We start from the raw sequence: 144,179 nt of genomic DNA, 5'->3' as shown, positions 1-144,179 counted from the left end.
CTCTCTCTCTCAAAATAGACATTGAATTTCCTAAGGTTTATTTTTTAAATCTATGGTTAGCCATACCACACAAAGGGGGATGGGAGTGTATTAGAAAGGAGGGGTTTCAATCTTGGGGCCAAAATGGAGGTATAGCATATTTCTATTAAACACATAAAAAACAGAAAGATGTTATTATGTGATTTATATAATATTGAAAATATGAAATTTCTTTTAATACATAAAATGTATTTATAATTAAAATATTATGGTATATAATATTAATGTATGAAAATTATTGCTTCAACATATAAAGTAAAATATATGAATATATAAAATATAATTGAAATATACCCAATATTTTGTTGTCTGACAGGTAGTTTCCATCTATTTTTAGTGTGTTGAGCATTTTAATTATGAAAGAATGTTCCATTTTGGAATATTTTTTCTCTGCATCAATTGAAATGATCATATGATTTTTTTTTCTACCATTCTTTAATTCTTCATGTAGTCTCTCCGGTTCTCTAGTGGTTCATAATGGAATGGGGCAAGTCTGATTATCAGTCATTCCATCATGGCTGGAAGCCTCAGGATGTTGAAGTATTGAAAAAAATATATTTCTTCATATCCATCAGTTATTAACTATAAATATCCTGGTTTTAGGGGTTTTTTTTTGATAATTATTTGGATATAGTTAAATAATGTACTCTCCAACAAGTCATTGTTTCCCAAACTTTTATGTAAACCCTCAAGAATCTTGTACTGTCATTGTTCACTAGTTTAGATCTACTTTTTTTGTTTTAAATAACACAAATTGTGTCCTCATTATCACTGGTATTATTGTTTTATATAGACAGTATTTGTTTGGATTTAGAGCCATGTTTACCTTTTATTTGCCTACCATTTTTGTATCTCAGATCTCCTTTTGGGAATTATTTTCCTTCTTTCTGAAGGACATACATTTAGTGGTTCTTAGATGTAGGTTTGTGCATAGTAACATTCTCGGTTTCTGTGGATTCATAAATATATTTACTTCACTACTCTTGAAAGATAATTTTGTTTGAATATGCAATTCTGGATTGAAAATACTTTTCATGTTATTCTGAAACATTATTCTAGTATCTTCTTGTATCTACTGTGAGTACTGAGATGTCTGTTGTTGTTTCTTTGTAACCATTCTAGTCCTTTCTCAGTGATTTCTCCTAAAATATTTTCTTCGTCTTTGGTATTCTGTAACTTCATTATAATGTGTCTAGGAATGGGTCTCTTTTTATTTGTCTTGTTTGGAATATGTTATAGTTCTTTGATTGTTGGAATCATGATTTTCATTAACTCTGGAAAATTCACAACTTTTATCTCTTTAAAGTTTCCTTTGCTACATTTTTTAAAAGAGAACTTTCCAACTTTATTTGCTAAGAATCCCTCCTTTTTTCCCTTTCCCCCCCAAAACTCATGCAAAATACTTTTTATATTTCATTTTTTTAACATTTATTTATTACTAAAAGACAGAGAGAGACAGAGCTTGAGCAGGGGAGCGACTGAGAGAGGGGGAGACACAGAATCCGAAGCAGGCTCCAGGCTCTGAGCTGTCAGCACAGAGACTGATGCGGGGCTTGAACTCACAAACTGCGAGATCATGACCTGAGCAGAAGTCGGATGCTTAACTGATGGAGTCACCCAGGCACCCCTCATGCAAAATACTTTCGATTAATGATAACAATAAAGATTAAGAATAATTTCATACATGAAGAAAGGTTGAAAATTTTCCGGTTCTCACTGTGAATTATTTTGTTTGAAGTTTACAAATTTCCAAGAGCATTAGGTGGCCATATTTCACCTTTTGTACCAAAATATTCTAAAACAAAATAAAAATTATATTTGACTGATTTTGGATTATCTGTTCCAAAGTTTTTAATGAAAGGTCTCCTTGCTATTGTACTGAATGAAAAAGTATTTTTTTTATATTCAAGTTTTTAAAATTTAAATCCAAGTTAGTTAACATATAGTATAATAATGATTTCAGGAATACAATTTAGTGATTCATCACTTTCATATAACACCCAGTGCTCATCCCAACAAATGCCCTCCTTAATGCCCATTCCCCATTTAGCCCTCCCCCTGCCCACCTCCCTTCCAGCAACCCTCAGTTTGTTCTCTATATTTGTGTCTCTTATGGTTTGCTTCCCTCTCTGTTTTTATCTTATTTTTGCTTCCCTTCCCTTCTGTTCATCTATTTTGTATCTTAAATTCCACATATGAGTGAAATCAAAAGATATTTTGTCTTTCTATGAGTAATTTCACTTAGCATAATACCCTCTGGTTCCATCCACATTGTTGCAAATGGCAAGATTTCATTCTTTTTGATCACCAAATAATACTCCATTGTATATATATACACCACATCTTCTTTATCCATTCATCCATTGATGGACATTTTGGTTCTTTGCACACTTTGGCTATTGTTGATAGTGCTTCTATATACATTGGGGTGCATATGCCCCTTCAAAACAGCACTCTTGTATCCTCTGGGTAAATACCTAGTTGTGCAATTGCTGGGTCATAGGGTAGTTCTATTTTTAATTTTTTGAAGAACCTCTATACTATTTTCCAGAGTGGCTGTACCAGTTGGCATTTCCACTAGCACCGCAAAAGGGTTTCCCTTTCTCTGCATCTTTGCCAATATCTGTTGTTTCCTGAGTTGTTCATGTTAGCCATTCTGACAGATGTGATGTGGTACCTCATTGTGGTTTTGATTTGTATTTCTCTGATGATGAGTGATGTTGAGGATTTTTTTCATGTGTCTTTTAGCCATCTGGTTGTCTTCTTTGAAAACTATCTATTCATGTCTTCTGCCCATTTCTTCACTGGATTATTTGTTTTTAGGATGTTGATTTTTCTTGATCCAGTATGTCATTTGCAAGTATCTTCTCCCATTCTTCCAGATTGCCCAGTTTGTTGGCATATAATTTTCATAATCTCTTATATTTTGGACACCTGGGTGGCTCAGTTGGTTAAGCATTTGAATTCAGCTCAGGTCATGAACTTGTGCTTCATGAGTTTGAGCACTGCAATGGGCTCTGTCCTGACAGCTCAGAGCCTGGAGCTTGCTTCAGATGCTATGTTTCCCTCTCTCTCTGCCCCTCTCCTGCTCATTCTCTCTCTCTCAAAAATAAACCTTAAAAAATTAAAAGAAAAACTTACAAAAAACATTCTAATTGTTTATATTTCTGTGGTTTTAGTTGTGATCTATCGATTTTCATTTGTGATTTTATTTATTTGGGTCCTTTCTCTTTTCTTTTTGATAAATCTACCTAGGAGTTTATCAATTTTATTAATTCTTTCAAAGAACCAACTCAGTTTCATTGATCTGTTTCTTTTTGTTTCTATATCATTTATTTCTGCTATAATCTTTATTATTTTCCTTCTTCTGCTGGCTCCAGGCTCTATTTGCTGTTCATTTTCCAGCAAAGACAGATAGTTTCCTTACACCTTCCAGGTGTAAGGTTAGGTTGCATATTTGAGACATTTCTTCCTTCTTTTTAAAAAAACTTTTTAATGTTTGTTTATTTTTGGGAGAGAGAGGGAGGGAGAGAGAGAGCAGGAGTGGGGGAGGGGCAGAGAGAGACAGGGGGAGACAGAGAATCTGAAGCAGCCTCCAGGTTCTGAGCTGTCATCACAGAGCCTGATAAAGGGCTCACACTCATGCACCAAAGATCATGACCTGAGCCGAAGTCAGACACTTAACCAACTGAGCCACCCAGGTGCCCCTGAGACTTTTCTTCCTTCTTTAGGAAGACCTGGATTGCTATATACTTCCTTCTTATGATCATCTTTGCTGTATCCCAGAGGTTTTGGGCTGTCATGTTATCATTTTCATTGGCTACCATGTACTTTTTAATTTCTTGGTTAACTTATTCATTCTTTAGTAGCATGTTCTTTAATTTCCAAGTGTTCATGGTCTTTCCAAATTTTTTCTTATAGTTGATTTCAAGTTTCATAGTCTTGTGGTATGAAAATATGAAAGTATGATCTCAGTCTTTTTGTACTTGAGGGCTGATTTGTGTCCTAGTATGTGATCTATTCTGGAGAATTTTCCATGAGCACTTGAGAAGAATGTGTATTCTGCTTTTGGTTGAAATGTTCTGAACATATCTGTTAAGTCCGTTCCATCCAGTATGTCATTCAAAGCCATTGTTTCCTTGTTGATTTTCTGCTTAGATGATCTGTCCATTGTTGTAAGTGGGGTATCGAAGTCCCCTACTATTATAGTATTATTATCAATGAGTCTCTCTATGTTTGTGATTAATTGATCTATATGTTTGGGTGTTCTCACATTGGGGGCATAGATATTTACAATTGTTAGATCTTGGTGGATAGATCCCTTATGATACAATGCCCATCTTCATCTCTTGTTACAGTATTTATTTTAAAATCTAGTTCATTTGATACAAGTATGGCTACTCCAGCTTTCTTTTGATGACCATTAACATGATAGATGGTTCTCCATCCCCTTACTTTGAATCTGCAGGTGACTTTAGGTATAAAATGGGTATCTTGTAAGCAGCATACGGATGAGTCTTGTTTTTGTAACCATTCTGATATGCTTTTTCTTTTGATTGGAGTGTTTAGTCCATTGACATTTAGAGTGAGTACTGAAAGAGATGAATTTAGTGCCGTTGGGTTGCCTGTAGAGTTGGTATTTCTGGTGATGTTCTCTGCTTCTTTCTAATCTTTGTTGCTTTTGGTCTTTTTTGTTTTGTTTCATCTTTTCTCCTCTCAAAGAGTCCCTCTTAAAATTTCTTGCAGGGCTGGTTAGTGGTCATGCACTCCTTTAGTTTTTGTTTATCTGGGTAACTCTTTCTCTCTCCTTCTCTTTTGAGTGACAGCCTTGCTGGATAAAGAATTCTTGAGTGCATATTCTTCTGATTTAGCACATTGAATATATCCTGCCATTCCTTTCTGGCCTGCCAAGTTTCTGTGGACAGGTCTGCTGTGAACCTGATATGTTTTCCCTTATAGGTTAAGAATTTTTTTCCCTTGCTGCTTTCATAATTCCTTCCTTGTTGGTGTATTTTGTAAATTTCACTGACATGCCTTGGTGATGGTTGGTTTTTGTTGAATCTCATGGAAGTTCTCTGTGCTTCTTATATTTTGATGTTTGTGTCCTTCCCTAGATTAGGTAGGTTTTCTGCTCTAATTTACTCACATAAACCTCCTTCCCCTTTTCTCTCTCTTCATCTTCTGGGTCTCCTATGGTACAGATATTATTTGTTTTTAATGAGCCACTGAGTTCTCGAAGTCTTGTATCATGCTTTTTGCCTTTATATCCCTCCTTTTTTCTGCTTCATTATTCTCCATAATTTTGTCTGTATTGCTGATTCGGTGCTCTGCTTCATCCATCCTTGCTGTCGTGGCATTCTACCTTCTTTTTTTGGTTTAACCTCTATTTTATCTGATATAAAAAAGCAGCAGTGACTAAATTTATATCTTTTTCCACCCATTTACTTTCAACCTAACTAACACATTTGAATGAGTTCTTTTTGGACCACATATAGTTGGGTAATTTTTTTTTTATAAACTGCCAATATATTTTTTATTTGATATACATCAAATAGATGTAGATTATTTACATTTGATATAATGATTGATTATGTTAGGATTTAAGTCTGCCATTTTCTTTTTTGTTTTCTTTCTTTGTTTCTGTTTCCTTTTACTCATCCTGACTAGATTTTACATCTTTTATCTCCACAGAAAGGGATTCTATGTTTTTTTCAACTCTAGCTAGTATTCTTATTATCTTGGGTCTAAATTCTAGTTCAGACATCTTGGTTATATCTGTGTTGATTAAGCCCCTGGCTGTCGTTTATTCCTATTTTTTATTTTGGGGTGTATTCCTCCATTTTGTCATTTTGGAGGAAGAAAACACTTAATAAAACTAAAAATAAAAAGTAAAAAATTAAAAACAAAACAAAAAAATCAAATAAAGGAAGCTAGATCCTAGGTGTAATTTGGTCTGCTTGTTGAAAGAAACTCGATATAAAAGAGAAAAAAGGGAAAGAAAAGAAGAAAAAGAGGAACAAAAGTTAAAAAATTAAAAAATACATAGAATAAAATAGGATAAAATAACGAAAATGAATGGAATAAAAGGAATTTTAAAAATAAAAAATAAAAGTAATTTAAAATATTAACATAAAATTTTTTGTATCCAAGAGAAGGGGGGGAAAAAAAACCAATTTAAACAAAAACAAAAGCAAACACACACACACACACACACACACACACACACACACACAAACCAAAATGAATAAATGAACCAGCAAACAGAAAGAAACCCGAAGGAATTTACATCCAGTTTTCCCTAGAACTGAAACTATGAAGCACTCTATACTCTGTACACTAAGAAGGTGGAAGGACTTGTGCTGGTCTTCTAGGGGATGTGCTTGGAGAGTACAGTTGCGTGGAGCTTGGTGTAATGGTTCTGTTCTCCACTAAGTGGAGCTGCTTAGTTTACTAGAGTGGATCAATGTGGTGTGCATGCATGTGCACGAGTATGTGCATGCGTGGGAGAGGTGCAAATGGGTTTACCCAGCTCCCTAGTCTCTGGCACAGGCACTTTGGGCTCTCACTGATCAGAGATCAAGCGCCCCTCCTTTGTCTCAGGCCACTGTCCACTCCCCACCTCTACCATGTCTGTGCCCAAGCCATCTGCCTGCCATGTGGCACCTCCCTCCAGAGTTTTATCTCAGATGGGGTTGTGTTTCAAAACCCCATACTTCAGAGACCCCTGAAGCTTGGACCTGGATCGTGTTGATTCTCTGGGGGAGGGTCCCACTGAACCATGGCTGGGTGTCAGCTTGCCCCAGAAAACGTTTGTGCAATCATGCAGTGGCAGAGGTTCAGAGATTATGGCAAATCACAACATACATCCGCATGCAGGTTTCATTGCACTCTGGTATCTTTGTTCCAATACTAGCAAATGTGGCTGCTCTCTGGGGTCTGTTGGGCCCTTTGCCTGTGGGGAAGCTTTATGGCCTCTACCAAATGGTTTCCAAACAGGGGAACTGTTTCTCCTCATGTGGCACTCAGACCCTGACACCCATCCTCGGGGAATTGCCCTACTTCCTCACCAGAGCACTGCCAGGCACTGAGCTCTGGAACTCTAGACCCTGTCTGCCCTCCACTGTTTGTAGATTCCTGGTGGTATTGAAACCCTTTGCTTTCTTCCTGTCAGTGGTTTTGGGGAACATATTTCTTGTTTAGTCCCCTGAGAATGTTTTCACTTTGTTTCTCTCCAGCTACTTTTGGGGGAGGAGTGTTTGTCCTGCACTCCCAATGTGCCACATTCTCCCCCTTTCTCTGTCCTCTCTCGACAAAAAAAGCTCCCTACTCTCCATGGCTTTTCTCTCTCCTAATTCATCTCTCAGCACTGTGTACCTACTGAGTTCTGGGCTCAATTTATGCAGATTGTTGTGTTAATCCTCAGATCAGTTTCCTAGGTGTGCATATGGTTTGGTGCTGATCTAGCTTCATTTTAAGGACAGGACAGACTAAGGGTCTCCATGCTGCTCTGCCATTTTAACTCCTTATTTTCCTCCATTTTCTTTTATTTTTCCCCACAAGTATTCCATTTAAATATATCTTATTCCATCCTCTCTACCTCTGAATATCTCTTTTATATCCTCCCATCTTGTCTTTAAATTCTTGGTAATTTCTTCATATGCATTTTCCATTTCATGAATTCTCCCTTCAATCAGCATGATTCTGGTTTTTAACTCACCCATTAAGTATTTTATTTTAACAGCCACATTTAAAAATCAAGTTCAATTTATTTTTCTTTCAAATTTATCTGCTAATTCTTGATATCTTCTTGTTGCTTTCTTATCAGTGAAACAGTGTTCTTATTTATTTAAGCATTTTTGTCCATATATGGCTCTCTATTCTGTATCTGAAAGTACCACTGTTTACATACCTCAAGGGTCGGGCTCTTACATTTGCTTTTTTTTTTTTTTTTTTTTTGTCTTTCATTCATAGAGTGTTCCCTTCAGATATGCTTATTGATGATTTCCTGGGAGCCCCACTTTTTAATCTTAATCAGTGGGACTCCTTGAGACCTAATTTGTGGATATACTTCTTTAGAAGATTTTTTTTTTTGGAGCCAAGAAATGCATGCAGTCTCTCACCTTTCTTGAGGGTGTTAGTTTTTCTTTTTCTTTTTTTTGCCCAGAGTCCACTACATTTATTTACTTATTTTTTTAATTCTTTTTTTTAAATTTTATTTATTATTTTTTTTAAATTTACATCCAAGTTAGTTAGCATATAGTGCAACAGTGATTTCAGGAATAGATTCCTTAGTGCCCCTTACCCATTTAGCCCATCCCCCCTCCCACAACCCTTCCTGTAACCCTCAGTTTGTTCTCCATATTTATGAGTCTCTTCTGTTTTGTTCCCCTCCCTGTTTTTATATTATTTTTGTTTCCCTTCCCTTATGTTCATCTGTTCTGTCTCTTAAGGTCCTCATATGAGTAAAGTCATAAGATATTTGTCTTTCTCTGACTAATTTCACTTAGCATAATACCTTCCAGTTCCATCCACGTCGTTGCAAATGGCAAGATTTCATTCTTTGTGATTGCTGTGTGATACTCCATTTATACATACCACATCTTCTTTTTCCATTCATCCATCAATGGACATTTGGGCTCTTTCCATACTTTGTCTACTGTTGATAGTGTTGCTATAAACATTGGGGTGCATGTGTCCCTTGGAAACAGCACACCTATATCCCATGGATAAATGCCTAGTAGTGCAATTGCTGGGTCATAGGGTAGTTTTATTTTTAGTTTCTTGAGCAACCTCCGTACTGTTTTCCAGAGTGGTTGCACCAGCTTGCATTCCTAGAGGGTGTTAGTTTTTCACAGAAGTCTCAGGCTCAACTTCCTTTTTCCTTGCTAGCCCAAGTGTCAGTATGTTGATAAGAGTGCTTCAACCAGCTTTTCTTTCAGGGTAACTTTATGCTTCCTCACTATCTGTTGCTCTGACCTCAGCTAAAGGTTTTTGGTGGACAGCGTTAAATCCTGTGCTTTGAGTTCCTGTAACTTGTGAGACTGATGATGCCTTAAGAATGTGCCACATTCAGCAATATAGTTGTTCTGAAATAGTGAGGCTCCCTAAGGGCTTTCAGACAGCCATAATGCTAGAAAGAGAAGTCATATGGTTGCTTTTTAAATATTAATATTAAATACTAATTGTTTTTAGTGTACATAAATGCATTAAGTTTATCTTTAATTCAGCTATTTTATCTCTGAATTCTTACAGAATTTCTCTATACACAATTATGTTTCTTGGAAATAATGATAGTATTGTTTTTTCCTTTCCAGTCCTTACAGCTTTTAATTCATTTTCTTCTCTTACTATACTGACTAGAACCTTTATTACAGTGATTAACAGTAGAGCTGATAGTGGGTATCCTTTTCTCATTCTTCATCTTCAAGGAAATCCTTCCCTTTTCATCACTAAGTATAATCTTTGCTACAATGCATGTGTGCATGTGTACCTCTATGTGGAACAATTAATTCTTATTTGAAAAGTTAGAGCTTTGTAAGAATTTAAATTTGATCTTGAAAATGAGTAGGTTGTAATATGTCATAGCTTTATGGCATGTACTAACTAGATTACATTGATCAATGAAAGAAAAGGTTGGAAGAGATAATAAAATTTTTATCTTGTTTGCATATTTTTATTCATTTTTATATCCAAGCATAACAAAGCTAAGCCCCTAATATTTGTTTCCTAGATTTCTTTCTTTCTTTCTTTCTTTCTTTCTTTCTTTCTTTCTTTCTTTCTTTCTTTCTTTCTTTCTTTCTTTCTTGTAATTGATATATGCATGGCCTTTCTATGTGTGTAATCCTAATGTCAGGCAAAATTAGTGTACTAGAACTCAGACATTCATGAAGTTAGGGGCTTCAGAGGGGAGTATTAATGGGGTAGATTTGATTAATTTTTCTGTTCTTTTTTGCAAAGTTTATTCTTTTACTCAGTTACCCTGATCAGAAATGGGTACATTCAGCCTTTAGCAATAAGAATTTCATCAACTCTTGAATTTGATGAGCCTGAGAGTTGTTCTTTAGGTGGTATGTGTTATTTGCTTAGCTCTCAACCACCTGCATTTGAGGATGTACTTCCCTTTGCCTGTGTGCTACCATGTTGTTCTTCATGCTACCAGCACCTTTCTCCCCATGGTTGATAGATGAAGGTGGCCTCTGGCCTAAACGTATTTTCTTTTCTGAAAATTAGGAAGTGGAACCCAGAGAAAGCCAGATATTCTGTCTTTAAATGAATAAACTTGAAACATACATTTCCAAGCTATGGTATGGCTATCTGTACCCACTCTGGGAATTATGGGTAAGAGAAGATGATTCTGCAGAGAATGAGAGAAGAATTCAGAGAGAAGTTGAGTTGAAAGATGGGAAGAAATAAGTGCCAGTGTTACTAACAATATACCTCTTTCTTATTCCGGTTTCTTTTTGAACCCAGCTGCCCTACAACTTTGAGGTTTATGAGACACTTCCATATCCTTAAATGACTTACTTTTTCTTTTTTGCAAAGGCCTTATGGGGCCACAGGCTTAGGCATCTAATACACCTGGATTTAAATTCTAGTTCTAGTGACCCTGAGCAAGTTCACCCCTCTGAACCTCACTTTCTGCATCTGTAAAATTAAAATAGTGACTTCTGCTTTGCAAAGTTCTTATGAGAGTTTGAGCTAATGGAAGCAGTAGACCAACTGGATCAGAGTAGATTTTTTTTTAAGTTTATTTATTTATTTTAAGAGAGACAGAAAGTGTAAGTGGGAGAGGGGCAGAAAGCGAGGGGACAGAGGATCTAAAGTGGGCTCCATGCTGACAACAGAGAGCCAGATGCAGGGCTCTAACTCACAAGCTCTGAGATCATGACCTGAACCAAAGTCGAATGCTTAATCCACTGAGCCATCCAAATGCCCTGGCTTACAGTGGATTTTTAATAAATAGTCACCAGTTTTACAATTATTTTCCTGGTCCAATATGTTATCTCATAGTGCACTGTTTGCATTTTTTTTTCACAAATCCTATTCTACCTGTGTTATTGCTTCTTGGTTGTTGATCCTGTCTTCCCATTAGATTTCAAACTTCTTGACTGGATGAATTCTAACATGTATATCTTTATACCCTATCAGAAACCATCCTGGAATTTATGTTCAATCAATAGTTATTAAATGGGATTGATACTTTTGGGGTTTCTTGTCAGAGAAAACCAAAAGGGCCAAGAGTAGACCACTTAACCTATTACTTATGATAGCTTCCTTTATAAAGCTAGCCAAGCACAAACTGTGATGACTTCCATTGAAAAGAACTGCCCTTAAGATAATGGTTCTCCTGCCTGGATAGACCCTTGAGGACTCTACGTTGTTTTAGTCATAGCTTTTCTAATGAAACCCTACGAGGAGCTCTAGTGTAGAAAACAGATTTAAGCAGAAGCTTTGTGGCTGAGCGGAAGCGAGGAGCCCCAAACCCCATATCCCATTCTCATCATATACCACAAGGTACCTGAGGGCTCTGTTGAAAAGATTTTGAAAACCATTACTTTGGATTACCAAGGATAGTCTTTGTAACCAGTAGCTATCAGGGGTTTTTACCGAATTAAAAAAAATGTGGAACCAAAGGAGCAAGATGCCATAACCCTTCCCAGAATGATTATGAATGTTTTAAAAAGCTTTAGGGAATTGTTGTCAAGCTTGTTGAAATTGATGGTGTGGGAAATTTGGGCCATTGTTACAAGCAAGAGTGGTTTTGATGAGATAGGTTGGAAAAGGTTTCCGGCTTGACATCAAAAGACAGGGGTTTGAGCTCTCTTGTTTTTTCTTAGTGACCAGTCACTTGAGGCAACTCTGCAGACTCAGCAACTCTCAACTGCAAATTGGGAATTATCATCCTCACCTACTTCACAGGTCTCTGAGCTCACATGCTAGAGAGGTAAAGCAGTTTTATAATCTGAAAAAATAGTATTATGTAAATACGACACATTTTTTAGTAGTAGGATTAAGGAACTAAAGAAAAATACAGTATATATAATTAATGACTGTCTCTAAACTCCCTTGTGTTTGTCTTGTGACTTAGTTTGCACATATTTCTTTTTATTTTCACTAAAAGAAAAATCCAAATAATTGTAATATCAATAAAGGCCTTCTTGTTGGACTGGAGGTTTCTTGTTTCTCCAAATCTTTACTTTTTGGGAATATCTGTCATATTAACCAGGCAATGAAAGCACATTATGAACTTCTGCTTCTGCAAAGATGAAGCAAACATGTTTTTATGCCTCCCACTGAGTATAGCTAAAAAGCCTGGACATCACATGTGAAACAAAAACAACACTCTGAAGAGTAGAGGGAATAAGCAGACTGACTAAGGACCTCAGGGTCCAAGGAAAGACATGGTGGTGAGTTTACTAGGCTTTCTTTTTTGATTCATATATCCCAGACTCAGTACTGGAGAAACTGGCAATCTGGAAATGCTGATGGGAACAGACAAAACAGGACCCAAGAAAAGATTGCTCTTTCTAGCCAAAGGATCCAGAAAGAGACAGTCTAGCACAGCAGAAAACTTTCTGACAGTATATTCATTTGCTTGTGTTGCTGTAACAAAGTACCACAGACTGGGTAGCTTAAACAATTGAAGTAAATTGTCTTAAAGTTCTAAAGGTTAGAAGTCCAAAATCAAGATGTTGGTAGAATTGGTTTCATCTGAGGTCTATGAAGGAAGAATCTGTTCCAGTCTTCACTCCTTGACTTGTAGGTGGCCATCTTCTTTCTCTGTCTATTCACATTTTCTTCCTTCTATGTATACCTCTTTGTCTCCATTTCCCCTTTTTATAATGATCCCAATCACATTGGATTAAGGCCCATCTTAATGACCTCATTTTAACTTGATCACCTTTTTAAGGACCTTATTTCCAAATAAGATGACATTCTGAGGTACTGTGGGGTTAAGACTTCAACATAAGAATTTGAGGATGATGTAATTCAACCCATAACAGTAACTGCTCTAGTCCAGCCAAACATCACAGAAAAGTCCCTGACCTTATCCCATTTCCCATGAGCAAAGGCCAAGTGCAAAGCTTATACTTCCAGTTTTGCCTAGCTGTAACAAAGTACCCCCTCACCCCCAATTTCCCATTAGTGAAGACCATATGGGGAGTGCTAGGACTTTCAGTCTTACACAGTGACTTACACAGTGATAAGGAGATACCCTTCTGTTCTCATTATGGTGAGGTCAGAGTCAGAGGTCATAGCTCTGACTATGGTCAGAGAAGTCAGGAAGACTACCTTTGCTCAGGAGAGCAAGATGTCAGAAGGAGCCATGTGGGGAGAAATAATGATCGATCACAGGCTTGGTGGGAAGTCTTAATTCTTGCTCATACGAAATAATAATAAGAAATTCTCTTGGTGTCACTGGAGGCTGAGTGGAGAACCTGGGCTTCTATTTGTACTTGGCAATAATGAGATGGTATCCCCCCTTCCCTGCTGAAGCTGGTCAGAGGAGCACTGCTAAAAGAGAAGATTTAAATGTGATCCAGAGTCTTACAGATTTCCATAATGTCCAAGTATCAATCAAAATCACTCACTTGTACAAAGAACCAAGTAGATCTCAACTTCAATGAGAAAAAACAATAAACACTGCTACTTACATGACACAGATGTTCAAATCACCTCCTAAAAAGGCTTCAGTGAGCAATTAGGAGTATGCTTGAAACAAGTGAAAATATAGAAAGTCTCAGCACAAAAGTCAAAGAGCCAGAAAAGAACAAAATAAAAATCTGAGAACTAAAAAAACAATGGAAATAAAACTCAGTGGATTGGCTCAACAACAGAATGGAGGAGGGAAAGGAAAGAAGAATCAATAAATTTGAAACCAGAACAGTAGAAATTACCCAATCTGAACAACATAGGGAAAAGAGACTGAACAACAATAACTAACAAACCTTTAGGGACATATGGGAGTATAACAAAAGATCTAACATTCGGGTCATTGAAGTCTCAGAAGGGGAGGAAAATAAGGATAGGGCTGAAAAAGTACTTAAACTAATGGCTGACCATTCCCCAAATTTGGCAAAAGACATGAAACTTAGAGACCCTAGAAGCTGAGTGAACTCACATAAACCCAAGTAAGCTCACATTAAAAGCACATTGTACTTGAACTTTTGAAAACTAAAGACAAAAAAAAAAAAAGGACTTGAAAGCACCCAGAGAAGAGCAATACATTATTTATAAGGAAAATTATTTGAATGGCAGAATATTTCTCATCATAGACTGTGGAACCCAGAATGAAGTGGTGTGAGGTTTTCAAGTTCTGAAAAAACAGTGAATTCAAATTCTATTTCCAGTAAAATATCCATCAGGAATGAAAGGGAAATCCAGATATTTTCAGATAAAGAAAAGCTAAGGAAGACAGGTAAGTTGCCAGAGGTGAATCCTGAATAAATGACCAAAGGAAGTTTTCTAAACAGAAAGGAAATGAAACATGAAGGAATCTTAAACATCAGGAAGAAAGAAAGAGCAATAGCAGAATCATGAGTATAAATGCAGTAGGCTTTTGAGTTTCTTTAAAATTTGATGGTTGGAGAAAAAAAAACACTGCCTGATATGTTTCTCGATATATGTAAGGATAATATTTAAGACAATTACTTTATAAACAGGGAGGCTAAAGGCAAGTAGAGTGCCGTAAGTTTCTTAAACCACTTTCACTGGTAAAACATCAGTAGACTGTGATAAATTTTGTGTGTGTGTGTGTGTATAAAATTTAATAGCCTAGAACATACACTAAAAAAAGCTGTACAAAGAGATACACTTCAAAATAAAAAAACACTAAAAATTAATGAAAAGTGAATGAAAAAGTTGTTCATAGGAAGGCAAGTAAAAGGAACAGAAACAAAGAAAACAAAAAAGAATATGGTAGATTTAAATCCTAACAATCAATCATTATATTAAATGTAAATAATCTACATCTATTTGATGTATATCAAATAAAAAATAGATTGGCAGTTTATAAAAAAAATTACCCAACTATATGTGGTCCAAAAAGAACTCATTCAAATGTGTTACAGTTAGGTTGAAAGTAAATGGGTGGAAAAAGATATAAGAAAGCAGCAGTGATGAAATTTATATCAGATAAAGTAGAGGTTAAGGCAAATAAAATTATCAGATACAGAAGATCAGAAACAGACATAATGATGAGAAGATCAATCCAACAAGAAGACATAGCAATGCTAAATTGTGTATCAAACAACACATTTGCAAAATGTATAAAGCAAAACCTGATAGAACAGAAGGGACCAATAGACAAATTGAAAATTATAGTTGGAGACTTCACCATTACTATCTCCACAATTAATAGAGCAACTGGACAGAAATGATCAATAGTATGAAAAAACAACACTATAAACCAACAGGTTGTAATTGATAGTTATAGAATATTGTGCCAACAATGGCAGAAGAAACATTCTTTTCAAGTGCCAGTGGAGCATATGCCAAGATAGTCCATATCTTTGGCCTAAAACAAACGTGAACACATTTAAAAAGAATTGAAATCATACAGAATATATTCTCTTACCACAACGGAGTTAAACTGGAAATCACTAACAAAGGTGACAGGAAAATCTCCGAACACTTGGAAACTAAAAAACACATGTTTGAATGATGTGTGGATACAGACAAAGTCTCAGGTAAAGTTTAAAAATACATGGAATTGAATGACAATAAATATAACATCAAAACTTGTGGGACACAGCTAAGGCAATGCTGAGAGGAAAAGGTATAGCATTAAGCACTTACATTAGAAAAGAGGGGAAAAAGATAACAAGATCAATATTATAAGCTCCCACCTCAGTGAAAAAGAAAATCAAAATCAAAAACAACCAGAAGGAAGGAAATAATAAATAAATAGCCAGAAATCATGGACATAAAAGGCAGTAAAATTGTAGAGAAAATCAATAAAGCAAAAAGCTGGTTCTTAGGAAAGATCAATAAAATTGACAAACCTCTAGTAAGACTGACAAAGGAGAAAAGAGAACACGCAAATTACTAAAATCAGGAATGAAAACAGGAGTATCACTATACCCCACAGACATCAAAAAGATAATAAGAAAATAGTATGTTAGACTCTATAACCATAAATTTGACACTAAACAACTAAAACTCAAAATAGATAATTTTTACAGTCCTTTCACTCTTAAGGACCCTGAATTTTTAATTTAAAACCTCCTGAAAAAGAAACCTCTAGGCCCTGATGGTTTCACTGGATAATTCTACCAGATACTTAAAGAAGAATTAACTCTAATTCTGTAGTCTCTTAAAGAAAATAGAAGAGGAGGGAACACTCCCCAACTATGAAGCCAGTATCACCATGATATCAAAGACAGTACAAGGAAAGAAAGAAAAAATTATAGACTAATATCCTTCATGAAAAAAAAATCTTCAAACTAGGAATAGAAGGGAACTTCTTCAATTTGACAAAGTACATCTATAAGAAATGTACAGCTAACCTCATACGTAATGGTCAAAGAATGAATGCTTTTCCCCCTCAGATCAGGAACAGCACAAGGATGCCCACCAGTGGTAGTACCATAAGTTATAGTCAGGGCAATAGAAAAAAGGAATAAAAAAGGCATATTATCAAGTAGAAAGGCAGAAATAAAACTCTTCCTATTTACAGATGACATGATTGTCTAGAGTATCTCAAGAATTGATTTAACAAAACCTCTTAGTACCAGTAAGTGAGTTCAGCAAAATCTCTGGATACAAGCAACATACAAAATCAATTTTATTGTATACCAGCAATGAACACTTGGAAACTGAAATTTAAAATACAATACCATTGAGAGATTGAGAAGACAAGCTACAGACTGGGAGAAAATATTTGATAAGCACATGTCTGATAAAGGTCTGATATCTAAAATATCCAACACTCTTAAATCTCAATAGTAAGTAAACAAACAATCCAAGGAAATAATGGGCCAATGATCTGAACAGATATCTCACTGAAGAAAATGTCCAGATGGCAAATAAACATATGAAAAGATGTCCAATGTCATTATCATTAGGGAATTGCAAATTATAATAGTAAAAAAATACCACTAAATACCTATTAGAATGACTAAAATCCAAAATGCTGACAATGCCAAATGCTAACAGGATGTGGAGCACAGGAAGTCTCATTCATATGTGGTGGAAATGCAAGACAGTACGGTCCTTTTGGAAGACAGTGTGGTAGTTTCTTTAAAAACTAAGCATAGGTAGGGGAGCCTGGGTAGCTTAGTCGGTTAAGTGTCCAACTCTTGGCTTCTGCTCAGGTGGTAGTCTCACAGTTCATTGCATTGTGCATTGCAGCACATGTCCTGCATTGGGCTCTGTGCTGACAGTGTGGAGCTTGCTTGGGATTCTTTCTCTCTCCCTCTGTCTCTGTGCCTCCCTTGCACTCTCTCTCAAAATAAATAAACTTAAAAAGAACCAAAGAAAAACTTTAGTTTTATTATATGACCCAGCAACCATACTTCTTTGTATTTACCCAAATGAGTTAGAAACTTAAATACACATAAAAATCTACACACAAATGTTTATATCAGCTTTATTCAGAATTGTTAAAACTTTAATGTTCTTCAGGAGGTGAGTGGATAAACTATGGTACATCAATTTGATAGAGTATTGATGTTGATATTCAGTGGTAAAGAACTATCAGGCTAAGAAAAGATAAGGAAAAAACTTAAATATATATTGCTGAGTGAAAGAAGCCAGTCTGAAAAGTTTACTAGTTTATGATTCCAATTGTGTGATGTTCTGAAAAAAGCAAAACTATGAACAAAGTAAAAAGATGAGGTAAAATGGCTGGAGATACTGAGACTAATGGGGCCTCTTTCCCTGTGGTCTCTCATTTTCTAGGAGGCAGATCCAGGCTTTTTCACATGATGGTGTCTGTGCTCAATAGCAAGAAAGGGAAGGTACTTTTTGAGCCTCTAAATGTATCATGTTTTTAATACTACACCAACTCAAGCATCCATTGGCTTGTGTGATGTTCAAGGCCAGATTTAAGGAGAGGAGAATTTGTCTTCACTTTGTATAGGAGAAGCTGCAAAGTCATATGAAAAGAGGCATGGATATGAGAAAGGAGTAATCTGTGGCTATTTCACAATCTACCACATGGAATTCCAGTGGGAATCTTAGCACATATGACACATATGATTCATAATCCAGACACTCAGCATGGCTGTGGGTTTCTTGGTGTCAGAGGTGGCCTACTTCACTGGAAAGAAAACTCTTATGTTTCCTGGCAAGCAGAAAATTACCTGCTGTAATTTGCCACTTTAACACTGTCGTTTATTAAACTATTGTCTTTCATCTCCAAACCCAAATTTATATATGCTGCTTTGTGATTCTGGGAGCTGATGCCCTGCACATTCCCTTTTTGCCTTGCTAGCAGGTTCCTTTGAGCTCTGCCAATGGAGACCACTAGAAGGTTACTGAAAGGCTGGAGAGGAAGAAATGACACACTCCTTTGGTCTGCTTCTTAGGGACTTCCTGTAAGCTTTTCTTCCTGTGGGCATCATTCCAGAATCATTTTGTCATTCTGTCCATGGAAGTTGCTTCCTGTAGTCGCAGTTGAATCCAGTTGAAGTTTTCGTACCATCTTTAGAGCTGGTTTCATCAGCCCCTATTCAGATACACCGGTACCAGCCACTCATCAACCCCTCTTCAGAGACCTGAGTTTGGCGCCTCCTCACAACCCCTTAGTTGTAATAACTGCAGCCTCTTCTCTTCATTCTCTCACTCTTTGGAGTGGTCAGTACTTATTTGAAAAGTTAGGGTTCTTTTTGTTTTTTTTAGTTAGCTGGTTGGAACTCTTTAACTCTTTAGGAAGAGTTAACAAGTCTTTATATTAAATTTTCTTTGTGAAATTAACTTGTGTAGTTTCTATTTTCTGCGGGAACCTTGACCAGGGAGGAAGAGGAAGACAAGGAGGGGAAACTGGCTTGATATGTACAAGGCACCACTAGTTTTCTGCCATTAGTTTCCTAATTACAATTATCAAATGCTTAGGACATTGTTTATCTTATTTTGTGGGGCTAGCATAACCTTGATAGTGAGACTTGACAAGGATAGTATGAGAAAAGGAAAGTTATAGCCCATCTCTCTAAGAAACAGAGATGCAAAGTATTAGCAAACCAAATCTAGCACTGTGTATAAAATGTTTTATGGCCTGGGCTTGTTTTTGAAATACTATCTTGGTTTAACATTAATAAATCAGTTGATATATAATGATTACATATTATATAATAAGATACATTATAAAGGGGAAAATGATCATCTTAATCGATTCAGAAAAATAATTTGATAAAATTCATTATATCCAATGTGAAAATTTTTAGCCTACTAGGAATAAAAAGAAACCTATTTTATCTGACAACTAATATCTAAAAAACCTGCAACAAACATCATTATTAATGGATAATAAAAATCTTTTGTGATCAGGAAAAAAATAGAGGTACCTATCATCACTTCCATTCAACATGGCACTGGATTTCCTAGCCAGTGGAATAAAGCAGGAAAAGGAAATAAATGGTACAGGACTGTAAAGGAAGAAATAAAGCTGTCATTCTTCATAGATGATATGACTGTGAATATAGAAAACTCAAAAGAATCAATTGACAAACTATTAAAATTAGTAGGAATTTTTTAATATATTTTTTTATTTTAGAGAGAGTGTGTGTGAGTGGTAGGGAGGGACAGAGGGATTGTTAGGATCTTAAGCAGGCTCCTTGCTCATTGCAGATACCAATGCAGGGCTCAACCCCATGACCCTGGGATTGTGATCTGAGCCAAAATCAAGAGTTGGGCACTCAACTGACCCAGCCACCCAGGGGCCCCTAAAATTAGTAAGAATTTAACAAGGTTTCTGGAAACAAAATCAATATGGAAAGATAAACCACATTTATATATATTAGCAACAAATATAAAATGCAATTTAAAATATATACCATATCTAAGATTATCAAAAATATGAAAAGCCTAGAAATCTAAAGTTGTATAATGTCGCTAACCTTAAAGTGAAAAACTTAACATTGAAAAGGACTTAAATAGACAGCCATAGCATGTTTATGAAATATACCAGTTCTCCAAAGATTAATCTAAAACTTTAATGCAGTCTTAATCAGAATCCCCCCAAAAGACACTTATATAGAAATATAAGGAATGAAGTATTGCCAAGAACCTTTTAAAGGAAAACCTAGTTGGGACAGATATAATATTGGGCCACAATTATCCAATGTAGTAATGGCATAGGTATAAAGAGGCCAATAGAACAGAATAGAAAACCAAGAAATGGAATAACCCTTCTATATACATTAGATACATAACAGAAATGGTTTTATAGATCAGTGGGGAGAGGAGAGATTTTCCAGTAAATGGTTTTGGGAAAATTGGTTATTTATATGAAAAAAAATGAAATTGAACCTCTACCTCATAATATACAAAATAATTCCAGGTAGAACAAAGCCCTAAAGATGTAAAAGGGAAAGCAATAAAGATTTTAGAAAGATACTTTAGAAGATAACTGGAGAAAAATTTCTTGAACAAGGCACAAAAGCATTAGCCATAAAGGATAAATACCCTGACTAGACCTGCATTACAATTAACAACTTAAATTTATCACGAGACACCATAAAGAAAATGAGAAAAACCATATCATTGGAAAGACACTTACAACACATATAACTGACATAAGAATAGTATCAAGAACATATAAAGAATTCTGGCAAATGAATAACGAAAAGACAAATCCAGTGGAAAAATGGATGAGAAATCTGGACCCTTCACACAAAAGAGCAAACAGAGTAAAACATATGAAAAAATGTTCAACCCCATTGTTAATCAGGCCACGACAAATTAAAACCCTAAAGAGATATCATTGCACACCCATACCCTTAACAACATTTTAAAAAGTTAGCAGAGACAAAGTTTGTTGGCAACTTGGCTGACAAGAATGTTACTTGAGACCACCATATTGGAAAAGAGCTGGGTTTACTTTAAGTTGAGCTCACTTCTATACTAAAACATAGCATCCCCACTCTAGAGAAAATCTTGTTTAAGAGGACTAGGAGCTATAAAAAAGAATGTTCACAGTAGAACTGTTGATAATAGCCCCAAACTAGAAATAAATGCAATGTCCATCAGCAGAAACTAACAAAGGCTGATCTATTCATAAAATGCAATACTACACAGGAACGAAAATGACCTGACCATGGGTATGCATGACACAGTTATAATGTTGAGCAAATGAAGGAAGCTCTGAAGAATAATGATTTTGTTAATGTAAAACAGGCAAAGTTAAAATCTTCTTGGGATTAATATACAGATAGAAAAACTGATAAACACCCAGAGAATGACTACCTTAAAAGTCAGGACGGTGGCAACATTTTAAAGGGTTGTGAGAAGGAAGGAATTATTGTGGAGTCCAAGGCAGGGACCCGTGGGCTGGTTTCTAAAGTGCTGGCAAAGTTCTGCTTCTTAATCTGGTTGGAGGTAATGTGTCTGTGTGTGTGTGCGTGCGCACGTGCGATTTTTCTTTCAACTGTACATGTGTATATACACTATTCTGCATGTGTACTATATTTTGGTTAAAAAATACATTTTGTCTCTTATAGTATTTAAGAATTGCAGAAAAGGAAATGTGGGACCTGCAAAAGTTGCTTTGTCTTGAAAGTTGCCCCTTAAAAAAAAAGTAGTATTTTTATTCCTTTACTTGTACACAGATGTTGATTTTAATTATCATTATTAATCAATGTTAAGTCGGTTCATTGTAGATTTGGCATGGTGTTGTCTTAAAAATTCATGAGATACCAGTCCGAAAACAGCTATTCTCATGGTTCTCAGAAGCTTAGCTTGTCACCATCATGGAAAACATTGACCATAACCCTTGAAAAAGACTTGTATGGGGCTGAGAATGCCCCAGAATGCATTGCTAGGAGCACCCCTCCATTTATAACCCCAAGTAGAACTCCATTTTGTCATTGTAACATTGATGCTTTGCTTTGGGGAACAAAATTTCTACATAAAAAAAAGCAACAAAACAGCAATTATGTAAATTGAATGGAAGGAAACCAATAGTGTCCTGTTTGAGGTAATTTTCCTCTTAATGACTGTTGGGGAAGAGGAGAATGGGAAAGACTGGAGGTTAAAAATGGGAAATTGTGTATGTGTATGTAATAAGCTTGCACAGAGAGCAGATGCACGGTGTGGAAGTCATGTATAGAGGCAATAATCTGTGACAGAAAGATTTACATAATATTCTTTCAGGGCAAGTTCCCCATTTTAAAAAGATGGTGAAATGCAGACGACATGCCTGACTGTAATGAATCTAAATCAGGTAAATAATTTGCACTCTCAGATTATGCTCCCCCCTCAATCCACACTTGGCTAAATGGATCTATTACAGCTTAGAGGGTAAAGAGAATTGAAGTTACCTTGAGATGCACGTGTGACCTAAGTGAAAACATTGCATTTTGAAAGGCAGAATTGTAGTGATAGGAATTCACAATTTTTATCTTGCAGATCATAATTAATAATTGGTGAATTTATAAGTGGAAGATAAATATCCCCAAATCATGAAACGATTGCTGTTTTACACACACACACACACACACACACACACACACACACCCCTCTCAAAACTGGCATAGAGGACTCTGGGTTTAATGGGATGCTGATTCTTCCTGCACTAGCTTCGTGCCATAAGATGAACATTATGTTAAACATCTATCAGTAACCATTCCTGTTTTCTGCTCCTTAGTAGTAAATTTTCATTAGGGACTGGAATGCCTTTTGGCTAAAGAAGGAAAACCAAGAATGCAAGATGCTGTTCACTTCATGTGATGTCACTCAAAATAGGATAAGAATGAGATCCAACTGCCTTACTTCCTTTAAATGACAGTCCCTACGTTTTGAGCTTTCCTGGCTTTTATTTATAAACAGTTCTCTTGTCTGTTATGCTCTCTATTACAATTCATATAATTTGGAGTGACTTATCCTCTGCTTTTAAATTGAGGCTGGATGTCTTTTTTTGTGTGGTTGCATTTGACTCAGGCAGACTAATAGGCTTGACTCCATCAGCCCCTGATGCCAGGTTTACAGTTTCTAACTTTTTATGGTGCGATGGTCATAAGTTGTTAGAAAGTCTTGACTTGGATACTTAATACCCTGTCTGTATTACACAATTTTCAATTAACCTACAAACCTCTTAGTGAAATGCTTAACTAGAGCTAGAGTAATTAACTGCCTATAATTACTATACAAAGCAATTTAAAGTATTGTTTCACATGTGTAGGACTTGGGTTTTTTCCTTTGCGTATTGTACATGAATCATATTGTCTATTGTATGTGCATGGTTATTTCTTTTTTTCAGGTAATTACAAAATACTGAAAGGGGAAAGAAAATCATAGAATGTGCCTCAAATACCAGTGTTGTTGTGTGTCTTCCATATTTTTACTTTCTTTTTTAGGTTATCATTATGGTTACCAGAATAAGGTGGGCAAAGGAAAGAATTCTAATGAGGTTTAAAAAAAATACAGTTTATTTGGTGGTGTGTCTGATTTGCCAAGACACATCCCTGTTTCAGATGCAGACAGTCATCAATTATTACTACACATTTATCATCATAAAATCCTCATTTTGCCTTTTTTTTTTTTTAGGGAAAGTGAAAATATATGTATGTGTACACACAGACACACATACACATAAAGAGCTGTCTCTCAGGGCTAGGCTATTATTTGCCCCCGCTTGGAAGAAAAGGCTTTCTCAATGGGATTATGTCCTCTGTCATAACCTATCAGTTGTCTGATCAGAAATTCATAATGCAGCCCATCTATTGCTCAGCTCGGCCAAGGCCGTGGGATGGAATTTAAATAGACAAATGCCAGACTTGGGCGTTGACATTCTCTCTGTCTCTCTCAATCTTTTTCTTTCTCTGTTCTTCCTCCCAATCATACTGTCTTTCTTTTCTTTTTCTTACCTTTGTTTGTTTATTTGCTTGTTTGTTTTTAAAGTCCTCCACATACTAACATTTTATATCAGGCATGAATTAACGTGATGAGAAGGTATCAGGAAATGGAGAATGGATGGTGAGTGGAGAGGCAGAGGGAGGGAGAGGCAGAGGGAGGGAGGATGAGAGACTGAGATGGAAGGAAATTGTAAATTGTTGCTGTGGTACCCTCGCTGGATAGTAAAACCTGGTTGATTTTTTTCTTTCATTTAAAAGAAAATATTTCAGGATAAATTACTTACCACATACCCTTACTCAACCAGCAAGATGCCTGTGTATAGATAGGGTTTACATCTGTCCGTATCACACCCCTTCTTTTTGTGTGGCTGGTGTGGAGAAAATGCATTTGAATGTGTACCATCTTGGCTTCCTTGGGTTGCGTAGCCGCTGAGGGTATCAGTTCTGTAGAGTTATAACTTGATGACGTTTCACTTTGGTCAGATAAAGTAGTGATCCAGGTTCTCTCTCCCTTCTCATCTTCTCTAACCCCAGTAGAAGTAAATCAGATTTTTCTCTCAGACCACAGTGAAAGGGAAAACTGGTTTAACTGGTAATACATTAAAACTCTCTGTAGAACTTCAGTGTGGAAAGTTGAGGGCTTTTGTGTTCAGGCAGATGGGTGAATGTGAATCACACTGGTCGGGCTCTGCTGCAAATGATTAAAAAATGAAAATCTCTATGAGAAACCTGCCCATTGCCCTGCCTCTCTTCTCCTTTTTTTTTTAAATTTTAATATTTATTTTTTGAGGGGGGCAAGGGGTAGAGAGAGAGGGAGACTTAGGATTTGAAGCAGCCTCCAAGGCTCTGAGCTGTTAGCACATAGCCTGACATCGGGCTCGAACTCACAGACTGTGAGATCATGACCTGAGCCAAAGTTGGAGTGAGATCTTGACCTGAGCAGAAGTTGGATGCTTAACTGACTAAGCCACCCAGGCACCCCACCCTACCTCTTTTCTTGAAGGAAGGTGGGAACATTCATTCAACTTTGTGTCACATTACTGGCTTTTAAATGTCATGCCTCCTCCTTCTCCCTCCTGGGTATCTTTTCCATGGGCTCAAAAGTGAATCCTGAACTAGGAGTTTCATTGTGTTGGTGCGGCAAGTCCTGTCCTTGTGGCTACTTCTAGAAAATTTTACCCCTTGATTTTAATGTTTTTGTCAGTAATGTTTAGTTAAAAAGAAACATAAGTATTTATTATTTTTTTGAATCAACATCAATTTTCTGGTATTTAAATTTATTTCAGAGGACAAACTCCCAATAAATTTTGTCCCCATGGGAAAACATACTGAATGGGGGGATTTTGCACAACCTTGTAACAAATACCTTAGCCTCAACAAAAATGACATTCTGCACCATAATAATACTATTTCTGCCCAGAGAAGGACAGTGCTATATACCAGAAAGTGTTGCCAAATATTTCTATATTTAAAATGATCTCTGTTCAAATGTTACAGCCTTCTTAGGTTTTAAGTGATGAGAGCTTTGGTAGCCAGCAGAAAAAGTATCAGATGAACTGGTGCCAATTGTCCAATTAAGAAAATCACTGACCCACTAGGGGTAGAATTTCTTTTGTTGCCATGTTCGTTTTTGATGTCTTCACTAACTTGTGGGCACTTGACCCATGGAGAATCCAATTAGTACAGTATTTAGTCCAGTTGCTATAGAAAAAAAAATAAATTTAAACCAAATTCACCGAAGACCCAAGTAAGTCTCCTTCCTTCTGAGGTTTATATTGGTAAATAAGGGAGCCCTTATATTTACCCTCCTTGGCATTTTCTCCATTGCTTCAGAGTTTGATGAGCACTCCCTCCAGTTGTTGCTATTTTTTAGAAAGGTCCAAAGGTATATTTCTGGTGGGTCAGGGTTTTAAATGTGTGTCTTTTTTTTTTTAAGCCAACAGCTTTAATGAGATAGAATTCACATATTATACCATTCGTGCATTTGAAGTGCATCATTCATTGATTTCCAGCATATTCAGAGTTGTGCAATCACGATCATACTTAGCTTTAGAACATTTTCATCATCCCCAAAAGAAATCCCATACCCATTAGCAAATGCTCCCATTTCTTCCTGATTCCCTATCCCCTAACATTTCTAGGTAACCACTGTTCTACTTTTTGTCTGTATGGATTTGTCTGTTCTGGACATTTCAAAAATGGAATTATATAATATATGATGCTTTGTGACTGACAAATGTGGTTCTAAATGTGCTGGGACACTAACCTATTTGGGAATCCAGAAAGATGCACACGATGGGGCACCTGGGTGGCTCAGTTGGCTAAACGTTCGAATCTTGGCTTCAGCTCAAGTCATGATCTTGTGGCTTCATGGGTTCAAGGCCTGTATCAGGCTCTGTGCTGGCACTGTGGAGCCTGCTTGGAATTCTCTCTCTCTCACTCTCTCTCTCTCTCCTTCCTTAACTTGTGTTGTCTCTGTATCTCTCAAAATAAATAAATAAATAGAGACATAGATAGATAGATAGATGTACACACACAAATATTGAGACACAAATGTAGAGAACAGTGTTGGGGATGGATTGACCCTCCTCATGTCCATGGACCCCGATTTAAGAGCATCATTCACTGGGCAGAAACATTCCCCCTACATGAGCAGGCAGATTTAGGGGAGGAGAGGTAAAAAGATACCCCTTGAGACTGACATAGTGGGTCGCTGTGTCCTCACTGGCCCTGAGGTTTTCCTGTTGTCCAGTACTGCTTATTTTCTTCTTGAGTGCATTTTGGTAAAGACCAGTAGAGGCTATCTATCGCTTTCCCAAAACAGCAAACATTCATTCGGTAATTGCTGGGATTTACATGTAAGTCATATATTCGTTACTGTTAAATAAAATTGTACAGCCTAAAAAAAATAAGATGGATCTAAAAGAAATAAAAATTGTGAATATGATTTTATATCTTAACTGTTTTGCTTTATAATTCACCTCTGCTACAAGCCAGGTGAACGTGGAAAAGATGGATGAACGTTCTGGCAGTCCCTTGGATGAATAAATAAATAAGTAAAAGCCACAGGCAGAGCCCCAAAGATGCTTTTTAGGAACCAAAGTCCTTGCCTTTTCGCCAAATGGCCACTGGTCACCTTTTCTCTCTGCCTATTTACACACACACGTTTATTTTCTTCCTGCTAGCTTCCTGTAAGCTGGCTGTATAAGTACAAGATAGTTTGTCTTACTCTGTTCAAGCTTGGTATGTATCCAAACCTGCCTCTGTAGCCCTAATTGTTCCATTTTTAGGCAAGCGGCTTCCAGCAGGCACGTGACAGTCTGGTATCTTTTTGCAGACCTTCCGTGCCATGCAGGACATGCATAATTGGAGCCAATCCATTGAGCCATTCTTAAGATCGTTTCCCATGCATGCCTTCCCGTTTCCTATTTCAGTGTGTCTGACTTGCTCAGCTTCCAAGAGAGCTGCCTGGAGAGAAGCCCAGGTAGATCACTATGTCTTTCCTCTATGTTCTTTTCCCAGAAGGGAGTCACAATACAGTTCCATCCCATCCACCTCTCTTAGTTCATGGGGCAAAATTTCTAGCCAAGTAATGCATGTTATTTTTTAATAACATTTACTGTTTTTTTCTTTCTTTTTTCTCTATTTCTTCCTCCCTGTTTTGATGATTTCCTCTCTTTTTTTTTTTTTTAACCTTGGGAAACTTATTTTAAAAGCAACAGAATTTGTTGGAAAAACAATTTTACACACACAATGAATATTTATCTCCATGTTATTATAAACAGGAAGTACTGGAGGTACATGGGACAGAAAGCACAATAAATTTATTTCTCATTTTCAGTTATAAGCCAGGATGTAATTCTGTCTTGAGATTAATTAAAAAGAAATACTGGGTTTCGCAGTGCTCAGGCAGGAATGGGCATATACCTGGGGTAAAAAAAGCTGGCCCTCAGACATCACTGTCATTCCCCTCACTCCCTTGATTTCATAACCTGGGATCTTCCCGGGCACCTTGGGGACAACCAGAGCTTCGTCTAACGGGTTACAAGCCAAGGTCTTGGAAAACTGGGATTTCTCAGTTGCTTGTCATCCCCATGAGTCATTTCGATTACCAGAGGGAATATAAACCAGGCTTTCTTCTTTTCTTTTCCACAGTGTCAGGAAATGAAAACTAAAAATTGGGAAAAAAGAAAGAAATTCACACGTATGACAAGAGGGGAGAGTATCCATCTCAAAATTGACCTCCTGAAATTAGGTCAAGTGGGGTTTCTTTGCCTCAGTGAAGAAGTTGCTGATTCGGAGAAGCCTAAGAGAGGAGAAATTGAGCCATGCAGGGACTGTCAGGCTTATCCACATGTCAATTGACATTATTTTGTCCTTTGAGATTTAAACTGATGGTTAGATAATATGTCCTATAGGAAACCCAAGGATCTTACCAAAAATGCAATTAATTTCTGGGGCCTGTGTTTTTTTGGCCCCTCATGGCGTTAAGTACTTGATTCTAGTGACTTCCAAGTCCCCACATAAACCATACTCTATCAGGCTTTTTTTTTTGGTTGTGTTTTCTTTTCTTTCTGAAGATCTCTGCGTTCCACAGCAGCCTACTTAGGGAGGTCAATCCTTGCCTTCATTTTCCTCTAAACCACTTACCTAAGCTATGCTTTAGCAACTCACTTGGTTAAAGGCTTGGAGGCAAGGGGAGTTTCCTTCGCAGTGATAGAAGCAACTTACTATCGAATATTCTATATATTTGTGCAAAGAAGTCTTTGGCCTCTTTACAGAAATTTCACTGCTTTTCTCTGGAATCACTTCTTTTTCTATTTCAAGCCCTTCTCACTTCTTGTCTCCTTCTCCCACCTCCTAAATTCTGTGTTTGTGCATGAAAAGCATTTTAGCATTTTCTTGCTGTTTTTATCTTGCAATTGGGTTGATTTTCCGCATGCAAACTGGCATATGAAAGTGTTTCCTGTCCAGAGATGGGAATCCAAAGATACCAGAGAATGAAAGCTACTCCTTGTTGTTAAAAAAGTAAGAAAGAGAGAGAGGGAGAGAGAGAAAGAAAGAAAGAAAGAAAAAGTCACTTTGCTACATAGCTCCCTGAGGACTGAGGATCATGAAGGCAGAGCAAAATAAAGCCACTCTTTTGTGAAGGAACAGCTTTGGAATAATCCTATCATGTTTTTCTGGATTGTCCTGCTGGTGACACTATATATGACATTTATAGTTTTTGTATTGCATCACTGAGTTGATTTTTAAATCACTGAAATATTTCTGTTTGAATTCTTTAAGTGGAAAAGTAAGATTTGCCTTCCAAGAGTAGGAAGCAGTGGAAGCTACAGAGAAATAAGAAAGGAACTGTTTGAAGCTTCCAGAAGTAAATATGAAAAGATTGTTTTGTATCCTGATTACTAAATAAAAATGGCATCTGCTGATATCAATGTTAAGAGTTTCTCAATAAATCTTGTGGATGACCAAAATGAAATAAAAAAATCCAAACCCATTTGAAATATAATTTGAAATGAAAGTTCTTAAAAAAATGAAAATTTTAGAGGAATCTATCCAATAGTTGCCTATATAGAGAAGTGATCAATGTTTTTTTCATTTTTTTAAAAATATAATTTATTGTCAAATTGGTTTCCATACAATACCCAGTGCTCATCCCCACAAGTGCCCTCTTCAATGCCCATCACCCACTTTCCCCTCTCCCTCACCCCCATCAACCCTCTGTTTGTTCTCAGTATTTAAGAGGCTCTTATGGTTTGCCTCCCTCCCTCTCTGTAACTTTTTTTTCTCTTTCCCCTCCCCCATGGTCTTCTGTTAAGTGTCTCAAGATCCACATATGAATGAAAACATATGGTATGTCTTCTCTGACTGACTTATTTCACTTAGCATAATACTCTCCATTTCCATCCACGTTGCTGCAAACGGCCAGATTTCATGCTTTCTCATTGCCAAGTAGTATTCCATGGTATATATAAACCACATCTTCTTTATCCATTTGTCAGTTGGTAGACCTTTAGGCTCTTTCCATAATTTGGCTATTGTTGAAAGTGCTGCTATAAACATTGGGGTACAAGTGCCTGTATGCATCATTGCTCCTGTATCCCTTGGGTAAATTCCTAGCAATGCTATCGCTGGGTCATAGAGTAGTTGTATTTTTAATTTTTGAGGATCCTCCACACTGTTTTCCAGAGTGGCTGCACCAGTTTGCATTCCCACCAAAAGTGCAAGAGGGTTCCCGTTGCATCTACATCCTCCCCAGCATCTATAGTCTCCTGATTTGTTCATTTTAGCCACTCTGACCGGCATTAGGTGGTATCTCCATGTGGTTTTGATTTGTATTTCCCTGATGATGCGTGATGTTGAGCATCATTTCATGTGTCTGTTGGCCATTTGGATGTCTTCTTTGGAAAAGTGTCTATTCATGTCTTCTGCCCATTTCTTCACTGGATTATTTGTTTTTCGGGTATGCAGTTTGGTGAGTTCTTCATAGATTTTAGATACTAGCTCTTTATCCAATATGTCATTTGCAAATATCTTCTCCCATTCCGTTTGTTGCCTTTTAATTTTGTTGATGTGCCTTTGGAGATGCGTCGATTAAGAAATTGCTGCAGCTGAGGTCAAAGAGGTTTTTTCCTTGCCTTCTTCTCTAGGGTTTTGATGGTTTCCTGTCTCACATTCAAGTCCTTCATCCATTTTGAGTTTATTTTTGTGTATGGTGTAAGAAAGTGGTCTAGTTTCTTTCTTCTGCATGTTGCTGTCCAGTTCTCCTAGCACCGTTTGTTAAAGAGACTGTCTTTTTTCCATTGGGCACTCTTTCCTGCTTTGTCAAAGATTAATTGCCCACACATTTGTGGGTCTAATTCTGGGATCTCTATTCTATTACATTGGACTATGTGTCTATTTTTGTGCCAATACCATACTGTCTTGATGATTACAACTTTGTAGTAGAGACTAAAGTCTGGGATTGTGATGCCTCCAACTTTGGTTTTCTTCTGCAATATTACTTTGGCTGTTTGGAGTCTTTTGTGGTTCCATACAAATTTTAGGATTGTTTGTTCGAGCTTTGAAAAGAATGCTGGTGCAACTTTGATTGGGATTGCATTGAATGTGTAGATTGCTTTGGATAGCACTGACATTTTAACAATATTTATTCTTCCAATCCATGAGCAGGGAATGTTTTTCCATTTCTTTGTGTCTTCTTCAATTTCCTTCATAAGCTTTCTGTAGTTTTCAGCATACAGATCTTTTATATCTTTGGTTAGGTTTATTCCTAGGTATTTCATTATTCTTGGTGCAATTGTGAATGGGATCACTTTCTTTATTTCTCTTTCTGTTGCTTCATTATTGGTGTATAAAATGTTTTTTTAAGAGAGAGAAAGAGTGGGCAAGTGGGGGAGAGGGACAGAGAGAGAAAGAGAAAGAGAGAATCTCAAGCAGGCGCCACACTGTCAGCATAGAGCCCAATGCGCGGCTCAGTCCCACAACCCTGGGATCATGACCTGATCCAAAAATCAAGAGTTGGACACTCAACTGACTGAGCCACCCAGATGCCCCAGTGATCAATGTTTTAAAACTTACAACTCTTTACAAAAGGGTACTATTTATTAGCCATTACTAGATTCTACAAAGCTATAACATGAGGTATAAATAATAAGCAAAAGTTTAAAGTTTATTATCAGAATTAAATGAAAGCAGATCCTGGGCAAAATTTCCCCTCTGATGAAAATATACTGGTAGACTCATCTCTGCCTTTTGTGTTTTGGTTCTGGCCAACCTGTATCCCAACTTCAGCTCCCTGGATTTCTGATTAGGTAAAAATCCAGTGTAGAGAATCAGAATAGAAAATTATGGAGCCTGTAATAACCATATTTTCCTGTGCACTTCAGATTCATTTTGTTGGCCAGAAGCCTGCTGCTTTTCATCTGTATTTCTTTGCTGGTAAAGCTTCAGTCCTCCTTGTTTGTAAATCTTGGTAGGAATTACTTGTAGGTTAGCCGAGTTTTCATGATGTCATCAGATATTTCCTGATGGTAACTCCTGGACATCTCATACCCACTCTATCTCCACATGAATATTTCAAATTGGTGGGACTGTGAAGCACAAGGCTTAATCTCTTGTTCAAACATCTTGAAAGGTCTAGGCATTTAATATGTGCACACACTTCTGAGAGGGCTCTGGTGGTGTTGAAAACTAGTTTAGTTTGGCATGCAAAAGGGCTGATGGATATGTACACTGATGTAAACATTTCCTATTGTTTAGTGGGGTTTCTTTGGAAGGTATCCTGTAAGAGAACACCAAGTGAGTTTCTTCAGAAAGCTTCAGTGCTTTTAACAGAATAAAACAAGAAGGGATGATTTGAGGGCTCATCACTAAACTGAAAACTATAGCAAAGTTGGTTTGGTAGAAATGTACCATTTCCTGTATCTATATCTGGCCTTCAGAACCTTTGAATATGTTTTGTCTGTGTACGTAGGTGTGTGTGTGTGTGTGTGTGTGTGTGTGTGTGTGTGTGTGTGTATGTGTGTAGGTGTTAATTATTGATGATGGATGTTTGTTTAGCTGACACATTCAATGAGTTGAGTTTTATTTATGGTCAGGAAAGATACAGAAGCAACACCAACTATAACACATGTAAACCAATATTGTATCTGCCATGTCCTATCCAATATAAATACTTCTAGAGACAGAAGATGGAGTGTCAATCACAGGAATTTCCCAACCTTAGTGTGCTTGGTATATACTCACTGTTCATCCCTCATGTCTTTTGGTTAGCTGATAGTGATGGAAATAATGGGATTATCCTGCAGCATTATAAAAGCTAGAACTCAGGTCCAGTGTTTTCAGTATTATCCTGTCCATTGAGTAGGGTGTTCATTCTTTCTTTTCTGCTAACATCCTTCCTTTTGTATTGTAGATTTGAGGTGGCTTTTTCTTGACTGTGTGATGCCTTTCCCCAACCCTTTGGGGTACATTATATATCACAATGTACCTGAATGTATGTATCTGTTTGCATGTTGTGTTCTAATTGGGTAGTTGAGGGGCAGTTTTCATCCTAGTTAAGGTGACCATGAGCACCTCCCTCACAGTTGGTGACCTGTAATTCCAACAAATCCCCTGACCTATAAGGAAAGCTGCAAGGGGAATCATTCAAGGTAGTCACAGTGCTTTTTTCCCCCTGTGCCAAAGGGAGAGGGGTATACAGTGGCTTTAGCCTCTAGGGCAGTGATTCTTTACTTATTTATGGTCATGGATTCCTTTGAGATTCTGATGAAAACTGTGTCCATGTGCACATACACATACATTCTTCCTCTCTCACACACATCCACATATCCTCTCTCTCTCTCCCTCTCTCTCACACACACACACCTCTCAAGTTTTATGCAACATTTCAGAGGATTCTAGTACTCCCTGAGACTCATCAATAATCCTTAAGCTTAAGGCTTAAGCATCCAGGTTAAGGCACCCTCATGTAGAGAATCCACATACTGAACATTCTGCATACCAAGATAAAAATCCATTTTGACTTATTATAAGATTGAGTGAATAAGTGACCACTATACTTTGTGTCTCTTGGGATTTCCCCCCTTCTGTATCCTGCCTCTGGGTCTTTTCCATTCATTTTCTGATTTTTGTCCTCCGGTCCCTTGCAGCAGTGCCCCAATCTGGATATTCTATCCAGATTTCCTTCTTATTCGAGTTCTCTTCTAATGAAATCTTTTTTCCATTCCTCCTCCACCAGGCTTTTCTCCATCTGTTTCCCACATGACTTGTTCCTTTAGGGGACTTGACAAATTTGATGGTGATGCTTACAGGAAACGGGCTTTAGGGTGGGTTACATAATTTTGGTAGCAGCCACTGTACAGTATGACAAAAATGTTATGATCCCAGTTGCATTTTGTCAATATCAAAATGCAGAGAAAAAAGTGCAGGGAGGAGATGTGGTGGTGACATTTTACAGACACACAAGTTTTGATATAAAACAAAAGATATTGATGTTTTATCAAAAAACATTTAATATTTAATAAGTCACTATGCTACATGAATTATGATCCAGGAAAATGAGGCACTGACTTTGTTTTCAAGCATGTTTAACAGGGGCTTTCAGTTTTAGAAGTGAAGGTCTGATGAACCATAGTTGGTTTTTAAGTAATTTAATTCTGGCCCACATTTTAAGCAGACTTTGCTGAAACCACTGAAAATGAAAACCAATGAAGTGTCCATTTCAAGATACATCTTAGAATTAAGCAAGTTAAATCAATGGAAATCAATAGGATGTTAGGAGAAGCAAGAAAACTACCTAGCAGGTCAGCAGTAAAGTAGTGAATTAACTTTTCATGCCAGAATCAGTGTATTTCCATTGCAGACCTGGGGTTCCATGGGCTCACGTGGGTGAGCATGTGATTTCTTGCATTGTGATGTTCCTGCATATGATTTCTTGATTTAACAATTTGAAGCCCATACTCGTGTGACACTGCTGTGCCATATCATCTGTTAGAGGGTTGGAGCTGGAGTAGGGACAGAACTTGTTTTTCGAACTTAGGCTCAATCAGGCCTGAGATCCAGGGATGTGTGAGCTTCCTTAAATGAAAAGAAAGCTCTTGCTTGCTTTCCTGTGAAATGCTTGGTAGAATTCCTGTGTTGAGATTTTGGTCAATGACTGTAATAGGTGATTATGACTCAGTACATTGAATGTTGTACCTTGTTTTGATAGCATTGATATAATCCACTATTTAAACAATTATTCAAATATTAGGTTAATGAAATTCTGTATGCACTAAACAGCTTCTCATCAGCTATTTATTTTTAGAAGCCTAAGGGTCTACTCCCATTTAATTTAATTCCAGTTCTTGTCCACTAAGAAAACAAATGACAGGAAATTAAGATGATGTAGAACATGAAGGATTTAGGCTAAATATGTGGAGCAATTTGATAATAGTTAAAATCACACCAACATATGAATGGTTAACATGAACTTCTTTTTCCTGAAACCATAACCATGGTTTTTCATTTGTCTGGGATGGTTTAAATAAGGCCTCAGTCAAATTCTGAAGAATGTTTTAGTGAACTTTACTGAGAATAATGTATTTTAAAGAGTTGAAAATTGATCAAGGCATTAAAGCGTTCTTAGTTAGAGATGGCGATTTCCAGGTTACCTGTGTACATTTTAAAAAGTACATTTAGATGGTTTATCTTGTGCTGACATGAATTCTTAACAAGTAATTGCATATTTACGCAAGATATGCGGTAGTATATTAGATAAGCAGATTAAAGAAGGGGGCCTATGCCCTACATGAAAGTACAATATCATTCATGCTTTTTATTATCTTTGTAATAGTGATGGACAATTTATTGTATATTTCTGCAATTAAAAATCTCAAAAGTTTGGTGCAGAGTACAAAACCCAAGACTCGATTAGATGTAGATGTAAGAGCCAATTCCCCTGTGTTAGAAAGAGTGAGGGTACTGAGATTTTTGCAGACTTCCTAATTAAGACACAAAGCCATCTTCATCCTCAACCTGAGAATTGTAAGTGGAAGATGACTCTATTAAGAATCCACCAGAACTTTCTTAAGTTGGTAGATGAACTGGTGACCTGGAAATGGGTAAATGGGGATCTGGTTGTTGTTCACTTCAAGGAATAATATTTAGACTGAACTGTGTCTTGGAAAGTTTTTATTTTTACTGCATTTCAAATACTCTATCGACAATGGTCAATACTCAGTTTTGGCCTAAACAGTGACAATTTTGTCTTTGCATCTTATTCAGTGTGTTTGCAAGCTATATGTGTTTGCTGGAAGTTCTCCTTTTAAAAATGGAGGTAACAGTTATACTTGCCTCATCAGGTTTTCTGAGGATTAAATGAGATAATACATACAGCTTGCTCAGAATGATGCTCACGAACCATTTTAACAAGCATTATTGTTACGATTTTTTTTTTCAAAAAACAACCCATTGTATTTTTTTGGACAGCACCACCACTAAATTTTTTAAAGCCTTTTTTTCTTCTTTTAGTGGCTTGAAATATCATAACAGGCACTGGATCGTGAATGAAACGTGACCTCATTTAAAACTGCTTCTGTGTTGTGCCGTGCTACCTAATTTAGCTGTCTATCCTTAATGCTTTGTAAATGTCTTTTACCTAGTAAGTGCTAGTATGTATTGAACCGAATTGCTTTGAATTGAGTTTTCTCTTAGGGTGCAGAGCAGTTTCTAATTGCACCTTAGTGTTTTTTTTTTTTAAACCTTCATTGTAAGAGGTATAAATTAATTAGGCATAGGGAGTATATTTTGAGATACTTGTAAAAGATAGTTGTGGTAAGAAAATGTCAGAAGATAGTAACTCTGTCATTACTAGATATGTGGAAACACATAAAATACACAAATGGGATCCTTGGGGGCAGAGGGACACAAGGGGAAGATTTGGCTGTTGGTCACACCGCTAGCTGGACAGCTGAGGAATCATGCTGTGGATGACCTGTAATTAGCCTCCATGAGCTATTAGAGGTTCTCCTGTTTGAGACCTTGTCCCAGGAGAAAAGGCTGCCTGATAGGAAGGGACAGTACATGTCCAACTCTTCTCTTAAAGAACCAAATCTGGTTTTTGTTGAAGTGGTGTATTCTCTGGGACTCCTGGTATTGATGGAAATCATTTTTTAGCCATTTCATATGATATATTGTTTAAATTTGGACAAACATTAAATTAGGCATTAATTTCCTATGCGTACAGCTTTTATGCAGCTATAAACCTAAACTGTATTTACAGAGTACTATATAAATTTCCTATAATAACCATTAAAGTTTAAATTAACAACATTAATTTAATGTTCTATGTGATGTTTTGTTGAAACTAAAGCACGATGATGGATTGAGTCATAGAAAAAATGTACTTGCGTATTTGATACTTTACTTATTAAGTTGATTCTTTGAATTTTGAGCCTGATGGGATTATCATTTTAATAATTTGCAGCATCATGGTTATTTTTCCTTTTACACACTGAGTTCATTTTAAATCACTGATCCATCATTTTGATGACCCATTCAAGTTGATAGTGCTACTCAAAATACAATATTGAAATTTAAAAATATGCTTTAATGAAAAATTCTTTGCTATTATTTTCTTTGCTTCTTGAAAATGAAGTTTTGCAAGTTTCTTATATATAAATATGGTGGTATCACTATTAATTTAAAGTGGAAATCTTACAATGGAACTGTTATGGGATTTGGCCTATGTTAATATGTGCTGTGTGATGATTCCATTTTCCCACATTTTGTTCCATATCATTTTTTATAGAACGTTTGTTTCTACAATGTCCTATGAAATCTTTTGGCAAGAACCTGGCATATATATGAAATCAGCCTTTGCTTTTTTCTCATTAGATTTGATTTAACTATTTAATTTAACTATTAAAAGGAACATATATATCTACCACATTGTCATTTTCATGATGACAAATCAAAAGCTCAGTTTATTAAGTAGCTTAGGAATCTATGTCTTACACTGCAGAAATAGGTCTCAATAATCACTGCAAAAAAGGTTTGTCTTTATTGTGTAAAGAATTTCACACGACCATCATGACAGACATGGCTTGATAATTTTGTGTTTGGATTTTTCAATTTTGTAAAACTTCAGTGTAGCACATGAATATGTTATTTGAGTACACTGGGGACAGGGATAAGGAGAACTGAAATGGAAGGAAGTTTCATTGTGAAATAGATGTATCTGCTACCATGACCATATGTAGGGTTGATTTTTCAAAAGAAAGCCATCAAGTATTCGTTACAAAAAAAAAAAGTGATTCCCGTGGGGCCGCTGGGTGGCTCAGTCAGTTAAGCCTCCAACTTCAGCTCAGGTCATGACCTCCTGATTCGTGGGTTGGAGCCCCTCAGTGCCTGTAGCCTGCTTCAGATTCTGTGTCTCCCTCTCTATCTGCCCCTCCCCGACTCACACTCCGTCTCTCTACATAAATAAAACATTAAAAAATTAAAAAAAATAGTGATTCCCAAAGCATTTTAGAATCGAGATAACATTGCACATTATTCAGGTCAGCACAAGAAACTTCAATGGTTGAACCCTGCTGAATATGTCCATTGATACTTTATACTTAGCTTATTTTATTGCATATTTTAGTTATTTCCTAAGCTTCTCATAAACACCCTAATTCTGGTAGTAAATTTTTACTCTATGGCATGAATTTGTCTTGAAAACAAACTCTGTGTGTGGTGTGTGTGTGTATGTGTATTTTAAACAGTAATTTCATTTGAAGGAGTGGCTGGAAGTATCAGAAAGCCTGAAGGCCAGTGCTGGCTCTGCCACTCACCAACTCAGAAATGTTGAAAAAGTCCAGGTGTCTCAGCCTCAATTTCCTTATCTGTGAAGTGAGACTGATACTAATCGCTCTGCCTCATCAGGGGGTTAGTTGTAATGAGATAGAGTAGATTTACTATACTTTGAAAGGGTGAAATCTTAGGTGTATATATGTTATTACACTAAAAAGAGATTCCAAATGCTGATCTAAGGGTTTAAAATCTTATTTGCAATCATTAAGATTCTTTCATTCTTTTTCTTCTATTGGACAGCTTGACGTATTATGCCACCCTTCAATCACATCATTTAAAAAGGTATTATAGATCATATCTCAACAAACTTCAGGTTGAGTCTTGCCTACCTATCATGTTTATAAATAAAGTTTTATTGGAACACAGCTGTGCTCACTGGTTTAGTATTGTCTCTGGCTGCTATTTTTTTTTTTTTTTTTTTTTTTACTACAATGGCAGTTGAATAGTTGTGATGAGACTGTATGGCTTGCAAAACCTAAAATATTTACTGTCTGGCTCTTGGCAGAAAAATATTGGTACACTCTGTGACATAGCACTAAAAGCCTAGAACCAACTGCAATCCAGCCCTGTCTGGAAACTAAGTTTTTCATAGGTGATGTAATTTTGTTCCAAGATCTATACTCTGTGGTAAGTGTCCCTGAGTGGGACCCTCTTGGTAGGCATCAGCGTCTATCTCTCCTCTTCTGATCCATGACTTCAAAGATGGGGTCGCCTTGTGATATTGTTTATTTTCTTGCTCCTTTCACGGGTTGTTTCTTTAAAAGAGTATTCGCAGTGACTTGTATGATGTTGCTGAAAATTTCATTTAGAAATCTATCTAGGTTCATTTTAAATCGAGTTCATTACTAGGGTACACCAGAATATGCAGGCTACTGTCGCACAAGTTTTTAAGCTCAAACGGCACATTGACTAATGTAAATTATCAACCTAGCAAATAATGTGGAAAGATAAGATACAGTGGGTAAGTTCGCATTGAAAATGCGCTTAGATATTTTTTCCTGTTACCAGGTTTTCATATGTTTAAGTTTTTAGACTTAGTATGTTACATTCATGTGACTTTGGAAGAATTAGGAGTGATGGGGGGATTTGGCAGTGTCTGCAAGTTTACATTCCACTAATTTAGAAAAGTCAGAGGCGTTTCATTTACAATATAGAATTTTAGAGCTGAAATAGACCTCAGAGATCAGCATTTCCCAACCTCTTTTGACCCATGGATGATTTTCATAGTAATTTATAATCTTGTCAACCCTCTTAGGAATTTTAAAAATCAGTTCATCATTTTTGTGCGGTATATTATGAAGAGGTAATTTTAAGGGAAAACTATTTCATCTTAGGTTAGTACATTATTAAGGAGTATATTATAAAATTTATTTTGATGCCATCATCAGTGATGTTGTATATAAACAAATACTGCCTTTTTTTTCACTTAATGAGTGGTAAATACTTTTTAAATTTATAGAGAAAAGATTATGAAAGGAAAGGGTGACTTGTCAAAAACTGGAAACATGACATTATCTTCACATGTACTTTTGGAATTGAAGTGTATAAAAGAGGTAAAATTTGCTTTAATAATCCAATATATTGAAATTCTTAGATTTTATACTATAAAAATTAATTTTAAATAATTTTTGTATCTGTGCTTTATTTATAAAATAGGTTTTAATGTTTATTTTTGAGAGAGAAAGAGAGAGTATGAGCAGGGGAGGGGCAGAGAGAGAGGGAGACAAAGAATCTGAAGCAGGCTCCATGCTCCAAGCTGTCAGCACAGAGCCCAATGCAGAGCTCTTACCTACCACCTGTGAGATCATGACGCGAGTCAGACGTTCAACCCACTGAGCCATCGAGGCACCCCTGTATTTGTGCTTTAAATGATGATATCGGGTGAGGTTTGGAGTTTCCCATTTCTAAAGAAATCGTATTGACAGAAAAGTCCCGTTGAAAAGCCAAATTGGATATAATTGCTTGTATGTATGCACACATATGTACATAAATTTTACTGGAGCATTTTTCAAGTACTAGACATATTTGATGTGCTATATAAAATTTTTGGTCAGGTAAATATATCTTGTGAACTTGAGGCAATTTGGCATAATTATTTTAATCCCCTCATGAGCTTCATTTCAATCTCTCTCCCCCTTTTTTTGGTCTTTGGCATGAAGCAAACGCCTATGATGATTATGCATTACATTCCACATGACTGTGACCAAGACATCTTAAAACCATGTGATGTTCAAGGACCTTTGGTAGCTGACTGGGTCTAGGTCCAGTGTGCACTCGTCACTGCTGATCCCATGCTCATTCTACATCTGCTTGGAGGCTCTCGAATGCTCTAACTTGAAAGGGAATTTCAATTATTATAGGTCTTCCAAAGGAATGTAAACAGATGTTATTGACAAGAACCCCATAGTCTGCTCATCTTATATATGAGGAAAGGGGAACCAAGAGAAGTGAAGCAGTATTCCCAAGTTCACACAGTAGCCTAGTGGCTGTGCCAGGCCTACAAACAGTACTTCTCACTCTCAGTGCTCCATTCATGTGTCTTGACTGAACATTTAGCATCTTGCTACCTAAATGCATGTGATTAAATAATGGCACTATGCCCTTCACAAACCACATGAAGTAAACCTGATTTGATTTTTAATTGGCTCACCAATTACTACACTCTGCAACATGTATTGTGTTATAAAGCTATTATGTAGCAGAAGGAAGCCTGTCCAAATATTTCTAAGTCCTCTCTTTTGAAGATGTTGATTCTTAATGTACCTTCCGTTATGGTATACCAGTGGTCTAAAGGTAATTATTTGTGTATAAGTTCACTCACAGCAAACATCTTTTCCATGGAAGTCACTTTGTAACAAAGGGTATTGAACCTGAACTAATGAACTATTTATTGGCAGCAAGTCATTGACTGAATTTATAAAATGACAAAAAATTTGGAGAGTAACCTGCTGCAGTAGATTTCAATAGAAACAGATTCTCCTCATAACATTAAAGAATAATTTATTTAGGTCATTTCTCAAAATTCATAGTGAAGATTAAGGAGTGTTTATTGTAGCATATGATCTCTATTGGTCCCATAGAATTCCATTCAAGAGATAACTGTCCATTTGTAAAGTTGCTTTGATCATGGTGGTTTTTCCTACAGATTATAATGAAGGCATTCTTGGGTGTCTTCAACTGATTGATTGTTAACTGTTCATTCAGCGTATATTTATTGATTTGTAGTCCTTCCCCTTCATTGTTAAATTTATCAGATTGCATTATCACCCAACTCAAGGCCATACTGTCATCTGGTTGGAGATGATTTTAAACCAATCTGTGACTACCGGTAGGAGTGGACAATTCCCTGTTTGTAAGGTAGTATGTTTAGTGGCTGGTCTATACTAAGGTGAAATGCTAACATGAAAGGATACCAAAGATCAGAAAGCATTTAGAATTTATTCTGGCCAAAGTATATGTCTTTATGAATGGGAATATACTCTGGTTCTCTGAATTTAGATTTCAAATTTTTTAAGCAAACTTTTAGGATGATGAGGAAAACAAAGCGAACTAGGTAGTCAACAATTACTACTGTGTTTTCCAGCATTTTCTACTATTCATAGCTGCCTGCATACATTCTTGATTAGGTCATGCTGCGCCGGTGCACTTTCCCAAAGAAATACTTCTCAGGTGGAGTGGGAGACAAATTCTGACTACGTTTAAACCTTTATCCAATAAAGACTGTATTTATTAGCACCACAATTCAAAACAACCATTGTCAAAGGTAATAAAATACTCCTTGTGTCCATTTGCCCATTGTTTAATTCTCTATGATCAATTGTGAACATGATCATTATTTGGAAAAATAATTTTTTTTTTACCTTGGCATAGTGATATACTAGAAGAAAACCATTTGTGTTAGAAGATTTTTGCCTAAAATCCTAATTAAACCCTTATGCTCTTGGGTTGTGTCATGAGGCAATCATCTCTGCCCTCCATGTAGGGATCCCTAGACTTGATGGACGGTGGAATCTCCTGATGCCTTAAAGACTTTAAGACTTAATAACACCATGTCTTGAAGCAAACTAAGTTGTTACAGGAACATTAAAGGCCATCCTTAAAACATATTATGTAAAAACCCTTAAAGTTTACCCCCTTTGTCATGATTAAGAGCCATGAAGTTGTAAGTGAGATATTTGGTTACAGAGTAAGTCCTATTTATGAAAACTTCGTAGGTGATTCCCCAGGGTGGATCACCATGCCATGCTGACTGTACTACCAAAGTCAGGCACCTTTGAATAACACTTTGTATTCTATATGGTCTGTCTCCCCTCCCCCTACAACTGGAATGGGGAAGGAGGAGAATATAAAAATAGAAGATGTGACTTCTTTTCCTGCGACTTTACTATCTCAGTGGGAGTCACCAATGGCAGATTATTCACATGACTATGTTGTAAAATCGTAGGTTTTTAATGTCTGGACTACTGAGTACAAACATAACATTTAAATAAAAATAATGCCGAGTTATTTATCTTCACCAAATCTTCTCTGTCCCATATTGGATGTGAGCTGTCTCTTTAATAATGCAAAGGAGTAGTAAATTTCAAGCTGAGGATGGGCAATAACAAGGAGAGTGATCTGCACGCTGCCCTAATGTCAGTGGAGTGCCTTAGGAGAACACCTTATTAGTTCTAACAGGCTGGTTAGCGCAGGGTCACCTCTCTGCCTCCATCTTTCCCAGCAGGGTCACTCATCTCTGGGCTCTGTTTGGGAGGAAAGAAGTGAGGGGGAGGGGAAAGCACGTATTTAGAGCTTCTCTCATCTTTCCAGCATTGAGAGCTGTTTTTGTTGTTCAATTGTTACTCACCTTTTCTTTCTCTCTGCTTTTCTCCTCCCCTTCTCTCCTCCCCTTTTTCTCTGTCCCTAGCCGCCCCTCCTCTCTTGGGGTGTCTGCTTACATTCTCTGTGTAGAGTTAAAACAGAAACCTCTGTCAGGGTATTTTTTTTCTCATTGTTTCACTTTTAGAAGTCATCTGAAGTAACTGTGGTTTATAAATCTATATTTAAATGAGTATTTACTTTGTTGAAAACATTAACTGGAAGTGGGGTCTAACATAGCTAAGCTTCCAATTAACATGACTAGCAAAAAAAAAAAAGGAATATAGACATATGTTTGCACACCTTTTACTGTCTTAAAAAATTGAGAAAATATATATTTTAAATTAATCTCATTTTAGTATTGCACTTAATACATTTTCATAAAAGGAAAGATTAACTCTCCTCTTTTTAAAAATGTATTTTTGTGCTCTTTGATTTTTTTTTTATCATAGCTACAAATATCAACCCTTCCTCCTCCCTAGCTCCCGTCCCCATCCCCATCCCCCATCCCAAAATGAATGCAAAGAAATACTATTAGACTGTCTGGTTATGTATTTTTTATGAGGCCATACAAGACGCTGTCTGACCCCTTGCAGCTCATGTTATAAGCACACTGAAGATGCTTTTCATTTGGGTTTTGCTTTTCAGCCTGGATGACCTCTATTAAATAAAAAAAAGGGGGGGTGGGGGTGGGGGGACAGGCCTAATATGTGACCCCAGGGACTAGTCGCTTCAAGGATTACATTTAATTCATATGATAATATTGAAATATAACGTTCCTTGGTCTAATGTTTTGGTTATTTTCTCTTTCTCTTTATTTTGGGGACTCATTGATCAGTCTCGTCATAGATTTTTTTTTTTTATCAATTTTGGATAGAGAGCTATAATTCATGCATTAGGGTCAGATTCTTAAAATTACACTTTTCCCCTCCTTTTCAAATTCAAGCCATGAATACAAAACATATCTCTCTTTTCATGGTTTCTTTGAGAGACAGAAATTAATTTTTCTGATGTGTGTCTGCCAGGAGTTATGTTTCAAATAAAGAAAGCCTTTTTATTTTGGCATACTTGCTTAACCATCCTCAACAACTGATCCCCAAGTTCTCCATTAGTGGAACACTAACACCTTTTAACCTCCTTCCTTCCTTCCTCTGCAAAATCATTTGTACATGTAAAATGCTGTTCTCTCATATGTAATATGTCATGATCTAGATAATGATCCACATTTGGGTCCTTGTGTGTGGTACACAAATATGCTATAATTTGTATTTTTACATTGCTTTTATAATGATCTTTGTTTTATAATGCCCCTATTAGTTACTGAATGCTCATATGCACAAATTTTAAGGGACTTAAAACTTCCCTGTGCATCTTTTTTTTTAAAAAAAGGGATATATATTGTTCATACCATTTAAGTTTAGGATTAATGTTCAAAACCAATTTGCAAAAGCATCCCCCTGGCCAGTTAGAATTCTATTTCTATTAAAGTTTCTCACAAATCGGATGCCTTTTTGTCTTTGCTAGTTGAAATAAACAGGTTGAGAAAGGGAACTGAACAATACCCTGTTTGTTGTATTTTGAAAATGTTTTTATTCCTTTCACTTAACAGACTAGCACTTAATTTCTTTGAATCAGCTGCTGTTCATCAGTGCGGTAGTGGTTCACTTGTCTTAGAAGGCAGGTTCCTTGGAGGGACAGTAACATTTCACCGGAGCTAATAAAGTCAATTAGGATAATATTATACAGTAGGCCACTAGAAAATCAGCTGCATTTTGCACGAATCATTCCATGTTTTTAATTCATACCAATTTTATGCTTCATAAGGAATATTTAAAAAGAACTATTATTATTAGTTACATCAGTTTGCACATATATTTAATTGCAATCTTTCTCTCTTTCTTTCTTTCTTTTCTTTCTTTCTTTCTTTCTTTCTTTCTTTCTTTCTTTCTTTCTTTCTTTGTTTCTTTCCTTCCTTCCTTCCTTCCTTCCTTCCTTCCTTCCTTCCTTCCTTCCTTAGTAGTTGCAGGAAAATTTGTGGACATGTTCACACATTTTTATTACCATAAAAGTACTGATGAAAACTGATCAAAGCTGGGAAATTCATCTCAGTAGCTTGAAACCCCATCTCAAGCCAGTCCCTTATTACCCAGGTATTGCCACAAATGTGATTCAGCAAATAAAGCCCCTAGCTGCCTGGCCCCCTCTGCAATCAGCAGCAAAGTGATTCCGCAATGGGGTTTTCACAATGACTCATAATTTTCCTACATTTGTTTGCAGAACAGTCTTAACATTTTTGACATCTGAGTTACTGGTGAAAACGTTCATATGTCTCTATGTATACATATAGTATATATATTTTTGTCTTGGTTAGTCACAGTATGTGAGAGGGATGTTTTAAAAACAGACTCCAGGTTCTCCTTTGTAAAGCATTAAGCTGTGACCCTCCCCTCCTCTCTTCCCTCCCCCTGTAGCCCTGGACTTCATGATGCCTTCTTGACTGGTAGCTGAACATGGACTTGTCTTTTTATTTTTTTTTTTTTATAAACCCAGTCACAACACAGAAAGAGGAGGAGGAGGAAGAGAGAGAGAAAGAGAGAGAGGGAGAGAGAGAGAGAGAGAGAAAGAGAGAGAAGTAAAAACCCTGAAGGATGGTTCTCAAAAATTCTAAAGGAACCACAGGGAATTCCTTTTAAGAGCAACAGAAAGCAAGCTAGCTGAGGTAAGGCAGATGTGGACAGCTTTTCTTTTCTTCTCTTTTCTTCCCTTCCCTCTCTCTGTCTCTTTCTGTGTCTTCCTCTCCGTTCCCCCTTTCTCCTCATATTCTCTCCCTCTCTTTCCCTTTCCATTCATGTGTTCTCCCTCTCTCGCTCCCCCCTCCCCTTCCCCCCCACCCCCTCCAGAGCTGTTTCTTTCTGGCTCGGGGAGGGTAGTTGGGTGGGGGAGCTACCTAACTTCTTCCCTGCATAAGCAATCTGAGAATGGAACTCATGTGAATATGCAAATAGGACTGCCTGGGCCGCGTTGCTGACACGTGTATGTGTTGTATCCTTCTCCCCACCTCCCTGTCTTAGCGTCTGATCTTCAACAGATTGCTGTTGTTTCTTGTGATCACTAGCACAGCGTGCTGGAAAGAGAGATGGGGGGAGAGGTGGGGATTGGAGGGAGTGTTGTGGGGCTGGAAGGCAGGAAATCAGACATGATTGCTGTGACTTTTTTATATTAATGTGTGGCTTTTTTCTAGCTCATTTGCATGTCAAAGTGGCGGAGGTGTGAGGGCAGAGATTAGTATGGAGATGACAATGAATTAAATGTGATCACTTCTCAGAGCAGGGGGGAAGGGGGGTAAGGGGCTGGGGGGTGGGTGAGATGGGGGGGCAAGCAAGACAGAGTGAGAGCAAGAGGGGAGCGCCGCTTCTGATCTTCACCACACAGTTGATTGATGTCACCAGCGAACAGAATGCATCTTTTTATTGTGATGATGGTGATGGTGGTGGTGGTGATGCTGATTGCCATGATTACACTTATCGTTAGTGTGAAATTTGAATTTTAAGTGGTCAGTGCTGCAGCTCCAGTGCACGTGATTGTTGGGTCCATCAGTGCAAACCCTTTACTGTCAAAATGTAACGCCGCTCTACGTGTGCTTTTATTTAAAAAGGAGGATACAACATTACTGGGAAAGAGATTACTAATTTGTGATGTTACACAGTAGGCTGGGATACCAAGGTTTTTCCTTGTAGCTTCAGTTCTATTTTGCATGTGACTCCCCCCGACCCCACCACAACCAGAAAAAGAGGGAGGTTGAGATTAAAAACATTTTTATTATTGCAAAAAGAAAAAAAGAAATCTTTCACTGGATCGGTGGGGTGGCAAGGGTTTCAACTGTTGACAATAAAGAAAATGCAATTTCATCTCTGGCATTCGGTGTTATCTCCCTTTAATAACAAAACCAAACCAGACTGATTACTGAACAAAGCAAATTCTCAGGCGGCTAGTTGCAGGTCTGAATGCCGGAGTAAAAACTGAACATTTTTTTCCCTTTCCTTTTGGCTATTTTGTACGCAACACCTGCAAATGTGCGCGAAGTAGTTGTGAAAGGATTCGTGGGGGAAGAAAGGGGAGTTTTTTTTTTTTTTAAAAGAACTCTTCCATAATTAAAAGAAGAAAAAGAATATAAACACAGACTACAAAGATTTTTAGACTGCGTTGATTTATTTGTCTTAGAAGTCAAATTCGTTCTGCCAGTGAGTTTTCCTCTGATTAGTCTCCTCTCCTGCTTCTTCAGGAGGACGGACTTCCTATAGTATAGACAAATCAGTATAGAAATTTAGGACTAATTGTTTTGTGTGCAATAACCCTGATGATATAAATGAGCACTTAAGAATCCACAGAACATCACTAACATTAATTTATTGAAAAAGAAAATCCAAAGCAACTCCATTAGTTTTTCCCTGTTATTGTTAAGGACTTTAAATGGATTTCCTAATTGGATAATTTTATTCACAAGAATAATATACAAATGGAAAACAAGCCCTAACTCTAAGGGTGGAGGGGTGGGTCTGCATGAGGAGGAAGAGTGAACCACTGTCAGCTTCTAGAAAACTGGCTCAGATAGTGCCCTAAAGAGAAAGAGGAGGCATTTGGAGAAGAAAACCCATGCGTGAGAATGAGCCGACCAACTTAAGCCAGTGTAGAAGGTGCTTTAAGCCTATTTAAGCAATACAACCGATAAAGCCCCTTGCCTTCTTTTTATGATATTTCAGAATCCTTGTTGCCCCTTTTTGACCATAGGCACTTCACATTCGTCTAAGTTTTCCTAAGATGGAGCATCATATCTCCCCCCCACCCCCCCCGCCCTTTTACTTGTTTTCTTCCACCTCTTTGGCATATTCTGTCCACCACCTTGATCTCTTTAGAAGGGCGCTTGGGTTTGCGTTGTTTAGCGTGCCTTTCCCAGGTGGAGGTAGCTGTGCTCACTGAATGCTGTGCAGGGCTACTATTAATAGCAAAGTATCCTGTGTCCTGTTCTTACACCCTTTGCCTGCCAGATGCATAGAGTGAATCAAGACAGTCAGAGAAAAGTTCTTGAATGCTGGTCTGGAGTGGCTTTCCTCCCACACATCAACACCTGTATCCTGGTTCTCCATCTGTCCCCAGGTTGTATGCCTGCTTCTTCTACATCCCGCTTTCTCCTTGCCTTAGTCTTCTAGGCCAATAAAGAAGAAAGGCAGGGATGAGGATTGTTCCTATTGATCTGCCCAAGGGGATCATTAGGCATCTGTATCAATCTACAAATCAGTGGGCCTGTGTTACTAGCTTGGGCAGTCATTGCCAATTTGTTCCTATTAGATGGAGGAGCCTGGAGGTGTTTGATGAGCAGATTGGGTCTTTATCTCAGCACTAGAGAGTGTGCAGGCTTGCCGCCAGACAGCAGAGCTTTACGGGACTTTTTTTTTTTTTTTTTTTTTTTGTAGAGGGGACAGGGATCCTTATGGGTATTGGTTTTTTATAGACTGAAATCTGTCTGCACCTTAACTAGACCTCCAAGGTGGATTGCATCCTGTCCTCACTAAACTGTCTGTAGTTACAATTAACCCCCACGTTGCCTTCTCCAGCCCTGACATCTCCTCGAAAAGCTGCCTCAGAAATCTCTTCTGGAGGATTCTTTTGTAATTCTTTTCAGGACCGGCATCTGAAGGATTGAAATGTAAACACTTTTCCCGTCCTTCCTTCTGTTTCTTTGCTCAGAGGAGCAGAGGGTTTTTACTATTGAGCAGGTGACATTTTTAGCTGTGATTTTCTCTGCAGTTCAGTTAGAGATAGTAAAAGTTAAACTCCAGGTAATTTTGTTGGGGGAATCCTGTTTACCTCTTTGAATTGAACTCGAGATGGAAATGTGTTCCCCTTGACATCTTTTTATTTAAAAAAAAAAATCTTGAAAAATCATCCTCGTATTTAGTCTTTGGCTTTGAAAGAGCAACAGCCATGGCGAAAGCCATGTTCTCTTCTATGCATGTAGATCTGAAAAATAAAAATTATGTTTCCACGGGGGGCTGGGGAGGGGAAAAGGATAATGAGTGAATAAGCACAATTTATGCTGTTACCGCTGCTGGCATGACATTTCTTCTTCATTATTTGGTGAAAACCTCACTTTTAAACCTGGTTTTACTCATTCCTGACGTGAGCATTATTCAGTATAAATATCTGTCCATTGCCAGGCCATGGGGATGCTCTCAGTGACATTTCTGCTTTATAGCTTGTGGTGGGGGTGGAGGAGGGGAGGCCAGGGAAGGTGGACTGATGCAGATGGGGAGGGAGGCGACCAGGCAGGGTTCACTTCGTGGGAGCTCTGTTTTTATCCTGCCCTTGAATTTATTACTTGCCAATAATAAACTGTTTTTGGAGCTGGGGCTCCGGGGAGGTGGGTAAAGTGGTCACCCTGAGCTGTGTACTTAGCAGTTGTGTGTTGCCTTGAATTTGTTCATCATTCCACAGGGGCAAAGTGTTTTGTTTTGTTTTTGTTTTTGTTTTTTTTTTTTTTTAAGTAGAACCTTTCATATTTTGAGTATTGAAAATGAGACGAACTCTTGGGACTGGACACCAATTTCCAAGTGGTTTTGGCCTGTTTTTAGTTCCCTAACATACTTGAGGTAATTGTTAAAAAACAAAACAAAACAAAACACCCTGCATTTTCCTACTTTGCCCTTAGTGATGATTACTGTTTATTAGTTTGTATTTGCATTATCTCACCTGTGTATCCAGTTCATCCTCTCTAAAGAAGCCCTCATTTTCTTTCATTTGACAAGCGCCTGCTTTTTTTTTTTTTTTTTTTTTTTTTGGTTGTCGAGTAGCTCACAGAACTTTACAGAAAGACATCTGTGTGGGGTATATGATTGCTGGAAGTTAAACCATCTTAATTTATCATAAACCAGACATCCAGTCAACTTTTATCTTTACAGTGCCTGTACAGAAATCGATTTGGAGTGGACTCAGAGGAATGTTTTAAGAGTTTGTTTTGCAAATATTTATAAACCTTTTTCTCTGGAGCAACATCTCTTTTAGAAGAGTCACCCTGCTCTTAAGAGCAGGGCTTATTTTCAGGGAGACCCTGCCAAAATCTGTTGCTTGTTTTATCCTGAGGGTTGGGAGTTCAAATTTATTTCGCCACCGATGTGCTGTGGAAGCTAGATACGCGTGTGAATAGGCTGGTTATTTCATCCATCTTTGGGATGCTCCGCTCCATTCTCTGAGCCCCACAAGAACTTTAAAATGAGCGAAACCACCCAGGTGCTCGGTGGGATTTTCCGCCTGAAGGACAGAAACTGGATCTTTCTTGCGTTTTTCTTCAGGAGAGAAAATAAACCCGTCATTTTCTCCTCACCTAAACGCTTATTACTTAAGGATGTGGACAGTATGTTGCAACTTGATAGAAACTTTTAATCACGGAGTCTGGCTCTTGAGCCTGGGCGTGTGTGGTTTGCAGTTCACCTAGTCCCCGCACGAGGGACACTGTTTTGCCTTCTCTCATAGCGATACAACACGTTTTCATTCCTTAACACGCTGTTTGTTTATCTATCCATATATCTCCCTGGTTTTTCTTGTTTTATTTAGTGTGGCTTCCAATGTGCCATTCTTCCACGAAACAATTGATACATTCTCGGCACGCTGTTGTGAGTAGAAAAAACTCCTAGATTAATGGTCAGTGTCTCGCACACGCACATTTGTGTTGTGATACTATGGAAGAGCTGCGAATTACTGACAAGATCTAGAATAATTCCTAATGCTGTCGAAGGCTTCATTTTCTCCTCGGCATGATGGATGAGGCATAAGAAGTGCTTTCTGAGATCATTATGTGCATCATTCTGTTAAGTGTTATTAAAGTCCGTCTGTCTTAGGCAGCAGAAACAATATCTTTGCCCTTATTTTGCTCGTGTTTTTAAAAACAGCAACTGCAGATTCTTTCCTTCCTAATGGGAGCTTTGCTTTCTTGAGATCATCTGTTAATTTGTGCCATAAAATTATTAAGAATTGTATTTTTCTTTCTACTTAAAATTTGATACTATTATTCCATAAACAAATTCTAGTCCATGTTTAAACCTTGAATTCACAGTGTCTTAGAAATGCATTTTACGAAAAATAGAGATATGGGAAGTGACTAGAATTTGGGGTGTGAGTTTCAGTCTGTAACTTCAAAGAGCTTTAGTAGCCTTTTATTTTCTGGCCTCCCACTATTTTAAATATCTTGACTATTTGTTATCTCAAATTGATTGTGTAAGAAACAGGGTGAATATGAATTTGACCGGTATTTCTTTGAATTCCTCCCTTATAGGCAGATGTATTTAGAGCTGACAATGCTAAGACATGTATATGGGGACGAAAACTTTGCTCTAACATTCGGTCAGGGAAAGTTTGTTTTTATAAAATTGTGCATTTGGAGGGCAAATTTCCCTTAGTTGTTTGGGGGCACTTGAATGGGAGTGGTTGAATGGGGGTCTGGGAGTGAAAGTGGAATGCCTGTTTAATAGGGCAGCCCAGGTAAATTACAGATGGTTCGTATTATATCTCCAGCAATTTCACCCAAACAGAAGAATTTACCTTAAATGTTTGTAACCTTCCTTTAAGCCACAGATTTTTCTTTTTGCAATAATAAAATACAATCTCCTTCACAGAACATTTCCTATATTCCCCACTTGCCCTCCCCCATCACTGTGTTGGTGTTGTTGTTACTGTTTTTGAAGAGTGTGCTAGAGCATTTTTAGACTCTGGCAGGTTTCATCAAAAGAAAATGAATCAAGTGAAAAGAAGTAGATCTTCATACTTTGTTTTAAAACACTGCTTTGCCTGTTCAGAGATTCGGTGAGATCTAGCAAGGCTCACTTTTACACTTTTAATAGAATTCTAGAAGTTTCTGCACAGCTGGGAGAAGCTCAGCCATCCACAGCATAGCACATTTTTGAACATTTAATTTTATATTTGAATAATTCTCCAGATCAGGCTATAATCATGAATGTCATATAAAAAGATTTTTTTTATAAATTACATTATTTCACAGATGTGCAAATACTTCTGAGAAAAAAATTACATTGATCAGTTTTTAATACCCCCCTGTCTCACCCTTCAGTCAAAGGGAAAAATAGCTTTTTTCCCATCTTTGTCTTCAGAAAGGTGCTAGATTGTAAACATCTGAAGGAAATGAAAGGGGGTTGGCCAGTCCACCCCAAACTCTTTCCAGATTTTCAATCCTTTCAGCAGCAGCCTTCAGTTTTCAGAAAAGAGGGAGGGTCTAGGGGGAAAAAAAAGAAAGGAGATGTCTCTGTTTATTATTAAAATTTAAAACGAGAAGCATTGCTGTAACTGGCTAATTTTGAATATACTAATTTAGAGGGCTTGCACAACAAGAGGCAAAATTTAGACGTGTGTACTGTGGTAATTGGGAAAAGATAAGGCATTTGCAGCTAATTAAGATCTAATTCTGGAAAAAGAACAATAAGCAACAGATGGCTATCGTTTCTTTTATAGTTTCTGAAACAATAGCATGTGGATATTTAATTCAAAAACTCTTCAGACAAACACAGTTATTTTTACTTAGGCAGAAAGATGATTATTCTTTGTATAGTGTTTCCGAAGCATCCGGTATTTATTTTAGTTTAAATAAGGGCATTTCAGAATTTGTACTTTGTAAATATTGGAATATTTCCCGAAGCAACAATTGAAGTCATGAACCGTGGTCATTTTGGGAACAGTCACCTGTGGTTGGAAACACCACTGTTACTCAGGGCTGAACGAACAAGTGCTTTTGAATCTGAAACAAACAATTTATTTAAAAGTCCTGACTGTGTTGTTGTTTTTTGTTGTTGTTTGTTTGTTTCATGTTTCTTTCCTTAACGGCTCTGACTGAGGAGTATGGCACAGCCTTCGAACCCTTATAATATTTGGATATTTGATATGTGGTCATAAAGATATTCTGAAAATGGAAAAAAATTGCATTAGCATTTGGCCCATGGATAATGCTCTGGTTAAGCTAGCTGCAGTTTTTCAGTACTGTTTTTTGACCCAACATAAGTTTTTTTCTTTTTGGACCCAAAACACTGAGAATGATATACAAAAATAAAACAAGGTGTATTCAGATCAGTAGGTATGAAATCACAATCGCCTCTTTGTCTTGCAGAAGCCATACATGCCAGACACACTATGAGAAAAATAATCTAAAGTGTTGGGTTTATTTTCAATATGCAAGTAGTATAAAAATATGCAAGCTCTGATCGCAGTGTGCTGGAAACCACTCCACAAAAAAATGTGTAACGAAAGCTGTTACTATAAGTGCGGTTCATGTATTGGAACAGCTGTGACAGCCTGATACAGTTTAACACTTGTTCAATTATAAGAAAAAGAAATTCAGAAGGGAACTTGATTTAGATAAGAATTTTAAATAATCCTTGAAATTTCCAAAGGAAGTTTTCCTTGCAGTCAAAATCCTATCTTTTCTCTAGTTTGTCTTCTTGTCTTTTCCTATGTTTAGTGTCCAGCCCCCTTCTAGAGACCTTGGAAGGAACAGCTGTGCTTGACTTGACCACCTTCTCTTTCCAAACTCTGCTCATATTTTATGTTTTTTAGGGTCTGGGTTACAGCGATTTGCAAATTGTTTCAGGTGTCTGCTTTTTTATATTCACTTGGGAAATTGCAAAGAAATCACTTAGTAGCTGGCCACCCTTTATGTCCACTCCTTTTTTTCGTTTTCAAGTGATTTTACTGTGTTTTTAATGCAGATATATTCAAGTGCATATAAGAAAGTCTGACACTGATATTGACACCAAATCTTTAGCTCTGGAAATTTGAACACATGCCCATATTTTCTCTTTGTTTAGCAAATGCTTGACTGATGTGGGTGCAATGTGTGTGATGGTTTGAATAGATCATATATATGTTTCATATATGTGTGTATGTCTCTGTAATACGTACACATACACACATATATGTAATAGATATATAATGTGCTGTAGCTATAATATGCTATATAATCTGCTACATCTAAACTAATTCCTGGAGTAACTGACAGAAGGAACATATGTTCCATGTGTAAAATTTGTTTAGCTAAACTTTTATTTTGTGAGTTGAGGTGTCTCTATGGTTTGTTATGTGTGTAAGGCTTAATTTGCTAATACTGCATATTTTGAAAGTAAAATATTAATAATGTTTGCTTGGTGTTCTCAAAAATCAGCATTTTAATATCATATTGAAATTTCCTTCCTCAAACAACAACAACAACAACAACAAAAGAAACCCCAAACAAACCTAGAAGACAAAGCCAGCCTTTAAGCTAACAGAAATTATTTAGTATTTATAATCTGAAAGACTATTGTTTTCTTAACTTGACAAAAAAATAATACTCTCAGGCATTTTCAAAAGGAGCCCGAATCCCCAATGATTATGACCAATGCCTGCTGGTAGACAATGTGGGGAATTTTGTGTTGGTACCAGGGAGACAGATGGCTCTCAAACCTCCATTTACAGAGACGTCTGTCTCAGCTTCATAATTTCCCCCAACTTTACATTATTAAGTCTCTGAACGTGGACAGGAGAAACAAAATACTGAACTTGTCAAGTGGTTTTTTTTGGGATACTTAATGCCCAAGAAGCTTACGAAAGGATCAGTGCATTGTAAGTCTGGCTGGAAGGGGAAAAAATGGTGAAAGCTATCTTTTTTCATCCTGTGGTGGTTGGTATGGGCAATTTAAAGTAGGATCCTGGAATTTCCAGACCCTGACTCTATCTTCTAAGTCATTTCTGTACCTGGAATAAAATGTTGCTGTAGAAATTATTGACATAATAGTCCCCATGAGGACTCATAGCCATCAAAGTGAAATCTCACAATAAATTCAGAGGCCACCTGGAGAACCACCGTTAAAGAGCTTTTTAGAGGAGAAAAAAAAAACTTTAAAAGCTTAATTCTTCTTAAATATAAGTTCACTGATCATGTTTCTGTACCACTTTCCTAGAGTTTAGTTCTTTACTTTTAGCTTTGTTAAATAATCCTTTAAAGCTTTTTTGACAGCAAAAATGCTGTGTTTTGTATAGATGACATCACTAGCCCAACTCCAGCCACGTTGAAAGCCAAGGGGTTACTAAGCAATAAACCTCAGTCAGGATTTCTGCGTGTCTCGGGGCATAAAAGCCTTAAAACGTGAGGTGGGTCTTAGTGATCTGTGGGACAAACATTTCTACTATAATACCAGAAGCATTATTGATCAGTTTGGGGGGAACATTTTTTTTAAAAGCTAATTAGTCTTTGCAGAGTTGAATAACTAATGCTGTTTTACACTTAGCACTTAGGCGGTGCTTTTCATCTTCAAAGTGCTTTGCAAACATTAACTAATTAATCATTAGCTAATTTAGCAACTGACGATAAAAGTTAAGAGTCTGAAAGAGACTGGATTCTACCAGTGTTTTGTGCCAATAGTCCCTCTGTGGAATCAAAGGGAAGGCTCTGTCTGGATGGTAACCGTGGGGGCAGGTTGCCAGGTGTGGGGGACTTTTGGAGTCACTGCTCAGGTAATCTCTATAGAGAACTGAAACAGAACCCTTTAGACCCACACCCCTGAACAATCTTAACAGGTAGTGATCAGCTTTTTTTTTTTTTTAACCATTTTTTTCTTTAAAGCTACCTTAGTAGCAGGAGCCCTAGAAAATATCCAGAATATGTCGGAATACTGAAAGTGACTAGTGTGGCAGTCATAGGCAGAATGGAAAGTATATGTGTGAATGAATGATCTTTACCAGTAAACCTTCCTGGGTCCATTGCAATGTGATCCATGAATGCTACCCTGGAAATCTAGCTTCATTTAGGAAACTTAATGCAGAAACAGAAGAGAATTTTCTTGCATCTCGTGACAAACAGAATGCTTTCTAGGGGTCTTGTCTGCGCTGCACTGTAGTCCCATCCATTATGTGAATGAGATGTGAAAATAGTTCCTTGTTTCCCTGAGATATCAGCAGACCGCACAGGCTGAGTTTCTTTAAAAATACGGAGACAGTTCATCTATAGACTTATTCTGAATGAGTGAGTATGTGTGGTCCAGCTCATTTAAAGAAAGAAACACTTCACAAAGCCACCAGTATTATAGAAAGTGGCACCAATGACTGCAGTTTTGAAGAGTGAATATACTTTGCTTTGCATTCAATTCCTTCTCAATCCCGCATACCATTTTCCTACAAGGAAAAGCAAGATTTCAGAGTATTAAAAAATGTCAAATGTTAAAAATTTGTTTTCTTTGCTCTTGCTTAGTATCACCAAAGGGTTGGTAAACAACAAGCAGAAGACAGGTGTTGTTTGTATATATTTTTTCCATTGTGAATGCTACAGAGGGATGAGTATCTGATTGAAAACTTCCAGCCAACTAAACTTAGATGATAAAAGAACAACAGAACAGACAATGGAGATCTACTGCATTCTGTCAGTTGCTGCAGAATTTCTCAGTTCTGTTGGAAACATTTGGATGGAGACTGTAGCTGTGTCCTGGGACAGTATTTAAAAGATTGGATTCCTAGTGAGAGGTGTTTCAGGTCCATACAGATCTACACTGGTCTGAGCCTGAAGTTGGCTATAGCTTTAACTTCCCTACTCCTCTTGAATGTTGACTTGCGTCGCCCCTGCCCCGCCCATGCCCCGAATCCACTTTGTCCTCTTAACTTCATCTTAAGCCCATCTTTTCTTACAGAGGGATAATTTTAGAAAATCCTCAAAGTTTCAGGTTATGTTCCTAATTTGAAAATTTCAACAATGCCTGTTAAAATGTTCTATTTGGGAGGAAAAAGACTTCATGTTTAAAGATCACTTATTCAGTTCACTTTTTGACTCTGGATAGTGAAGTCCCTTAATGTAAACGCTGAAAAGAACAACTGCCCATGTACCCCCCCCCCCCCATTCTCCACCTGAACCCCCTGCTTGGCTGAATATGTCATCAAGATGGCAAGTTTTCCCTCCTTGATTTTGGGGCATATCCTTTGACAGCTACCACACTTGAGCTAGCTCTCCCCTTTTGCTCCCTCCCTAGAACTTGCAAGGGAACCCATTGGAAAGGTCAGGAGTACTGATTAGCCCTGAGGTTAAAGAAATTATTAAATGGAGATTGTCACTTTTCCATTCATATCTTGTATCTTTAAAAAATATTATTTCATGCAACATGAATCATAGCCAGATAGAGAATCATGTGAGAACTAATTTATAGAACACTGAAGTTAGTATCCTACAACAGTTACCAATGCACAGGGCAGGATTTTGTTCCTGAGGTGGCCTCTGGCAATGCGTGTGGACCTTGTTGATTGTCACAGCTGTGTGTGTGAGGGCACAGGACGGCTCCCTGGAAACAAAGAATTAACTACCCTCCTAATGTGAATAGTGTGCAGGTTGAGAATGTCTGCTTTTGACTTAGGCCTATATACTGTATTTGGAATATACTTGGTGGTAGCTTTTAGGTAGGAACATCTTTTCTTTTTAATAGTGCTTATGAAATAAATTCTTATTTAATTGGGCTGATAGTCCCTTCTTGTTTCTTAAATATGGCTTTCTTCAACTTGAATAATTCTGCATAAAGAGTGAGAAATGGTGGCCCTGCATCCTTTCTGTTTCTCATTTTTAAAAATTATGGAGCAAGCCAGCCAGAATGAAAGAGAAACGCGCAAATGATGAGCAGAGGACGCGTTGGTGGAAATGTGAGAAACATGGCTTGTGAAACCTGGACAGATTTTTACCTTCTAAAAACTACCTTAGATTCTATATCTCCTACAGCAGAAGAAGATATAAAAAGGGACTTTATGCTCATGATGTCAGGACTCTCCCTGTGTCCCCTCCTCACCCAAACCCTGGCCTTTTCCCATTGTGATTTTCAGGGATAAAAAAAAAATCTTGTGCAGAGAAGATTCTGCCACAAACTGCTTAAAAAAATCACAAGCTAGAGATTGCAGAAAAGAACCCTCAGGTCACTCACTGCTGGTGATTATTTTTCTGGGTGTTGTTAACTTGTTACTCAAGAGTAGTTGGAAGGAGCTGAAGAGAGGCTTTTAGCTGGAAATTAAGAAGCAAAATGCTGGGAGGAGATCCCAGACGAAGAACAGAATGGTCTATAATAAGAACTGATGTTTCAATGACTATATATATATATATATATATATATATATATATATATATATATATAAAATCTTTTTTAGCAGTGAAGAATGCAGAACTGGATGTCTCTCCAGTGAAATCTCTCTGCTTTTTAAACTGGCCTTGCTGTTTAAAGTGAAGTTGAACTTCACTTTCCCAGTAGATGGCATTGTAGTCTGTTCAGTGGAAAAGAGCTTCCCTTAACCAATAGGACTTGAATTTTTTTTTTCCCTGAGCTTCCTCCTTGATAATGTACCCTCCCTCCCCCTTGCATTAAATACTAGCTTGAGGTTATAAATAAGAATCTTGTTTTCGCTAGTTACCTGTAACTCTCAAAAGATTTGATTTAAAAAAAGAAAGATACAGTAGATAATTTAATATCCCTATATCAAATGAAAAAAATATATAGACTAGATCTGGTATTGTGGCATATGGAAAAAATATGCAAGCATGGAATATTTTCAGACTACACTGTTTGAAAATGAGAGCTTCCTCTGGTCTGCCTAAGTACACTTTTCAGTATTAATCCGTTATACTTACAGCGTTTTCGAGTCAGTGTGAAGAGAAGCCTTGAGAAAGTTATTCTTTGTCAAAGATATTCAGACACATTGTGTTCTTCTCAACTGAAACCCTAACACACTTTGAATCTTCTTTAGTAATTCTTAACTAATTACTTAGCCTCCCCCCCCCCCCCCGCTTTCTGAAGCCATCTTTGTCTGTCTTTCATGTATATTATATGTAAGACAAATAATAGCATATTTTTGGGGGGGTCAAATATAAATATTTTTTCATGGTATTAGGTTTCCTTCTTTTAAACCATTGAACCTAAAAAAATAACATCAGTAATTGATTGAGCTAGGGATAGTTTTCATTGCTTGGTGTGAAAAAGATATGCCTATGTGTGCCTTATTATTATTATTCTGCTTATTATGAAGGTCCCTGAAGAGTAGTCAGAACATTAAACTGGGGTTTTAACCAAAGAGAGAATTGATGATATGAAGAATAGATACATTGTTCTTAAAAAATACATAAAGAAGATTTATCTATGTAAATACCTTTTACAAATAGATTGTATTGATAATTACAATCAAATCAAAATGGATTTCTTTTTTTTGGATGAACTTTGAAATCAAAACTATGTTTGTGTGTGTCTCTGTGTGTGTTTTTAACAGAATCTGGGTTGACTCTTCAGCGTCTTTATCTCTCTGTGGTTATTATGTTCTCTTTTTAAAAATATGTTGCTAAGACTGTAATTTTTTTCTCCCCAAACAAAATCCTCATTCCACTGAATATAATCTATATTTTGCTGATAGTCATTTGGTAATAATGTTTGACTTCCATTTATCAATACTGTTTCTTTCCATTATTTTTAATCACAAGATTATAAGCTGTGTATTTAGTTATTATTTAAGCTAAATGGTGTCTTTGGCTGTTAGCTCGAAAAGATAATATCCCAATATCAGGATTAAGTTTTCATCTGTATCAACTGGCTTAAAAATACCCAACTTGATTCCTTTTGAATTAACTGAGTCTTATTTTATTTTATTTTTTTTTTCAATATCACCTATCACCATAGTAACCACTAGCTGTCAGTTCAGCTTCTGACATTTTTCTCATTTGGTAAGATTTCAGAATTGCCATCCTCCCTGCCAACATGTCATGAACAAGAAAAAAAAATTGCATGAAAAATCTAATGGGTGTCTGGTCTGATTGTCCTCATTCGTGGCAGGAAAGACAAAAACTGATGAATTGTGAAATGTATTCAGAGGGATTCAAGGAAGCAAGTGCCTGGGACCCCCCTCCCCCCAACACCTCGTTTTCATTTTGTTATGCTTGATGCACCATACATGCTTACCCTGACACTTGGGTTTGTAGAAATTTAAGATGAACAATTTTTACATTCACCCTGCTGATCTCCCTCCCCTACTTTGTTTTTTGTTGTTTTTTTTTTTTTTTTTTTTTGTAAAAAGTCATCATTAAAAATAAAGTTACCAGGGTTCATATTTAGCTTGATTTCTCACTCGGATCATAGATTTTTTTTTAGTAAGTTCAAATTGGCTTCCAGTATTTAAGATGGTGTTCTTGCAAAGGTAAAGCCCTGTTTTGGAGCCACATATGGACCGTGGACGCACATGGTGGGTTATGTGTGTGTGCGAGTGTGTGTGTGTGTGTGTGTGTGTGTGTGTGTGTGTACACAAGCGGGTGGTTGAGAAAGGATATTAGACCCATTTGAAAAAAGAAACAAAGCTGATTCTAGGCCTTTTCTAGGGCTTGTTTTTCATTGCAAAGAAAAGTAAGAGAAATGCTGTATGTTCTAATTCTTTCCAGCCTTTTGGTTTAACAAATGAATGGGGAAAAAATCTTGCTAATGACTTTCTACCCTAAATACCTGTCTGGATAGTGGATGAAAGGAGATGTTTCTGTACTTATTTCCTTCCTTTTGGTTGCCAAACTTGTTAGAGAAAAATACAAAGATGAAAGGTAAGTGATATCATGTACGTTGGCTGATATAAACATGCAAATTACTGAATAGGTGCTACTGATAAGACACAAACGTATACCCCATATATGGATCCTATCACTGATACTTCTGCAAGACATGTGATACGTATGTGGTCTCAGTACAAGTAAACATATATTAGCATGTGTTTGTATGCACACAGATGTTTGTACTGTGAACATATCCTAAAGCTATCTAGGCGTACATGGGTTTGATAAAACTTACGTGTCTTTCCAGAGGTTTTGTTTTGAGCTAGATCAATCTTACAGGGTATTTTTTTTTTCCATGACAGTCTACAAATTCAGGCTCAGCAGCAGGAACTCATTCCAGAAACATAAAGCTGATTTGATAAGCAGCTGCAGAAACCAGTGCCTTTTTACGAACGGGTGGGCAACTCCAGGATCATGTGTGTAGATGTCGGGATGTTTCCATTGCACATCGCCTATGCTGTGGCTTTAGTTCCTTTAAAAAAATTCACACACTGGATAGTTTGGGGGCACGTTACAGAATTTACTGTAGATTTTTCTTCACAAGTACATTTAAACATTACATATGGGTAAGAAGGAATGGAAAGGCCCAGTGAAAAATATCTCCATTAAGGACCAAAGTCTCTTAATTTAAAAAGCAAAATCACATGTATATTTTTGATGCAATTTATATGGATATTAAAACATTTAATGCTCATTGTAGGTGGATTGATAACATGATTTTGGCATCCATGATTAATGATGGTGCTAGAAATATACATGCATAAGTGCATACATATGTATATGGCTATAATGTGTGTGTAAAATAAGCAATTTGGTTCATCATGCTTTTGCTATTTGATTATTTTTAAATTTAAACACTTTGGAGAAACCAAACGAATAATGCTTGAATGTTTGCTGCTATTATTATGAACAAATATAACCCTTGAGAAATAACTAGAAAATTGATATTGAATCTCAGGGTATATTTCAAACACATACTTGGAAGTGGAAAAATAGAAAGTATTTTTTTTTGAGTGCTGGCAAATAAATTTACCTCATAAAAGAAAAAAGCTAGAAAAATATAAATCTTTTAATAAGAAATAATAATATTTTTATAAGCTGTATTTTAAAATGAATGGTATAAACAGAATACACTTTAATGCCTTTATGCTTTATAAGATTTATAACAATAATCAGCAAAACCTTGTAACTGTGTTTGCACCTTATGTGCCTTCAAGCCATTGGACCTTGCAGTTAATTGTATAAATTCCATACACTATGGGAAATCACGATGTATCATTCATATTCAGCATGTGTCATGTGTATAAATATTAAAATATATTAGCCAAAAATGGCTGATTATTCCTCAAACATTTTGTGATAAATCTTATCTTTTTATGGGTTGGGTGGGGGAAACTAAATATTTTATATTATTTGGAAATATTCTTTAAACAACCTAGATTTATTATTAACATTTTAAACATTTATAACTGTGTTAAAATATTCTGAGACTTAGCTCACTGAACAGCTATATACCCGGGTAAAGTTATTTCTGCATGCAGCATATACAAATGGGTCAGACTTCAGTGTTCTCTGGTAGGGTGCCTAATGTGACTGTCCATTGGTGCCAAACTTCTGCATATAAAACACCCATTGGGAGATATGTTGAGAGTTACATGGAATCTAGGATACAGATCCAGACAGGACCTACCGTATGATCTGTATGTGCAGGCTTGTTTTGAAACCTCTGTAATTACAATTCTTGTCTTTAAAAAACACTTTTAAATAAGGCAGCTTATTGGTGATTTTTTTTTGTATGTGAATCCTTTATTTTCATTGTGTATTTAAGGAGATCTTTTTTAAAATGTGGGTTCAGTACACTCAAACATAAACACAGAAAGTCAGATCTACAAATGTCTGATGTAATAGCAAATGTAAAAAATTAGAGTGATACATATTTATTGAGACTGATAGAGATGCCTAATGAATAAACAAACACAGGGTTGAACTGTTTTACAAATGTGTTTGGCAACTGCCCGTAGCAGTGAGTGTGTACATTTTGAGGGGAGGAAATGTCAGAACAGAGTCTTGTAAATACATGCAGCTGGAAAGAATAAAATAAAAAATGATGACTAGTGCTGACAGGCAGACTTGGGGTGTATGATATACTTTGTTCATTTGATTCTTAGAACTCAGTCGGGGGTTAAATTGGAATCCAGACATCAAAGAATTCTTCCACCAGACCCAAATTTTGCCCGTATAATTTTTTTTCTTACAGTTGTCATAATTTTAGCTAATTTCACAGTGCAATAAATTTTTACCGTTTGAAGTCTTTTTTTTTCTCCTTAAATATGCACACAGTATGTATGTAATATATCTCATGTGAACTGCACACACACTTGCTATTAGGTACACATACACATAAAAGGGACAGACATACACACATATGTATATCACACACGTGCCCGGACATGCACATTCACGCATGGAGAAAGAAATGGCGCAGGCAGCCACTGCGTTCATCTGACGTTAATCTTGAAATATTAAAGAGAAGGCTAACTGTTTTCAGTAGCAACGTGTTTGTTTCCTTTTTCTTTCTTACCTATTTTTTTCCCCCTTCCTCACTGTTGTGTCTGAAAATGTTGGAAGCATGTGGTGCTGCATATTTGGAGGTTTTGCAGGTTTCTGTATGATGTTTATCTGAAGGTCAGGGCTGAGGAAATACATCAGGTTGGGATGTTTGCTGGTTGCCATTTAGCCTTGCTCCTCTTATCAGATCGTTTTGTCTCGTGGGCCACAAAGAAAGAACTCCTCTGAAGAGAGAGTAAAAAAGAAGCATTATTTTACTTGTATGCAATTTTTTTCCTTTTTTAAAGAGTCACAACACCATTTCTGTATATACTTAACTTTCAGGGGTCCTTAGGTTCATTGGCTTATGATTATAATTCCATTTACCATTTGTATTTCTCAAGTAAAAATGTTAAAGGTAAGTGTGCTATTTCCCTTTAAAAAGTAAAAACAGCGATAAATCACATCCACGAGGTAATGTGTCATTTCTGAGCCACTGGGATGCGTTCACTATACCTGGTTTTATCTGAGTAAATGCCACTTCTTCTGAGTCTGGTAAAGCAACACATGGAAGTTACTTAAGAGAGTTTTCTTTATTTGTGCTTTCCATAGATCTAAGAATCTTGTTTTGTTGATGATGAACCTGCCTGTTTTCAAATGGGCTCTGCTAATGCGGGCCTGTATAATTTGGTCACCACCACCACCAGAGAAGGTAAACAGGCTGTGGCTCTCAGTCCATGAAATTAACATTGTTAATGGAAGCCCCAGGTGGAGAGAGTGTTTCATACTAGGAGTGGTGTAAATTTATTCAAGGTAACTGTCCAATATCCATCACTTCATGCACTATTCAAAGGGCATGCAGAGCCAAGGAAAATGAACTTCTGGTTTCCTGCTATTAAGAAAAGATCTCCTCCTATTTATATGGAGCGTGATTAGATAGGAGCCATATTGGAGAATGAAAGCCATTTACGATTAAGTGTTGGTCATGGCTCTTGGGAACCAGGTAAGGGATGCCTGTTGGCTTTCAGGATTATTGGGCAAGCGATTTTGGTTCTAATTCCAACGAGTCCCTCATCTACAATTAAAAATTAGAATATGGGTCTCAAAGTTGGCTGTAAAATCCTGTGTTTGGACCTGTGAAAAATCCTAGATGACCCTCATTATGGTGGGCCTGCCATTTTTCACCAGTACAATTACTCTTTGAAATAATTTCAAAGGAATGGATCTCGTTGGGAATTCCTGGAGGAAGCCAAGTTTCATTTCCCTAAGCATTTATCTAGCTCAGGGGTCTCTGAAGCTGCTTGTTGGTTTTCAGAGTGATTATTTATTTTGTTAGCTAGCCTGGCTACAGTCTCACTATTAAACAACTACTGTCGGAGGTATCCATTAAGGACTTGATTTTTTTTTTTTTTTTAAACAGGGACTGATGAGAGACTACCATAAGCTTTGTTATGCTGTCCTTTGCAAAAGATAAACATTTGCTTTCCATCTTGATGTCATCTTTTCAGGTTATTATTTGGTCACTAATTTATCTCACCATTAGCGAATTATGGTAGATTATTGCTTGGATGCATTAAAAGCACCAAGGAGCTGTGGTCCTGTGGCTATTTCGGGCAAAGTCATAAGCACACTCTTTTTTTTTTTTTTTTTATTGTCCTCCCAGGGAGCAGAATTTGAACTTAATATTCCATGAAATAAGCCATTGTAATCACGTTGGGTTAATAGAAGAAGTAAAATTGCCTCTCCTCTCACAAGACATTAGAGCAAGGCTGCGTTATTAAAGTTTTCTTGCGGACAGGCGGTTTAAAATATATCCTCAGTGGCTGACGCAAGTCCTTTCAGGGTGGATGACAGCTTTTCAGACCTTAATAGGCTGCTCACTCCTGGCCCATGAGTTTCCAACAATTCTTCCTTTCGAGCCAGGCTATGACATGATGGCTAAAATGTGACATAACAGACGACCACGGGCTATGGAAACCCTTCCTCATTAAGGGGCTTTATGCAAATTTGTATCAGTAAGTAAACAAAACTTGTAAACACTATTGATTTAGACCACTGCTTCTCACTTGTCTGACCCGAAAAATTCTCTGTTGGATAGCCCCCTTGGAATCCACAGCCCACTGCTATATACGGTAATAAAAGTCTAGGAAGGATGGATTCTCTATTTGACTGGCCCAGGAATTGGTGAGTCAATGGGCAACATTATTCAAAGCTTTTTTAAAAACAATCTTGCTGTGAAGTTGCACTTGGTCTTACTGTGAGCTAAATTTAGGTAAAGGTAATAAGAAGAAAGTAGTGAGGTATTGATGTGTCTCTCCTCCTCCCACACTGGGTTGCTACCCCCCTCCCCCCCCCACACTGATGTTTGTATTCAGGTCCAGCGAATACCAGGAAGGCAGGTATTATAAACCTTCATAAACGAATTCCAACATTTCCACGGTTCTGAATTGACACTGAACTTAATTTGAATTGGGGACTCAATCTCAGGATGTATTTTCCTCTTAGTGACTTTATGAGCAAAGAAAAGGAAAAGGAGTTTGTTCACAAATGCTTCGTAAATGCCATTTCCAAGTCAGATCTTGTCCATGAAATAGAATAATGGGCATTCATCTGTCCTATTTCTTAGGACAAAGAAAGAATTGTTTCAAGGGTTGGGGTGGACTAGTGTGAAGCTTGCTTTGGCTTTTTCCTTTTGGCATCCTTGTTGAGGTCTCTCTTTCCTCACAGCTTATCTCTATAGGACTGAACAGCTGAGTCACCTGCTACCTGGTGGTGATGCTTCGAGGTTCTAAGGATTAGCTGGAGGCAATTCTTTGTTACTAGCATTGCCTTCAGCCTGCTAGTTGAGAGGGATACCTACCTCGTGTGGTGTGTCCAATGCCCAGTGGTATGGGAGATTGTCTCAAGGTCCTGGTGTTAATGCAGGATACAAGCAGGAAAACTCAGATGTGTCTAAAATGATTATCAGGGAACTCTCTTTATCCCTAAATGTGATAGAAAAATAGATACATAGTGAGGGAGATGGAAAAGATGAGATTTTGACCTATTTAACATTTTGACATATGAGATTTTGACATATTTAATATTTGGAAGTAGCTCAGTAAGGAGTCGAATGGTTTATTTTCCAGTGAATCAAGAAGCTTTATGAAACTGACTTGCCCACTTAGAGGCTGGACACAGAGGAGATACAGGAGAATTGAACCAAACCTATGTGCATTGTACATCTGCTGTGTTTCAGGCATTTTCCTAGGCTCCTAAGATTCCAGCTGTAAAAGAAGTAGTCCCTGGCCGAAAGAAACTTGCTGAAGCATAAGACTACTCCCTCCCTCTGAACAAACAGGAAACAGGGTTGAGATATTGTGAGATGCCTTGGCTTCCCTTCAAGCCCCTCACATCATGCACAGGCTACCTCCCCAGACCCCTACTTCATCCCACAGTAGCAGGCATCACTAGGTCAGTGCCAGCCCTTGTAGATGGAAACACGTTAGTAGCCACCCATTTTGTCGTTATTTTCTTGCCCTGGTGTATGTGTATGCGCCTGTTTCTTTCCCATGATAATCCTTAACTATAGTCATGCAAATACACAAATAAGTTATGTATGTATATCCCACAAATTCGAAAAGCATTTTTCCCGTTATCTTTTGCATGGGCAAGTCCTTTGTAGTGGCGTGCATTTTATCTGTGGTGCATAAACAGTTAGCCCTTTGTCTGTGTAACTTTTACTTGAAGACAGTTCTCTGTAGATGCTGAGCTTTTTTTCCCCCGGTATTGACATAATTCATCTCAGCTGATAAGTTTTAGTCCCTTTTCCTAGTCAAATGGCATCTAAAATTTAACTAAACATTCCCTCTGTGTTTACTCTTCAAGTTGATTTGGGTGGTCGGGGCTGTTTGCTTATTCATGAGTTATATTTAAAATGCTGTCTTTTCTAAAACAGCCCGTAGGTTGCCACACTCGGAATCTGCAGTGCCGCTTCCGACTGCGTTTCCAAAGTTGTACAATTTATGTGTGCCTTGACCATGATAAGGTTTTTTAAAAAAGTGTTGTAAACATTACTAGCTACTGGGGAGGTTAATGCGACGCATTCTTAAAGAATACTGACCTGGATGAATCTGTCCCGGGCTTTCAGAGAGCATTGGGCATTTCATCCTCATTTAAATTTAATAGGACAACATTCACCATGTTCAAAGGGTAGAACTTCCAAGGAAGGGAAGTGGTATAAAGAAGATTATGAAATCATGGGAAAGAATAAAAGTGTTCTTTAAAAAGCAGATCAATAGCTGGCTTAAAGTCCTTAGATTATAAACTGATAATGCAGAGTATTGAAAGAAAAATATGGAGCCTGGGCATGTGATGGAACTAGAGGGGAAAGCCAGCTCATTAAAAAAGAAAAAAAAAAAAAGGATGTAAAGAAACCCTTCAGAGCGCCCTGTATAACGTTTGCACTGGGACATCCTCTGCATTCAAATGAAAAAATAGGCTTTAGTTAATATGCTTAGGTTTGTTAGAGTGTACAAGGAGTTTGCTGTACTGCCAGGTAAATTTTGCGTTCACGTGATAAAATGTAGAAGTACATACAGTTTCAGAGGGGTTGGAGAAAAGCTTCTGTGGATACCAGTGAGAACCTTTGCATGTGTATAAACCTTACTGTTTTCACTGCGTGACTTGGACATTACTGATTCCACTATAGGTTGTCTGTGGTCTGCATTGGTTATGACTCTTGGTTACAAATATTACAACTCTGGGAAATTAAATAAAGGGGTATTTATTGGAAGGAAAAAAAGGGGAGCAGTGAGCTGGGTCCAGGCACCAGGTTTAGGGCAGGGTAGGAAGAACAAGGAAGCTACTCAAAGGGCTGGCGGTGTGAAAAAGGAAGCATGGCGTGCCACTCCCATGACAGTGGTCTGGCTGGAGGGCCATTGTTGCTGCTTTGATAAAAGGCTCACCATTTCTCTCTGTTTTTGCATCACTTGCTCAAGATGGAAAGTTCTATGAGAGGGTATCATCTTGGTCAAGCTTAGACCACGAGTCCATCTCCGGGAATGATCAGGCCACTGTAGATTCTCAAATGAAAAGCAAGTCCCAGGACTTACCTTCTGAGCATGCCTACACTACTGAGGGAGAGGCAATTGTTCATGAAAGGCAGGGTGCACTTGGGGAATGGGCATTGGGTGCCCAGAAAAATGATAGGTGTCTACTATACCTTGTAATTAAGCAGTGCTTATTAAATAGCACAACTGCAAGGTGTTAGGTACCCTTTGAATTAGCTTATAAAGAAACACAAAGTGGGGTGCCTGGGTGGCTAAGCTGTTAAGCATCCAACTCTTGATTTTGGCTCAAGTCATGATCTCATAGTTGGTGGAATTGAGCTCTGCAACATGCTCTGCACTGATAGTGTGGACCCTGCTTGGGATTCTCTCTCTCCCTCTGTCTCTGTCCTTCCGCCACTCATGCTTGTGCTCTCGCTCTCTGTCTCTCTCTCTCTACCGCTCTTTGTCTCAATAAATAAGTAAATAAGACACAAAGCTTTCAATACATAACATTTTAAGAGGCTAGACTAACCAAGAAGTAAAAAACTAAAATATAGGGGATAAACTTACCATGACCACGTGTGAGGTTGTGAATGACTCCCAAGGCAAAGGTCATGTCTGTGGTCCTTCTGGTATTTTTCACAAAGCTAGAGAGCATTTGTTTTGCCTACAGTTTGCAATCTGTGTTATCAAGCTGTTTGATGTTCAAGTGCATGAGTGAGTGAAGCAGAACCAGATTTAGGATCTGGCTCTGCCTTACTCACTCAGGAGAGGGGCCTCAGTTTCCCCAGTTGTAAACTGGAGCTCACAATTTTGGTTTGAACATTTTATGAGATAATTGACATGATGCATCTGATAGAAGACTTGGCTCAAAGAGCATTTTCAGTAAATGTTAGCATAGTGGATGCTGTCAATGTGTTGCTTCAAATCCCTTTGACTTGCTTCTTTGTTCACCTATAGTTTTTCTTTTCTTAATGTTTGTGTGTGTGTGTGTGTGTGAGAGAGAGAGAGAGAGAGAGAGACAGAGACAGAGACAGAGACAGAGACAGAGAGAGAGACAGAGTATGAACAGGGAGGGGCAGAGAGAGAGGGAGACAAAGAATCCAAAGCAGGTTCCAGGCTCTGAGCTCTCAGCACAGGCCCCGACATGGGGTTCAAACTTGTGAACCACAAGCTCATGAATGACTTGAGGTTGGACGCTTAACCGGTTGAGCCACGCAGGTACCCCTTTGTTCACCTGTAGTTGAGGTGGACAGTTCCAGGCTGCTGATAACTTCTGCACTCCAGGGTCTCTGTCTCTTAGTCTATGGGCTATTTCCAGACCACAGGCACTAGCCCAGTTCATGCACTGGGCAGCATGAAGTGACAGGGATATATGCCTCTCAGGACAACTTCCATGCCTTTGAGGACAACTTCAAACAAAGAAGGATCAAGAAGGGAGTTGGGGGATGAGCAGTTGGTTTCTCCAGCCCTTCATGGGACACTTCTGAGGCCTGTCATACATGGTTTCATCAGAGATGTCCCTGTAGGACTCAGTAGTCGGTGAACCATTATTGTATTATCTCTTTACCCTGCTCCCTCACTTGTCCTTCCTGGGTTCAATTACTGAATGAGCTCCCTGCAACCAAGTCCTTGAATTGAAGTCTGCTTTTGAGGGAAACCGAACCCAAATGGCTGTCGTGGTCAACTGAGAAATTGTTAAAGGAGGGAGCAACCAATAAATGAATTTTTGACCAAAAAATGGTTTCACCTTATTTATTTTTTGGTGCCTGGAGCAAATGAGAGAATAAACAAGGATAAAATTCACCGGAAAGGATAAAATTCACCTTTGAAAAGTGCAAGACTTTCATAGGAGAGGAGCACTTGTTAGCATTTGAAGAGAAAAAAATTAAAACTTTTCAGTTTATTTATTTGTTTTGAGAGAGACAGATAGCATGAGCAGAGAAAGGGATGAGGTAGAGGAAGAGAGGGAGAATCCCAAGCACGCTCTGCACTGTCAGCGCAGAGCCCAACAGGGGCTCAAACTCATGAAATTGTGAGATCATGACTTGAGCCGAAACTAACTGAACCAACGTGGGCGCCCCCCCCCCCAATTTTTTAAGAGAATATGAGTGCGGGGGGCAGAGGGAGACAGAACCATATGCGGGCTCCACACCTAGGGTGGAGAGTGATCTCAGGACCCACGATGAGATCATGACCTGAGCCGAAATCAAGAGTTGGATGCTTAACTGACTGAGCCACCCAGGTGCCCCAGAAATTGAGTTCTGAGAGTAAGAGCATGATGCTCAAAGCTATCACTAGGTCAGTAGTATGTTCTTGGACAGAAGTGGTTGCTTCTCTGAGTCCTAGAAGTTCACGTTTTTCCCAAGTCAGGACCAGGATGCTGTGCCAGTGGCCTGCAAGTAGGAGTGAGTGGGAGGAAGGAAACTGACAGTAAGTGTGTAGTTAGTGAGCACAGCAGAGAAGCTACCTAGAACATCAGACAGTTGGGAGATTGAGGAGCCTCGCTCCCAGGAAACAGGATATTTCCTAAATGAACACATGGCATGCAGGCTTCACACAGGTGCCTCATTCCCCCTCACTGAGCTCTAGCCACACCTGTCTTCCAGTTTCGCAGATGTTGTTAGTGCCTCAGGAGTCTTGTGATTTCCTCAACCTGAGTTGTTCTTAGGCCATCCAGACCTTTTATTTGTTTAAGTCCTTATTCTCAGATCCTAGTTGTATGAGCTAATATTGGCTGCATAACATACCATCCCAGAACAGTCATTGTATAGTTGCTCATGGTTCTGTGGTCAACAGTTTTAGCTGGTTTCACCTAGAATGATGGTCTCTGGTGTTGACTTTGATGACTCATTTGGGCCCTCAGCTGCGATGCGGGGCGCCTCTCTCATGCAGATGTTCCAACAGCATGAGAAAAGAAGCAGCAAGATCACTTGAGACCTAGGTCCCGGACTCACATAGTGTCACCTCTATGAGATTCTGTTGGTCACAGCCAGTGAGGCAGTAATCATTGCTTCTTCATGAGCCGCAGTGACTGCATGTCCATTACCACTTTGTGACACTGCTAAATAGTGTTTCTTCAGGGCTGCTGGGACACTCCATTGCCAGCCTATGTCACATCACTCTGCACAACGTTTTTAGTCCAAATAATCGAATATTTGAATCGATTATTTGACTAATGTGTGCCCCACTCTTCCATGTTTATCATCGTATCCTTAGAATTTAGTGTAGGGCCTGGCACAAAGTAATTAATAACTCTTTGGAAAGAAGAATGGTTTGGGGGACAAGTGTAAAATTGTGGTGGTAGAGAAAACTATTCAGGTGGAGGGGACAGAAATTTGGCTTGGAAGCTGAGATCAGTTGGGAGTAAAGCCATGAAACCAGAAGCAGCAAATTCTGGCATTGGATTGTAAAATATGCCCATAATCTATTCGAAATAGATAGGACATATACCAAAATAAAAGTAATTCTTTGGAAAGTTTAGATGAGGCAAAGCGTAAAGCAAGAGTAACTAAAAAAGCCTTGCCTTCTCAATGTGAAGCTGGAATTGCTACGTACTGTGCTATCATTTTACTGTCAGAAAAACTGGACCACATACGTATCAACCAGAGTTTAGTTACTAGTAAGAAATTATGAAATCAAGAAGGCTGTAGGAATATGCATCATTTATGTACTCGTTCACCCTTTGACGAAACATCTCGAGTCCCTCCTGAGTACAGTGCAATTGGCCAGATGCTTTGCAAGATGTAATGAGTATAAAAAAGGTCCGTGTATTATAGTGTATAGTAGAGATCAAAGATATGCATACACGCCTAATTCAGGATCTGGAAAGTGATTTATGTTGGGAAGAATCCCTCTGTAAAATGACTGGAGAATTTAGAGAATGCTAAAGGGGAACTTAGAGTCCTCATCACTATACGTCTTCTTTTTTTTTTTTTTTTTTTTTTTTTTTGCCTTTCTCGTAATTTCTCAGATTGAAAACTTAATTGCCCCTCTCGCAGGTACTCTGTTCTCTGTGAGGAAGGTCTCCTGTTGGACTTTACAAAGGCTGGGACTTTGTAAACCACGTCAACCATCTCATGGTCTTAGGCAAAGACCGTGTATTTCTCTTTGACCATTCATGTTCTTCAGCCCGGATACCTTCTGGGTCATCCTCCAGGTGTGGTCTATGTTCTGGGGTCATTATTCATGATCCCTCACTTTCTGTCCATTGCCTACATACTAAAACTTAACTTTCAGTACCTTGTTCCTCTAGGGAGTGCTTCTACTAATTAATCTGTCCCAGCTGTGCCAACCAGGGGTCTTTTGGAGGTAAGAGCTTACTTTAAAGTTGTGTGACATGCAGATATCACGTCAGGCTGACAGGTAGCGATTTTGGTCTAGATAGCTTTCTTTACATATTTCTGTTCATCTCTTGTCTTGCTAGTGAGGAGGGGATTCCAGTACCTCTGGGGGTAACAGACAACAGGTACAGATTGTTACTATATGTCAAGCACAAAACCAAGAACTTTGACATGTATTTGATGAGGTTCTTCGTTACAGACAACAGAATCCACTGTAGGAAGTTAAAGTCACCTGAGATTTCCAGTGGTAAAGATAGCTCATAAATTCAGAGAGAAGGCCTAAGGTACAGACCCCCGACTGGGCTTCCAGAAACGACTCTTAGAAACCGGCCTCAGAACAGATTAGCCATAGGAACTGTAGCTTTTGCTACAATCAGAAAGCTGGGGACCCAGTTGCGGGTTCAGAAACACATAGTATTTAGTGATCTATGCCCACAAAATGTACATCCAACACTTGGTCTGTCTCTCCATGTAACTCATGTGGGTGCTTCTAATTAAAAGAATCTAAATGAGCTGGGCGGGGGGGAGGGCAGAAAATGTAGCTTTTAGATTCTTCTCTGGGAGGCTGAGATGGTATGCTGTAGGGAACTATCACATTGTGGAAAGGAGCTTCCAAAATTTTTGGGAAGTGACACTTGCAAATGATCTTTCCATAAATATGAACCACACATTTTGAATATTTCATTTCCGTATGATTGATTTTCTATTAACTCTGGCAGGCAGGGATTAGTACTTCCTCTTCTAAGGTTAGAGGAAAAGGCACAGAGAACCAAATAACATGTACAAAGGAGGAAATAGAATGGCAATTAAAACCTGGAGTACTCTGACTCCCCAATCCTCTGATTTCCTTGGCACCATTTTTGGTCATATTAAAGAGCATTTTTCTTCGCTGGCCTCAGAATATTTCAAAACGCAGTGATCATGCTCATGTTAAACAGACGATTTTGATTCTAAGAGTAGAAGTTCTGTAGAAATATTTACAAATACATCAGTAGCCTTATTTCCATTGGACAGTCTAGCAAAGGGAACTAAGAAAATCCTGCCTGCCCTCCTCCATCCAGAGTGTCTAGGAATGTGTGGAGTAGAGGAGGCATGTGGTAGGAGGTGGGGAGTCCATCCCTGACACTTGTTGTTCGGGCTTTTATGGTGAAGCTGTGCTAATGTCTTTAATCACTTCCAAAGAAATGACAAGCAGAGTTCTGCAACAAAAAGGCCTGAAATTTTATCAAGTAGTAGCGTCTTTAGGAGGCAGCATGGGACAAATAGAAAACAGGCCCGAAGAAGGTGCAGAGTCTGCTTTGTCTCACTTTTTTTCCCCCTAGCAAGATAGAAGTGAGATCTTTCTATAAAGACCAAAATGGCTCCATGAGAATTGCCGTATTAGACAAGAGGTCTTTTTACTTTTTATGCGATGCATTTGTATTGAAAACATATGTTGAAAGGCCAGAGTAATTTTCTTTACAGACAATGAATCTTACAACTGGTTTGAACAGTTTTTCAAAACGCAAACTCAAATGTTTTAGCACTCCCTGTGATGGGTTGGACTAGAAAAATTGAAAAGAGAAAAATCTGTGAGAGAGAGCAAGAAGACAAGAGAAGCAAATTCGGCATGGAACTGTTTGAGAAGTGGCACATTCTAAGAAACTCTCAAGTGCAGAGAACCTTCAAAAGGCAGAGATTCCCTTGCTTGGGAAACTTTTGGTTGTGGTCGTCACTCACAATTTTAGGGACAGTTGTATTTATCATTTTTTGAATGTGAGAAATTTGACAAGTCATCATTTTTTATCTAGAAAAGCAAGCAAGCTCTTAGAAAAAAATAGCACTTTCGGGTGCTCTTGGTTCAGATGGTCTAATCCTAGGTTCCTGTTTGCTATTGTGGGTTTTTTTTTTTTTTTTTTTTTTTTTTTTTGGTCCAGCAATGATCAAGGCAGTATCTTTAAACAAAAGTGAAAAGTTGTTGTGACCTTCACTGTCAGACTCAATTTGAACCAGGCCACAGGACTTTGCGTTTTATTTTTTAAATTAGCCATTCCTGTCTCTTGGTGTTTGTCTACAGGCTGCTCCTGCTGCATGAAAAAGATGTGCAGTGGGATGCTTTTACTTTCCTTCACATTTCCACCTAAACAGCAGTAGGCTACCTTTTAAAAATGCTCTGAACCAAAGCATGACTCACTGCCATTGTGTGAGTTTTATATTAGGCTTTATTAGTATGTTAATATGCGAAGCGTTTTGTCTTTGAGTCTTCGTGGTCTTGGTCAACTTCTCCCCAGGTTTTCTTCTCTCTTCACTAGAAGAGAGCATGTTTCCCTTGCGTGGCTTCTGTTTTGATGTTTTTGCTTTCTTGTTGTCATCTTTCTCTTGAATTGATGGGTATTGCTTTGTTAACAGATGTTGGAATTCTACTTTCCAAGTTTAAGAGCAGGACCATACCTTGGGCAGTGCTCCTCAAGTCTTCCTAAATGTGAAGGCAGTTGGGTGCTGTAGAAGTAAAACGACTTGTTCAAGTCATACCTCTAGTTACTGGCCACTTCAGTCTCTCCCTTGTGCCAGATGGCTGATAGGCAGAGGGGTGGTGACGGATAGAGATGCTGCTTTCCCACTAGTGGGCACATCAGAGATTGGAAATAGACAGGCTTTGATTCACAAACACAATTTAATTTTGACTCCCCCGCTGCAGCAATGTGACAATAAGAAGATTCAAATTTAGTGGTATCTTTTACTGTTTTTGGCCTGGTAACATTTATCATTTTATGAAGCAGGAGCTAAGGGTCATTTTGGAAACTTATTTTGGACAACAGGGGACTTCAGTCCTTCCCTGGGACCTGCAAGTTGTTGTCAGGGAAATTTTAAATGTAATTCCTCATCTCAGGTTGAAATTTGGAAATATTTCCTCCCATCTAGCCATACAACTGCTCTTCTCTGGGGAAAAGATAGTGATTTATACTCTTGTTGTCTTCCCTTGGGTACTGTTTTCTTTCTCAATAGATAAATGGAGTGTACACAAATAAAGACTGAGAGAAAAACAAAGGGGAGTAGATGGCTGTGAATGGTTAGTTCACTTGGCAAGAGCTGGGTCAGAATGAGGTCTCCATCTCCTTTCCTCTGCTTCTTACATGCCCCATAATTTTCTGGAAGTTGTGGATTATTATGGAGCTAAGAATCCCATCATCACGATACATTCCCTCTGGAAACCCTGTATTAAAACCAAACCAAGCTGTGTTTACCTCCTGCTTGCAGAAACACCCTGGACATCTTTTGTGATAGCTTTATATTTTTGTATATCGAAAAGTTTAATGTAGGATTATTCCTCCTAAATCCAAATGCTAGATTGGTCCATATATCCTTTTACAAGAAAGACCCCATGATACTGGTTTTCTTTTATAGTGAGTGAGACAGCTATGGTAGTGTTTCGTCAGTGCGTAACAATGTTGCGCAGTATCCTAAAAGACAGTGTGATAGTGTGGTGCAATTCACAAAAACGTTCATTTCCTTTCAAAGTGGCCAATGGGGTTTCGGTGCTAAACAACCCGACTCTGGCCATTGTTGCCAATGGAAATTGCCTGTTGTCATTGGAACATCCAAGACTCCATCAAGATCACAGCCATTCTCCCCAGAATGGTGCATCTTTAGACATGCAGGCCTTCCGGGGAGTTCTTTGATGTGGTCTGAACCTCTTTCTATTTTATTTATCATTCTTGGTCTTGTAACACCACTGTTCACTGGCTTTTACCCACTGAGCTTTTCCTGTGTAGGACCCCAAACTCACATGTACCTGGGGAGGCAGACATTGTAGGACAAGTTCCTTTGCCTGGTTTAGTCAGGGACATGTTTTCAATTTCGTGTAAGGCGTCAAAAGTTAGTATCCAGTCTCTACCACAGGAATGGGGATCCTGTTTTTTTACAGCCCAGGGAAGGAGAATCTTTACGGAGTCTCCATCTTATTAGAAAGTGCCAAACAAGATTTCTGGTACAGTATATTCAAACTTCTACAGTGTCCAGCAGCTCTGTTGAGGGTTCCTATGTTAGCATCTTTTTCTTAGAAATTTTTGATCCTTGTTTCATGGGGTTTCATCACAGAACACATGATAGGGGAAAATATTGCGCCCACACTGCTTTAAACATTTTTAAATATTTTTTTGTCATTGGTTTAGAATAAGGAAATCCAAGAGCAAAGAGGAAACTTTGGAAAGAAGTGGAAGCAATGGGGTTATTGTATCCTAGAGAGGGGACATGGCCCTTCTACCAGAGGACTCAGCATCTTCACAAACAACCACTTTTTCAACTGGTAAATATATTTAGGGAGAAGTGCATTTAGATACCATCTTTACTCATTTATTCTTCAAACTGTAATACAGCACATTTTGGGTTTCAGTATATTGCATTTTAAAACTAATGATGCATTCATTCCAGAGCAAATCTTATTTCTAAGCCCTAATTTAATAGAATTAAACTCTAAGCTGAATTGGTTTTATGAGATAAAACTCTGAAGTTGATAACTACATTTAGGCATAGTTCAGGTATTGAGTTTCTAATTTGCTTCCTGAGCATGGAAATCCCTCAGATAATCAATATTGACTACCTTTAATTGGTAGGAAAGGCTCTTGCTGAGTTTTCGGTCTTCTACTGAAGGAATTGCCTCTGCACATTGGTTGTCTGTGCCGCTCTGATTGGTCATGACTCTAGAGCCCTGGGCTTGAGTTCATTTGAAGTTGGATATTTGTTCCTAACCATTTGACCACGCTACATTCAGTTCTGTTCAAACCACAATGGGGCGTGGAAATCTTTTTTTCTGTATGCCTTAGAGAGTTTCTTCGTTCACTTTAGTTTTCCTTGAAGGCTATAAATTTAGTCTTCATTGCAGACATTATTATTTTTGTTTCTTGGGGCAGAAGGCAGGCTGGTCAAGATAAGATCAGGAGCTTTCCCAAGGTTGGGGACATTTCTGATTATGGCATGACACTTTGTAAATCAGTTCTAATACCTTCTGAAAATGAAAATCCTGCTAATTGTTAGATGAAGTATTCACAGATGCTACAGGCATTTGGAAATGGATTTCTCCAAATCCCTTAAAAATCAGATGGTGGCTTAATTTGGTAAAGGAAATATACTCTACATGTGATTTTAAAACACAGGCAAATGTGTATTTTTCTTTCGGAGCTGAGGGCACCTATTCATCCCATCCTTGATCCAAATCCTTTGAGAAAGATTTTTTTTGTTGTTGTTCTTGCCAATCTGGGAGGAATTTATTTAAAGGAATTAAATGTGAATACTATAGAACTGCTCCTGCTTCCAATCTCATTTTTCAGAAATAAGGCAATTTAAAATTTTTATTGTTTCTTTTTTCTTATTATCTAGGTAATACATATTTAGTGTAAAATATTTTTTGAAACTGGAGTGTAGCATACAAAATTGGACAAAAATAAAATGTAATCCCACCACCTCACATAATCATTGCCAACATTGAAGAGTATATATCCTCTTTTTTCCTCCATGCATATACGCTTTTGTATAGTTTATGAAATTGGGATCAAATGCACATACTTCTTTGTAGACTGCTTTTTAAATTTAAAGTTATGTTGGGAACATTTCCTCATGCTATTAAATACACTTTTACAACATGATTTTTTACTGGTTCCACACTATGGATGCACCATAATATATTTAACTGATTTCCTGTTATTGGGTATTTATTTTCTTCTACATTTCTGAGCATTATAAATAATGTCATGATAGATAACCTTGAACATAAATCTTGGAAAGCTGTTTTAAGCTCCATACTATTTTATATGTATAGAAGATCTTGCCCCACGTACCCATTTTGTCATGTTTTTGCTCTGGGTTCTCTGACTTATTTTTTCCTGTCTTTGTCATTTCAGAAATTCTCCGGCACGATGATGAAATGTTTATACACTTAGGTTATTTGTGAAGTTTAGTTGAGCTCTTTGAATTCTGTGCTCTAGTAAACACTTTGTGAACTGCTTGTATTTTCCAGAGATGACTAAATCTGTGTATTTTATCCTCATCGATAAATTTGCACTAATTTCAAGGTATATGTAGCAAGCTGAACTGGTTCTCAAATCAGAAGAGCTTTGGCATTTAAGGTTTATAGGAGTCAGTGTTCTTCCCCTGTGGAAAAATCCCTGTGGTATGGGTGACCTTGCCAGCTGCTCCCGTGGCCACTCACCCGCCACACCCTGGATATTTGCAGCCCAGGGAAGTTGGCTAGCTCTCTGCTAGATCAGAGGCCACTGAATATGAAATCCAGACTGAAATGCTGGAAAAGTAAATCATGGATCTGGCAAATTTTAATGCAAGTAAATTACATTTTGTCAGCTTCATTGCCCCGAATTTCATGCACAAATGTGGGACATTGAACGACTGGCATTTGACAAAAAAAAAAAAAAAAAAAAAAGAAAGAAAAGAAAAGCTAACATCTTATTAATGCAAGCAATCTCTGATTCAAATGGCTGCAGGCAAGAAGTCATTACTGTTTCAATGGGACAATTGCTGTTTTTCCTTCTGTTCATATTAATTTATCAGAAAGATTTAAGGAAGCTTTTGTTTTCCAGTTTGCTCCACACTGGACTGGAAGCACCAGTGGCTTTGGAAAGATACTGGTTTTTGGACGCTGGTGGAAACTAGGAGATTTGGGGTCCTTACTCATCCCAGAGTGCTTGTGTGTTGTGATTTATGTAACAACACGTACATCCTCTTGAGTCTGCATCTGGGCACGCCTCCTTCCACTGCAGATCCTTGTTTTTTCTTCTCTGTGGTTAACCTCTCGGAAAAGCTATTGTTGAAAAACCCAGGTACTGGATCAACACAGCAGGTGCTTTACGTCCTGTACAAAGAACTAGAGGTCTTAGGTTGCCGTCTAGAAATATAAGAATTGGTGTTCCTTTTTTTGGTGAGGGAGGAAGGAGGGATAAATTCCTTTATCTCATCAACCCCAGCAAACTTGGGATTTTGTGCTTTCCTTTCTATTAGATCAGAGAAAATACCTGACTTCAGAGAAGCAAAAGTCCATTCCTGGTTCAGTTCTGTATATTCATTCTTATTTTTATCGATCTAAAATAGGAACAAATGTGTACTTTTTAAAATAGTAACTTTCCATACCAGAGAGAATGTGACACTCAAAATTCCAGCAAGTTTATGGATGGGTTTGACCTGACACTACCTGTTTGTCTATGGTAATCCAAGAAAACATCTGTTTTATTTCCTTAAACATCTGGCTTGCCTCTCAGAAACATATACACAAAACATCTACACAAGCAAAAGACCTAGTGTTGTAGATGTGTGTTTCTATGTGCTTTTTTTGTGTTCAGCTGAAAGTTCCTGCAAACGTGTACTCTTCAGAATCAAACAATGGCTCTTTTATTGTAGTCTTGACTGAGGTGCAGAATGGAGACAAATGACCAATTCTAGCACATGTGACAATAAGAAATCCTCAGAGGTTTTGGGGAACTTTGTCAGTCTTAACAGCAAACTTCACGATGTGCAAAGTTCTAGTCGCAGCCAACATGTTGCGTGGAAATGAAACTTTGACCTCGACTTTTGAGCATCCTGCCATGCTTTCAGGCATGGGCAAGAAGGCCTAGACTTTTAGGAGGAAAATCTGATAGAAGGGTCAGGGCTGAAACCCTGGTGGTTGTATTACAGTGGTGATGATGACCAATTTCATCAGCTGGAAGCAAAGAGGGCATAATATCAGTTCACAATCCCGTGAGACCTGGAACTCCTCTTTCGATAACAAATATTTTATAACACTCTCTTTACTAGCCTACAAGAAATACATAGGCATTATAACCTACCATTCACATAATTTTAAAAAGTCAATAAAGTGCCCCAATAGTAATATAAAACAAAATTGAAAGGAAAACAATTTATAATAAAACATGCATTTGCATATGAAAATACTCAGGACAACCATACTAGAAAACATAATGGAGAAGTGAATAACTGTACCCGTGTGTAGCCTCACCATGAGTCAGTGACAAATGCAGACTTATAATATGTTGTTTTGGCGATTTTGTTTCATTAAGTGGCTCTATCATGACTTTGACATGGGGAACAACTCTTGGGAGAGTTAGGAACAAAACAGCATACAGTTGTCCCTTGATTTATCTGGCAATTCTATTCCTGGACAATTGAGGAATCAGGAGAATTCAGGAATATAAACAAACTATTTACCATTCAGTGTGAATTTCTATTCGCACTGGATGGTAAATAGTTTGTTTACAGGTGAAAGTATTTAGGTTCCAGGCTCAGATAACGATAAACAAATTTTTACCTTTGTAAATGTCCAGTGGAGTATTGGAAAGTCATGAAGGAAGTAGGTGAGACTGTTCTTCATTGTGAGAGGTTGTTTTGGATCATGCTAGATGTTTCACATTCCTGGATCTGCCCACTAAATGTCAATAGTGCCCTCCCCATGCTATTGCTGTGGTAATCAAAACTGAGTTCAATGAATTCAATTTTATGAATTCAAGCACAGAGTATACCCAGGTAGGCTGTATATTGGTGTGTTTTGACATACAGTGGTAAAGGTTTATTACCATAAGATTTCAGTAGGAGTTCTTCAGTTTGTAGCTCCTTAGTCTCCTGGGAGGTACTTTTTGAAGGCATTAAATATATGCTACATTTGAAAGCTTAACATGTGCCTAGCATTGCATGATGCAGTATCGATACATTATTTTATTAACCCCCTACCTGTAACTTTTGAAGATGCTAGTGAAAACAGAGCCCATAAGAGGAGAAGGCCCAACAAAACTTACCCAGCTGATAACTCTCAGAGTAAGATTTGAGCTCAAGTTTGTCCAAAGAAGTAATAGAACAGCGGCCTCAGTGAAGATAACTTCAGGAGAGTACAGTTGTTAGATTTTCCCTCCTTCTATAAACTGCCCTTAAAATATGCTTCAGGAGTGGTGTCTAGAATGTGGCCACACCTTAGCAGAACTTTTGGGCCCTTGATTATCTTACATGCTGTGCCCTGTTGAAGGCTTTCGTATGCACCATGTTCTAGTGGTTAATTTTCCTCTCTCTGAATTGAGTTCTATATTTTAATCTATGTTTGAGCTCTTTGTAGAAAAAAAATAGTTTGTAACCATGTTTTGACAGCAATAAGACAGACTGTAACTCGGAAGTGGAGATGTTGTGGTCTTTTGTAATTGTGCTTAATCACAACACATTTCAACAAAAGTAAAGTTTAGAAGGAGGATAAAAAGTAAGAAAGGATAAAATAATGGAGGCGGCATAGAGCCTTGCATGTTTTGCTCCAGATCACCCTGGTTGGTGGATCCCACATTTTGGTGGAGTGATTGGCCATGTCTCCATGGTGGATGCTGGAGGGGATGTGCCACCTAAATCCTCTGTGGTCCCTTTTACCAGTGGGGTGCCCACTCCCACTCACCCTCAGCTTCTGCTGAGAAGCCTGCTGATTACATGTGCAACCTTCTCCAGAAGGTTGGCCTTGGCCAAGCAGAACTGCTTCTCTGGGAGGTTCTTGGAGTTCTCTCTCTCAACCTGGAGGTGAGACTTCCCCTGAAATTACATTCTTGCTCCCTCCTTCCCCTTCCCCTTCCCCTTCTTGATACCCTCACTCCCCTTTTCCTGAGAGCTCTCACTTAACAACTCTTATGAACGATGGTTCATGTGCCTGTCTAAAGGCTCTTTCTGTGGAACCACACCTGAGACCCACCCAGTTTTCAGAAAGTAACCATGCTGATTGCCACCCAACTTCCTGAAAGACTCATTTAAAAAAAAATAATGACCATCTTATTAGACATTTTCTCTGCCTACAGTACTCTACAAAACACTTTATATATACTTTCTCTTTTATTCACTCTAAAAATTTTCATAGTTGAGGAAACTGGCTTAGAAATGTTAACTTGCCCCAGCCGCATGCAGGTTAGTAATTGATGGAGATGGGCTTTGACTTCAGACCCTGTGGTCTGAACCACGTTATTCTGCCTCCCTGGTTAGTAATCACCCAAACAGTGAGCCCTCAGCAAACTCAGCCATGATTTTCAAGATTCAGCATTGTTTACTAAAGATAAGTCTTGCCAAACTAATATTATTTCTTTTTGTTTAAATTTTTTTAATGTTTATTTATTTTTGAGAGGGAGAGACAGTGTGTAAGTGGGGGAGGAGTGAAGAGAGAGGGAGATACAGAATTTGAAGCAGGCTCCAGGCTCTGAGCTGTCAGCCCAGAACCTGATGTGGGGCTCGAACTCACGAACCACAAGATCATGACCTGAGCTGAAGTCGGACGCTTACCAACTGAGCCACCCAGGCGCCCCTATTTCTTTTTTTATTATTTATTTTTATTATTTATTTATTTATTTTTAATGTTTATTTATTTTTGAGACAGAGAGAGACACAGCATGAGCAGGGAAGAGGCAGAGAGGGAGGGAGACACAGAATGTGAAGCAGGCTCCAGGCTCTGAGCTGTCAGCACAGAGCCCGACGCGGGGCTCGAACTCACAAACTGTGAGATCATAACCTGAGCCGAAGTCAGAAGCTTAACCGACTGAGCCACCCAGGCGCCCCCTGTTTCTTTTTTTAAAATGAGTGCAGTGTCACTGGGCTAAGGAAACATCCTGGATTTAGCAAGACTCTTGTTAAAGTCTCTTACAAAATGGAGAAATGTGGGCTAATTGGTGGAATATAGTTAGTTGAATGACCACACTCAGTAAGTTTTCTTAACCAGAGAGAATTACCCTTCTTTTATAACTACTCTCAAATTGGAGGCCCTGTTATTTTTAAAAATTTTAAATCCATAGCTTAGATGACAGCCCAGAACCTATACTTTACCAGTATGCAAACTGACAGAGAACTAATACATTGGCTATGGTGTTCTCTAGAACATGCTATGGGAAGCACTGCTTTAAAGGATTTGCCAGTTTTTGTTTTTATTTGTTAGAGATCAAGTATCAGGCATCATCGGTCTAGTTTCATAATAGCTTTTTGCTTGGGCTCAGGCTTGAGCACAGACCCGGTATTAAAAATAAGACTGGAAATGTAAAGCTCCTGAGTGACCCTGACAGAGTCTCCCTTCCGCTGGCCATCTTCAGTCCTGCATCACACACGATGCTTCAGTTCTGAGATTCAGACCTGTTCCAGCTGACATTTTGGGAAACACTGACTACATTGAAATAATCCCATGTCCAGGCTAGATTGGACATAAACTGTATAAAACAAAACTTACTCTTCCTCTGAGTCTTAGTAATGTTACTAATGGGAACCGTCATTATTTATTAAATACTATGTGCTGGATGTAGAACTAGTTATTCCATATGCCTTATCTAATTTAATCTTCACGACAGCCACGCAAGGTAGCTTTTATTCATTTTATGAGACAGATGTGTAAACTGAGGACCCAGGAGGGTAACGGACTTGCCTTATGTCACTCACTTACCAAAGGATGGATCCAGGATTTCACTCTACCTGAGTCCAGTCACACTCTGGACAGACTCAATTCACCATGCTGTATGACTTCATCAGGCCCAAGGTGAGTCTATAGATGCCTTTTGAGGGAGTCCTCTCCTGGCATGGTTCCAACAGGAATACTTTTCCCGGGGACCAAGCAAATCCCCCTTTGACACTGGGGTTGTAGTGTGATACTGACATTACCAGATTGGGATCAATATTTAAGGGCTTTTAAAACCCTAGAATCTTGGAAAACCAAAGAGATGGGTATGGCTCATAACGGGAAAAAAGAGAGAGAGAGGGAGAGGGAGCCAGGGAGAGGGAGAGAGGGAGGGACAGAGAGAGAAATAAGTTAAAAACATTTCAAAAATCAAAAAGCACCTGATGGGAAAGTTTCTACCAAGAAGTCAGTTTACTATTTGTTGGGATCCAAAAACTCGTGGTAACTCCCCCTTCAAGGCTGAATTTGTCCTTTTTGGGGGGTTAAAATGTGTCTTTTAAAGTATCTGACTCTGGAGGATTAGTTTTCTGTCCATGTTGAAAGGTTTGCCTCTGTGGATGAGAAGCCCCAGCTTCTACTGTAGGAACTTCACGGTCACATATTTTCTCATGCACGAGTAGGTAGCAAGAGGGCGCCCAGACATTTGGCTTGCTGCTGAGGAATCTGTGCTTATTCATGCATATTTACAAGGTAATTAGTTGTCCATTCATTCATTAGCGTGTTTATAGGGTCACTCGCAAAGCCTCTCAACACGGAGGAGAGAGACAGCCAAGGCAGGCCTCCGGGGAACACTTGGGTTAAACAGAGTCACAGCTGGATTTAGTGGAACCCACCAGCCCCAAAACCAGAACTAGTTTAGTAATCAAATGTAGCTTGTCAGTCACCCTGAAGTGAGGCGTTGGATTGGCTTATTCACATTTCCCTTCCAAAAGTCAGGCAGATGCTCAGGAAGTTTCTGTTTTTCAAGACTTTCACTACCAGGCAGAAATTTCAGTATTTCCTTTTTTTCTTTTTTAAGCAACTCTTACTCAAATTGACATATAATTTGCTTATACTTGAATTCACTTTTTAGCATATGGAGCTGTGAATGTTGATAAACACATATAGCCCTGTAACTGTCACCACAACAGAACAATTTCCATGTGTTTGAAAAGTAAAGAGTGGTTGAGTTTTATCTGGTTCACAGTCATTTGAATAGATCTGATGTGGACATGCCTTACTACCTGGAGCAGGAAAAGATGCTATTTTCAGAAAGAAGGGTCTGTGGTGGGAAGGTTTGGATCCATGACAGCACAGGATGGTTGCCGGGGCCATTTTGGGGAAATCCTGACGGAGCCAGCCTGTCTCAGTGGAGTGATACATCATCAGAAGGGAGTAAATCGTTCTGCTGACTCATAATTGATTTAGGATGAGTTATCTAGTTTTCCAAAGCTTTTTTTTCCTCCCTCCCTCCCTCCCTCTCCCTCTCATTGTGTATAAAACAAGGATAATGTTTTCTGCTGTTGTGGCTTGGTGTGAGTTAATAACATTCTCTTGACCCCCTGAATGGTTGGGAGTGGTCCTCCGTATATTTAAAAGATGCACTTGAGGCTGGATCCACCATGGAGGAAGATGCTTCTTGCCCAGGAGTCCTTTGCGTTCCTGATGAGCCATTCCTGGGTATCAAAGGGAGGCACTTTGTAGACCCTGTGGTCTTGAAAAATCTGTCCCTGTGTTAGAACTGAGGGGGAAAAAAGCCATCTAGCTCTTCTAATTATCTTCTCCTTTTCAAATCCCCTCTGAATCATTGTTTTCCTCACTCCATGGATGCACTTCCTATGGTCGTGGGCTTGCTTCAAGACTGAATTCCTTTAGTAATTTTGAAACACCTTCAAATTCACCTCCTTGAGGAAATGTTTATCCAAACTCACCTTGTGAAGAGTAGAAGGTGTCAGTGCAAGGCTGCTTGTAAGAAAGAGAAGTTCCTCTAGTGCCTCCATTTCCTCAGTTCCTGGTGTGTGTTCCAGCACCCTTTCACTTCCTGTCCCCAGAGCCCAGCAGGGGGAGCATAGTGTAGGGGCCAGAGCTCCGTTTTTAGAGTGGGGTTACTATCTATTTATCTGTCTGCCTATCCATCTAACCAAGCATCCATCCATCCATCAATCCATCCATCATCGCTATCATTAATTTGTACCTATCTATTTATCATCTCTATTATCTATCATCTGTCAGCCATTTCTGTATCATCTCTAGCATTTCCTCATCTATCATCTGTTTTTCTCTCCATCATCTACCTAGCTCTTTCTTTATCTATTCACACGTTGGGCATCTTATTTATCCTCTCAAGGTCTCAGTTTCCTCATCTGTAAAATGAGGTGAACAATAATGCCTCCAGGGGTGTTACGAGGATGAAATGATATAACATATACAGCATTTAGACTCATTCCTATCACGTAGGAAGGCTCTATCCTATGAGCCTTCCATGTCCTAATTATTTTCAGGACCTCCTTTTCTCTTTCCTTCTCTCCCATATTCCATTCACAAGAGTAGGGCCTCGCTTTCTCATTTGGGACTTTCCTCAAACCCTACCTTCAGTCAAGTCCAAGGGTTGGTGGCAAAACAGCTGTTATTTTCACCCCTTTTTCGCACACTCACTTCATCATCAGGACTGATACAGATAAGTATCAGCACATTTTTATAGCTGTCTTTTCTATTTGTGGTTTGCTCATTTACGCACCTCCCACCCCTTTCTTTCTGCTGTAGTTTTGTGTGGTGACCAGCTCAGTTTCTGCATTCTTGGACATGTGTTCAGAAGTATGATTCTCAGTGTTTAGGTCATTGAAGAGTTTGTAGCTTATGCAGCAGAAGGAGAGCTCTCCTGCCCGCCTCCTAATTTCACATGGCCTATCAGCTAAGGATGGTTTTTACATTTTTAAATGGTTGGAAGAAAATAAAAAAGAATAATATTTCATAACATGATGATTGTGTAAAATTAAAATTTTGGTGTCCATAAAGTTTTATTAGAACACAGCTCTGCCCATTTGTTTACAAATTGCCTATGGCCACTGTCACACATTGTAATGGCAGAGTGGAGTAGTTGGGACAGAGACAGAGTGGCCTGAAAAGCCTAAAATATTTACTGTCTGGCTCTTTACAGAAAATGTTTGCTGACTTGGAGTCTTGTTCTAAGTAAACCCAACGATTTTAAAAACAGGGAGTATCCGGATAGGAAAGGTAGGAGATTGAAAGCAGATTATTTTAAGGAGAGTTGCCTTTGTGGAGCTGTTGTTTCCCCTTTTTGGGATTTCCTATTCCTTGTATGATGCCCTTAACATACTTGATGGCGTGTGTGTTAAGTCTGTTTGCATAAAACTTTCACATCAAGTCAGTTTCCTGATGCTGTGCCCGCCGGTAAAAGACCCCATCATCTTTGAGAACTGGGTTTCTCAGGACACAATCGCTTTCCTCAATGGTGAAGGCTTTGTTTCTTTGTGAACTGTGGTAGCTCTTCCTGAATCTCTTTCATTGATGTTCAACACCGGGCCTTTTGTGTCGAATATCTTCACACGTTTTAAAACAGTGCAACATCGGGGCTTTTCAGCTGTGCACACGGAAGGAGCCTACGCATTGTCTTTCTATTGGGGTGATTGACTTGTTCTTTAAATAAAACCACAGCCTTTGTTCTCAGTTCCCTACTAACTGCCATATTCAAATTGTTTGTTCTTGTCTAACATCGCTTGTTGGTGCCAGTTTTTCTGCAGTCTTGCAAACAATTAAGTGCAATGTTTACAATGTAAATTGACACGTATTCTGGAAAAATTCTGCAAAAACAAAGAAAGAAATCCAAATAACAAAATGGGGGAAAAAAAGAAATCAGGCAGTCCTTTATTTTGTACATAATGTGTTCCTGAAAACTTGTCCAAGAGTGGAACAATCGACGCCTGCATTGTTAAAAGTGGGGGTTCCGTTCACAGAGAATTAAAAAAAAAGTCACAAAAGGCCTCATTCAGATCTGGGCAGACTGTGTCTGTCTGCCTGGGATCCTCAGAGCCAGGTCATGATTGGTGGCAGTGAGTTAGGGAGATGACAGCACATGCTAGATCTTAGAGAAATTGAACCAGGCTTCTACCCTAAGTGTGGTTGATGGTCAGACAGCCCCTAATCTGGAGTCTCTACAGAAAGATGTGTTAGGTGTCTGGAATAAAAGTACGGGGAAACGTGGGTTGTTGTTTTTCTTAATTCTTCTACCCTGTTACTAGTAACATGGATTCTTATCCAGCCCCCTCCTGTACACACACAAACACACACACACGTAGCTATCACCTAACTGTTTACAAAGGGAGAACCATTGTAAACTAGGAGGGGACTGATGTGTTGAGACAGGGATGGGACACAGGCTGGAGGCTGCCCCCCCATCAAAAATGCTGACTCCAGGTGACTAGCTTCAGGCCACGTGTGGTCTACCTGCTGAGTCAGCCCATTGCTACAGCAGCTCCTGGAGTCTAAGGTTGGCGGGATGCTTCCTCCCTGCCAAGGTCCTGTACAGGCACTGGTTTAGCTCTCCAAGGATTTTCCCTTACTCAGTCACCTTTTCTGTTGGTGGCAGCAGTCGTCAGGCAGTACAGTTATGGGGTGGCTTCAATTCATTGTTCTCTGTATAAATCACAAAAGGTCATTGAACTGGATCACCAAGTTATACACTATATACTGATGTACAAAGAAAATGTACTTTTTAAAAACATTTTGTAACATACCTACTCTTCCCCGGTGACCCCCCAAACTGAAAAATAAAATTGGGTTTGATTTGACAATTTGAACAGGTACCTTGGGTAAAGTTGTCTTTTGGGTAAAGATAGGTCTTTCATATTTCTTCCTCTGCTTCTGTTGTTCTCCAAGAGAGCCCTTGGGTGGGTGTTAGAGTGGGTGTTAGAGGAATCTCAAGTCATGGTAGGGGTGTGGCTCATGCAGACAGGTATTACCCACTGGATCCTCCTGTGGCCCAGCCATGTCCTAAATCTGTGCACTTGTGAGGTGCTGGCCCGGGTGCTGCTGGTTATAGCTCTGAAATCTCAGTGCCTTCTCTCTTAGCTTGGGGAAGCCAGGAACCCTCCCAGCCAGCTTGGCCCCTCCTGAGCCCCGGCTGTGAGCCACATCATTCATGAGGTGGGGCATCTCCCTTGCAGTCCTTGGCTATCAGGATTACTCAGTCCCTGCTGTGAGACTCCTCTCCCTACAAGCCCATCGTCTATCTTTTGGGTCTTTCCACCTGGTGCCCAGCAAGTAGTAGATACTTGCTGTGTAACATAGAAGCTGAAGGGTTTGCTGGAGAACTAAACTCAGGCTGTCCTCTGCCAGTCTTGCCACCCCCCAAATTTGACTCTGCCATGGACATCCCAGGTTGGTATGGGGTAGGAGGAGTCAACTTGCACCTAGTGCTAGGAAGTCCTTTTTCTGTTCTATGCCTTGAATGTATGTCACACGCCTTTCCCCCTTGAGGATTCTAGCCTAGAGAATAGAGTCAGGACATACAGTTATTACCACCTGCTTTCATGTTGCTTGTCCTCATATTCTGTCAGTTCCCCTGGGGTGGAAGGGATAAGCATTCTCTCGTTTTCCTCCCATTTGGAATATTTTTCTTCATCCAGCCTCCTGCTCCCCAAACTGTTACTCCCTTCCTCCATCCTATCCCTACCCCTTAAAACTGTAAGAGTGAAATGGCTGCCACAGGACATGATTTATGGGGAGAAGGAATGGAATTCACATTGTTTTACTATTTTTAAAATATTGTCTTAGTTTTAAGCCTCAGGTTATGATATGAAAAGCAGTTTAGAGTTACATTGTATAATGTGGGACACCTCATGGTATATGGGAATTTACATGGAATGGTTGAGAACCACACCATCGTGTACCCTGTAGGTTCATTAGGTGCTGAGGGCACAAAATGTTTCTGTCCTTGAATGAGACATAGGGCCCAACACTGTCTGGGACCTAGGGAACATGAAATCCTCTACTGTCAGATGATGTTACTAGAAGGTTCCTATATCAAAGGAAATTGTTGTTGTTGAGAAAAAGCGGTATCAGGCCAGGGAAAATTACATTGTGTGCCCAAGTGAAATTGGGTTGCAATGAATACCCAGGTCATCTTTAAAGGAAAGAGAGTCACATTACTTTCAGCTGAGTATCTGTAGCCTGTTTGTCAGGCAGCCCCACTGCCTTTCTTTCATGTGGTGGTGGGGGCTTTTGGGACTGAGGGAAGACTTTTAGCAGCAGCAAGAGGACATGAGTGGACTCTTGTCTCCTCCTGCATTTTCTCCTCTTCTCCCTGTCTTCCACATCCTGCCATTTCCATCTCTACTCCCTACAGCCTTAATAGTAGCCTTCCTGTAGTGCGCAGATTACACAGTCTTTCATTCATTCAGCATGTATTGAGTGCCTACTGTATGCCAGATGCTGGGTTCGGTGGTGGAGAGACCAAGATTAAGTCCCTGTTCGACTCTGATGCTTGGATAAGAAAACTGACTTGTGTGAAATGGGATTTGAGGAAGTTGTTGAACAATGGAGGAAGATGTCTTGGGGGAATGGAGAAGAGTGGGAGGGTCTGTGGAGATGGGATATGGGGAAGAGAAGGGCCACGTCTACAGAGATGGGATATGAGGAAGAGAAGGGCTAGGGAAAAAGTTGCTAGCAAGACTAGCAAGAACTGCCTGGTACACTGAGCATCTCCCTCAGAGATTAGTTTGGGCCACAGTTTCCAAGATTAGGGTTAGGGTAATGGACATGGCTGCAATTATGAACTCACGTATCATATTACAGGGTAGGCAGCATGTCTCTATCCTTGACTCAGAGAAGTGGGGAGAGCTTTAATCCTATAAATTTATCCTGACGGACTCAAGATAGAGTCACAATAGTGGACATTAAACATGCCCTTGAACATTTCATTCCATTTAACTATTTATGTATTGTATTTGGCTGAATTTTTAGCAAGATTATTTGATTTTTTTCATTCATAGAATTTTCTTAGGTAGGTTCATGCAAGGATTACCTTCTAAGCTGTCAACTTCTCATATATTCTTGTGCCCCTTGAAAGGTTCTAAAAATGTACTCGGAGTACTCCCGAGCATATTTTCAGTTCATTGTCCATGCAGTCCTAACTTTTTCTCTGCTTTCATAAAGTAAAGCCAGGAGAGCCCACCCCAGCCAGTGCAGCCAGGAAGCTACAGTCTATCTGTCAATATTAATTAGAAGCAGTTGTCCTTGAGTAGTGATGTCTCCCATGCCTATTCTTCATAGGATTTTGTTCTTGGGACTTTCTTACCTGTCTCTGAGACACTGATCCTTCCTTAGTCTTCCAGCTTTGGGATTTGAGCTTTAGATTTTCCCTATGGACTTCAACCTGGACCACTCTTTAAAGTCAGTGAAACATTGTAAGAAGCTTTTTGTTAAACCTCTGGCTTGAGAGAACTCTAGCCCATTCCTGACCTATCAATGTACACCATACACAAGAACACAAACACACAACTACCTGTACAATAACACCCATGAACACACTTTTCCCACAACACACACATACACACACACACACAGGCATATACCACACACATACACAAATTTGTGCATACATAGTAATAAAAGTCAAGCTGTAGGACTTTACTAAAGCACACACTGTTCTTGCCTCCCTTCTGTACACTTTGATGTTTGGAAACATCTTCAGTGAGACTAGACAAGGCCCTTTGTTGTTGACATCTGACACTCAAATGGGAATGTCCCCATTTAAGAAGCACTTTACACTTTGTATAACTCTTTCAAACTTATTATGTCTCTTAGTTATCTAGAAGCTATATTAGAATCCACTGGAGTAGACTGAGCTGTGGACCTTCATCAAACTGCATGTATGTGATTTTTATGTGATGTAAATTAAATTGGCAACATGTGTTTTTTAATTTTTTTGAGCTGGCAAGTGTGGGAAACATTTTCTCTATTTGCACACATACCTAATTTTGTTAAAATCCATTAAAAATGACAGCAGATAGGCTTATATAAATAATATTTCATCTGCCATTTTTTCCCCAAGAGAACAGAGAGAACTGCACAGCAAAGCTATGGCATATATTGGCTACAGCTCTGGACAGATCAACCCAAAACAGGAAAAGCATGGTGTAAGTCCTAATGGAAGAAAGGCTCTCTGGGCTAATTTGGAGTACTGCACATGCATTAGCAATTGACTACATTCAGTAAAAATCTGGCAACACTCACACATTTCTAGTGGAACAAACACCCAGTGTCAAGTGGTCAAATTGAAATGGAGATCGGGAAATGCTAACAAATAGCCACACATGTCATGTTCAAGTGCATGGAACATTGACACTGGGGCTTTAAGGACAGGTGTTTTTTTAACCCCTACGCCATTGTTGAAAGAGCAATAAAATTTTTTTGAGAATAGCAGAAGTGGGGAAATAGAAGTATAATTCAGCCAGTGTGTGCATGTTTTCAAGAATTCTTGTACCCATTGTGAATCTAGAGCATGGGCATAGATTGCTGCTTGAAGAAAGTTGAAGAGATTTGAAAAGCAAAACAATATTAAAATATTTCAAATGGTTTGTGTCTTTACCCAAACACCTTTTTTTCCAGCAATTCCAGGATTTTTTTTAACCTAAGTAGTTGAATGGGGTCTTGGCCATGGAATGGAACATCACAACATGTTGGTCAAAAGGTAATCATCATCAAGGGGTATGTGGCTGACTCATTCAGTAGAGTATGTGATTCTTGATCTTGGGGTCATAAGTGTAAGCACCACATTGGGGATAGAGCTGACTTTAAAAAAAGGCAGTCATCATGTTGCTTTGATGAAAGTCAAAGAACTGAAATTGAGTAGAAGAAATTCAGGTTTACGGAGATATTGTACCGGGCAGGTTGGGCTAGATCAAACCACCAATCCATTGATCCCAACACATCGATCGTAACTCCTGCTTACCCATTGTCTTCACCAGCTCAAGCGGCAACAACGGAAGTATCATTTATTGGCTAGCTTAAACAACAGGAATTTATTGTCTCATGGTTATTAAGGTTGGAAGTCCATGATCAAGGTGCCAGTATGGTCAGCCTTCTTCCTGGTTTGCAGACAGATAGCTGTCTTCTTGCTGTGTTCCTCACACGGCATAAGGAGAAAGCATCTCTCATTTGTTTTCTTAGGAGGACACTAGTCCCATTCATGAGGGCTTCATTCTCATGATCTAATTACCTCCAAAGGCCCCATCTCCAAATATCACATTGGACATTAGGGTTTCAACACATGAAGAAGAGGAAGAGCACAAACATCCAGTCTGTAGCAGTCATACAGCTCGTTACCTGTGGGCAACGAGCTTCTGTACATTGTCACTCCTAGACCTGCTCTGTTGCAAGCTCCGTTTTGACATCAACAATCCTAGCATCAGGGAAGAGAGAGACTGTGTTAAGCCAGGAATGCTTAAAATTTACACTTCATTGTGACGAGTCAATGCTGTTCACACCTCATTTGTTAAGCGAGTTGTGCTGCCACACCAGAGTTCAAGTAGATGGAGAAATGTGATCTTGCCACACCACTGAGAATGTGTACTGGATATTGGTCAATTGTGTCAGTGACTACCACAGATACAATTAAAGATCATTTGTTTTTTATTCTCTCTTGCCTTCTTGAATCCTGAGTCCATCCTATTTGAAGTATAATTTTCCCTTTACAAAAGCTGAATAACGGCTTTTGTGCTTTTTATTTTTTATTTTTTTTATTTTTGAGACAGAGACAGGGCATGAACGGGGGAAGGCCAGAGAGAGAGGGAGACACAGAATCTGAAATAGGCTCCAGGCTCTGAGCTGTCAGCACAGAGCCCGACGCGGGGCTCGAACTCACGGACTGTGAGATGATGACCTGGGCTGAAGTCGGACACCCAAACGACTGAGCCACCCAGGCGCCCCGGGTTTTGTATTTTGAAGAACCTCACATTGAATTGATTGGGCCTAGTATATTTGTTCAGTTTTTTCTGTTGTAGGCATTATATTAACTCCCATCCTCAAATTGCTTACTGTCTCATTAGGGGATGGAGTTTACAGACAAATGCTAGCAGTATACTAAGATGACCGTTCCTCTGCAGATGGGTTCATGAAAGTAGTGGAGAAGGTGCTTTTTCATGAAAGTAGTGGAGAAGGTGCTTTTAAGTCTGTTGGGGACACTCGAGGCAGTCTACTTTGGTTGAAAGAAAGTTTCTCATGCTGCTCTCCTCTTCTTTCTTGTTTTGGCCTGAACATTGTTATTGTATCTGAGTGAAAAGCTTTCACATCCTTGAAATTAATACTATTCTACTTTCCTCCATCTTTTTCCATGCAAAGTGAGTGTGATTCTTTTCATTTCCATGGATCGATTTTCTTTTCCTTTGTGGCCCTTTAGAACCCTAACTTGCTCCCAACATAGATGTGGATAAAGTTATGGTAGAGCACAATAAGTAATGCACATTTGGTCAAAGACTGAGCTTCTGGAAAACACCCTTGACTACTTCAAGGGAAAATGGGAAATTAAGCCTAGTTTTCTTGACTACCTGGAGGGAATGAGTTCTCATGCATATTAGAACTGAAGATACCCCAGAGCTAGAGAGGGTCTTCCTTTTATTCTTTTGGTTTCCTCCTAGATCCCTCAAGCAAACAAGACAAAGGAAACTCTAGCCCATTTCACATCCCTGTCTCATTGGAATCCTCTCTGGGGAGTACTTTGCCTTACGGCTTCTCCAGCACTGCAGAAGTTGCTTCAGATATTGGGTTTGTTTGTTTTGTTTTCGTTTGTTTGTTTTTAATTTTTTTAATGTTTGCCTATTTTTGAGAGGCGGCGGTGGGGGGAGAGAGAGAGAGAGAGGGAGGGAGGGAGGTATGGGGCAAAGAGGGAGGGAGACACAGAATCCGAAGCAGGCTTCAGGCTTTGAGCTGTCAGCACAGAGCCTGATGCAGGGCTCAAACTCAAGAACCATGATATCATGACCCAAGCTGAAGTCAGAGGCTTAACCACCTGAGCCACCCAGGTGCCCCTGTTTTATTTTGTTTTTGATAGCACGGAAGCCATAACAGAGTTGCACCATTTGTGACTGGAATACCTTTTCCCATCATTTCCGAGTGTAATCTTATTCTACTGTTCTGTCTTCAAGTCTTTCCCAATTTACAAGTAGTCTGCAAAATTTAGCACAGGTCATGTTTATTCATTGTTGAATGTAGTATCTCTGGCCAACCCTGTTGGGAAAGGAAGGATCAGCCAACTGATGGAAAAACCAGCTGATGTTTCCTTCTCTGAGAAGAGGTGTTTGCTAGTATAACTTCTGGCTTCACTTTGACCCATAAACACAGATTTGACTGAGCAGTAAATTTGGGAAGAAAACATAAGACATCTGCTGTACTCTGTGCCTCTTCCTCTTGGGACCCACCTTGCCTTCGAAAGCACTTGATATGCTCTGAGTCTGTAGGGAAAAGTCCACCTAATTCCAGGGTTCACTTATCAGACTCTTGGCTCTGTGTCCTCCAATTTGCCTTTTTTCACCAGTAAAGGTGATATCTGGACTTTTGTCTATCCCTCTTATTTTTCCATTGATTCAGAAGCTGAGCGAGAAGGAGGGGTATTATTTATTGAACTTCAATCATACCAGGACATTTTAAAAATTCATTTCATAACAAAAGGCCAGATAGGTAGTACCCTGGGTAGTGAGTAGAGTAATTCAGACAATCCAGAATCAACCCCAGTCCTTTAATCCTCTAGAGGCTCACCTTGGCCAGTTCTTCCAGAAAAACTTCTCTAGTGACTCAGACTTTCCACTCACCACTCATCTCTCCTTTCTCCTCCTTTCTAGAACAGTAGACTATATAGCACATTATAGTGTGATATGCTTAATTTCCCGGAGTCTTATTTTCTTCATCCATTTTAGATGATAATACTTTCTGACTGTTTATTTTGGGGGGGGGGGTGGAGAATAATTGAAATTACACACACACACACACACACACACACACACAGATAATCACATACAGTAGCTACACACATACTAGATGCTCATTACACAGTTACTATTCTTAAAATCTTTGTGATTTTGCATAAGTTGATGTGTTTTAATTAAGATCCTGAGCTTCTTAAGGGCAGGGACTATGCTTTATATTTCTTTTTCCCATCTTTCAAGGACTTGGTAACCACTTTTGGATAAAGTATTGCAAGACTTTCTAGAAGCCTATATAAAGCCGATCTAAACTTATTTTTGAGAACTTCTGAAAGTCTAGTTTGGGCAGGAAATATCTCTGTTCCATTATATTTTCTTGGTATAAGTCTGCATTAAGTAACAGAATACTAAGTTTTGCTGTCAAACAGTTTGCTTTCCTCCTTCAAAATTCTCGCTAAGTCTCTAACACTTACATTGTTATGCCCAGAATTCGTGATCCCCAAAGACCACTAGGGAGCCGAGTCCGATGCAAAAGCAAAGAGCCTTTATTCGAGCTAGCTCGAGCTCAATCCCCTACCTGCACCGGACGCAGCGGTGAGATACCAGGGAAAGAGAGCGAGTTTCAAAAGGACAAAGGTTTTATTGGGGCCTGGGGGCAGTTGGTGAGGTAATGGCTATGGCCTCAGCCGATTGGCTGGGGAAGGGTCCTGGGGAAGGGTCGAGTCCTGTTAGGCAGGTGAGGGGGGGGGTTACTCAAGGGGAGGAGGTGTGGTCAAGGTGAAGGACACAGAACAAGATGGAGTCGGCTGGCGTAGGCCCGCCCTTTCAATATCTGACACTGTACTGAAGAGAATTTATGAGAAAAAGTAGCAGTATTTCTCAAAGAAAAGACGGATTTGTCTATGTCTTTTTCACATGTAATGCTAGTATGTGATCAAACAGTAAAGAAAAGGGTGCCTGGGTGACTCAGTTAAGCGTCTGACTTCAGCTTGGGTCGTGATCTCGTGGTTCGTGGGTCTGAGCGCACATCGGGTTCTGTGCTAACAGCTCAGGGCCTGGAGCTTGCTTCGGATTCTGTGTCTCCCTCTCTCTCTGCCCCTTTCCTGCTCATGCCCTGTCTCTTTCTCTCTGTCTCAAAAATAAATATTAAAAAAAAATTTTTTTAAAGAAAAACAATAAAGAAAAAAAAAACCCTAGCTAAGAGCTTAAAAGGACTTTGCTTAACATATTGCCATTTATTAGAAGTTTGATCTCAAAATATGCTTCTTGAATATATTGTATGTCACACACTCACTTCAATCTACTTCTTTTCATAGTCTTAAGGAATGGGCAACTGTGGGCTCTTTTTGCCATTTCTTAAACTCTTAGGTTAACGTTCTTTATACTGTAAGCATAGATGCTTATGTCCAAACAGCCCTAAGTAAACTGGAAGTCTGTTTAGGGACTGTGGGTAATGTCACCATGTATCAGGGACCCAGCGGGTTGGTACCATCTGGAATGAAAACGAATGGCTTCACAGATGCTGCAAAAGCATATGACACTGTAGTCACGGAGGGTCAGTCCTGGCCAGATGGAGAAAATGGACGTCCAACTGCTTGTCCCTGTCCCCGAAGCAAGGTCTACAATAAACAAACTTCCTCCCTCCCTCCCCCGCTCCCAATTCCCAACCAATTTCCCCTTGGCCCCCTTGTCTTTCTACCTTCCCCCTCTCCCAGGGGTGCAAGGAGCAGTGAGTTGAAAACAGTCACTCTTGGTGGGAGAGTTTCATAAGAGAAAGTTGGGGGATTGCCATTTATTTTATAATTAGGTATCAGATAAACTGTCTTTGTGAAGGAGAGAAGGCCGAGGAATGAATTTTCAAGGAGCTGTAGAGTCTGTACCGTGGTGCTAGGAAAGCAGTTCGCGTTACTGTTAACAGGCTCATGTAGACGAATCTGCGAGTGCCGCATAAGCTCGTCTGCGGAAACCTCACCCTTCCAGCTGTCATTTTGCCCATTCCCATCTGTTTCTTATGCTCTAATAAACGATTGCACTAATTTATTTAGCACCTCTCATCAGAGCCCCCAGGGCTGCTCCGACCCTGCAGGGATTCTCTGCCAATGTGTGACGACCTCGGAGTGGACACACAGCCTGCTGCTTCTCGACGTCAGTACCAGACTCTGAAACAGGACTTTGCCTTCAGGGATGCTCACCATCAATGGTGTGATTTTTCCATTGCCCTTTTCAAATCCCTTTAGCCTTGAGAATGGAAAATTTGGCCCATTTCTCCAGGGCTGTGACTACCCTGGGAGTTTGCTTGTCTATAGAGAGTCTAGAATGTTTGTAGATATTTATGGTTTGCTTTTGAAAATGTTTATTAGACTCCTATGGAGTCTTCTGGAGGTAACGGAAAGAAAAAAGAAACCTATAACATTTGCATTCTTGAGGAGAGTGTCCGTCTTTGAGCTGGTTACTGGTTGGCCAGATGCCCAGATCTGTTTCTTCAGCACATTGACATGGTGGACCTGAGAGCTGTGAGTGCAAGGTGGCTGGTTTGTCCATGACTGATTTCTTTTAGATTTGGAGGCTTGCAGGCTACAGTTCATTTGCATATTAAATGATGGGATGAGAAAGTATCTTTTGCAATATTTAAAAGGAATTTGGCATACAGGATTTGGGATGCAGTGAGACAGTCAATTCAAGAAGTTAAAAATGCTCATTTCTCATAAACTGATGCTTTGAATTTGGAATTTTTGAGCCACATGCAATTTGTTGATGTTGACACTTTGTGGAAGATAGAAGGGGGGCAAATGCCTGAAGCTTTAAAAACTGAGTCAGGGAATCCCAGACACGGGAGTTTTTACGGGAAATGGGAACAAAATATCAGGGTTTGTGTGGGAGGAATTGGAAAGGTTGAGAACAGAAGAGATTTACTTCTTGTGTATCTACAGGTTTCTAGTTTGCCACAGCTAACCCTTTCCTCTTCTGGCAGTTCTGAAGATATTTTGAAAGGATACTGTTTTGGAGAAAATTAAGAAAAGGAGATTGGCTTTATAAAGTTCAGAGTAGTATTCCCCAGAGTATGCTTGAAGCAACTCTGGGCCGATAAGATGTTGGAAAAGGAGTGTGTGATCAACTAAATTTGAGCTGCGCAGCATGTGTATTTTTTTTTTTTTTTAATTTCCTGGAGATTTACAAAACGTGTCGTAAAGCAAGGCTCTGATAAGTCTTGCAGTAAATGCGCTGGTCCACCTTTGGTTATCCAGTGTTCTCAAATTTATAGGAGTATAGTATTTTTGCGTGTTTATTTTCTGGATCACATCTGTGTGTGATTCTTCTCAGGGAACAAACTTTGGGAGAGGCCAGTGTACAATTAACTTTCCTGGAATATAATCATTCTGTGAAGCAAAATATGCCTAAATGCCTGAAACCTGTCTAGTGTGATTTTGGAGGTGTCATCAATAATCTCTATGATGTGGACTTTTCCTTTTAGGATTCTTTCAGTCATTCAGAGCATCCACGCTTAAGCTTTCTTCTTCCAGGTACCCCAGACAGTAGGTACTGGCATACCTTTCCTTTGGTCTCATGATTTCACATTCTGCTCATCCTTTTAGACCAGGGTTCAGCAAACTTTTTGTGCTAAGGGCCAGATGGTGAATATTTTCGTCCTGCCAGCCCAATGGTCTTGGTAGCAGCCTCAGAATTCTGCCACTACAGTGTGAAAACAGCCACAGACACTGCAAATGAATGGCTGTGACTGTGTCCCAGGACACCTTTACTTGCATAAACAGGCAGTGGCAGAATTTAATCAACCACCGTTCCAGACTCTTCAGAGGTGCTCCCGTTCTTGAAGACTTTTTTGAGGTTCCAGCCACTGTTCCCATGTTAGCATGAACTTTTGCTTAGCACTCTCTTTATTCTTTCTGGCTGTGGTATCTGTCATCTGTCATTGACATTATTATGAGAGACAGAGGGACCCAGGGATGGCATTGTGTCTGCATCTCCTCTCTCTTAGCAGTCTTTTCCTTCCTCCCTGCACCATGGCCTTTCTGGCCATCCTTTGATTCTCAAACATGCTGTGCTTTCTCTCTTTGAGCATGCTGTTCCCTCTGCCTGCAGTCCTTTCCCCCCCATTTCTCCCTGCCTAATTAGTTCCTACTTTGGCATAAGGTCTTAGCCTCCTCAAGCTTTTCCTGAACTCGTGGATTTGTTCAAACTCCCCCATGGTAAGAACTCAAAGCTTTGTGCATCTCATAGACCTTGGCTCAAATGACATTTCCTGTTTATTTTTAAGATTAGATAATTCATAGCTGTCTTTTTCTCTAGGCTCTGCACTCCCTAAGTACAGGGATCCGGCATTGTATTGCTCTCTTTTACATCCCTCACATGTGGCCTTGTGCCTGGCATATAGTAAATGCTCAATAAAATTTTTTTGAGAGAATGGATGCATGAACTAATGCTTGAATGGTTGGACTCATTCAGTCATTCGCTTACCCCTGGCTCATTGTTTTGTCTAAAAACTTGCACAGGTGTGCTTAATAGATATTTTAAGGAATAAAAATTAATGACTTTTGTTACCCTCAATATATACAAGGGACTCCCTTTGGCATCAGTTAGGAATTTATAAATTATGCCTCATGCTACATTTTGGCACTTTCATCCAAATATTAGATTTCTTTTCAAATTGAACTCAGCAACAACTGCCAGGCACAAGCTTTACAATAAATGACAGCGAATGATCCTTTTCTACTTTAGGAACCTTCAGTATCCATGCTGAGCATAACTCAACTGGACATTAGCACCTAAGAGTAAAATGTTACAACGTCCTTTGGTTTTTTTTTTTTTTTTTAATGAAGAAAAAAAAAAAAAGACAGCAAATCGTGCCTTGTCAATGACAGCTGACCTGAGAAAAGCCAGCACCTGGAAAATTCTGAGTTAAGATGCAATTGTGTTTTTAATTGTGTTTTAGGGTCGTTTGCAAAAGTCATAACATGGTGCATTTGGGATGAATAGTTGCTTTTCCTTTGAAACTTGGGCTTCTTAGCTGGTAGAAACTTAATGTGACTGAACTATAGTGCATTTCCTGGAGAAGAAAGCCTCCAGCCTGGGGTGGAACTGTGAATGGAGATCATAGCCCCAGTTCTAGGTCCTCATTCCCAGCCCCTCCCCTGATGTGAACAAGCTCCAGAGAGAAAGAGAAAACAGATGCTTGAGGGGCACTGACAGGAGAGAAAAATCTCCCCTGGGCTGGCATTGGATCCTGTTGGAAGATTTTGATTCCACTTGTTTGTGCTGATCAGTGAAGATGCCAATGAAAGTGTCTTTCCACCTGCTTAAAGATTGCATGATGGTCCAGGTGTGAAGTGCTCTCAGAAGGCAGCACATCAGGGGTGCGTTGGTGGCTCAGTTGGTTAAGCATCAGACTCTTGAATTTGGCTCAGCCTGTCATCTCACGGTTGCTGAGTTCGAGCCCCTGCACTGTCAGTGCAGAGCCTGCTTGGGATTCTCTCTTCCTCTCTCTTTGCCCCTCTCCTGCTCTCACTTGTGCGCGCTCTCTCTCGCTCTCTCTCTCTCTCTCTCTCTCTCTCTCAAAATAATAAATAAAACTTAAAGAAAAAAGAAGGCAGCATATCAGCTGGGCTCAAAGATAAATGTAGAGGGTAGATCCCTTTGGAATGGGACTCCAAGCGTCAGGAATTTTCAGGCATGCGATCTTTGGGCTGCATCCATTCTAACACACACAACATTGGATACATGGGTATCTCAGAAGTGGGTGAGCAGTGTGTTGGCAAAGGGCTGCTCATGTATGTGCATTTTAGACTAGAGTGTCTTTGACTTGCCACTGAGCCCACACTCTGACAACTATCTTCTCTCTGTTGCGTGTCTACGTGGGCAGCCCAGTATGGCTCTAAATTTCCAGGCATTAATTTAAGCTAGGTGTTAACATTGTAATCTGACCTCCTCATGCCTCAGACTGCATGGGCCAGACATATGTCCTAGGTAGGTTACTGCTTTCGAGTATCCCTCATGTGGCAGCAGTATGCTGGGCACTTGAATAGTCTGCCTCAAGTTGTGATAGCAACTCTGACGGGTAGGTAATTTCCATTTTATAGTGAGGTCTCTGAGGCTCAGAGGATTTGTGAAATGCCTATGGCCACCCAAAAAGTAATAGATAGAGATAAGCTACAAAGATAGCGGAAAGGATAAAGATCAATTCCTTAAAACATCATACGGGGTTTTCCAGTCCCGTTGCCCCTTTGCGAATGCTACCAAAGATAGCACCTGATCTCTGCACCTTCCAAGTGTGCTGCTGGCTACATTTCTCAATAGTTGTCTTCCAAAGAAGAGACCTCTATGGCAATCCATGGGGAAGAATGATGGCTGAGTATATTACTCTGGGAATCTGTGATCACAGGATGGAGTTCTCTGATAGGATTCCTTGAGTGGCATTTGACAGACTTTCTGCCCCCATCGGACCTCAGCTCTGGTTGTCTTTGGGAGAACATTTTCGCAGGTCACACTATTAAGAGAGAATCCTAGTTATCGCTGGGCCATTGGTGTTTCACTGCATATTGGCTCCATTACCCTTGGTCTTGTTGCTAGATGGAAGGAGCACTAATTTCTTGGGAGACCTGAAGAGTTACTTCGGCATCAACTTTACTGCATTGATTCCCAAAGCAAGTATAGCAGTTGATTATTTCAGAGTCCGTCTCTGCAAGGTTCATACGTATTAGTCACTGTGTCTAGTCAGCTTTTCTTAGTCATTGTGTGTGTTGTCGTTGTTTGTCTCAATGAAACTCTGAAGCTTCCTGAACTTCTCTGAATCATCATTCTCTGGCTCTTCAGTGCCCAAATTGTGAGCAATTAAAGTTTGAGAACAAATCCAGGGTTCAAGGTGAGAAAGTGCTGCAGAGCCATGACCATTCTCCAGTGTGCATTTTCATCTCCCTTTTCTTGGATGGATTTGGTGTTAATCATCCTTCACTGCACCAGCAGGGACCCAGAAGAATCTCTTTAGAACCTGTTGTGGAATTGAGTGTGGATGTCTGTTTCTTTAATGCTCGGATAGGAAGTTTAGCAGAGTTGCCAGACGTCTGAAACCCCTAGTGAACCTTTCTTGAAAGAGCAGGGGGTCTGAGCTTCATAAGAGCTTTGGCTGGTATCGTATAATGATGCTGTGTTGGTGCAAGTGCTTCTTAAACGTGCCATTTGTTCATAAAATCGCTTAGCACGAAATCCATCCTCCTCTGTGGTATTGGGGGAGGGGCTGAGTTAATGTCATCTAACCTGATGAAAATCACCTTGCCATGAACTCCTTTATAAGCTGAAAATTCATTGACATTTTCCTTTTTCTCCCTTGTGGCAAGGGGTGTTAATTGGCTACATTGCCCCGAAATAAGTATTTGCTTCCCACCCCCCCCCCCCCAGCATTCAGCAGGATCTCTGTTTTTCTGTAAACAGTTGCAAATGATAAAATAAATCAATATTTGTTAATGTTATGATGCAGCAGCATCCCCCAGATCTGCAAAGAATGATTTATAGACTACAGCATTTCAAGCCTGACCCGTTCGGGTCTCAGAAAGCACTTAAAAAATAAATTTACCCTGGCCTCTCTCACCCCATTTCAAAAAGGGTGACAAAGATGAAGTAATTTATAAGTCACACTTTTATTAATGCTTTTAACTTTCATACACTTGGCTTTGTTGGCCTTCGAGTGGCTTTAGTGCAGGCCCTGGTTGAATGGTAACCTTCGGCACTTTGGGGGGGTTCGGTACAAATGATCAACTCATAAATAGGTGCTGGGCTCCACATTATCCTGCCATAAATTCACCAGACCTTTCAAGTACATCAAGTAAGAGCGAGTTGAACTAGGCGTTTCGCTCTGAGTTTACAGACTAATGCAGTACTAATGAGTATCTGGGCAAAGGGTTCCCAGAACGATGTCCAGCACTTTGCAACGAGAGATGCTGCTTGTCATGAGGGAGACAAGAGCCTTGTAACATAGGAGTCATGGGGAGCAGGCCTGTCTGTTTTCAAGGGAACCAAATGGATGTTCCTGAGCTGTTAGAACTCCTCCCTTGCAGCCTGAGCAGGAAAAGGAGGAATTGACTTGAACTTCACAATCTGCCTGTCAAAACTGTGATTTTTAAGACTTACTGTTAGGGTGTCTGAAACATGAAAAGGAGAACAGCCTGAGAAACTCCCCGAAAGATGATAATAGCCACCTATTTGCTTGAAGTCTCTAAAAAGGAGTCTGTTGTGGTTTGCAGGATTAGTGATGACAGGGTATTGACCTGTCAGGGTAACTTTGAGAAGCAGCAAACCACTGCTTTTCTCCTTCCCTGGAATAAGGCGAATGAGTCAATGTATTACATTGATTAGAAGGAGTGGGGGGAGAAAAAAAAATCACTGAAATCATTGACCCTGTACTTGAGAATTGCTTTGGACTTGATTCATAGCGTGAAACTTTCAGGCACACCTTCATCTGTCAGCTTAAGAAATCGCATGTGCCACTGCATGTGGCTGCGTGCAAAGTGGTCAGCTCTGTGCTTAACCGGATTGGAACTCCGCTCCTCTTTCCTCTTCTCCAAACCCAGTGGCTACGAAGTCACGGTGTTCAGTCTTTCCTGCTGTCTCCCTTGTTCATACCTTTAAGCCCAGCCCCGCAGCTTGTGGGGCTGCTCCAGACCTCAGTGTCGTGTGCCAAGAATCTCCTACCATCCAGAAAACCACTACCTGCTTGGGTTTCTCTAAATATTCACTTTTATTTTGTCAACTCTCTGCTCTGAAGCCCTCACTAATGGCCAGGTCTCTGCAGAGTCACATCCAGTCTTCTTGGTTTAGATGTCTGTGGTTCTCTGGCTTGTGCAGTATCACCCAGGGCATCTTTCATACTCTCTCTGACTGACCCACCTCGCAGGTCCTGCAATGCCCAGGCCTGTCTCTGCTCAAGTATCAGTTACTTCTCCTTGGGGGAGCCCTGTGCCCATTCAGTCCCTACCCATAGCTAAAGACAGGCCTTTTTTGTTTTTTTGTTTTAAACTCCCTTTGTGAAGCCTGTTGATGGATCAAGGCCAGATAGTAAGTAGTTTCAGCTTTGTGGGCCATGCAGTCTCACCTGCACCTTCTCAACTCTGCCACTGTACAGTGAAAGCAGCCACAGACTGGGCATAAATAGGTGGCTGTGTTCCAGCACAACTGGACAAAAACAGTCATGGGGTGGACTCTGCTCGTGGGCCCAGAGCATGATCTTTGACCTCTGACTTATATACATGGTCACCTTCCAAGAACTCACATGACAAATTTAACCTTTCTGATATACTTTGCTCAATAGCTTCTACAAGATTATGTTAGGTTATTGAATGTTTCATGACTATATTATCTCCATAATTAGATTTTAAATATCTCCTGCACACATATCGTCCAGATAGTTTAAAGTAGAATAATAGAGCTGAGGGTCTAGTCCTACCCCTTTGTATCTGTATCTATACTGATATCTCTATCATTCTGTATCACCCATGTTTATATATAACAATTTATCTCTATATCCCTACATATATATATGTGTGTGTGTGTGTGTGTGTGTGTGTGTGTGTGTGTGTGTAGGTTGTTTGTTTGTTTGCTTGCTTGTTTGTTTTTCAGCTAACTGGTCTTGTAGTTCCAGATTCTGGGTCTCTCCTGCCCAACCCATTCTCTACCATTTTATTTTCACAGATGAAGACATAGATATTGAGTCCATGAAAGGCTAGGGTCAACTACTTGAAAAGTAGTAGCTTTCCCCAGGTCCCCTGACACACGTAAGCCTCAGCATAGTGCCTTGGAAGAAATGCCACAGTCTTTATGAGGTTAGCTTCATTGGGGACTAGAAGATGAATAATCAGTAGATGAGATTTGGGTCCTCATAGGTCCTTGCAGATAAATTCTGCAAAATCGACACAACGTGGGATGTTCTGGTTAGAGAGAATGAGGTGAAAGATTTCCTCTGCAGCTTGGGTGTTTCAGGGCCACTTTTAAAGTTTTCCTAGAGACCATTTCCTACATGGGGTTTCTGCAGCTAAGTTCAAGTTTACGCTGACGGTGGCTTTGCCTCTAGATGCCACCACCTGTGGTGTAATGCATTCTGGTATATGTGTATCAGAAGGATCAGCTACTCTACTTGGAATTATGAGCTTCAGAAAGATGGATGCTGATGGTATATTTTCCTCAGAGATAAGGAAGTCAAGCTGGATGGGCTATTGTAGGTGGTAATAATGTATTCTATTATAGTTCATATTTTTCTCATTCTTCTGCTCTTTGCTGAGTGCTTGCTATATAGATCAGGCACTGGGCTATGTGCTTTGCACATGTTTGTATCTGCATGTTAAGAACTATCTGGCCTTCTCTAATTATACAGGCACATCTCATAGATAGTGCAGGTTTGGTTCCAAACCACTGCAGTAAAGTACATATTGTAATAAAGTAAGTCCAATGAAGTATTTGGTATCCCAGTGCATATAAAAGTTAGGTTTACACTAGGGGTGCCTGGGTGGCTCAGCCGGTTGGGCATCCGACTTTGGCTCAGGTCACGATCTCACAGTCTGTGGGTTCGAGCCCTGCGTCGGACTCTGTGCTGACACCTCAGAGCCTGGAGCCTGCTTCGGATTCTGTGTCTCCCCCTCTTCTGCCCCTCCCATGCTCATGCTCTTTTTCTCTCTGTCTCTCAATAATAAATAAACATTAAAAAATTTAAAAAGTTATGTTTACACTGTAGTCTATGAAATGTGTAATAGCATTGTGTCTTTAAAAAGGCACATAATTTAAAAGCACTTGATTGCTAAAAAAAAATTCTTACGATCATCTGAGCTTTCAGTAAGTTGTAATCCTTTTGCTGGTAAAAGGCCTTGCCTCAGTCTAGCTATGAAACTCCCAGATGGCATCTTCTTCCGATAGAAGGCTGTTTCATCTACATTGAGAATCTGTTGCTGGGGGTGCCTGGGTGGCTCAGTTAGTTAAGCATTCAACTCTTGATTTTGGCTCAGGTCATGATTTCATGGTTCACGAGCTCAAGCCCTGTGTCGGGCTCTGCACTGACAGCTCGGAGCCTGCCTGGGATTCTCCCTCTCCCTTTCTCTATGCCCCTTGAGACCCCACTCATGCGTGCTCCTCCCCACCCCCCAAAATAAACTTTATTTAAAAAAATCTGTTAACATAGCCATCTTCACTAATGATCTTAGCTAGATCTTTTAGATAACTTGCTACATCTTCTCCATCGGCACTTGCTGCTTCAACTTGGACTTTTCTGATACAGAGAGGGCTTCTTTCTATAAACTTCTGCTAGCTTCAAACTTTTCTTCTGCAGCTGCTTCTCTTCTTTCAGCCTTCATAGAATTGAAGAGAGTTAGGACCTTGCTCTGGATTAGGGTTTGGCTTAAGGGAATATTGTGACTGGTTTCATCTTCTTTCCAGATCACAAAAATGTCCTCCATATCAACACTAAGACTGCTTTACTTTCTTATTCCTGTGTTTGGTGCAGTAGCACTTTCAATTTCCTTCGAGACTTTTCCTTTGCCTTCACAACTTGGCCAACTGGTGCGAGAGACCTAATGACTTTTGACTTGCCTTCCTCACTAAGCTAAATCATTTCTAGCTTTTGACTTAAAATGCAAGATGTGCTACTCTTTGACTTGGACACTTAGATCCATTCTGGGGTATTGATTGGCCTAATTTCAATATTGTGTGTCTCAGGGAATAAGGAGGCTTGAGAAGAGGGAGAGAGGCGGGAATGTCTGGTTGATGGAACAGTCAGAACACAGTCAACAGGCAACATTTGTCAGTTATGTTTGCCATCTTATAGGGGCATGGTTTGTGGTGCCCCCAAACAATTACAATAGTAATAGTAAATATCACTAATCACACATCACCATAACAAACGGAATAATAATGAAAAAGTTTGAAATATTGCAAGTAATACCAAAATGTGACACAGAGACACTAAGTGCGCAAATGCCGAAAAATGATGCTGAAAGACTTGCTCTATTTAGAGTTGCCACAAACCTTCAATTTGTAAAAAACAAAAAAACAAAAAACAAACCCAGTATCTCTGAAGCATAATAAAGTGAAACACAATGAAGCAAGGTATGTCTGTATTAGAGAAATGTTCCCTAAAACTGGTGACTCTCTCCTACCTTTACGTACGGTGATTTTCAAATGATTTCTTTAAGGATTTTGGAATAAGCCTAATTGATTGCAACATGATAAATCCTGGTGTGTTGGTATATGTGGTCTGAGATCTTACTTTTAAGAATGTGTGAATTACATAAGGTCAGAAGACCTTCCAGAAAAGAAGCGTTAAGCTTCCTTTGAAAAACACACCTATTATCAATTTTAAAACTTGCTTAGAAAGGCATCTTTACACAAAGGCCACCTGCTGAACAATTTTTTCATCGAATCATGAAGATCCCCCAAGATTACTTCTTCGCAGAGATCCAGAATAATCACAACCATCCAAATGATCTAGTTAAGCTTTAGGTGTCATTTATTTTTTTTGTTTTAATTTTTGAAAATCATTACTGTGGGTTTGGTTTGGGTTTTGTAGCTTTATGGTAATACAGAGGGCCTGTCTGGCTACTGCTGTTTGTGCATCTGCTGGTTGACACTGGTGGTGGGGGAGAAGTAACTTGTAACCGTTTGCCTGATTTCATTTAGAACACAGAAGCTAATGCAAAAAATTGTGGATGAAGATCCCACTCAGCTTCCCCACCACCCTGTCCTCCCTGCAATTCTGTACATAAAACTGCAGCTATTCCTTGCAAGGAGGAATAGCTGGGCCAACAGACTCCAACGTGATGATTAGAGAAGGCGAAATCACTTACAACTTTAGAGTGATACCCAATAATAGAAGATTGAGAGAAATGAATTGCTACAATGAGTTAAATTAAATTCAGCACAACTAATAGTAGATTAAGCAAACATTACAAATTAAAACCGAAGCTCCAGACAAACAAGGGAACAAATCTTGCCTGGAGCTGAGCTGCCGACAGACCCATCTGATAGCCATGATGTGTGCCTTTGCTCAGGGATGCAGGCCTTGACTCCTTATTGGGGCTGGGGTGCAGGAAAAGGAAGGAAGTTGCGCTAATAACCATTGTCACAGCTAACAAAGCAGACTTGTGTTTCAGTGCAAAGAGCCATCCCTACATAATGACCACAATGACCACCACAGGAGGGGCTTGTGGGGAGTTTGCCTCAAAGAGCTTGAGGTTGGTAAAAATCCTAAAATGAATGGGAAAAAGGCTTTAGATTTTTAGAGGGAGGTCCATGCCCACATTTTTTTTTTTTTTGGACTGCATGATTTGCCTTTTTTCCTTTTCCAAAAAATCTTTTATTGAAATACACGTATAAAAAAAGTGCACACTTGGTGAGTGTGCAATGTAATCTGTGTTTACCTGTGCAGCCAACTTCCAGATCAAGAAAGGGAACGTCACTAGAATCAGCGGCACCCCCGCTACCCCTGGCCATTACCCCCAAGGATAACTATGTTACTGAGAATCTTGGTTCACTTAAGCAGTGCATTCCACCTCCCACCCAAAATGTTAACTTATAATGGGAGAAATAGAGAGGTGGGGAGGGAGAGGGAGGGAAGAAGAGAGAGAATGGCAACAGAGAGAGTAGAGAGGGGTTTGTTTGCTCTGGGAAAGGTGCTACAAATTCCTAGTTTGGAAGCTGATGTGTTGGTAGAGCCAGAAGGAAAGATTGGATAAATCATGGTGTTTAGTTTGCCAGCTTTAATTTTTAATTTTTTTTAACATTTATTCATTTTTGAGAGAGAAAGAGAGCGAGACCGGGGGAGGAGCAGAGAGAGAGGGAGACACAGAATTCCAGCTCTATTTAAAGTGGATTTGTTGAAGGCCCAGAGCTGAGCATTCACAGTAGGACTAATAATCTTAGTACAGATAATGCCTTACAGACATTAACTAATTATTTCATGTGGCACCCTAGCGAGAAGTAGGTAAGTATTAGCACATCTGCTTTATAAATTGAGTTAACAGGCATAAGGAGATTAAGGCAGCTCCCCGTTTTTCGGGTTTGCCCATTGAGTTGCTGCCTTATCTGCCACCTCTGTGCTCAGTAGATCTTTCAGCTGCCTGCCAGTCTTCATGTGTTTATCTGTTCATTTTACTTATTCATTCATCGAACATCTGTTGGGCTGCTTTTCTGGTACATGCATGGAGGAAGCTAAAATGAATAAGGTGTAGTCTATACTCAAAGGGATCATCTTAGAGGGGTTAAATCTTAAATCCCATCAGGGAGCCAGGCAGGTAATGCAGATGCTGACCTGGTAGGGATAGGACAGCAGGGAGTGAGGAGGGTTGTGGCAAGCTGGAGGTGCCTCCCTATCTCTCTATTATAACAGGACAGCTGTCTCAAACATACATGTCTGTGATGAGGATTCAACAAAGGCAGCCAGTTTGCAAGACTTTTTGGAGGAGGAATATACTATGTTCCAGGGCAGTGTGGTGAATACTTTCATCATAGTCGATGTAATACAATGGAAAGTCAGGAGAGCTATTGATTATGACAAAGAGACAGGAAGGGTGTTAGCAGTAGACACAAGAGCACCCCAAGAGGGAGGTAAAAGGGCTTTCAAGACAGATTTATGACCATAAGATCCTAGAGTGTGAAGCCAAGTGGAGGTCTAGCCTATACTTGGATGCCTCCAGTGATGTGGAGTTCAGTACCTTGAATGAACACTCCACTGCTTGGTTAAGGGTAAGTTGGCAGCAGTGTGTTGGTGAAGACCACCAAAGGCTTGGAATCAACTTGTCTGGGTTTGAATCCTGAACTCCACCACTTATTAGCCAGATAACCTTGGGGAAGTTATTTAACCTCTTTGTGCCTCAATTTACTCATCTGTAAATGGTGGTAATAAGAGAATTTGTTGCAAGGACACAACGCAGACACAATCTCGGCACAGTTTCCACACATAGGAATACCCTGGCAGAGTTGTTCCAACACAGCTGGGGCCAAGCAGGACTTGAGAATTGGGCAGGGTTCTCCAAATGGTGATAAAACATCAAGCCCCCAAAAGGACCAACATCCACAGTGAACAGAGTCATTATAAAATAAGTAGTCTCCTGCCTGTTAGCAAGGGAAGGGACTGAAGATCATCTGTGATGTTTCATGGGTGTACTGCATGCTATATTGCTTTGGTGTGCCCTGGGAACACTTGGGCTGTGCCTGTCACTGACCTCATAGAAGAGATGAGCACGAGGTAGACTCAGGTCTCTCCAACTGAGGGCTCCAATTCAGGAGAAAGGCAAGAGCTGAAAGCACATTCTAGATTTGTTTTCATCATATCAAAGGGACAAAGATATTAATTAAATGTCATTGGAAGTTGAGAGTTCTGATACCTTTACACCATAACAGGGATATTAGGTGCCTATGCTCTGAGCTTTCTATGCTAAAGTCAATTTTTTAAAAATCTGGTATATTTGTATTTGCAAAGTTCCTGAGAGTGCCACCCTGTTTTTTTAAAAATTTTTTAATGTTTGTCTTTTTGAGAGGGAGAGCAAGTGAGCAAGTGGGGAAGGTACGGAGAGAGAAGGAGACGTAGAATCTGAAGCAGACTCCAGGTTCCGAGCTGTCAGCCCAGAGCCTGATGTGGGGCTGGAATCCACGAACTGCGAGATCATGACCTAAGCCAAAATCGGACGCTTAACCGACTGAGCTACCCAGGCACTCCCCCACCCTGTTTTTAATCTCAATTCTCCTGAGTGGTTGATAATAACCACTTATTTTTGGACAGAGGTACAAGGCTCACAGATTTAGAATAAATAGGATGGTAGAATTTTGGGTTTTCAAACCATGATAACATCTAGTCAACCCATTTTACAGATTGAGACAATAGAGCTCAGAATAGCAAATGATTTACATAAGACCATTCAACCGTTTAGTCCGAAAAATCTGGACTTGAATCAGTCCTACAAATTCCCTCATAGTTTATATTCACGTTCTTCCAGTTTTTAGTTGAAAGATCTTGGCTAAATCTTTTAACCTCCTTGGGCTTTGATTTGTTTTTTTTTTTTTATAAACGGAGGTAGTAATCATAGATACCATAATTCACAGGGTTGCATGAAGAATCAACTAGGATAATGAATGGGAAAGCATTTTATGAACACTATAAAATGCTATACAAACTTTAGGCATAATATTGTGTGAAGTAATTCGGCATAATAGTAGGAAGTCGACACATTTAACTCAAGGAAGTCGCTGGAGTTTTACAGTTGGAAAGGATCTTTGGAGGCCATCTAGGTGAATAACTAAGTAATTGAAGACATCGTTACATGTCTTGTTAATCAATCAAAGGATCTTTTAAAGTGTGTACTTGTAAACTGACTTCCTATGCAGATAGGAACATTTTGATCATCTCTGAAAAAGACTTTCCTATCAGGGGCCCGGACACTCCCAAGACGAATCTACAATCTAACTTATTAAGAATGGCACCAGTTTGATTGAACTGTCTGGCTTCAGTTTTGTGGGGCTGGGTGTGAGTCATATGGTCCCACTTTTCAGGGGTAAATGGGACTAAATGGAGGAGAGGCTACAGCAGGATTTGGGGCAGGAAAAAACTTAGCTTCCGATCTAGCATCCAACAACCAGGACATGCGAAGGCCAAAGTGCCCATAACCAAGTTCTCCTTTCTAGATTTGCTCCTTACTTGGTTACAAGAAGCTTGGAGGCTGACACTGCAATGTGTGGGCTGTAAGAAAATGCCTTTCTTCCCTTGCACTGCTACTAAGCAAAGCACACAAAATCCAGATCGGTAGGAGGGAGAGCAGGTGGCACAGGGAAAGCGGGGCAGGGCTGACATTTTCACCAGGCTAAGTAGGGTTTTGAGGGTCTGGCGATTTCTGAAAACTATTGGAAGGTGAGCTTATGTCATGGAGATAATTTTTTTTTTTTAATGACCAGAGCAGGAGGAGAAAAATCACTCTATAATCCCCTCCCTGGTTCCTGTGCATGTTGGGCACCACAGATCAGAGCCGGGAAGGGTACATCTGTAAGAGGGTAGAACTGCTTTGCCGTGCTGCCCACCCTCTTAAGATCCTGCCTTCCGCTGGCTCCACCCCCCAGCGTGTTTGCACGCCCACTGTGAACAATTCGAGTGTTGAAGCCGGCTCAGTGAGAAGAGCATCAGGAAACACAGGGCCCTGTGGACCAGAGTTCATAAATCTGTGACAACTCGAGCCTGGTTTCCAGAGCATTTGAGAGGATAGTGGCCGCCCACTGTGGCCCAGGTGAGGGGACGTGGGCACCCTTGAATGACGCTGCAGGCCAGGCCGCCTATCCTCCACCGAGGAAGGCACCTCCCTGGGTCAGGTTCACGTTCACTGCCTCTTTGGGGAGGTTGCTGTAGTGCTGCCTGCAGCATCTGCCCTGTGCAGCTGACCTGCATTACAGCTTTGATGATGCTTGTCACTGAAGAGCGGTTTCAGCCTCGGGAATAGCCTTAAAGAGGCCTTTTAATTCCTCCTGGGAACGCTATCTGCACCTCGGGATTGCAGCAGGGTCACCTCCGTTCTGACAGCTGAGGAGAGCAGGAATCTGCCATTTGGTTCTTCCTCCTGTCTTCCTCAACCCTTTGCTCTTAAGGAAACACCACACTATTGCTTAGTACGAGTGCCTTCTGAAAACACAACAAACAACAGAAAAGCACACCCAAGTCAGGAAACTATGATGGAGCAAAATCTGTCCAGCACTTTGTCATTAACCAAGGGCCTCGCTTCTTTGACAGCAAATTGTCTTATACCTCCATCCATTTTGCCCAGCCCTCTCCCCCATCCCCTGACTCTGGAAATCACTAACTTGTTTTCTATCTCTTAGTTTTTTGTTCTGGTGGTTTTGTTTATTTGTTTAGATTCTACATATAAATGATATCACATGGTGTTTGTCTTTCTCTGTCTCTCTTCTCTCTCTCTCTCTCTCTCTCTGTGTGTGTGTGTGTGTGTGTGTGTGTGTGTGTGTGTGTGTCTTTATACATTCAACAATTAGGTTATTTCCATATCTCGAATATTGTAAATAATGCTGCAGTGAACTTCGGGATGCAGATAGCTTTTTGAGATGGTAACTTTGCCTTCATAAGATAAATACCCAGAAGTGGAATTACTGGCTCATATGGTAGTTCTATTTTTAATTTTTTGAGGGACCTCCATACTGTTTTCCACAGTGGCTGCCCCAATTTACACTCCTACCAGCAGTGCAGTAGAGGGTTTCTTTTTCTCTCTATCCTCATCCTGCTATTTCTTATCTTTTTTATAGTAGCCATTCTAACAGGTAGGAGGTGATACCTCATTGGGGTTTTGATAGCCATTTCTCTGGTCATTAGTGATGCCGAGCACCTCTGTATGTACCTGTTGGCCATTTCTGTGTCTTCTTTGGAAATGCTTTTCCAGCAGGTTCTTCTCTAAGGCTGCTTAGAATGCTGGGTTGTTTCCCTCGTGGGTTGTATTCTGAACACTATATACTCCTTTTGGGCTCTTGATTCTTCTTTCTCTTCTAAGCTGTTCCCATGACTTTCTGAAACCAGTGTATCCTTTCCACCCCCCTAAACTCTTATGTTCAAATGGTTGCATGTCATATGAGCAAGGGCATGCACTTCAGGCTCTTCTTAAATCTCTTAACCCATACTGCTATCATCTAAGTTTAGTACCTTCAGATAGATTCAGTTCAGTCAAATTCAACTGACATTTATTGGATGAACACCAGTTCATCCCTAGCCCTAGCTAGCCCTAGACTAGATGCCTGGGCTGTGTGTGTGTGTGTGTGTGTGTGTGTGTGTGTGGCCTGTTGGTCACTTTCCAGCTATTCATCCATATTCTATTTACCTGAGACATAAGATAGAAGGAGTCCCTGCTTACTGAAACTTATAGATTGGTCTCTTAACATGCCCTAACTTTTCTTCTTTCTGATAGTTAAAACTATTCAACAACAGTAACGGTGATACAACAAGAATCTTAACCATCTACCATTACTTTCTCTACCAAAATGGGATGAATGAAATTCAACAGGTTTCCTTATAATATTCCCTTTTTGATTATTTTCCAAAAGGAGCATTTGTTTCATTCTTAAAATGCAAATATACTCATAATCCAAGATATGGGTTTCACTGTTTTCCCCCTTCTTTTTCCAATGTTTCCATCATGGAGTATTCTCAAGAAGAAAATTGGACTGCTTTCAGTGGGCACATCCTTTTCTGCCTCTGCCCTATTCCTAATAGGAGGTTTACATTGAGAGATGGAGTGACTGAATGTGTGCTCTCAACCATGGACATTAAACCCTGAATGTTCCATTGCTTAAGTATGTGATTTGGAGCAAGATCTAGTCCTTGAATGTAAAATGGTGGCATAATAATAGTACCAAGTTCATAGGGATTGTATGGAATGAGTGAATACATATATCTAGCACAGTCCCTGACATAATGCCTTCTTCAAAGGTATGTTGGAGAGAAAAGAGATGTTAGAATCCTAAGTGGGTGAGTAAGGTATCTTACATTTAAAAATGGTTCATTCTTAGCAGCACTTAACAGATTATATTGATGTACATAATTTGGTGGTTACAGATATTTCTGAAACATGTATTTAGATTTTTCCCAAATTGGGATATCAATGGATCTGAAGGCTCTTGGACTGAGAAAAGAAAGAAAGGGACGAAGGAAAGGTGGGAGGGAGGGAGAGATCAATCAAAGGGTGTTGGTTGTCAGATGGACTGTCTCACATTAGGCAGGACAGGTTTGTATAATGAAAGATTCTATATGTACATAACTCAACATTCGAGGCAACTGCTGTGATGACATAGGTACCCACATCTTGAGTGCCGGTGGTCCCTGATGGCTCGCTGGGAAGTGCCCACTGGATGTGACCACCTTCTTTTCTCAATTCAGAGTGTTTATTTATATCCCTTAAAATTTTTTTTCACATCCTTGTTTCCATTCCACTATTTTGTATTTTGTAGAAGCCCAGTGCCTCTTTGCCCCATCATATGGTGCATGGAATTAGACGGAATGCTGCCATGAACTCGGGCGAGGCTCAAATCTGCTGACAGGATGATGGATTCCTTCCAGTCCAGAGCCAGTAAAACCCTAACAAGGGTTAGGGCAGTGCCAAAGCTGGAGGGGTATTACAGAGAGGGATTGGGAACAGTTGCTCCCCTTGGTCTCATTTTCCAAAAGTGGCATCTTTCATCAGTTTTTAAAAGGTGCAACATTCTACTTGAAAGTTGTCAAGATGACGATGAAAAGAGGAAGCAGTGAGTAAGCGAAAGTCAGTGTGGGCAAAGAGTTAGGGTGAAGCCTGGAGACCTCACAGCAGGATATCACAGCTTGGCCCCTTTTCTATGCCCTCCTCCGCTCCCACCCCCACACCAGCCAGTGTTACAGGCTGAGAACCACCCACCTCTCGCCCCCATAGTTGCCCTTCTTGTGAAAACCTCACTGTGCATCTGTATGAGGGCCAACCCACTTCTCCCCAGATCGCCCGGGAAGCTCCCACAGTACCTAGCTGAACTAAAGCCATGGCCTCAGGACCCTTCAGGGTATAGCCCGGCCTTTGACTCTGATCTCTTTCTCTCTCACTGTGCTGTGGCCATATGGACTTCCATGCTCTTCCTCAAATGTGCTCATCATAGTCCTGTTTCAGGGCCTCTGCACTTTTGTTCCCTTGCTTGGAATGTTCTATTCCAGATGTTTACATGGCTGACACACTCCCTCATTTCATTTGAGTCCCTTATCAAGTGTCACCTTCTCAGAGAGGCCTTCTCTGACCACCTGAGCTAAAGAGCTTCCCCTGTCATTGTCTTTTCTCTGTGTTACAACTGTCTTCACACACCTCTGGGCAGCATACTACACCTGCATCGGATTGTTGTCTGATCCCCACTAGAATGTAAGTTCCGTGATGGTGGGGACGTTGAGTGTTTTTTCCATTGCTATATCCCACTGCTAGACCAGTACCCTGTACCTCATAGGTGCATAATACATTTGTTGCAGAAAGGAATAGTGAGTGATTTCCACTCACCCATCTAATCATACATCCGTTCATTGCATGGTGACTAAATGAGTCGACATTGAGTATCAACAATATGCAAAGATGGAGATGTCATGGTTCTTTCTAGGAGGTGGCAGTCATGATGGGGAGATTGATACATAAACAGATTCAGATACACGAACAGGCATTTGTCAAAAAGTTCTGCAGGTGCAATGATAGAGCTGTAAAAAACGACATTTTCTTGGGGTGCCTGGGTGGCTCAGTCATTTAAGCGTCCAACTGTTTATTTTGGCTCAGGTCATGATCTCACAGTTCTTGAGTTCGAGTGCTGCCTTGGGCTGCAATGTCAGCACAGAGCCTGTTTAGGATTCTCTCTTTTCCCTCTCTCTGCTCCTCCCATGCACGCATGCTCTCTCTCTCAAAATAAGTAAACTTTAAAAAAGGATATTTTGTCAAATACAATGTCACAGAAGCAACAGATAATATGCTGACATTAAGTATACTCACTTAAGAATTGAAGTCACACATATAAGCATAGTGTGTGTGTGCGTGTGTGTGTGTGTTTAATGGTTTGACCATATTAGATTTCACAGAGTTTAGAGAAGGGCTCAAAATGGTTTTGTAGTGCTGTTGCAGTATGTCAAAATGGTGAAGAATTCACTCTCTTTCCCCCCAAATGAAATAGAAGCTGCTGCATTTTTCCCAGGTGGGCCCAGGCATTGTACAAGACCCACATATTTTTCAATAAGAGACTCACATTTGCTGTGATGCTAGAAGCTTCTAATGGGCCTCTGAGGGTTGTAAATTATATCAAATAATTTTCCAGATACTAAGCTGTTGTTTTTTAAAGGATGGAGATAGGAGGGGGTGAAGATAAATCTTTCTTTGGACCCTGAAATTATACCTTCTTTCAACCATATTCAATAAATCTTTTTGAATGTTCGTTCATTCAACAAACATTTACTGGGTATCAACTATGTGAGAGGTGCCATACTGGATGATGGGGCCATTGTTGGCGGGTTAAAATCTGTAGATCTTTTCTGGAAAACTGCTAGAATTTGGTGTAGCTTTTTGTTGTTTGTTTTAGCATTTCCATTTCGTTGTTGTTTTATTACATCTTTATTGTAGTCAGATAATACAGAGGTATAGAAATATGTATAAAGGAAAAATAAGTAATGTTCTTCTCTTCCTCCTCATTCCTACCTCCCCTTGTAATTAATCTTTCCAGTAATTTGATGGATATCTTTCTATTCCATTATGTTAGTGCACACACACACACACACACACACACAATATAGTCTTTGCTTTTTAAAAATGCTATTATAAAAATGAAATCATATAATACATATCACCCTAAAATGTACTTTTAAAAACATATGTAAAAGGAACATCTTTCTAGGTCTTATTATTTTTAGTAAGTTCATAATTTTCTGTAGAATAAGTATAACATAATGCAGTTACCCATTTTTCTTTTCTTAGATTTTTAGGGAAGTCATATTTTTTTCTATAAGATTCACGTTTTAAGTAAACATCCTCATATTTTCATTTTCAAACATTTTTTAAAGTTTATTTATTTAGAAAGAGAGAGCAAGAGTAGGGGAGAGAGAGTCCCAGGCAGGCTCCGCACCATGAGCACAGAGCCCTATGTGGGGCTTGATCTCACAAACTGTGGGATCGTGACCTGAGCTGAAACCAAGAGTACGATACTTAACCAATGGAGCCACCCAGGTGCCCCATATTTCCTTTTTTTTTAAAATGTTTATTTATTTCGAGAGAGAGCATGAGCACGAGTGGAGGAGGGGCAGAGAGAGAGGAAGAAAGAGATCCCAAGCAGGCTCCATGGAGTCATTGCAGAGCCCCCCGTGGGACTCGATCTCACCAACCATGAGATTAGGACCTGAGCCAAGATCAAGAGTCAGATGCTTAACTGACTGAACCACCCAGGTGCCCCCCTCATACATATTTTTTTTGTATTGGTGCTTTTATTTCTGTTGAATGGATTCTGATGTGACGGTCATGTCAATGGGTAAATGAATTTTTAATCTTTTAACAAGTGCAGCCTGATGACCTTCCTAAAACACTGCAGCAATTTATATTTTCTTCAGAAATGTACAGAAGTGCTCTTATCCCTGATATTATCCCCAGCCCTGGATGTCATCAATACTTGTAAGTTTTGCCAAGAATGATGATAATGGTACCTCAGTAATGATAGCTCATTATTGCTTTAATTTCATTTACCTGACTATCCCTGGGATTGGGCATTGTTCACACATATTTTGGGCATTTGCATTTCATATATTATCAATGCCCATTCATATCCCTTTGCATGTTTTTCTATTGAGTTTTTTTCTTCTAGGTATGTAGGAACTGTATATAATAGAAATAAAAGCTTCTCTGGTTGCATATTGTAAGTATATAAAATATCTTATATACTTAAAATATGTGACCGGTGAAGCCTTATTATTTCTATTATATAGAGTTCCTAAGTATCGGTATATATCTGCTTATTTTTATGATTTCTTTCTCTGTTTTGCTTAGAAAACATCCCTCATCAACCTTTTGGATATGGTACTCATCATAAACATGACCTGGCTAAGCCAGAATCTTTGAGTTAGACTCATATCCATTTATGGTGTCTTGTGGCTACAGTGTAACGTTTCAGGATCTGGTGGTACCTCCTGACGAAGATACCACCTGCATTAGCCTTTTCCTTCCCCCTCTTCTCCCTAATTTTAGAGGGTGTTTACTTGGTAGCCACAGACCTTGTGTCTTGTCATCAATACCTGGGATACTTCTACTGGAAAACGTTTGCGATGCTCTGAAACACAAAGTAAGACTACTGAAAGTCACGGCCATTAGAAGACATTGTAGCATTTCCTAACATCTTAAGGCCATGTCTCACTCTGGGAAACATCAATAGCAAAATACGCAGAGTTTGGCATGAAACATACTAGCTCGCCCCTTTCCTGTGGAACCGCATCTCTGATCGCCATTACTTTTTCTTTGACCCTCTTCTCTGAAGGGGTCATCAAAATTGCCTACGACCTCTAACACTTTGGTACTTCATCCTGGGAGTTGGATTTTATACAGAATCAATTTAGTGAAATTATGCCATTTATTTTGCATCAAACACATTGTTAGGGCATAGTTTCCACAATCCTGGGCTTTGAGGACTCCAGCACATCACCTTGGTAACTGAGTCATTTGTTCCTCTTAACAGGACTAATGTGCTGTCCTTAAAATTTATAATCAAGGATGACTTCTGAAAGGGGCAGGTTGTTAGGTAAGTTTCTCGAATGATGAGGATAGTTAGGGATGTATAGATTTTAATGAACGTTTTCCCTGTCCTTATGACTAAGCTGTTAGAGAAAGCTAGAATGTTAGAGCTACCAGAAAGCTCAGGCAAGAAAACTGAGGCAGAGAGAAGTAAAATGGATGCACTCAAGTCTCATAGCACATTAATACACACTAGTAGTCTTTGAGGACTGTGACAGCCACAGACACCATGCATAATAATGGGATTTACATCTGGATTCTGGTAAATAGAAATAGCATCCGATAGCTACACATCCGCGTATGTCTCATCATCTCAGTGGGACCACTTCTAGAATTGTTAACAGTAATTCAGACCACAGTTCAGAGCAACAAGACCATCTGGACCTTTCCACCCATTTTACAGCTGTGGAAATGGAAACACGGGGAAATAAAGTGACGTGCCCCAAATTAGTGCAATAGCCATATTGCCAAAACTTAGATCCATGTGCCCTGGTTTCTGGTCTTAGTCCTCTTTCTACTGCCTTATGGTCCACCTAGTTGATGTACTTACTTGTAGGAGTCATTTTTTCCCGTGAATAGTAAAGTTTGAGCATCAGCTCTTTTGGGGGACCATTATCTGTTGGGGGGCAAGATATATTGCCTTGGCTGCCTTCCAGCCAAGGAGGATTATGTTGGCTTGTTTCTTTATTCAGAAAATATGTATTGGTCATTCCTTATGCTAGAGGCTTAATAAATATTTGTGGAGTTATATTGAACTGACGTGCACTGTTAAGCCACCAGAGGTAGGCGCCTGAGCAAGTGCCTAAGATTTCATTTTACCGGTTAGGATAAAAGATGCAGCGCACTGAAAATAAACAAATCCCTTTTTAACAACTTCGTTAAAAACGTGTGTTATATAATTGAATAGAAGTACAAATAAAAGGCACCTGGTACAGCTTGTTCCAACTTCTCTTTTATTAGAATCTAAGTGGTAACATTCATTTCCAGGCAGTGTCACTGATGTTGGCTTTGTTCATTATTGGATATTGTAGTTATTGCACTGTGAAGGGAGAAGCCCTGGGCTTATAACCGCCAGGCCTGGCAAGTGGCCGAAGAATGAGATGCACTAGCTGATGGGCCTTTTATAGAGTCAGTGTGTCAGAAATCATCTTCAGGAAGCAAAGTGTCCCCTCCCAGTGGCCTGCTCTCCCCGGGGAGGACGGGTGCTTTTTCTCCTTGGGCTGTAGGTGTGCTACGGTTCTCAGCCTTGAAGATGCTGCCTGATTCCCAATCAGGTGCCCAGGGGCAGCTGGAGGCTGGCAGCCGGGATGCTGACACGGTTGTGGTTATGTGCCCCGTGAAGCCAGCTGCAAAACCACGAGGGTCTGTGGTCCTGCGGGATCCTGACTTTTCATTATTCTGATTCTAACTGGCATGAGTAGGATTTGTGGATGGGCTTCAGGACGGGGGCTAAGAGAAAGAAGAAGAAAAAAGGCAGACTGTAAATTACAACGGTAATTTATGGGCAAACCTCGATCACACTTGCGCCGTGATCTCAGCCCCTAATAAATACGTTCCTGTGACTTATGAGGCTGTAATAATCCTCCTCCTGATGATTTCTGCATTAAGTTGTTGCTGTTAGTATTATTGTGCATGTTTGGTAATGAAGGGCAAAAATCAATATTGGGTGTTTTGGTTCTTTTAATAAGGAGAATAAAATTCTCTTCCCCTCTCACATCCTTTACCCCTTAACTAGAAACTGTTTCAAAACTGGAAGATAGAAGGTTGGTTTTGGGGTTTATCCTTTGCTTTTCCTAACCTGCTGGGGAGGTTTCAAAGCAGAACTATAGTCAAATCAAATCACTTTCCTGTATTCTTCTTCCTCCTGAGAAGAAGGGAGAGGCTATTTTCTTCCCCTGGAAAGCTCTGTGTGGAGACTTAGCTATCTCAAGGGCATCCAAAGAAGCAACAGGTGCATAGGGAGCCTGTACCAACTTCTAGGCAAATTGAGCACCTCTCCTTTTTTGTCCACTTTTGTGCATGAGAACCTGCCCTAAAGGGAAGGTTGAAGAAACCCATTGCACTTTCGGTGTCCAACTCGATGCTTTACAGGCATACCTAAATGTTGTTTTCTCCCACAATGTGGGCCTACTTGGGAATTCAGCTGTGGGCTTTTAAATAGGACATACATCATGTACACTTAAATAGTATCTTACCATTTTCTTAAAAAAAAATTTTTTTTGATGTTTGTTTATTTTTGTGTGTGAGAGAGAGAGCACAAGCAGGGGAGGGACAGAAAGAGAGGGAGACACAGAATCGGAAGCATCTCCAGGCTCTGAGCTGTCAGCACAGAACCTGATGCAGGGCTCAAACTTGAGAACCGCAAGATCATGACCTGAGCTGAAGTCAGACATTTAACCGACTGAGCCACCCAGGCACCCTGTATCCTACCATTTTCAAAAACATTTTTATTGATATTTCTCATTGAATCATTATGTCAACCCTTGGAAGTGCCTATTCGTCCTTGCCATTTTTGGGTCAGGAGACTGGGGGTCAGGAAGGAGGTTATGTTTCTCAAGGGTGCAGATCCAAGTTTCCTCAAAGAAAAAAGGAGTATCTCTACCTGCCCTGGTTTGTGCCTCTGGAATAGCACAGCATTCACCAGCGGTATAGACACGGGCTTGCTTTTACTCTCCACCACAGAGTTGCAGTAGACACGTCAGACTCAGTGGAAGCTCTGAAGACTCTTGGTGTTTGGAGAGGCTTCCCTTAGGGCACATGGATAACAAGGAGGCTTTGCTATGTTCTGGGAGTATGTTTCCAATGACTTAATATTAGCAGACCATTTTAACTTAGACATTGGGCAGGGTTTTGCGTCCTAAAATTTCTAGATAAGATGGCTAAACTCCTACCCCTTCCAGATGTGTTCCATGCAAATATAGTGCCCTTTACAGTGCTTCTGAGATTTTCAAAGGGCTTAAGCATCCTTATGGTTACTTTTGGCCCACAAGTTCCTGCTTCTGCTGAACCAGTTAGTCTTGGAAATTGTCCTGATGCCCCTCTGTTGTCTGGGATGTATGATATGGCCGAGGACCTTGGCCATCTTCCTTAATTTCTTTCAGACAAACCACTCACATAAGAGGGGTGTGTGTGTGTGTGTGTGTGTGTGTGTGTGTGTGTGTGTGTGTGTGGTATATAGAAGACTACGGGTGTTTTGCTAGGATAAGAGCATTTACACATCACTGCTTGGCTCTTTTTTCAACTCAGTTCCCATTTCCTATCTATTTCCAAGACTCCCTATACTCCTGCCCTTCCTTCCTCACTTGTCCCCCTCCTACAAATTCCTGTCTTGAATGCATTTCTTGAATGCTACCTTCTTAGTTTCTTTTTGACACATGCCCTAAGGGGCTCACATGACCCCCCGCAACCTGCCCTGCAATCAACTTAACAGGGATATTTTTCTCAAAAAGACTCTTTACTCCCTGAGAGGAATTCTGGATGCCACCTGAGGTCCTGCTTTCCAAAGTACTACCTAAATAAATAGTCAAACAACAAACAAAAGAACTCAGTCTTGGATGTACATTATAACAGTGACAGCAATGATACTAATACCTCACAGGTATTGAAAGTTTTCACGTTGTCAGCATGCTTTGCCTATATATTAGTGCATTTTATCCCTGCAGCAATTCCTATGATCGTGATTTTCAGATAAAGAAACTGAGAGTAATATAGAGCCAGGAATAGTGTGCAGGCTCCCTGGCACTTGTAGAGCTCTTTCCCCACCATATCAATGCATGTCTCATTCTATTCCAGTCCACACCACTGTGCTGGTTGGCTTCTGTGTTTCATTGTCACACAGTGAATCAAACTTGAACATTTCAGCCATCTCTGATTTTTATTTGCCACTGGCCTCCCTAGACCTTAAGCTCTGAGAAATTGACTTTCTGGTTTTTGACAACCCTAAACTTTCAACCAGGAGTCCCAGGTGCACCCCTAGGTCCCTAGCCTTTTGTCACTTTCCAGAGTTCCAGAAACACTGTGCAGTGAATGTTGTGCCTAATAGGAGTAGGTCATGAAGCCATGTCAGATGTGTAACCTGGTTCTTTAAAATTTATGCACTATTTCTCTCTCTCCATTGGCTGCTACAACCAGCCTGCATGGACAGTCTTTAGTTATTTTTTTCTGTGTTAACATTTCTTCAATCTGGGAATACTGTATCACATGGATCAAGGATATGTTATAACCCCAGTCAGGCAGGGGTTAAAATGATTTCACCCATAGGATTTCATGAACCAGCTGTGAGCCAGTTTTTGGTCCTCTTCGCCATTTCTTTATATAGTTGTCCCCACTTTCTCTCCCAAGTATGCATTATCTGGACCATTATGGAACCCATCAGTGGAGGGGCCATGACCTCTGGCTGACCTTGGCCTGCTGATGCCCTGCCATGCACACCAATTACTAGACTATGTAGAGGTGGCTACAGCCTTCTGAGACCCTCAGGAACTTATAGCTTTGTCAGGTCCTTACTTCTTTTCAGTGGCATTGGGTGACTTCTAGATCCTGCTGGCAGTTCTCTTTTCCGGTGACATGTGTGCTCATTCTGAAATGAAAACTACACAGCTGTGGTTGGTCCCTCTTATTGGAAAACTGTAATTTTCCACTGCTGGGCCTGTTTTTCTTGGATGATGGGCTGTAAGAAGGAACAGTGAGAATATGAGGAAATTGGTTAATTTCTTTGCTACCAGCAACATTACTTTTTTATATTGTTGGGGGGCGGGGGCATCTAGAGTTGTGTTGACTTGGGGTTCCTAAGTCTCTCTGCTTATCTTTCAAGCTGCATCTTCATGCCTAAATTGACCATAGCTGTGCAAAAGGTTTAATGGTTTTGGTAGCATTTTGTAGTATATTTGTTAATCTTCTTTTTTTCTGAGCATGGGTAATAAAGAAAAAATGTCACTATGCTCTGCATTTTAGAAGCAAAAGAAAATGAGATATCTGTTATATAATATGCTCACAGCATTATATAAGTCTTTCCACTGGAAATAATGCTCCAAGCTGTTTTGTTCTCTATTTGCTGTGATTCATTTAAGTGTTGAATGTTAAACTGGTCTATTTACCAAACTCAGAAATGTATTAGGTTGAACCCTATGAATTTGCTGATTTTGTAGATCAAAAGCATTAAAATACAGACAGTTTTCCAGGGTCCAACCTGTATCAGCAGCATTTGGCAAAGCCTGATGGGAAGCACGAGAGACCGTCTAATGCATCCCCCTTTCTCCTGGCAGGACTGCATTTCAGTCATAACTCTGAAAAATCTCATAACTCACCCTTTTGAACATTTTTTGTCCACGAATACAAGTCCCTGTTACTGTTCTGGGTTACTTAAGGGATTCATGTCACTATTAAAGTAGGGAATGGGTTGTTCCAAAAGCTCAGCATAAATTGCAGGTATGTCTGCTCTTTTTTTTTTTTTAATTTTTTTTTCAACATTTATTTATTTTTTGGGGGGGACACAGAGAGACAGAGCATGAACGGGGGAGGGGCAGAGAGAGAGGGAGACGTAGAATCGGAAACAGGCTCCAGGCTCCGAGCCATCAGCCCAGAGCCTGACGCGGGGCTCGAACTCATGGACCGCGAGATCGTGACCTGGCTGAAGTCGGACGCTTAACCGACTGCGCCACCCAGGCGCCCCTATGCTCTTTAAGACCTTACAGGACACCTCACACCTTGTGTCTCTCTTGGTAGGCATGACTGGGGTTTTATTTTCGTAGGTTTTTTTAAACAAATGTTAAATTGGGGTGTATTTCCTTTTTTAAAGATAGATTAAAAATGTTTTTTCTAGTTGATTGAATTGATACACATCACCATATACGTTGAAGGTGTACAGCACAATGACTTGACTTGAATATATTGTGAAAGGATTACTGTCATTAACAGCCGTCATCTCGTGTAGATAAAATAAAAAAAAAGCAAGCAAAAAAATAATTCCTTTTTCCTTGGGATGAGAATTCTGGGTCTACTCTGCTAACATCTTTCCTGTGTATCATAGAGCAGCGTTAGCCATAGTCGTCATGTTGTCCATTACATCCCTGGTTCTTACTTATCTTATAATTGCACATTTGTACTTTCTGACCACTTTTCTCCAATCCCCCCTTCCCCTACTCTCACTTCTGGTAAACACAAATCTGATCTCTTTTTTCTATGAGTTCTCGTTTTCTTTTGATTCCACATATAAGTAAGATCACACAGTATTTGTCTTTCTCTGACTTCACTTAGTATAATGCCCTCAAGTTTGGCTCGTGTTACTGCAAATGTTAGGATTTCTTCACCTTTTTATGGCTGAATAATATTCCATGGAGTGTGTGTGTGTGTTCCAAATATTTTAATCCATTCATCAATGGACACTTGGGTTGTTTCCATGTCTTGGCTATCATAAATAATTTTGTGAACCTGGGAGTGCAGATATCTTTTCAAGTTAGTGCTTTCATTTCCTTTGGGTATATTCAGTTAAGATTTTAGCCACATAGAATGATTCTCTGTTCTTTTCACCTCTTGCCAACCAACTATGCGTTTCCATGTTCATCCAAAACCAATGAAGCCTGGCTCTTATTTGTGACTTGCTTGAGATTGTGTCTCAGATCTTAGCCTTGAACGTAAAAATAGAAGTTGTTAAGCAGCTTGTCGGCTACCTTAGGAGGTGGGTCTTCTAGATGAAGAGATTGAATCTGCTTTACTCAAGCAATGAGATTTCCAGACAAAGCAAAGTCATGGTGATAGGCTCTGGACTCTGGGTAGTTTTCCCAGCACATGTATCAAAGCCAGATGCTCGGAGTGTGTGCCCTTCCCCCTAACACTCCTCACCGTAGTCAGAGCCTGCAACTTGTCTACACTCCCACTGGCCCTTGGCCAGCAGTTCATGACACCCAGAGGTTTCTTCTCAGGGTACATGTTCACTGAAGCCAGAACCTATTCCAAGCATTGGTCATAACACGGACTTATTCTTTTGTTGCCATTAAACACATAGCCACACAATCCTGGGTGTGTTCATTTTAGCATGAGTTTGAGGTACTAGAATTTTTGCAGCGAAGGGGATGAATGCAGCCTCTATTCGTTTGCTGAGGAGCTGAACTCAGAGCCTTCATACACCATGACATTATCCCAACACAAAAGACACAGGCTTGGATGCGGGCTGTATGATAGAAATTTTTGTGCAATATGTAAACTCTGTTTAAGAGAGATAAAAACACCCAATATAGTCCTTGGTCTTCACAGACTCCTGCCAGATGCCAAAAAGGTATAGAATACTTAGCTAAAGAGGATAGAGAAGAGGCTTTTGAGTCAGAAGGCTTAGGTTCAGGTTATGTATTGGCCACTTGGATGTGTCTGACCTCAGGCCACTCTTTCACAGCCTCCATTCCCATTTGCAAAAGGGTGGGGGCCTGCACCTCTCAGGATTGTCTCATGGGCATAAAATGCAATTGTGGGAGCAACAGTGCTTTCAATAAAGGCCTATACAACCTAAAGGTATTGGGTGTCTTTTACTCTCCAGGTCTGATTCTTATTAGGCCTCAGATGTCTTTGCATATTTAGACAAAAGGGAGGGCTTATATATCTTACAAGTGGATTTTTTTCCTAAAATTGATAAGCAACTCTGAGTCCCTACCAGTTTCTCACCCATTGGGAAGCAGCTGTGGTGGTGAGGGGCTCACAGGGGTTTGGGGCAGGCTCGGGCCCACAATTACAGGAGACGCCCCTTCCCAACAAGCCCTAGATTCTCACCCTCTTACAGCTTGTTGTTAATGAGGGAGCTCGGTCCAAACCCAGTTTTCCAGGGTCTGAGGAAAGCCATAGCCTACCCAAATCATTTCCCTGTGACCTTTAACCTAAAAAGATTACATTTCACGGGTGGGGGCGGGAGGAGGGTGAGCCGCAGAGGACCAGCCTACTGGCAGAGGACAAAATCAAATTTTTATGTGATGTTGCTGCATTAAATGGGCCAATCTTATGTCATGTAATATGTGAGTAATGGCTCTAGCATGTGATGTCAAAATTTTCCACACGTCTCATAAATAAATCCAGCCACACCCCTCCCCCCAACCACCACCCAAAGGCTATTCGTTTTTGAACCTCAGCTTGCATCCCAAATTAAGAATGCGTTCAGATTCAAGGTTAAAGGTACAGTGTCCCCTTTCAAAAGGCACATGTCAGTGTTTCTGCTGAGAATGATAAATAACATTTGAAACAGGCTATCAATTGTCAAGACCCTTCCTCCTCCCTCTCTGCCTGCTCTTCCTCTTCTTTTTTTAACCTAACTTTGCTGGTTAGGTGTGATGCTTTGGAAAGAATAGACACTATATTAGGCCAACGCTTGATGAAATTTTCTTGAAAGAAAACCACTTGAGATCCCTGACGGGAGGCGGGGGTTGGGGGGAGTCAGAAATCACACAGTCCGATAGTCCAGCGGCCCTCAAGAGTGAAGGTGCTAGATAGGGTGAGGCTGCAGTGAATATTGCCAGCATAGCCAAACACTTTTCATTGTAAGAAACGTCTATTTATTTGAAACCTGTCCACTTGCATGGAGATACCATGCGTAGATACGGACATTAGTCAGAAGACCGAAAATATTGATGTTATTTGCCTTTCGTTATTGATTCTGACCAACATCGGGGGCTTTTAGAAATAAGAATCCAAACCATCCTTGGGTCCAACATACCCAATATCATTGCTTCTCTGAGTCTTCAAAGATTGGTCAGCAGTAAACGGACAGGGAGATTTTTCTACAAAATCCAGCCTTGTTGAAAGAAAACTCTTTTGCTGAAGCAAAGCTGCCTCTTTATTCCCCCCTAAAGGACAGAATGCTTTTTTGTTTTTCCATTTTCCAAAGGGTCAGGAGGAGGCAATAGGCAGACGCATGATGGCTGAGAACCAGAGCAAAGAACGGGAGGGGAATTTGGCTTGATTTTCTTAGAGGCTCAAGTCCCCCTGTCTGCTCTCTCTGTCCCTCCCTTCTCTCTGCACCTCACAAACAAAGGCAGCATCTTTCTCAGATAATGCCGCGTGTGTCAGAAGCGAACGTTCTGGGAATGTACATGGTGACCTGCTCTGTGTAACAAACGTCAACCCCAAACCATACAGAAGTCGCTACATCTGTTTTGGCTTTGTTCGCAGCACAGAGGGGCGGGGGGTGCACTCCATGGTCAAGGGCCAAACTACATGTCATATTTCATTACCTTCATTAGCTACTACAGAAGGCTGCATTCAAAGAAAAGGTTGGTGTTAACCCTTGAGATGCCAGCCCTTTCTGACAACCATTTTCACCTTCACCCACTGCTTGCCGACCGCTGTTGGTTCATGCTGTGGCTCTGATTTAACTAACCTGTAAATCAGCCCCGGGGTCCACGATTTCACCTTCTTAAAGGAGGAAAGCTACTGTTTTATCCTAGGTAGCTACTTACAGGACGGCTGAACATCTGGAACGTATTAGGACAAATGCTAGTGTAAACCCAATGGGGAAAGCGTATTTAGAATTAATAAAACTTTCCCTTCTTGTTTTGTCCACAGTTGTCTTTTTCTTTCTCTCCTCACATTATTTCTGTGATTTAGTATTGCCAGCTCCATTCTTGGTTGCTGAAGTGAGATCAGATGATGCTTATTGCTGCCTAGCTCTTTGGAGAGAACTTTTCTTGGTATGCTTTCTTGCGATGGCGTTGGTGGACTCACATGGTCACGGCCCTTGACAGGAGAACCCATTTCCTCATATTCATGCTGCATTTCTTAAGGTATCCTTTACAATTCCTGAAATAAAAGTGGGTGAGGGCATAAAGTAGATCTTGATAATGTGTGGCTATAAAAATGGCCAGTTTTCATGCTGCATATTGAATCCATCATGATTCTGTTTAAAATCCTATGGGGCTTGCACATGCTGTTACTTAATATTATGAAGAATGGCCAATTGGCCAGCATAGGTCACAACACACCTGGACTGTGGAATTAGAGGTCTGGAGTTGTGATTCTTCATCTGGCTCCACTGTTGATTTATCTCCTGGTATGAGACAAAGCTCCCGCCCTTAATTGTTGCATCTGTAAACTATGGATCATTATACTATTACAAGGGTTCTGTGAGCTCAAATGATTTCATCTTAAGACACTCTGAAGCCCTGAGAAGACAATACTTTGGAATATACCATTTGGAATACTCTAATATCCCTTTAGTTTTATTAATACGTATGTGAAGGATATACACCAGTGATTTGCAAGTATTGTCCCTAGACCATCAGCACCAGTATCACCTGGGAACTTGTTAGCATTGCAAATTCTTGGCCCATGTACCTAATGAGTCGGAAACTCTGTGGTGGGGGAATTCTGATGCACACTGAAGTTTGAGAACCGTGGATCAATACAGTTGACTTCAAATCCAGGAGTTAAACCCACAAAGCTCTCTCTGCCCAAATGTTGTGGTGGAGGCTCAACTCTACAAGGGTTGAAATGTGTGACCTGAAAGCCATCCAGACCTGTAAAGAATACATGTCCTCTCTAGTCCTGATTTGTGGACAATGCTGACACAAAAACTGTGTTTTTTTCTGGTTTTGAAGTGAGTTTTATAATTTTGCTTAGGATTATTGGCATACTAAACTCCATAGTCCCCAAGGCAAGCTGGTGTCTGTCTCATGGCATTTTGGATACAGTTTAACCTGCCAGGAAAAATAAATTTATAATGAAGATTGACACCAACCACCAGAGGAAAGCCATTGAGCTTAGATTTGGGACTCAAATGTACACAGAGGCAGAATGATGCCTTAGGAGGCATCTAGAACTTCTCTGGAGTTGGGACACGAACACGAAGATAGTTACTTTGCAGATTGTACCCTTTGAGGCAGAAAGAGAGAGGATAGGGAGGAAAATCGTGTCCATGGTGAGAAATGCTGTGCTTTCTTTGGGGAGTCCCACATGTCCGTCTTTCATGTTTTGTAGGAGCTGTTGTAAAATAAAAACTAACCACAGATTGGACACCTGGATACGTGGTCGGTTTTGTAAATTAGTAGCAACGTGTAAATTGTGAATGGGGGAGTTGATGCCGTAGGTTGACTTTAAGTATGTATCTGTATCTAGTGCTACGTTGTGCCTATAATGACTTTTTTTCCTAAAGAAATGAAAAATTATACTCCCTTTCTCATCTCCATTTGGTGTTTCAGGTTTCCCTATGATTCAGGATGCATTCAGAATCTGAGAGAAGGGCCAACAATTAGGACAATGTTTTGTTCCCGTTTTTAACCTCAGACCAGCCAACTCATTTCTCTCTCCTTTGAATTTGTCCCTAAGTTTGGTCCTACAATGAGACCTTTTGCATGGCAAGTTTAAGCCTGGAGCAAATTTTTATGGCTGAATTATAAACCCTTGAAAATAGGGGTTTATAATGGAAACGCTGACACAACCTTAACTCTAGCAGCGAGAGTGCAATGTAATAATAAATGAGGCAGAACAGCAAAGTGCTGCTTTTAATTTATCATTTAGTAGAAGAAAAGGGCCTTGTTTACTTCTTTTTCATCTTCTTCTCTGCTTCCAAGACTTGCAACCATTATTTTGAAATGTATTTTATAATAAAACCTCCTTGGTTATGTTGCCTAGGGCTTGAGTGTCCATTTTAGAAAGGGAGAAAGAGAAAAAGAGAGAGAGAGAGAGAGAGAGAAATTTTTGAGGCCTAGGAAGCATATTCTGTTGACTGATTACGTTTTGACTATGTAGTTGCTGCCTGGAATGCATTTATTGTGGAAGGCATCAGCTATTCCGCTATGTATGATCCAGAAGTGCCCTGAACATATGATCCTGTTTGGACATTTCTACAAGAGTAGCAGTAAAGGTAACAATAATATTTGAAATGCCTTCTAGCTCTTTTAATTCCAGACATCAGAGTATTTTGAGCATACAGATTACAGCCTTTGGAGTCAATTATGTCATGTAGCCTAGTATCTTGGCCCCATTTCCCGCATTCCTATTTTGTGGATGGGGAAGCTGAAGTCTTTCATTGCTGGTGTGATTTCTCTAAATTCAGTTCAAGCCTTACTAGGTCTCTGTGTGCTAAGCATTGGACTGGGATACAAAAAAAAACATGGCTCCTTATCTCTTGGAGCTTAGAGCCTAATGGGCAAAGCAAACATATAACAAACAAAAAATAATGGTGTAGGGATGCCACGGCGGCTCAGTCGATAAAGCATTTGACTTTGGGTCAGGTCATGATCTGGTGGTTTGTGAGTTTGAGCTGTGCATCGGGCTTTCTACTGTCAGAGCAGAACCTGCTTTCGATCCTCTGTTCTCCACTCTCTCTGCCCCTCCCCTGCTTGTATGCACGCTCTCTCTCAAAAATAAATAAACATTTAAAAAATAATGGTGTAAACCATTACAACAACAGAAGCCTGTTGTAAAGTCACGTTATGACATGGCTGTTCACCTACTTCTAATCCTGACTCCATCATTCCTATTTCCTCAGAGAAGCCCAAGGATACAAAATCTCTATTGTACCCCTGCGCTGGGTATTTTACAGTCCATGTGCCCAGGATGGTGACCTTTATAGATGTAACATATCCTTCCTTTGTTCTGCAGCTTCTACGTTGGTTTGTCCAAAGGGGGGCTCAGTAGAAGAATGGGAGGTAGTAGGAAAGTGAGGTCATAGTATTTATTCCTCTGGATCTCTCTCTTCTTGTCTCAGAATTGGTTGCATTTCTCTAATGAAGTCCATAGCTCCTGTCTGCAGCCCTTTCGTACAACCACCCCTTTTGCCAGGTTCTGGCAACCCCGCCCTCCTTGGCACCTTCCGGCCTAGGCGGGTAATGGCTCCTCTGCTGTTGCTAGCCTCAGGGTGCTGCTTCACTATCCCTCCAGGGTTTCCCCAAACCCCACTCACGCCTCTACAAACAGTCCCTTTGTTAAACTCTTGTCAGTATCCCTATTTGAGTGTGTGCAAATGGCTCCCTGCCAGGCCTCTGCCTGATACAAAAATATACACAGCACGTGTACGTGTGTACACACACATGCATGCATACACTTTAAGAAAACAGAGTATTTAGGTGGAAGATTTATAGAGTAAGTCTGTCCAATGTTGGGATTTGTGGTGAGTACATTATGAAGTCACTTCTTGTGATTCCTAGGCCAGATAATGCATCCATCATGCAAGGCGGCAAGCCCCTGAAATTACATCAGATTTACAACATAATAAACTTTCATTAAGATGAAGCTACATGAAACTTACTCCCTTTTATTTCCAGGACTAAACAAATGCTGCTTGAATACTTAATGAACCCAGGTCTCTCCCAAACTGGTAATGCTTGCATGAAGATGTTAGAGAGGATGCAACCAGGAGACACAGAACATGCCACTCCTTGGAACATCCTGAGTAGCTGATCAGTGCTTAGACTGTAGGCATCAATTTTCCAGCCATTCACAATGAGACACACGAGGCTGCTTGCACCCACCATACAGATTCCTGAGTGCATTTTAATCATAGCGTGTTCTGTGCTTTATTGAAGGGTTTACACCGTTTGGTTGCTTTCTCCTCTGATATTACATTGGATAAATCAGTCGTGATCATTCCTTAGCATTTCAGAGAGCAAATACTCCAATGATAGAATGGAAGTGGTTCACCAGAAGGCATCTCCTAAGGAGACATAACTCAGAAACATGGCAGCTTGCACACATAGGTTTATCTCTGTGCTCTCAGCCTTACTAAAATGACAGTTTAGGTATAAAACATAAAATCATAAGGACAACAAACATAGAAGAGGGAGTGATGGTGGATGAGAAATGTCAACAACATTTTGGAGGCTGAAAAATAACTGGACTGATGGTAACTGATTTAGTAGATAACAGAGAGGTAGAACTACATGCCTGCAAAAGGCAAAGTCAAGAATTGAGCCACTTTAAGGTGCTAGAACATGAAAAGTTCTGCTCTTGGAGGCACAGGCTGTCTCTGCAGGTGTGGGAATGGGTAGGGCTGGGAATAGAACTGGTTGGAGTTTGCATAAAAGATAAGTGATCTTCTAGATTCAGTCACTCTGTCCTTCAAGAGAAGACCCCTCTGCCCAACTTTATCAGAAGCTTGGAGTTCTGGAATGGTGGAGTAGGCTCTGACTTGGGGAATAAGTCATAGGCAAGTGAGGGATACTATTCCATGCACATGGAGATTAACTGCAGTCTGTGTACTGAATTGTGACACACACTTGCTTCTGTCTGCCACTTGGTTGGCAAACATTGTTGACCAGGCTCATTATCTCCAGGCTTGAGACTGTAGGACTCCTTTGTGAGGAGTTGACCATTCCAAGAGGGAAGATCTACAGATACTGTCAGCTGGGATTTCAAGGAAACAACCAGTTCCCCTCCTGAATACAGAGGACATCAACTCCACATGGAACTTCCAACAGCTTTTTAAAAAGTGTCTAATTTGAAAATATGAATTAACAGACTGTTCCCCCAGACATTTAAGGAACACTTTATCTTCATGACAGGAACAAGCAAAAAGGAACTCAGAAGAGATAGAAATAGTATAGAAATCAGTGAAAAATATAAAAATGAAATTAAGGTACTCGGGCTAGGGGAGATGCCACATCTAGGAAATAAGAGTAGGACGGTATTTTTAAAAAATAGTTCAAGATGAGAAATTGCCCTCAAATACCCAGGTAACAAGTGAATATGCAGAAATTTAATATAAGGGTTAAAAACTTCAGAGAGGAAAATAGTCCCCACCAGCATCAGCTTTCTTAGTAGAAGTTCTGGAAACTAGAAAACAATACATGGTGAGCAAAAATTATTTCCAATGCAGAACTTAAGAACCAGTCAAATTGTCACTTCAGTGTGATGGTAGGATTTACCTCCCCTGTCCCTTTTCTCAGAAAGTTATCAAAGTGTGTACTCTACTGATAGAGATGAAAAAACTAAGCACACAGATCCAAAAAATAGATGATTTAACAAAAACTACAAGGAGGCAAATGGAATTCTCAGGATGATGAGGAAGAGGCTTTTTAGGAGACTGCTGGGCAGAAGACTTAAAATGGAAACCTGGTCTAGTTTGGAGTAATAAGAAATAGGGTCCTAGGGTGTGTGTGAGGGAAAAAAGTGATTAGGGTAGATAATCTGGTGTGTTTAAACACGTTCATAAGAAATAAGTGTGGCGATGGTTTGGGGATAAATTAATGATATGTATGTAGATAACGAAGCAGACCAAAAAAGCAAAATAAAACAAAACAAAAAACTCAAACCCAAGAACATCATTAACTCCCAGAAAAAACAAAAAAGTTGTGCCAGAAAAGAACAGTAAGTACAATAAGCCACAAAGCTTATGTGTGAATAATGTTTCTGTGGTAATAATATAATCATAATATATATGTTATATATATTATAATAATATAATAACAATCACAATTTAGACCACAAGTATTTCATTAACAAAAGATTGTTATATATCAAAAGAATGGTGTAGGTGTATGCACACATGCACATCCCTAGGGTTGGAAGAGATCTGAATCATCATTTTCCATAGTGTGAAGCCAAGAGATAATAGAGAGGAAAAACAAAACCAAACAAAATCAAGAAACATAAAGAAAAGCAGATTAGTTGGAAACATGGAGGCAGACACGAGAGGAAACAATTAAAAGAGGTCAAAGTGGGAGATTCCTCTGGGGAGCAGGAATCAGGACTGGAAAGAGGGTGAAGCAAGGAAGTGCTTATTGCTCATCAGAAGTCCTTGTATTACATGTAGTATTCTGTTAAAAGCAAATTTAAAAACAATTCTGGAAGTAAGAATCTGTCTTTTTCATTTGTTTTCTAATTTGGTCACGGTTAAGGGAAAGACTCATGATTATATGTATTGTTACTGCTTTCTGGGGGACAGACACTGGGTTAAATACTTGTTGACGTGCATTTTCTCATTGTAATCTTCTTGATAGAGATGTTGTTTCCCTTGTACAGATAAGGGAATTTGAGGTCAGAGAAGGTAAATAGTTTGGTCAGATTACATATCTGTCTATGATTCCAGAGCCCAGATCCTTGCCTGTCTCATTTCCTCTACCTGCCAGCACCCTGGACAGCCAAATATCTTCTTCCTATGACTTGCTCCCCTCACCGTGTTTCTAGTGAGGCTTTGCTCATGCTATCCTTCCTACCTAGAAAACACTCTTTCTTCCTTTGTCTACCTGCCCACTTTCTTTGCCTCCTAAACATAGCCCAACTTTGTCAAGTTACTCTTCTGAGGAACAGCACTGACCTGTTGGGGAGGCTTCCAGCTGAATAGGTGAGGTCCAGGACAGAGTGGAACAGAGTACCTAGGACTGCCTATTTATAGTCTTACTTCTTACTAGCTACATGACCTTGTGAAGATCATCTAACTTTACTAACTTTCCTTGTCTGAAAAATGGGATAATAATAGTATTGACTTTTTTGGATTGTTGCAAAGATTAAATGAATTAATACACGTAAAGTCCTTAAACTAGGACTGGCACCTGGTTGGTGTTAGCTCTTATTATTATTTGCAATAAATACTTTGAACTGGTTTACACTTGATTAACAATTGACAGAAAGTTTGTGGTTCTAAATGAATAATTCAGCAGTCTTCTAAAATAAAACACGAAACTGTCCTTGATGTTGTAGGCCACAAACTTCTTTCCCACTGGGTTTCCTTCAGGTTAATAAAACAACAAAGAATGTCTCCTGTTACCCTCAGCCCCCATTTCTTTCCTTTCCTAAGTGTCAGTCTTAGGTTGAGTTAGCCTAATCTAAGAGGGGAATTTGCGTTCTAGAGATTTGGGGGAAGTACATTGGAGAGCAACCCTGGTAAGGGTCTTGGGAAGGAAGCAGGGTTGGGCAAAGGAAGGAATGGAATCATGATGTTGATTCCATGGGAGGGCCATAGGATCTGAGTTGTCTCAAGTCAGAGAAAGGGGATTGGGGTTTTGCACCCCCATTTGAAGGCATAGCCTTGAGCTGGGTTTGGAGTATTGCTCTTCGGCCAGAGCTGCAGCTGTGAGCCCTCAATAACCAGCTCTCCTGGCAGCTGCAGAAGTATCTCAGACAGATGGAAGGAGCTGGGCTACTCATCACCGCCTTCATTTCAGTGCCTCTCTCTCTGGCAAGTGGCATTTTTGTGCTGCCTCAGCATTGAAAGTTGTGGAAGAAGGTAGTCCTATAGATTTATGTATTCTAAAGATTTTTACCTTCTGTATTCCAGAAATGTTATGTTCTGCTGTGGTAACAGATTAAGTCCTAACTTATAGGGGCCTTAACATGACAAAGGTTTTTTCCGAATTTGCAAGGCATATTTAGCATATTAAACTTTGTTGAGTTGTGAATGGGGGTGTGGGGGGTGGGGGCGAGAGACCTAGACTCTCATGTGCATCATCTTGAAGCGGTTCACCTAGAACCTGAAACACAGAGGTGCCTTTGTTGCTGAGGAGGGAACCAGACTGTCACATGTCAGTTTTTAATGCTTCTAAATGTCCACGTCACTCCTGCTTAAAGACCAATTCCTAGACCTAGTCTTTTGGCTCTAACTGCATGAAAGCTGGAAAATGTAGAGGAGCCACTGATATGCAGGGAGCAGCTGAAGCTTCTGCTTCACTCAGAGATACTCACTTTCTTAAAGAGGAATGATAACAGATGAGTATGGGCCACCAGAAGAAAAGGAAGTAGGTTTGGATGGTTACCTCGAATCCTACCCTATATCAGGGTCCTTAAATTGCTACTCATTAGTGGGCTCCAGGGAATGAATGAACCCCTTCATGTTGCTTGAAACATTTTACATGTGTTACACTTGTTCTTGGGGTACAAAGTCCACAACTTTTAGCAGATTCCTGAAGGAGTGTGTGACTCCAAAAGGGTTAGAATTCATTATGCTACTAGGTCACTACTTACCGTGTCACTCCTTGGTTTCACTTACCCAACAAAATAGAGGCTTAGGCTGTGCCTTTCCACAGGTGTCAAGATAGAGATTTGAAAACCAGAGACAGGAGTAGCGTGTGGGCTTGCCTTTTCCCTGAGCCAGCCACACACTAAGTGCCTGAAGCACATTTTCTGACCAACAGGGGTCTTTGTTTAGTGACCAGGACGCTGCACTGGCCTATGGGGGCCCACCCAGGCCCCAGGCTGAGCTTTTCTGACTTCACGGGCAGGTTCCTGCATGCCTTTAATAGGTGATCCACTTAGCGACGGTTCCTTCCAGCCCTAAGTTTTTATGACTCTGGTTATAGTCTATAGACGAAGTCAGCAAACCTTCTGTAAAGGGTCAACACCTCTGCCTCCTTTAAAGCCCCCAAATGATGTTAATCTCCTCATTTTCCCAAGCAAGTTATCCCTTTCTGTTTTGTTTCTAAGTACCGGCAAAGCTTTTAATATGGAAGAGGTGAAAGCTGTTGCTTTTATACACATCGTCTTCATTATTGTTACTGAGTAACTGATGTTACCTTTCATGTGGACCCAGGGACTTCCTTGTAAATAGCAAATAGGCACGGAAAAAAGCCGCCTTTGAATAGTAATAACACTTAGCTGTTATGTTGTACTTTCAGGAGAGGCAGTCTGCACATATATACACTTTTCAAAATAAGAAGTTATTCACAATTGAAAGCAATTAACAGAGGAAGTTGAGTCACATCAGAATTCAACAGAAATGAGCCTTGTTGGCCCCAGTCATGACCTGGAGGTCTAGGTTGGGTGAAGAGAGTAACATTTTAGGAAGTCTTGGGACTGTTGTCTCCTCAGAGGTGACCTTTGTTGCTGTACAATTTCCCTCCGTATTTTGGCTTCAGATCCTCATAGACCAGAGTCTTATTTATCTTTATAGGACCTAAGTTTTCTCATGGTAAATGAGCAAATGAATGAATGAACAGTGTGTAGTTTTAGGACCCAGTAAAGTCAACCTCATTCTTTGGATTTTCTTTTCAATCACATCCCCGAATGAAACACTCCTGCCTTTTTCCTCTTCCTCCTCCACTTCCTCTTCCTTCATTGTTATCTTCTTTCCACATGAATTATACACATCATTAACTTAAAAATTAGCTTCTGGACAGTCACTATAATTGAATTGTGTGTCATTCCAAGTGGCATTAGGGGACTCACTGATTTTACTCCCATAGTCTTTGAATGTATGGATTTGAGCTCAGGCAGTAAAGAAAGAAAGTGACCCCCATAATTCCCAAGATAAACTTTTGCAAATGTTGGGAGACTTGGGAATGCCACAGTTATGTGCCCGTTTCTCTCTACACAATGGGAGACACAGGTTACTGCATCCTCCTCTGTTAGCTGTCTCCTGGTGACTCCTGCTAGACCCCTACTCTGGGGCCCAGACAAGATGAGTTCCATGGTGTCCAGAGAAAACACTAAGCTGTAGCTTATCTCCACAGAATTTTCTAGCAGCTTTGTTTATTTTCCTGTTATAATTCACCTGTGAATTTTCCATTTAAAAAACATGATTACTATTCCACAGAAGAAGAATCCCTCCTTCAGAGATTTTCTTACCATGTACACTGCGTTTAACTTAATTGATATGAGAATGTTCTCTGTTCATTAATCAAGGCTCTTTACCTGTTGAAGAGCTAAAGGATCTCCTTCCCATGAACTTCTCAGTATGAAGTGACCTTGACTTTCCTTGAGCTCAGGTACAAGTGGGTGGTCATTATTTTTTGTACTGACATGGTTTCTTAGTTTTATTTTGAACCATTGATTAAATCCTGCATTGGCACTTTACCATTTGATTTTCATTAGTTAGATGAAACTTAAGCCCTTGGAAGTCAAGGACAAGGTGTTGTGGGTCTTTGTAAATCTTTTGGCATTTAGTATGGTGCAAAGGCACACACATGGGAGATTATTGTAGCTCTGAGTAGGTAATAAGTGGGTACATCAGTGATTGTTCTCACGTACTAAGATTTTCCCTGTTTGATTCTTGAAAACAGTTACAACCCAGCTTAAAACAGGAGCATATATATTGCTGCTACCATTTAGGGGATTATGGAGGCCTTAAATGTGCATCTGAAGAGTACTTACTATTTTGAGAAGTATTTTCACCACTCATTTAACATAACTTTTGTAGACCAGGGAAGGTAAATTAACAAAGAAACTAAAATCTCACTAAGTACTTATATTGGCTGTCACGTGATGGTTGAATGAATGAATAAATGGGTAAATGGACAAATGGCGTCAGTATAGAATCAGAGATGGAACCGTTTGATCTTGAGTTGGAGGCCAATGCTTTACTCCTTTCAGTGGTAAGGGTGGTGGTTATTGCACTATCTCTTAGAACAGAGTCGGTTAGGAGTGTTTGGTGCACCTGTTTTTCTTCCCCAGCAGAGGTTACTTTCAGCATCTGCTCTATTTCCTGGGAGAGAGCTCCTGAGGTCACTTTGGCATGCAGCAGTTGGCTTGCCCATTTTGTATCATTTAATCTTTCTCAGTCTTTTCCTGGATGGTTTAGGGTCCCTTCAGCTAAAGAAAAAAAAAATCCCATTTCTGCCACTTGCCCTGGTGGGAAACCTGAGGCAGTAACCTCCTTGAGCCTCAGTTTTCTTGTCTGCAAAATGGAGATGAAATGGCACGAGCCATAGCAAGTGACAGAATGAGGGGACTTAAAGTTACATGCTTGGCTCCGACACACAGCAAGTGCTCAGCAAATATTTGCCGTTGTTCTTGTTGATAGAATTGGAGATATGCGCTGACAACAAGGGATTTGGAGACAGTGTCATCAGCAGAGTAGACGTTAATGAGTCTTTCCTTAGTTGCATTACATTAAACTTAACTCAGCTTTCTAAAGAAGGCCCAGTGATCCAGGGATCCTCGCCATGCACGAAGAGAAAGGCGAAGCGGGGCAGGGCTATAGCAGTTAAAACCGATGGGTTCGGTGGGATGTGTTGCTTCTTACAAATCTTGGCAATGCAGGACCTCCTTTACATTCATGGGAAAAGATGAAGGGTAATCCTGCCCCCGGATGCTGCCTTCCTTTCCAGGAGAAGGGGATTGGCCCAATTCAGTTGCACAATGTGCAAGGATGTAAATCCGATAATGTCATGCTTTAAAAAAAAAAATAAATAAAGCAAGCGAGCCACGCTGATTGCTTCTATGGACAGCTGGCGCACCTAAAGAAGTGAGCACGGTGCAGGCGGGAATGTAATAAGGCCCAGGAAAGTGGCAGCATGAAAGGGATGACCTTTATTTGCAATCATGGCTGAGATTTACAGTTTATTACTGATAGCTTTTATAAAGAGCCATTCAGTTCAGAGGTGAGAGGTTTGTCATCTGGAAATGCAATTAACTTTACCTTATCCCAATCCCCCTGGTCTTAGTGTGAGAGCGGCACTCCAGCACTTCAGCAATATCGTGATTTCCCCTCTAATTTCATTTCTGTCTATTGCATCCCTAGGTCCCCGGCATTAGCGTGGTTGCATATTTCTACTATTATCATTTTTTATTATTGCTACTCTCTGTCATCGGTAGCCAAGAGGCACGTGTGTGTGTGTGTGTGTGTGTGTGTGTTTCAGATTTAAATTATTTGATTTCTGAATGAGGAAACCACAAAGCATAAAGCCTTTTTAAACCACGGCACTTAGAGGAGCAGACAGAACCAAATATGTGCTGTCTTAGGTCCCTGAAATTAATTATGGAGATAGAGAGGTTGTATCAGGGTGGAGTTGTTTTACATAAAGATGGGACCCTAAGAGTTGAAACCCTCACGGTCCCTCGTACTTCAGTGATAGACACATTGTGCCTAGAAGGATGCCGACTCCCCCCTGCCTGCTCAAACACACAAGCATGTGCAGGAAGCACAACACAATTGGAAACATGAAAAAAATGAAAGCGATTTTGGCACCCCTGCTGTGTGTGTATGAGAAGTCCCGAAAGGTCTATTTTTGTTTCACAGGGTCAGTTTTATGGCCCTCTCTTGTCTGTTAAGTCAGGTCTGCAGGAATTTAAGAGCCAGACACAAAAGCAAGAATTTAGTACTTTTTGCCAGTTGGTTTAGGTTATTTGAAATATAGCCTAGTATATTTTCCACACTAGGCTGCTGCCAGATAGAACAGAGGAGGGAAGTGGTTCCAAGAGCCGCATCCTCAGATTTTTCAACGTTTGAAGAATTGAGGGAGAGGAGCGGGATTCTACTGCGGGCCCCATCACTTAATGCCACATTGTCTGCAGCTCTGGCAGACTCCCCCCTGCCTCCAGATAGCCCCTCCACCTGCCTTATAAAACCCCAAACAGAGGGACCTTTTACAAATTCCTAAGGCTCTATCTGAAAACTATTTCCTCTGGGGTAAGGTAAGAGGAGAATAATTACTACCCCTGCGTTTTTCATCCCGATTTTATTGTGGCTATTATTTTCATCAGTGTTAGAGGTTAATATCCCTATTTTTCCCCTCCACTGCCTAAATATAACTGGGGCTCAGCACACAGCCAAACCAGGTAGTGAAGGAAATAGCACTGCCACCAAAAGAGGTTTGGATTAGTCCATCTGAAATGAGGGTTTGGGGCCCTAGGGTAAGAATTACCCTACTGAGGCTGATAGCCGGTAGATTTAAACCCATAGTATTTCTTTTCTCAGCTGAGAGAGGTTGGGTTAAAAGATTCAGAAGGTGAATAGAGCATGAAACGATGCGCTTATGTAACTGTATTGGTGCTACAATAGAATAGCATCCCTAAGAATAAAAGCATCCAAGAGCCATTTTTAATAGGAAGAAGGAAAAGCGGGCGATTCACTCGAGCATCCTTAAAGAACTCTTTGCAGGCAAAGCGGGGCTGAAGGTGCTTAACTTAAGGGACCGTGCTAAACTCGAGAAGGATATATTCAACTGCCCTTTCCCATAGAAGTACCTTTAAAATGAACTTTTAGAAATCTGGTGTTTTAAATCTTGTTTGTCCCCGGGCTGTGTCTATACTCAAAGAACAGAAATGGGGGACGAGAGCAAGCAGGGAAGTCTCTGGAGGGGGTGCGTTTATAGGGCTAGCAGAGAATTCCACTTCAGATGCTCTCTGGACTTAGACCAAGGTGGAGGTAGAGAGAAGTAAATGGATATGAGATATATTTTGGAGGCAAAGCCGACAAGATCTACTTAGACGTTGAATATGGTGAGGAACAATGAATACAAGGAAGTCAAGAAAACGACATCCTGGAGCCACTGTATCCACTCACACAGACTTCTTGCTTAGAGTTCCAAATGCTACAAAATCTAAAAGCCATTCCTGCTGAGAAAAGCACCTGGGCCCGGCTCTGATACGCTAAAGTAGAACTGAGTTACCATCTGTGACTTGGTGATGTTTCCCAAGTGTTCCTTGTACAGTCAGTACTGTGGAAATCAGTAGTGTGTGCCTGTTGCTTCCCAGAGGGCATGTGTAGAACGGCATCTTCATTGCTTAGAATCAGCATCAACAGTGGACAGAGTGATAGAAGATTCGGTATGGGGTGAGCCAGATGTTTACGCTTAGGAAGAACGGAGCATATGGGTCTTTGTTAGAATACCTCTGGGCCACCAATTCAGGAATACTGGAAGATCATGGGAGTGACTGTTGCAAAGCCAGCTTGGACGATGAGGGCGGCATGGAAATCGCGTGAGGGACAAGCTCACATTTCACTAAATATTTGGTGAGTTTATGCCAGCCCCGTGCAAGGCTGTGGGGTTTTATAGTGAGTGACATAGACACAGTGTCCACTCTTTCTTGTTACATCACTAGATTTGCAGAGTTTTTGGCCCATGGAATGAAGAATAAAGGATCAAAGTGAGAGCTAAAGCTTAGTTTCTTTTCCATTTTTTAGGAAGGTTGTACCATGGAAT

The sequence above is a fragment of the Acinonyx jubatus genome, chromosome E2, assembly GCF_027475565.1.
Source record: "Acinonyx jubatus isolate Ajub_Pintada_27869175 chromosome E2, VMU_Ajub_asm_v1.0, whole genome shotgun sequence".
In the NCBI taxonomy this organism is placed as follows: domain Eukaryota; kingdom Metazoa; phylum Chordata; class Mammalia; order Carnivora; family Felidae; genus Acinonyx; species Acinonyx jubatus.
This window is presented reverse-complemented; position numbering follows the sequence as displayed.